General features: G+C 36.1%; 1 protein-coding gene and 1 pseudogene across 2 annotated transcripts; one reads left to right on the top strand and one right to left on the bottom strand.

Moving 5' to 3' along the window:
* Positions 1-1127: 1127 nt before the first annotated feature.
* On the bottom strand, positions 1128-121083 carry USP9X (ubiquitin specific peptidase 9 X-linked). Of its 2 annotated transcripts, none has more exons than XM_032475572.1 (45): positions 120390-121083; positions 90237-90490; positions 86205-86350; positions 84040-84119; positions 82297-82409; positions 80769-80987; positions 78332-78447; positions 77866-78117; positions 77651-77789; positions 75719-75871; positions 74717-74821; positions 71004-71210; positions 69514-69650; positions 67578-67711; positions 58272-58359; positions 55543-55885; positions 53687-53782; positions 52897-53108; positions 51143-51383; positions 50653-50802; positions 49715-49835; positions 43396-43526; positions 42921-43199; positions 39706-39831; positions 38658-38783; positions 37305-37471; positions 31680-31788; positions 31307-31453; positions 30535-30681; positions 29540-29762; positions 27222-27442; positions 24625-24815; positions 21129-21302; positions 18707-18848; positions 16762-17515; positions 16114-16237; positions 15147-15372; positions 14478-14607; positions 11646-11831; positions 10965-11185; positions 10644-10732; positions 7467-7623; positions 7083-7295; positions 6610-6705; positions 1128-5132 (listed from the first exon to the last, which is right to left on the bottom strand). In XM_032475572.1, exons 2-45 carry the CDS (start codon positions 90330-90332, stop codon positions 4995-4997), a joined length of 7665 nt encoding a protein of 2554 aa, XP_032331463.1. In that variant the 5' UTR covers positions 90333-90490; positions 120390-121083; the 3' UTR covers positions 1128-4994. The 2 variants fall into 2 exon arrangements, with proteins under 2 accessions (XP_032331463.1, XP_032331462.1); XM_032475571.1 differs by having other exon boundaries at positions 67578-67726.
* On the top strand, positions 27753-28776 carry LOC116662181 (annotated as a pseudogene).
* Positions 121084-144179: the final 23096 nt, after the last annotated feature.

The raw sequence follows: 144179 nt of genomic DNA on the forward strand, positions 1-144179 counted from the left end.
ATTACACATAAAAATAGGGTTTCTGTTTCAGTAGGTTAATAGAGAAATAAACAACTCGAGAAAAACCCATTGAAAGGAAAAACTTCTATTTCTAGATGTAAAAATGGCATTTGCCATGACGCGGATTACTACCAAATGGGATGCCCCACATTTTGACATCCCTGGTAGTGAGTGATCTTGCATCTTTGATGAAATGCAGTATATCCTAATGTTGCTGGAGTATGAGATGACCCCATCTGTTTTCGGATGACAGCAAGTATTCCCATTTTCTTCTTCTGTACACTTAAGTAGAATGCCTTCAAAATAACCAACTGATTTTTCTGTGGGTCTGTTAATTTGTTTTGTGGAACAAAGCTTTAGTGTGGTTTAAGAACATTTCCCTTGAGACTTTACATTCTAAAGAAAATGTTACTAAAACCTTTTATGTAACCTCAACTTTAAACTTTGACGTAGAGACAAAAACCTGTCAGTTTTTTACCTACCTGTAAATTACAATGAAGAACTTCAAAATATTGGTGTCTATATATATTTTCATTCAGTTAGGTGTGTTCATGAAGTAGGTAAAAATACTTTGGATTTTAAAATTCAAACGGTTTAACGTGACTGGAGTTTTCCAAACTGCAGAACACGAGTTTATTAATCTTCTGGTTCTATTTTTAGAAAACAATCTGCTGAAAATCAGGGATGTCTCTCAGGCAGTAATCCTTGGAGTAACTGAACTTCAGGGAAGCATCAACAGGTTTCTAAGGAAGTCACATTTCTTTGGAACATGGCAACAAACTTTTCTGATTTAAAAAGCAGAGCAGATGGAATTTGCTAGAGAATTAAATAAATTTTCACTTCTAGAACTCCCCTCAGATATGTGACCTGCTTTATTTCTGATTTAAATGAATTCTGAAACACCAAAAGTGTCTGTTTGCCAAATCTTGGTCTGAGAATGAACCGTCAAGTCAGCAATTAGGTCACAATTCCAGTTTTGAAAGGCTCAGATGTGAATATACAAAAAGAGGGCCAAATTCCTCTTCTTGTAAACATTTCCCTTTTAAAGTTTCCTTTAAATCTATTACACCTCTATTTTACCTTCTGTTTAGAAACCTTATCTTAATAAATAAAAGGGAAAACCGAAATTTAATTTATAAAGTTTTATTTTTGTATATGTGCTAAATCTTAGGAACTGTGGACAATCTTCAGTCAGTCTGTTGGCTTGTAAAAGGCTGAGAAATATGTGATCTGGGTGGTGAAATTTCCTTTTGGGAATCTGAATTTCAAAATGAAAAAATTCATTCATTTCCAAATTTAAAACATGGTGCACCTTCCCCCCATTTGCTTACACCTTTAAGTTTGGAGGAAAAGGGCTACATTTCTACAAACGTAAAATAATCATCATAAACACAGTCGGCAGCAAGTTCTTAATACATTTAGCACTTCTGTAGTGACTTATCACACCCAAAACCTTATTTTCAAACACTAAACACTCACATAGGTGCAGGACCAAGTTTGGTTGAGCCCCACTACAAAGAAACCAGTACTGAATGGGTTTTTTCCTCAGTAACATAAAACCTGGGAGGAGGGGAGTGGCGTTTTCCTTTCTCGGCAGTATGTATGTAGTACCTTCTAACTAGAGACCAAAACTGGGCACTTATAATGAAAAGGCAATTCTTTTATCCAGTTATAATTCTAAATAAGGCAGGATATATCCACCAAATTAACTACTAAATTCAGCGAAGAGTTCATGGGGGAACATGTGCTGGAAAAACACTAAGAGAAAACTGAAAGGAACTGTTTCGGGGTGGTCATCTGAATATTCACAGACCGTTGCTTTCATTTACAAATGTTAATTCAAATAAAAAAGGCTCCTCATCTTTTTAAATCACTATTAGGATTAAATAATTAAGCTGTTCTCACTCACTAATAAAAGTTAATCATGAAAAAAATATAAAACATTTTAATAATTCTAAATTTGTATACATAACAGCTAAGAGAGACAAGTTGGGAAGTTATCATTGAGAGAAAATCAACGAAAGACAGAAACCCCAAATCTGATTATGTTCTTGTTTCTGCCTCTACAATGCTGAACGTGAAAATTTGGTTGGCGGAGGGCTTCGAAACAGCAGCAATGTGGTTTGTCTGTTTTTTTGAACCAAGTTGTGCACTGAAATACTTAAGATCCAATAGGGCAGAGCCCTTGTTCACACAGATTAACAACAAAAATATCTTCAGTCTTTATGTTAACACATTCTACTGTCTTCTATAAAGAAATCACGCCATTTAGAATTCTGGGGGGTTCCTCTTTGAAAGGAAGACTAGTGATTCTGCAACAAACAGTTAAAGTAGGAAATATATATATGGCTCAAGAAATCAGTTGAGGGAGAATTAAATAATCTTTAGGCACTTTGAAGACTTGAAGTTTAAAATGTGCCATTTATGTTCAGAAAAAGACCTCAAAATCACCACTATGTTGCTCTTACAATAACATGCATCTTAAAATTTTCGGTTATACATTAATGCTTGCTTAAGAGTTAAATATAGAAAATAATTTGCACAAACAAACAAACAAAAATAACTCTCTCCATTCACTTTCCCTAGATCCTGGTCACATCAGACCACTTCCTCAACCGGAGGGGGAAAGGATTCACAAGCCCTCCTCACCTGGCACTGGGGACTTGTAAATTCAAAGCAACAAGGTGGGATCTCCCTCCAAGGAGAAAAATTCACAGCCTTTTAAAATGTCAAGTTTTTCATGTCTAGGAAGTCGTTAGTTTTTAAATTAAGTATATTACATACTTTTGTTAAGGAGCAGAAAATACAAAAATCACCTCAGAGGGTGAGATGGTATATTTAATAGCAACTTGTCCAAATAAATTTAATCTATTTTGCTCATTAAGGAAGCTTGGAATCGAGGAACTTTTAAATCAAAATTACCAATTGGAATTGCAGACAGTATGACTTTCCCTCACACTTAACAAATTCAGATGTAATATACTTAAGGTAAAAACAGGATCTATCTGGTGTCAAAATTTCCTAATATTACAGAAAACCTAGAAGCACAGATTGACTACAGAGTACTGCAAATAAGACACCCAAAGCTTTATCTTAAATACCTGCCCCCTTTTAGTCACAAAATAACTCAGTTCCCAATTTTGTTTCTGCTTTGTTCAATTCCAACTATAGCCTTTTTGACAAAACATTTTCCTGTTAACTGAATTGTAAAAAATACAACCAAGCTTGTGCTCATTAAATATACATGTATATAAAAAACATACAAAAAGTACAAGATTGATTATGTTAGGAAACTTTTACAGTGTCAACATCCTGTTTTTCTCTAAATCTTTAGTAAAGGGCCAAAGGTCAAATCCTTCTGTGCACAAAAACTCAATGTGACTGAACTCCTGAATTCAGTGCCATGCCTAGGCATGTTGTGCACAGAATTAATTTTAATATGCAGTCCTTAAAAAAAAAAAAAAAAGACAAAAAAGTAACCAAAAAAACCAAAAAACCCAAAAACACACCACAGGACAAAAAGTTCTTCTTAAATCAAATTCTATTTGTGAATTCAGCAAAATAATTTCTATAAAATAAAACAGCAAAATATTTAAATAGAATAGGGTGGACTGTATCTGTTTGCAGGGATATTTGGTTTTTAGACAGTTTCCAAAAAAAATTACACACATTCAAGTTACCAATTCTCTTTTAAATACAGTATTAACTGATGAATTCCTTATCTTTAATTAAATGTTTATTCTGAAATTATGATACCTCAACTGTATTAACTAACCAGTAGTTTCCTTTTTAATTAGACCCTGCTTTTCAAACGATAAAAGTTTTGGAATAATGGAAAAGGAGCTAGGACAATTCTTGCTTTCAAGTAAAGCTGACCGAGCAGCTCAGCCAGACATGGCGGCGCAGCGGCACTCCAAGTACTTGTGGGGTTCTGACAACTTCCACTTCTCTGGGGTCCAGCGGAAGGAAAGTTTTAGAAGATTCACCTAGGAAGCTCTACCAAAGAAACAAAACAAGCACACCAAATACAGTCTTCTATTATGCTCCAAGCATCCTGGCATAGCAAATTTTTGCATATTTGTTTTTAAATCTTTTAAAATTTCCGTTACTGATACTTAAGTTTCTTTATCCCACCCAGAGATTGAACTGTCAAACATTAGATGTAAGCAACATATGTATAACTGAAAACCACCTGTTTATCACATTTCTCCCCTTGTTTTATATTTTATATTCTAGGTGTAAGAAGGAAAAGCTCTGAGCATAACAGCTGTCACACTGGGACAACTGCTGTCATTATGGTAATTTTTTCCTCATTGGCTACACTAACCTGGTGTGAAGCCATGCTAAATGTTACAGCATAACTATAGCTTCAAAGTGATTAACCTAACATCAGAATAAAAAGGCAATGAAAAAGTTCTAGAAACAATGTTACATCACCAATTTTCCATATCAACCAAATAATATAAAGGTCACCAGCCTTACATTGCTCGTAACAAAACTGACTCCAGTGGCAAAGAATTAACATGAAACTATTGGTGTGGCTGACATGGATGGGCTCTGTTTTGTCGCTGTTGACTTACTTATCTTTTGTTTTTGTAAAGGAGTTGATCCAACTGCCATGAGGCAGGCAACACTGGTTGCAGAGTGCAATGGGTATAACAAGAGAATTACCTTTTGTAGTTTTTGTAGATCTGTGAGTCTCATCAAGAAAAAAGTTGCTTAAGAATTAACAGTCAAACATTAATATACTATATACACCTTTGCCATTTACACATTAGCATCAGGCCATTTATTACAAAACACTATACACTTTCCACTGCAGGCGGGTTATATGTTGACAGCAAATTTCTGCAGGTAAGACAGTGAATAAACTCTCCACTCCATGTTGATTAGGAATAGTTTTTCTAGTTTTAAATATTAGCCAGACACAGAAAAAGGTTGGACTGTAAGGCCTGGGTGCACAGTCTTGATGGAACCAGTTAATCATGTGCATTTCACTGATCCTTTGTCTGAGGTGGGGCTACTTCTTCACTGCCTTCATAATTGTCTTGTGCTCGTTGGCCAGTTCTCTGAGGGTTATTCATGTGATGCGCTGCGGGGCCTGTATACGGCTGTCCGTGCACATGGTTATTCTGGGAAGGGAGAAGAGATCTGCATGTTAAAACTTTTCATGTGTTAAACTTCAACTTTAAAATCACAGGCTGAAGTTTGTGGAAATAAGCACTTCTTTTATTCCTGAAACTGACAAAGAGTAAATAATGGTGGGGAAAAAAATTGGTTTGAAAGAGAAAATGTAGCCTAAATGCAAACTCGAAAGCCCCAGGTAAGAGCAGTGTAGGTCTGTTTGATTCTTTGGCCAAAGTGATTTTTAAGTGCCCCAAATTATTCAGACCCAAGTCTGACAAATAAAGGATAACACAGACCATTTCTGCTCATGGTAAAAAAAAAAAAAAAAAAAAAAAAATCACAAAAAGTGACTTGTGAGTTAGAACACATCTATTCTTAGTCTTCTAAGCACCGTGAAACTTCTATATGATAAATATGATTGATGATCATATGAGATCCACACGAGCAACAAACCCTGAACACAGAATGGCATCAATGAAAACAAAACAACGTAGAAGATAATGGATTATTAACTAGGCATGATTAATCTATGAGCTTTCTCAGGGCTGAGGAAAGTAACATTTCTCCTTGTGGATTTGGTTCCTGAGCTGTCATTTTTCTGTACATTCCCACCAAGCCAAGAAGATTTTAGGCTTTACTTTCATATTTTATATTATGAAAACAAATATGTTGAATATGCATTTTCTAACTATTCAGCATGCTTCTATTTCTACTCTGAAATGTAAGAAAGAATGCCTTAAGTAATGGTTCTGACAGAGTGGTTCCCAATCCAACACAGCAGCATCACCTGGGAACTCATTAGAAATGTACATTTTCTGGGCCCCACCCCAGACCTAGTGAATCAGAAACTTGGGTGTGGCCCAGCACTTTGCTATATATAACAAGCCCACTGGGGTAGTCTGATGTTTGTTCAAGTTTGAGTCCCACTGCCTCAAAAGATCTAAATTATTAGTCACATCTGGGTTTTAGAAGGAGAACTCATTTAGAAGGATTCTTCATCTAAATTTATTTAGTTATTGATTTTATAGGAAATTTTACAGAAACCTGTCAAGTCCATGATTTTTTCCAGTAACTTTTGCTGTCACTGAAGTATTGTTTAGGCTAAGGAAGCAAAAACTTCGTCCTTCATTACCAAATTTTAATGTCTTCAGAATCCATCTGTAGACTTAGCCTAACAGGAAATGTCATAATCCATTGTACTAAATATTATCATTTTATATTGACATGAATTATCAGTTTTATTAACTTTATCTATTAGTACAACAGGGGCACATATCTGAACCAAGAAAACACCATAGGGGCAAGTTCCAGCATACCACATTGTGACCCCTTTCCAACCACTCCTCTTTTGATCACTTCTGTAAGGCTAGTCTAGATAACCTCTCTATTACTTTACAGTCCCAAGAAAAAACATAGCCATCCTTTAAATAAAGCATGAAAAGTGATTCTAGGCGATATAAACACTAACCAATCCCTATGTACCTGCTGATATTGAGATCCAGGTGAATGGGGGTATAATGGGGCATCTTCAGGTGGAGGCGACTCATGCTCGTCTGGGGCATCCTGGTCATCTGGCTCCTAATTTTAAATATTTAAAGATAAAGAATTTTATGTAGGCAAATTCAAGTTTATTTTTTTCTATTTGAAATAAAATCTTTAATATCTAAAAAACTGATCCACTAACAACCTTTCTTTTACTGCAGATCAACAAAGCAACTGAAAAAAACCCTAACTGGGTTCTCTTAGAAATACTAGATTTCAGACAATTTCACAGAAATTTCTCTAAAAGATTTTCCTCATTAACTTAAGACCACATATAGTAAACATTAAAGCAAACAAAACGTCAATGTAATTTTCTTTTCATTATCATTAATACATAAACACTGGCCTATAAAGTAAAGAATTACTTTGCTTTCTTCCATTTCTATCTGCTGCACACTGGTGGCTTTTTTTACCTCCTCTGGACAGAGTTCACAAGCTTTTGCAAGTGTCATCCTAGCACTATGTGATCTCTCCAAGAAATAACCATTTGATGTTTCATTGCTTTGCACTGGAGGAGACCAATTGTTGTAAGTGTATTGAGGATTGCCAGTGTATGGTCGTCTTTCGAGTTCATCTCCAAGCCATTCCACTGCCCAGGTCCATTTTCTTTTAAGATCTCCGTTGCCCTTCAAAACAAAATAAAACTACACATGTAAAAGGTTTCAGAATGCTTTTCAAAATTAACTTAAAACGAAAACTCCCAATTCTCACAATTCTCTTCTTTTAAAACAGAATACTTAATTCTGATTCAGATTTCTAGAAAATTATATATACATATATGAGAAACCCTCCCTCACCTGCAGAATCTGGTAGGCAACAGGACAGTTGCTAAAGAGAGCTACCATACATTTTATACACTGGTATGCTCTTTTTTGATAATGATTTTTAGAGCGCTGGATTGTGTCAAACAGCCCATCTCGGTCATCTGGGATTCCTTTAAGTGCATTATGAATTCTGAAAAAGAACCAGATATAAAATAAAAACTTCAAAAATCAAATAGCAGCTAACATTTATTGAGTGCCTACTATGCGCCATTCAATAAATGTCTTTGATGTAGTCATGTAATCTAAAGCTAGACAGTAAGTACTCTTATTAAACCCTTGAACAGATGACAAAAATAGGCAGTGTTAAATGGCTTGCTTGTCCAAGGTTATATAACCACCTATCAGTCTATGCTCTTACCAACTTATTACCAATCCAAAATGACAAATATTGTATAATTCCACTTATATGAGGTACTTAGAATAGGCACAGAGAAAGCAAGAATAATGGGTACAGAGCTTCAGTTTGGAATGATGAAAAAGTTCTGGAGATGGATAGAGGTGATGGTAACACAACATTGTGAATATACTTAATTTCACCAAATTGTACACTTAAAAATGGTAAATTTTGTTATGAATATTTTACAACTAAAAAAAAAATTGTTTTTAAATTTACCTGTCTGCAATTCTACTCCGAGGTAGATATCCAAGAGAATTGAAAACAGGTGTTAAAAAAAAAACAATTTGTACACGAAGTGTTCACAACAGCATTATTCACAATAGCCAAAAGGTGGAAACAATACACATATCCACCAACAGATGAATGAATAAACAAAATGCGATCTAGCCAGACAAAGGAATATTATTAAGCCATAAAAAGGAATGAAGTACTGATAGGTACTCTAACATGGATGAATTTGAAAACATTATGCTAAGTGGAAGAAGCCAGATACAAAAGGTATGATTCCATGTATATAAAATGTCCAGGCAAATCCTGGCCATTTTGACCAGGAACAGACAAATCTACAGAGCAGAAAGCAGATTAGTGGTTGCCAGGGGCTATGGGTTGGGGAAATAGGGAGTGACTGCTTAACTGGGTTTGGGGTTTTCCTTTAGGGTGATGAAAATGTTCTGGAATTAGACAGTGGTAATGGTTGCAGAATACTGTGAATGTACTAGAAGTCACTGAAACTGTACACTTTAAAATGGTTAAAATAGTGAATCTTATGTTAAGTGATTTTTTTTTTTTACCACAATAAAGAAAATTACCTGTATAGTCAGCAATTAAAAAAAATCTTTTGGGGGGCAGGGTACAGCTCAAGTGTTAGAGCACATGCTTAGCATGCACAAGTCCTGGGTTCAATTCCCAGTACTCCTCTAAAAATAAACTTAACTACCCATCCCCACAAATAAAAATTAAAAAATCTTTTATATGCCATATATTTTACTTAACAGAATGTTCCAAAATCAAAATGCAAGTTTGCTTTTAGTATTATACGTATTCATAAAATCTCTTTTCTTTGGAAATCATGACTTTGCAATTTTACAAAGTTTAATCATTTCAGACCAACCAACCATGTACAGGCCTCCTGCTGTTTAATCTCAAACACTGTAGTGTATATTTTGACCTTTAGTTTTGTCTAGTGATAATAAGGTGCTAAGCCATTATTTCTGTCACATCATGTTCTCTTCCCATTAGTATTAACTGCTTTCAAACACCACTTTTAATCTTTTTAATTTAAAATGTCAATATTTATTTTTGCCTCCTTTGTTTCCCAGTGCCTAACAGTGCCAGGCACATGGGAGAGGCTCCATAAACATTCCTGCACTGTTTACTGAAGGAACTAAAAGCCCACTATAAGAAAGTTATTTTCAAGCCCAGGGCCAGTGACTCATAACCACAATACCTTACTAATATCATTACACAGAAGTCAAATTCCCACGTTTAATCCAGCACATGTGCCTTTGCCATTATCACTGGCTCTAATGAAACGAGAGTTAAGATATGGCTAATTGGTTTAAAGCTGTAACTGCTTACAATATTTTTAAAAGAAAATAGTGAAAAGTTTGATTTTATTAAAACCAAATTTTTGGGGGGGGGGTAATTAGGTTTATTGGGGGTACTGGGGATTGAACCCAGGACTTCATGCATGCTAAGCATGAACTCTACCACTGAGCTCTACCCTCCCCTAAAACCAACTTTTAAGAAAAGTTTTAAATCCTTTGTTCAAAATAAACAGCTATAGTTTCCAAACTACCAAATTTTGTGTTTCATTTATTAACTCTTGCAGTGCTTCTGCAGTCATGTGTGGAGTGGCAAAAAAAACAAACCTGAGTTGCCTAACACATTCCCATCTGCAGTGGAACAAAGTGATTACCTGCCTTGTTTTAGCTCATACTGTAAACAAGTATCCTTTTTCCTCACTATCTTAGCGACACTGTTTCCACATTTTTGTACTTTTAAAATTGATTTCACTGTTTAAAAAGGGCCTTAAATGTGTAGTGCTAAAGTGCTGTCCTAGTGTTCTTAAGCCCAAGAAGGCTGTGATGTGCTTTGCAGAGAAAAGTTAGATAAGCTTTGTTTGGACATGATTTATCATGAATTCAATGTTAACGAGTCAGCAACATATATTAATAAGGTATCTTTAAACAGAAACACACATTAAAAGAAGGTTATGTATTGACTGGTTGACAAAAATGTAACCAGAGGCCTGCAGGAACCTAACCGTGTACTTTCCCCAGGAGCAACGGCTTAGTATTTGCTCAGTGTTCACAGTGTAAGCTTTTAGCCCAGGGACTACCGTGAACAATGGGAACTGATTGTACTTATCTAAAGGACTATTTTTAGATAACCAAATGTTATCATGTGATTAATTCTAAAACTAATGTAATCCAACCCTAAAGTAACCCTACAGCATCATTAATAAAATTAAAACATTTACCAACACCCCGCCCTGCCCCCGCAAACAAAAAACACACCACCAACTGAAAGACAAAAGTTAGTATATTTAAGTATGCAACTTGGGCAATGAGAGGGAAAAAAAAAAAAAAAAAAAAAAGGAAGTAAAATTGTGAGGGAAGGGGACCCTTTTATTCATTCTTAAGTTTTTAAGATAAAATATTTATTAGATTTCCAAGAGGCAAATAATATATGCTGACTGGCAATTTCAGTTACTCTAAAAGTTCGGCAAGTAAGAGAAAAAGAGTATCTACCTGTGAGTCTGCCAAGAGTCCTCAATTAGTAAGATCTGCAAAAGCAGGTCCAAATAGGGCCGGAGTTCATAAGTGTAGGAGTATGCAACCTAAAAACAGGTAAGACATGGTGAATAATGTATTTAAAGCCGTAACAGTGGTGATCATTTTGTAATGTGTAATGTATAAAAGTATCAAAATCACTATGTTGCACACCTGAAACTAATATAATACTGTAAAGCCAATTAATTATATGTTTTAAAAAAACCCCTCTATTTAAAAAAATAAAAAATAAAAAACAAATCAAATTATAAAGCATATGAATATTTATTTTCCTTTAACCTGCCACAGAAGTTCACTGAGGACAGTAGATGAGAACTGAGGATTCTCCCAGCAGCAAAAACGAAGTAATTTGACGGTTTCCTCTGAGTTACTGCAGTCCTCAATGATTTTCTTCACATAACTTGTCCTCACAAATAAAATGTCTGCCACATTCTGCTGAATTGGCATTATAGGTTGTGATAAATTAGGATCACCAAAAGGATTGGGAAGAGGAGGATTACCTAGAATACAGATTTGTCATCAATGAAAAACTAATAGGCTTCTCCACAATAATACAGAGCTTTCACCATAGAAAATAGCTTATGGATTTTTTATGAAAATAGTATTTTAAATCAAGTTTCCTGAGTACAACAAAAAGTAATATTAAGCACTATAATGATCAGTTATATCAAGGTGATAAAATGTAAAATTTAAATGCCAACACTGGCATTTTCTTTAATGGTAAAGTTAATTCTTACATCATTTCATAAGCAAGGTACCAACCTCAGTAGCAAGTAGACAAAGATTTCCTTTAAACATGTATAAAAGGTGCAGGACTCAAAAATTATAAAATATTCCAAAGCATGGACCTTCAGACTCTTGTTTTATATTTAAACATCTTCAGAATTACTTTTAGTCAGGTACTATCTATGCCCAACAGTATTTTAAAACCAATGTAAAGAATGGAGCATCTGACTTTACCATTGATTGAAGACTGCATTCTTGATGAGACATTGCAACAGCGGATTAGCTGTGATACTACTGAGTATAATTTGCCTAATTCAGCATACTGATATTTGATTGGAGGGCCTGGACCTTCATCTAAAGACACAAGCATAAAGGTAGCAGGTACACTCAACTTCAGAAGCTGTGTCTTCTCTGCCACACCTATGATAAAGAATGGAGAAGTAGGAAGAGAGAAAAAGAATTCTATGAGGGAAGAATTAGGATGGAAGAGCTTCATAATAGTTATCTAAAATCTTTTCCTGTAACTTTTATAATCAGAAGATCACTTTTACTTAGCATTCAGAGTATTATTTAACCAGAACCGAAAATCTACTGAGTTAGTATAATTGGATTTAAGTATCAAAATGGTTAAATGGAGACCCATGACATTCCAGTCATACTGGGCACAAGCAAGATAAACACATTCTACAGCCTGGGAAGTCGAGGGGCCTAGCCTAGACTGTAATCCCCATCATTAGGTGAACAATGAAAACTAAGTGAGAATTCTTTTATAAACTGCCTTTCTTTCTTCCTCAGCCAAGCTTCTTGTCAATTTGTTCTCTCTACTTTCTCATTTTCCCACTCCTCAACCCATGCCTATTTGGTTTCTGCCCCCTTTTCTGGTTTAAAGCTAAGGAACAGTTTTCATGCCATAACCACTTCCTTCTCCTTGGATTCCTCTCATTTTCTTTTTGCCTCTTCTCCTTACTCTTCTTTGTAAGTCCTCCTTCCCGTCTCTCAAAAAATTGATGCTCCTCAAATTTCCAATGTCTTCTTGCACTGTATGGCCTTCCCTGGATGATCAAAACTCACTCTAGTGGCTTCAAGTGCCAGCTACCTTCATTTAGCTGATTCCCAAATATTTCCAAACAGATCACCGTTCTACTGCACATCTCAATTTGGGTGTCACAAAGACTCAAATTCCCTGTCCATGTTCTTCCTCCTAAGTTCCCCCCTCCTCTCAGTACATGGCACCACTACCTGCTCTTTGTCAATTTGGAATTCTTAACACCTCTTTTGAATATCCAATCACCAAATCCTACTGACCCTATCTCTAATAAAAAGGACCACAATCTGTCTACTCGTAACACCCTCACTGTCAGTTCCCCAGTACAGGCCACAACAATTTTCTGCCTATAGGTTATTTTAACAATCTCTAGTCTTACTCTCCTGTGATCCATTCCATACTGTAGCCAGGGTGATCTTTCTAGAAGCCATGTCTATTCAAAACTCTACAATGGCTCATCAGTGCCCTCAGGACAAAGTCTAGAATCTCTCACAAGACTTGCCAGAATAGCATGATTAGAAAATCCTGCTTACCACTCCCACCATCGCCATATTGCATCAATTCTAGTCAGACTAACTTTCATTTCCTCCAATGAGCCATGCTGAGTTTATTCCAAGTCTTTGCACCTGCTGTTCACTCTGGATGGAAAACTCAACCAATTCCCACATCAACTTTCCCAGTAAGTCCCCTACACTCTGCAAATCTGGTCAGGTACCCCTACGATGTACTTCCATTGCACTTCCTATTTTCCCCATTTTAGCCATGAATATATTTTACAGCAAGTAAAATAATTAATTTGCTTTGATACCCCATTAGAAAGTAGATGTCTTATTTATTATCATGTTCCAAGAAGTATAATAAACACAGGTCCACAATCCCTTATCTGAAATCCTGAGAGTCAAACAGCTCTTATCATAAGTGCAAATAAAGTTCTTTCATAAAGTTGGTGTGAAAATCTGGCCTGAACTATTTACAGTCTTCATTCATCCCCTCAGTGTGAATATTCATGTTTTACTTTAGAAACATTAACGTGTATGATTTTAAGGTGCTATTTTGGACCCTGTTACAGGGACGTTACATAACGTATTGTATATGCACTACTTTACCTTTCTTAAATCCAAACAATTCTGAACCTCAAAGAATATGTGGTCCTAAGGATTTCATTTTAAAGTTTACAGACCCGTATTTGCTTTAGCAGGGAAATTTTAATTAGATGACATTATGGACCAATGATGCATGCTTTGTGAACAGGGAATACCTAAAAAGGGAGTTGAACAGATTAGGATTTTTAGAAATACCAAATTTCAGGCATTTACAAGTGTGAAATACGGATTCCATTTATGCTTGTTTGTATAAAAAAAATTCTCTTCCTTCTCAACTACAAATATACAAGCCTCTCCCTTATGGAAAGGTAAGGGAAGAGATGCAAAACAAAGCAGAAGTTGCTTATGTTAAAAGGGCCACGGATCAATTAGTGATTAGTAGATTTACACACAAAAAAACCTGGAATGACAAGGATGTTTGGGTATAGAACTTAACATAAATAATAGGGTAATTTAAATGAGTATTTTCCCAATTTTAGTTTAGTTTACTTTGACAAAAGTTACATACAGATTAAGTCCTTTACCCAAAGCTGCTGTGTATTGCAATAATCTGAGGACCTTTTGAAAATGTGGATTCCTTGTGATAGCTTTGAGAATTTGGATTCAGCTGGTGTGGGATGTGGCCTAGGAATCAGTATTTTCAAAAACTAGACAGGTCTAATGTCACCACTTTAGGAGATAAGAATATGATTAAGATACAGATTCTGACCTGTGACTACCGCAGAGATAAGACATGCATAAATAACTATAAAGTACAAAGTAAAAAATGCAGGAAAAAAAGTTTCAGATAAAATTCACAATAGGTTTTATGGAATATTGTTTCTATTTTAGACCAGGTTTTATTTCATCACTTGACTTAAATGATTTCATCACTTAATGCAACACATTAAAAACAATTATGAAAACTTAAATTCTTACCTAAATTGGCATACATTACAAACAGGTTGAAATACTGCTGTAAATGACGCCCATGCTCTGAAACTTCTCTTCTCAAGAGATTTAGTACTGCTCTTAGTAAATGATCACTCAAGCTTAAGTTGTCATAAGCCTGTGAAGGATAAAACATTGGTTGTTTTTCAGCAACAAGGTACAGGTACAACATAATTCTATTTGCATAAAAATGGGGCATGCACATATATGTTAAATATAGGCAGAAATTTCTGGAAGGAATGATCACACAAGCCACAATGAAAGGGGTTGCCTGTTAGGGAAGGGGACGAAGATCTGCCGTACATTTCATTATAGAGGCTTCATACTGTTCTAAGTTTAAAAAAAAAAAACAAACCTGAAGTCTATTTAACTTTATATATAATCTATATAACAGTAAGCGCATAATTAAGCTACTGCATGTAGCTGAATTAACAGACAATTCCATTATGTTTTAAAGAGCCAATCATCACTACTCATTGCTGTGAAGTACTTTTAATGGAACTCAGAGGTATTGGACTATGGTGTGTGTGCTTGAGCACACACACATTTGTTAGGTAAACATATAAAACAGAGGCACATATATTTGTGACTTCAGCTTCCAAGATATAGAATTTATTTGTAAGCATTTAATCATTAGAAAAAAAACTGGGCAATTACCTGACTAGAAGGTCCCGGAGATGCGAAAGGTGAAGGACATGGTCCATCTTGCAAAGAAAAATGTGCAATAAAAACTATAAGTTTTGCAAATGCACCCCTCACTTCTGCACTAGGACACTCCAGAAGGTATTCAGAGAAGCGATTTGAAACATTAAAAAGGACATTATGAGCAAACCAAAAACGTACATTCTTGCTGTGACGAAGGAGAATACATAATGCATCATACCTAAGACGAAACAAAAAAAAAAAATCTATGAACATCAATTTAGTAACATGCTTCTTATATAGTACAGGGTTAGGTCACTATGAACCAAATAAAAACTAAAGAACTTTTACTACTGGAGGGAGAGAACCAGCAATGGTAGCTTCCAGTACTAATATTAAAATGGCTGATGAATACTATGATGTGGTCTATTCTTACAGAGTCACAAAATAGATGAAAACTTAATATAGTCCTCTATAAACCCATTACCAAACTCTTCCTGGTTATCAATGACAGAATAATAAATCATCCCCCTTTCCCTTAACATCTTATTACTAGATGAGTAAGTAAAAATTGTTAAAATAAGGTATTAAATGGCCTCTATATTTTCACAATTAGAAACTTAGAAAACTCATTTTAATTTTACACCTTTTTAATCTATGGTAGAATATAATCTAGGGAAGCTAAAATGTAATAATTTCTTGATTAAATAAGCTCAGACTTTTAAAGAATCCCTTTTGTACAGAGACATCAAAGATATGATATAAGAGAAACAGAAGCCAGAATAACAGAAGCATGGGCCATGTTTAAAGTCTTAGTAATTATTTAAATATAATTTCTCACACTATTGCTACCAAGAGTTTTTTATTCTGCATTACAAATATGAAACAAGACTATCATGGCTTGAAAAAAAAAATAAAGCAGCATATTCAAGAACCAAACTAAATGCTAGTATAATTGTAATGAAAATCCAAAGCAATTTACCAATCACTGGCAGAGCCACGGACTATTTTCTTGGTGTGAAATCCTGTGGTAAAGAGAAACCTAGCAGCAAGCTGAATACTAATCATAGTGATTTCTTCTGCTTCAGGCAACAGGTGATCTTGCCCTATAAATAAAATGCAGATATTAACATTTATTTATTTTTATTTTTTTAAATGGAGGTACTGGGGATTGAACCCAGGACCTTGTGCATGCTAAGCATACACTCCACCACTGAGAACTACCCTCCCCCTAATAAAATGCATATATTTAAAAAAAACCCAAAAGTCAAACAAATTTCTAAGTTCAAGCCTCACTTTCATTTTCAAACAAGTCTGCATTTCCACTAATTTTCACAAGTTTTAACTTTATTAAAATCTCTCTTAGGTTACTTATGAAATAATTCTTATTCACTAAAGCACACCTCAAACCAACGCTTGAGTAAAAAACGAACTGTTGTATCAAACAAAAGCTCCTCTGTTTCTAAACAGCAAGACACTATATACCGCTCAAAGGTAAGTCATCTGAAATATGACTTTAAAACAACCAAAAAGGAGAAAGAAACAAACATGTTGATGCCTGTTAAGAAATCCTGCAAGTATTATTAAGAAGTACACTTTATTACTAAGAAGCTAAATTCCTGACACTTACCTGGAGGAGGATTTAAGTAGACACCATTACACGTAAGCAGTTTTTTCATAAACTGAAAATATTCCATACTGTACTGCATTCGGTTATGCATGAATTGTACATTCTGTTTCCGCACACTTCTCTCAATGGCAGATGGCATAATAATCTGGTGGGGTCTTGTGGTGATAGCAAGCTCTGATATATATCTTATCAACTCATCACCTTGGTCTATTGTGTCCAATCGTTCATAAAAAAGTATATAAGCATTCCACCACCTTTTCTGGCGCCTGTATGACATACGCTTCATCATGTGATCGAATACTTCTCCCATATACTCTCCACCAAAACACTGGTTTTTCATTTCTTCATCGTCATCCATTTTACACTCTGTTACATCTCCATCATCAAATTTATACCAGCGATTTCTCTCACCATCGCCTCCATTCCTTTGAATGATGTAAGAATAATAATGTCCCCCGCTTGCTTGTCCACTGTGTACAAGCACCCCTACGAGTCTGTATTTCGTGCTTCCTGCTGTCTCACTGTCAGACTGCTCATTCTGTTGTATCAACTGACTCTCTGGGTTTACGTTATCTCCTTCCAGCTTTGCAACACCTGCAACTGTGTAAGGTTCCATGTCAAGCTCTCGAGGAAATTCAAAGTAATCATTAAACTTGATTGCACATTCTCTTTCCCAGTCGTAGTCAAATCGTTTTAGTTGGATAGCAAGCACAGGAGGTAATTTTTTAATAAGCAAGCGCTTTACGGTATCAACCTAAAATAAACAGAGCAAATTACTAGATGTTCTCTTACAATCTATTGCAAAACCTCCCAAAACTTTAAAACTCTATTATTCAATTCTCAAGATTAATCTGAAATTTTAAGTGTAAACAAATGTATGATAATGAACATAATCAGAGCAATTCTGTCAGTTGATATTTTTAAAAATGTGAACTAAATCTAATATGGAAATAGCTGATGCCATTTGTTATAAATTGCAACCATCAGTGACACAGACATTCACTGCCTGGTTTCTGTACTGTCACTATTAGCTAACCATTACTACTTGTTTGATATTTACTGTTATTTTAATGAAGGTGTGGTTTGCTGTGAGCAAACTATAGAAAGGTAACAGCAACTAATATTTACTGGGCAATTAGGTACGGAAGTTATATGCTAAGTGCTGCCCAAGTAGTAACATGTTTACTACTGAATCTTAAGGATGGAATTAGGAGTAGCAGAGAGATTAGGTAACTTGCCTCAAGTCTTGGAGCTGTGAGTGGCAGGCAGTATGGCTTTACAGCTCATGATCTCAACCTCTAGACTTTAATACCTCTCTAAGTGGTATGTAAGGTCAAAACACAGGTGACTCAGAGGTCAGAGGGCTTGGGAGCCCAGAAAAAACACACATTATTTATCACATGTATATGTAAATTGTCTCTTCCAGAGTTAAGTGCCCGCAGACAAAAAACTAACCAGGTTAGTCTAAAAATCTGATTCAAGTAGTTTAAAAACACAGGTGGTAGAAGAGATCTTTTGTGGCTAAATAAATGAATGGTTTCAGACTTCCTGGTCTTGACTAGTAACTCTGGACATGAGAGGAGAAACGCATTCCTCCATCAGCTCTGTAGCTTTGAGGATTTCAATAGCAGTTTAGTTGGGTATGGATGAAAACTGTCTGTGTAACTCAGATAAGAGAATGTGGTATTAAGCTATTATGACTTCTAAAGTGACTCACTCTTATCTTCACCTGTTTTCCCCAGCCCTTCTGGCACTTTCTCTTAATCATCTTTCCCTGACAAACCTTTAAGTCAGTTATCTTAACTACCTCTTTGCTACCACTGTAACACAAAGCAGGGTAGGTAATAAAGAGGGTGAATTTTGAGAACAAAGAAAAACAATCAGCTTTTCCCAAACCCATTACATGTAATCATAATTATTTTAAACAAAATAGGGCAATTCATACCTTTTTATTGCATTTTTCACAATGATAAGCATTTGCACCTTCTAATAAATCTCCTTTGACATACTGTTCCAAAGAATCGAGAAGATTTTGGTGATTTCTAATGTCTACATTCAAAGTCGTAAAAGATTCTTCACACTCGTATCTGAAGATATTATTTAAGAAATGATTAAAGAGAATTTATTCCTTAGTTTTCTAAACATCATATTTAGTTATGGACTCAATGAAAACTACTTTTGTAGTATTTGTAATATAACCCACAACTTGTAAGTCATAGAATGTTACCGATAAATGAGTTATTTATGGGTGACTTACCCTCTCCTGGGCATGACATAGATTGTTTACACACTACATAAAACAGGTTCTTTACCTTCACAACAAACCTGCTAGAGAAATGCCACCATCTCCACGTCAGAGATGAGAGAAGTGGGGTTCAGAATGTTAATTTGGTCAAGATTACTAGGAAAATGGTGTTATGAAGCCAGGCCTGTCTGGTTTCACAGTGCAACTGCTTCATGGTGTACCATACCGATTCTACCGTCATCTGTTTAGATAGTAATTCATGCCAAGGCCAAAGCATGAATTCATCAAGTTCTGAAAAGGGTATTTTAAATTATTAATGAGCTGAATTTTTAAATGTTTCTCCTCTTCTGTAATGGAAACCTTACTAAAGTACAAGTTTGAACACACAAATGAATAGGGGATAAGCAATCTGAATAGGGGCCAGAATCCCAACTCGTGGCAATTTTCTACTGAAGGAATTTTCAGATTTCTGATGAGACATATTCATAAATTTAGAACATGGGATGTGGGGGATTCATTCTCAATCACTAAATTCATTCATTCAACAAATATCTTGAGTACCTACCCTGTTTAAAGCACTATGTGATAGTCAATGTTTAGGACAGTCCTTCATGTTTAGGGCTTTTCAATTTAAGGAAAAAAGGTATGTACATAAAGGCATTTATAAGTGACGTGAATCGAATATGAAGTATTAAGCAAGTTGCTACTATAACTGGGGAACCCATAGAAGAGAAAAGTTAGATTTTATGATTCCAGTTAAAAACTAGGACATTCTAAGATGCGAAGTTGGCAAAGTTTTTCTATAAAAGGCTAGGTAGTAAATATTACATGGCCTTTTTGGGCCATGAGGTTCCTGTTGAACTCTGCTGTTATAACTAAAGCAGTCAGACAGTAGGTAAGAGAGTGGGAATGCGCCAATATAACTTCATAAAAGCAGATGCAGGGCTGGATTTGACCTATGGTCCATAGTTTGTTAACCCGTGTTCTGGACAAATACCCTAAAACAGACTGTCTTAGGGCTCTTTATGTAACCTTCTGGCATATAACAGTAGTAGTTTAATTGTGCAGTAGGTATTTGAACTTTAGGGATCTTTAAGATCATGTTCTCTGGACATTTTCACTTGGCAAAGAAAACCAGTAATTTCCAAATAATTTTGAAAACTGTCTAGAACAAACCTAGAAAGACTGACAATAGATGATACTAATTTTTTTTTTACCAGTAATTGAAAACAAGAGGTTAAAGTGACAATTTTATTGTTCACCTAATGCAAAAGGTCTTTCAAAAGGATCAAAAGTTGTCCCGGCTATGTGAATAATTTTATGGCCTCATTCGGACTGAATGGTTTAACATTTATATAGTATTGCTTTTCCCACTATCACTTCCCTATGTTAAAAAATGAAGCACCTCCACCAACCATATACACACATAACCTATGACTATATATAATGCTGTTTTGGACTTGTAGAAAATACTATCTTATGATATTTTGGTGAGAAGAGATTTCAAACTAACATTGACAACATACAAGAGACGTTCCAAAGTAAAACTTCCGTATAATAGACATAAACAAGTATTTATCAGTAACGAACTCTAATAGTTATTTAAGTATTCTCAGTAACAGCCCTTAATCAAACAACTTCCCTTTTAAGCAAAAACCTATTTGTTTAGCCAACTCTTGCTGTAAATGTTCTGTGTGGAAAACATACCTTAAAGACAGTGACAATCAATGCTATTTTCAAAAAGTCAGTATTTCATTTGTATAGGAAACAGTGCTCCATGTCTGTTATCGTCTAAACTTAATGTATTTAACATTATAGATATTTTAATTCTAAGATAGAGGGCAAATTTATAATTAACCGCTATAGCTATATGCAAAATGCCATTTTATTTTCCTAGGCATGATCACACATAAAAGCATGCAGGAGTATGAAATAGTAAGAGCTTAGGTAGAGTTAAAGGAATCTAATGTAATCTGACAAAAACAAACAAAACCCCACAGTAGTAAGGTATGCACAGTATGTAACTCATCCAGTCTCAGGTATTTAATAATTTCGGTAGAATACTCATACTCCACTTTTGTACAAAACTACTAGTAAAAATAAACAGTACGTTAGCACCTACCTATGTGGGCAGCCTTGGCAAATCTTCTGATCAGCAAAGGAACCTCCTAAGACTTTACTTAGCATAGCTGGATGTCCCAAGGCTTTCAAAGCTTCATCTAAACTATCCACCAATGAATTAAAAAATTCTAAAGCATCATGTTGTTCACGCAGGTTAACAGGCTCACCCCAAAGCCTAAGAAATGAATGGAGTAAAATATGTAATGTGCAACACTCTGAGAACAACATATACAATATATATTTTCAGGAAAAAAGCAATACAACAGCAAATGACAGTATGTAAAATGCAATTTTATTCTTCAGCTACGTGAGGAAGTAGAAAAAAACCAACCACTCTTTATGTTTCAGGTGCTGAGGGAGAGAAAGTGAGACTCATAGTCAAAGTGGTAGTTCAGTAAGGAAGAAATACCATCAAACGACTGGTGTGGCTGATGGACAGTTTGGCTCCAAGAAGGATGGTTGCTGTAGGTAATATGGTATAGACATGCATTTTGAATCCAACTGAAGATGCAATTAAAATGAGGTGGTTGATCTCACTTTTATGTAGATGTTAATTACTACTATTTCTTTCATTTTGCCTAAATTTCAGGTTACAAACACTTAAATTAGGCAAATCAATCCCAAGAAAACAAACTATCAATTGTGTGTACCACAATATGCGAAATGATACTAATAAAACCCAGGCACTGCTAGAAACTATCAATGACATCCAGTTTTTTATTTATAGAGTCATATAGAGAATATAAGTAAATTCATTTTAAGTGAGATATAACAAATGTATTTTAAGTATGCTAGAGGAACAAACGGTCTTTTAATAAATCCTTTTGTAACTTTTACTACGCAACAAATAATCTCATCTCACTTATATTTCAGCTGTTAAATTTGCATATAGTAAGTTTAAAATCAAATATATTATCATTTGTTAAAAGGTACCTTTATAATGGAGAGATCTGTTAAGACACCAAAGGATCAAAACTAATACCACCAATAATCAGGTAAACTGATACTATATGCCTCGCAACGCAATGCAATGAGAAGCATATAGTAACATCACCTACAGTTTCCTTGCCAGAAAGTTTAACCTGAATCTAATCATGGGGAGATAATCATACAGATCAAGGAAGTCAGACACACGCTGTAAGACAACTGGCCTAGATTCTTCAAAAATGCCATTACCATTAAGGACATGAAAAGTTAGGGAGATTATTTTAGAGATGACTAAAGCGGTAACAACCAAATTCTTGTGATTCCTTCTAGGATACCAGTCTGGAATTGGGGAAAAAGTTATAAAGAATATTTTGGGGAAATTGGAATACACATTGATGATTATTAGAATATTAGACACTATTAAATCAATATTAAAATTTCACAGATGTGATAATTGTATTAAGGAAAACTTAATTCTTAGAGGATACATGTTCAAGCATGTATAGTGTCTTATTTGCAATTTACTATCAATTTGATTAGAAAAAACAAAAAACAAAAACCAAGTATAACAAGCAAATATGGCAAAATGTTAACAACTGGTAAACCTAGGTAAAGAGTATATAACAAAAGTGATAATTATACTACTTCAACTTTTCTGTTGGTTTGAAATTTTTCAACATAAAAAACTGCAGCTAGGAAATGTGGTTAACTAACCCACATGTATCAAGAGTATATTAAACCCACATGTATCAAGAGTATATTACATGTCTAAAGTGTGGATAATCCAAAAGTGTTGGTCTAGATGATTATGCGAGCTCCACTAGCATAGAGAGTAATTGAGAAGTCAAAAATGCAATATAAGAAAAGAGAAAACTGTATGTAATTGAATGACAAATTTTCAGAGAAAAGCTCAAAAAGCTTGAGAGTAATTTGGAAGAGGAAGAACAGAAATACTAAAAGCCTTATGGCAGAGACAGGACAAGCTGGAGAAGGAAAGAGAACTGGAATAGTCACAGAGGAAGAGAAGGGGTGTGCCAGGTGATGGGATTGAAAAGAGCAAAAGCAGAGCTGGGTGCTGCGTGCAAGCCAGTAAGTATGGATTAAGTAGGGGGCCTAGTTAGAGGACTCGGAGGAATTTATATGGTGAGTCATAGGGAGGTCATTGTACTACAAAGCAGTGGTTTCAAAAGAAATCTAAGCAGTATCCTTGCAGGGAAAAGGGGAGCTGCTCTAATTGAAGCAGGGAAGGTGGACCAGAATGGCAGTGTCAGGTGACCCGACCCTTTGCTTCCCCTGCTCTCTCTCAGCTGTCTGGGAGATACCTTGAAGGGATTCTAAGAAGTATTATTTAAAAAACCCACTGCTATGAAGGATTACAGCCTTTTCATACACAGTAGATACGTGGTTGTACTATGGTATTATAGCACAGTGCATGACATAATAGGCAATGGTTTTTTAAAAAGGTGAAATAAATGAAGCCAGAAAAACAAGATCAACATATAACTGAAGATTTTTTAATTTAAAAAAAAAAAAAAAAAAAGCCCCAAGGTATTTAGCCCACCTTTCCTATTAAATTATATATTACAATAGACAGTTGGCATAGGGGAGTTTTCCATTATAGATCTATTCTAGCTAATAAATTAAAGGATGATAAAATTAGAATGTTGCCATTTTGTAACACCAATGAAATGCTGCATTTAGGCAATGACGATCAGTGGTTGTTACCATAAGGAGAGAGACATATTATGTACTTCTCACTGAGGTAATCGTTACCACCTATGAAGTAGCCTTGCCTATCCATTTCCAGAAAACTAACACCCAAATCTGATCAAGCCTCTAGAACTCACTACTTATTCAAAGGAAATACAGGGGACTGAGGAAAACAGAAAATACCATAAGGATCCCATCAATAAACTCTAGATGGAAAAATTTACAGGGTTAACCACGTTTTCCCAGCCCCCCTCCCAAATAATTACAAGAGTGGAAAAAGATTAGAAGAGACTAAAGAGTTGTATCAATATCTGCAATATATGGACTTCATTTGGATCATGATTTCAAAAAATACACAGTAAAAAACAATCATGAGGTAACTGGGTAAATTTTAACACTGACAAGGATATTAAGGAATTTTAAAAAGATGTAATAGTATCATGTTTAAGTTAAAAAATTTTAGCGATACATAGTGAAATGTTTATGGATGAAACTATGTATTTGAGATTTGCTTCAGAACAATTGGGAAAGAAGTAGATAGGAATGTAGATTAAGACTGGTCATGTATTGACTACTGTTAAAATAGTGATGAATACATAAGGGCTAATACTCTTCCTCCCTACTATGTATATATTAGTAAGTGTTCAAAATAAAACATCTTAACAGACTTAACATCTTAAGAGACTAAAGAATGTTGCTTCTTACTGATACTCTACCTCCTTTGGAGACAAGACAAACCTAACTATGAAGTTAAACATAAAGGTGTCTTCCAACATAGGTTTTAGAAATTTAACATTGGTGTATTGAGATGCTCATAAAGGTTTAAGCAGTATCCCTATAACTATCCATCCATAGTTTACCTGAACTGTTTCCAAAATCCTCTGGGCACATAGTACTGTAGTCGAGAAGCAGCTAAATGACCAAAGATGACCTGAAGGTGTCTGAGGACACCAATATTGTACTCTTTCCTATCTTCTGTTTTACTTAATGCTGGTTTGTCTTCAAACTGTTGAGGGTATCCAAATACATCATCTCTGGGATCAACATTGCTCTAGAAACCAAAAGATATCATTAATGAGCTCATCTAACTTTAAAGTATAGTAAAATATGTTGAGACAAATGCCAGTTTGTGAACAAATGATCTGTACTTCTTTTTCTTATTTCCAAAGCACTTAACTTTTAATTTACAGTATCAGTGTTTATGTCCACCATTTCACATAAGACTTGTCATAAAGGAATAACTCTATGTATCAGAGAAGTACGTAATATACCAGAATAGAGTGTAGTGATTAACTTAAGACTGAACTGGACACAAATGCAGGTTCTGCCGCTTATAAGCTAAGTAACTTTGAGCAAGTAAGTTACTTAACCTTTGTAAACTTCAGCTTCCTCATGTGTAAGTGGGAAAAACACATTCTTCATGTAGCTGTTATGAGGATTATACGACATAATGCATATAAAGTGCCCAGAACTCTATACATTCAATAAAATATACATATTAAGAATAGCAGTACTCTTCAACAAATGGTGCTGGAAAAACTAGATGTGCATCCACATGCAAAGGAATGATGTCGGACTTTCCCCTAACACCATATACAAAAATCTACTCAATACAGATCAAAGATCTGAATGTAAAAGCCAAAACTATGAAACTACTGAAATATAGAGCAAAAGCTTCACAACACTGGATTGGATTTGGATATAACACCAAAGACACAGGCAGTGAAAGAAGAGACATACTGGACCTCATGAAAGAAAAGACTTGTGCAAAGAAACTGCAACCCTTGCACACTGTTGGTGATGTAAAATGGTGCAGCCACTAGAGAAAACAGTTCCTCAAAAAACGAAACATAGAACTACCAAATCCAGCAATTCCACTTCTGGGTATAACACCCAAAAGAACTGAAAGAAAGGTCTCGAAGAGGTATTTGTACATCCATGTTCACAGCAGTATTATTCACAGTAGCCAAAAAGTGTAAGCAACCCAAATGTTTAACTGATGAATAAATGGATAAACTAATGTGGTATACATTCAAAGGAATATTATTCCGTCTTTAAAAGGAAGGAAATTCTGTTATGTACTATGAAATCGATAAACCTCAAAGACATTATGTTAAGTGAAATAAGCCAATCACAAAAAGACAAATACGGTATGATTCCACTTATATGAGGTAACTAGAATAGTCAAACTCAGAGATGGAAAGAAAATGGTGGCTGCATAACTATGTTTGAGATCTTTGATATAGAAATAGACAATGTCCAGCGCTGCCCATGAGAAACTTAGTCTGGGGAAGGGAAAAAAAGCACACAGGCAAAAAACCAAATCAAATACACCCTACAGTGCAGTGGGTTGCCGGAACAACACAAAGCAGAGGGTACCATGAGAGCAAAGGTGAGACAAATTATTTGAACTATATCATGTTTTCAGTTAGCTACCCCTAACTGATGTTGAGCTTAACTCAACATCCCATAGATGACACAGACTGCAGAATCAGAATTTTTACCCAGTGCAATGGTTCTTAACCAGCTGTGGGTATAAGCATCACCTACGAAACTTTTTAAAAAAGCAAAAATGCTCAGATCCCAATCCCTTACTGATGCAGTTCAGTAGACCTGGGGAGAGTTGAGGCTAGTGTTGTTTCAGAAGTCCTGTAAGTGATAAACTACCTCAGAGCTGATAGTTTGGTGACTAAAGAGAGGGAATGAGAAAACAACCATTTATGATGTTTACTACAATTAGAGCATGCTCTGGCTTCTTTCTTCAGCTCTCTCCAACACCATGAACGGGAAAAGGTAAAATAAAAGCAAAGAAATACCGGGTGGATACAAACATGATCACAACTTAAGTCTTGCCATATTCTCTTCTTTAAAGGACCATGCCATAGTTATGTCAACTCTGATCTACCACTACAATCTAACTTTCCCACACCTTTATTCTGCATTGGATATGCGGTAGGCAGCCTAAATTTTGTCAAGTAGAGAGAAGCTTGTTCCTAAGCAAAAAGAGTTATGATCTGGGGGAAATATAAAGGTAATCTAATAGTAAGCACTGATAATGAAACTGGCATAGTTTATAACTTGGCACAAATTAATGGAAATACATAATTAAAATATCAAATAGAAAAGTGAAAATATAATTTAAACTATTATTAAAAATGAAGATTCTTATCATTTAACAAACTCTAAATTATACCAAACACTTCCCCTCCTAAAAGTGAATACATTAACTACTGCTTTAAAACATATAAACTGTTATAAATATTAACTGTAGGTGAAAGTCTGGTAGACAGACAGTGAGCGCTATGTTGAGGTAGCAGTCTCCGCTGGGAGATTCAGCTTTATTTTCAAATATATGTCAATAGGTCCAATGAAAGTATAATACTCTTGAAGAGAGAACAATAGTTATCTGGAATTAGAACTTCAAACAGAGAAAACAAAAATGCTAAATAAAATTTACCTCATTGTCCTGCTTCTCATCCCCAGACATATCATCATCTACATCACCACCTGTGCCTTCGATTGCAAGAATACCATTCCTAATAGAGGGTATCATGTAGAGTTGCTGAATCACAGAATTCATGTAACAAGTAGCACCAGCATTTTTCAGTCCCACAAATCCTTTTGGAGGGCGGGGTCCAACAGGTGGCAGATACTCCCACTCAGTAAGTGCTTCACAAGCTGAAAGAAGATAAAAGATTCTTGTAACATGAATATAACCATTCTGTCCACTTAGGATCTATTAAGTTCATAAGGATTCTCACAAGATAGTACAATGCTAATTCCTACATGTTAACTTTACTTTTAACTGTATAATAGTTTAGCCATTATGAACTTTAACTTTTTCTACTTTTGTATATTTTTTTGTATTTTTTTTAAAGGCCTTCAAACTCATTCTGGAATGAAATGCTGTATAAATACATCAACATATTATAGCTTAGTCAGTTTTAAATAATCCTAAGGTATCACCTGAGTTTACATCCAGGTTCTGATGCTTACCAACTCTTTCATCTTCAGGTAAGCCTGTTTCCTTTCTAATAAATATAGTAATAAGAGTAACACTTGCTCTGCCTATAATCATGCTATTTTGAGGAGCAAACGAAATAGTGGATTTGAGTGCTTTGAGAACTGTAAATCACTGCACATCTCCCTCTATCTAGTATAAACCTGGAAACAACATAAATATCATCACTGTAAGACTGTAAATAAACTATACTATATTGAGCTGAAAGGTATACAGCTAATAAATGGGAATTAGGTATATATTCATATGTTAATAGGAAACAATTGCAGATATATTAAGGGAAAAACAAAGTGAAGAACACTGTGTGTCCTACATGCCAATCGTGGTTAAAATAACTAAAGAAAAAAAGATTTTTTATGTGGATTTTGCATACAGAGATGCTGGGAGGACAGACATGGACTGAAGATAATGGTTATGCTATCAAAGGGGACCAGGGGACTAGAATGGGCAGGAAACATATTTTTTAGAATATATCCTCTTTTGGCATTTGAAATTTTTACCATGCAAATGTACTACTTAAAAACAAGCAGCCTTTCTCTTTCTCCCATCGTGGAGCTTGTGGAGGCGTGCTGGGAATAGGAGGTTTAAAATAGCAAATAGGCCTGGAAGGCTGTGGTCCAAGGCTCTATTTTTGCTGGCTATAAGCAGGGTCCTCTGAAACCAGAGGCAGCACACAGTTCTTAAAATTGAAGGTGTTTATGCCCAAGATGAAACTGAATTCTATTTGGATAAAAAATGTGCTCATGTGTACAGAGCAAACAACAACAGTGACTCTTGGCGGCAAACTGAATACCAGAAGCATCTTGGGAAAGGTAACTCTTGCCCATGGAAACAGTGCGTTGGTTCACGCCGAATTCCAAAGCAACCCTTCCTGCTAAGGCCATTGGACAAAGAATCTGTGTGATGCTGTATACCTTGAGAATTTAAACTTATTCAAAACTAACTAGATCAAAGTGTGGATTTGTTTTTTAAAAATGAACACAATATCCCACTTTACAGTATATAGATTTGGTAGAATATCTAACTGTTTCACCTTTCAAGCATTCAGTTTAATCAGAATCTCATAAAATCACTTTAAAAGTCCTTATATTCTGAAACACAACATATCAAAAAATAACGACATTCTTAAAGATTTACTATAATCAAATATACTTTTAAGCTTTGTAAACTAACAGTGGTTTTCTCCTAAAACAGAACAGCCTCCGTTGTGTTTGCCTTATTTCTACTGTCTTGGCCATTCTATACTGCCCTCATCCCTTGTGAGCCTCAGTTCTGTATCAGTAAGATCTGGAGTATACAGTTTATTTCATGGGCTTCATGTGAGCATTAACTGAGGACATAAAAGTCAACTAAACTGTCATCTTCTCATAATCCAATCTTTAAAACCAGATTTTCTTTGAATTTATATGAAAATAACATTAAAGAACTTCTAAGTGAGGGCCTGAAAGGTTTCCCAATGCATGTAATTTGAGTTTTAAGTTTGAACTCTGGCATTTATTTTGACTATTCTACTTTGGAGTTTGGGTTTCAGTCCAGATTTGACTGAGATGAAATTAATTTTGTTGCTAAATACTTGCACCACTTACATACAGGAAGACATTTAACAAACATTTGATTATTTTTCTACATTAAAACTCTTTGCTGACTGAAAGGAAAACATGAGTTGAAGATGCTTCCTAAAGAAAAAAAGGAAAACAGAATCTGAACACATTAGAGAATTATCTGTCATCAGAATGTTGTATTTTGAAACTTACTAGTTATTGCTGTGCCAATGTAATACATTTCAGTCAAAGAATCTACTATCTGTTTGAGGTTCCTTACACAGCCAACAGCTAATGCTACAAGTAACTCAAAGCCTGCATTAATGGTAGCTGGTGAACTACAGACTGGAATAGCCTGTTCAGCTGGCAGTTCTCCATTTCTCATATACTGCAGGTAAACATTGGATGCAGGGAAGATGAAATCATCAATTAATTCCTACAAAGTTGAAAAAAGGATTATGTATTAGCAATGATATAGATATGTTTTTATAAAAACATGTATGTAAAGTTACATATGCGCATGTGTGTATATGTATATATTTTTAAAGAAAGAAATGTCTTTGGGAAGAAAATAATGTCAAATTACTCATCAGAACTCAAGATCTCATTACATTTCAGAAAATTTACTTGGATTTTCTAATAAAAAGATTCCACTTCAAAACAATATTTACACAATAAACAAACCAACCCAATTTCTCAGGTTACAAACTATTTAACTATCAAGAATGAGCTGACTGTAGCACTTAACAAAATTCACCCTTTAAGTAAGTATACTCTTTTAATCACATGTATACCCAAACTCATTTTGAATAAAAATAAATGTCCTAAAATGATACTTTTTGCTTCCTTGAGTTACTGCATGTGAAGAAACTCATTAAAGAAATATAAGGTGCAGTCTTATACAGTAAGAGATTTGTCTCATTTTAAATAGTCTCATGAAATGAAAAGTTCGTATTTGCTAAATAGAAAAATTAAACACTGCTTATTTACTTCATAAAATACACAGTACTGAAATTTTATTTAAATATAAAATTTAGAAATTATATTTAAAAAATTACTATAACCTCTATAAAGTTTCTTTAAAAGCAGAAAAGAAAAACAAGGTCAAGACAATACACCAAAGACATGATACTATAATCAGACAGATTTGCTAATAAACATTTAGAAGGTTATGACATCTAGCTTAGGACCAAGACGACAGAACTTACTTTAATCAGATTAGCACCTCCTTTTTCACAACCAATATGATACTTTTTCTCAGGGGTTTGAAAAGCCAGTAATTCTTTTGTTACCCCAAGGTGGCCTTCCAAGATTGTCTCTTCAACACCTGTTTCACCGGTTCTTTTAACATCATCCTGCCAAAGAAAAAAATCAAATGCCTAACTTATACAAGGGAGGGAGAGAGAGAGGGGGAACCAGAACAAGAGACGGCTAGACAGAGGTAATTGCTCCAAATCTTTCCATTCTAAGCAAGTTTTTCTCTTCAGAACCTTCTAGAAGTAGGCTTTACAAACTAGTAGAAGAAATGCTAATCTGAAGGCTAAAAGCTACAAATCTCTTCGGAAATAAATTCTCATATAATGCTAAGTAAAAAGTATTATGTGCTAAGATCAAGAGTGATTAATTAAGTGCTAGTCTATGAGACTCATTTTTTGATGAAAACAGTTCAAGAATACTTTTTTAAAAATGAAAATTTGTAAAAAAAAAACAAAAAACAAAAACCCCCAAAACAACCCCCCCCAAGATTCTAAAATAGAAGCTGAAAATCAGTATTCCAAGTCTTAAGTAAAAAGAAAAAGCATTTGACAAAACTAGTTAAGCATTCATCCTGTGAATCATGAGTTAATATCCATCAACAGTATATTCTTTGGTCCTTTTTATTACTCTTTGTTTTTCATTTAATCAAAATGCTCAAAACTATAAACTATCTATTAATAAAATACTGTTGATATGGTAAACACAGTGTTAAATGCAACTTACCCTAATTCTTTTAAGCCAGTCAATTTCATTATTGAGAAGAACTTCAGCATTGGGTATATTAATATTACTATTGTAAGCATAATTAAGAAGGTGCCTTAAAAGAGTGAAGTAGTCGCCAGAATGTTTAGCTCTCTCTCTGGCTGTGCTCTGAAACAATACAGAATAATAAGAATTTATATATCTATGCTTAGAATCCATTTTTTAAAAACCAAGGGTTAACTAGAGTAGATGATTAAAATAGTATAGGAAATCACTATTTTATCTATTAAATATAGACTGATCTAACTTTAATACAAGCTAAAACCAAAAATTTCTGAATATTCCTTGTTCAAAGAATGAATCACATTGATAAGCATATTAACAAATGTCTTACCCCCAAAACAGTGAAGAGCAGAGTAATGAAGAAAAGTAGGGGCCTGTGTCCCATGCAACATCTGGTGCACATTAAAAAGAACTGCTCCTGTGCCACCTGGCGAACAGTTCTGAAATACAAATATTTCACATTTAATATATTATTTTCATGAAGAAAAAAAAAAAAAAAAAGACTCCAACACTGTCTCCTTTGGGGGTGTGTGTTAAGGGGTAGGTAAATTAAAAGTAAAAATACAAAAATATGTAACACACCTTTAAGCAGCAACATGTAACAGATGAACTTATTAGGCTGTGTGTCAAGAACTAGAACCTCTTGTTATCACTGAAGAGTTCAAGGGATACCATTTAACACCCTTTTCTTGGAACAGGCTGGAAATGTTCCTCTAGATACAACAGTTGTACAGTGAGCCTTACACATCTTTTTGGCATTCCATAAAATATTTATTCAAATGTGCTCTGGAGCAAACAATTTGTTAAAAATTCTGCTGCAATTACACAGTTAAGGATGTTGCTGCAGATGTCACTTATATTATACTAGTGATTCCCAAAACATGTTACCCAGATCAGCACAACCAGAGAACTTGTCTCAGGTCCCAACCCAGATCTGCTGGATCAGAAATACTAGGAGTGGGGCCCAGCAACCTGTTTTATAACTCCTTTAGGTGACTTTAATGTGCACTAAAGATTGAGAACCACTGTTATTATACAATATTCTATGATTACTCATGGGAAAAACTTGTCTCTGGTCCCAGCACTGGGAAAAAAAGATCTTTTAAAAAAATATGTATACTGGAGGTGGGTAGAGCTCAGTGGTAGAGTGTGTGCTTAGCATGCATGAAGTCCTGGGTTCAATCCCTAGTACTTCCATTAAAAATAAATAAATAAATAAACCTAATTAACCTCCCCAAAATAAAAAACAAAACAACCCCCCCAAATCTTAAAAATATGTATACTATACAGATCTCATTAGAATAAATGCTCCAAGAGGGCAAAAACATCATCTATTTAGTTTACAATTATGCTTCCAGAATGAAGAATGATGTCTGGCATATAATAGGTACTAAGAACCAGATACTAGATGTATAAATACTGTTTGTTTACAAGACGGTGGTCTATTTCCATTATGAAGTAAGCTCTTTCAGGGCAGGGCTTTGCTTTGTTGATGCATGAGTTCCTGGCACCTAGAACAACGTCTGACATATGGAAGATACTCAGTAAGTACCTGCTGTTTCAGCATTTGTGTATCTTACAGACATTACAAACTACATTTCATGGATAGCCATGTTTCAGTCACTGTGCTAGCTGACAGAGCACTTAAAACCAAATTTATAGTTTGATGTAAAGAACAGTATACATTCCATATATTAACCTCCCTCCTGGATGATTTTTAGGTTTCTGAAACCCACACGTAGTCTTAGAAACCAGACCTGTAAAAGCTTTGTGGTTTGAATTTGGTGAAATTCAAATAAATTAAAGTCAGGAGTACCTACTTTTGGGGGAGAAGGTCCTTAACTTTTATTGTATTTTCAAAGGTATATGTCATTCATGCTACCCTCGTTTATTTTTTAAAAAGTTAGGTATGCAGCCCAAATAGGGTGAGGGTCTATAAAGAGTTGGTGCTTATCAGTTTTTGGTGAATCCTCCCTCACACACGCAGACTTCAGTAATATTTTTACAATGATCTATAAAACCTTTACATGCTCCTGGTTGCCTGACTGACCGTATCTCCTACAACTCCCCACCCCACCCCAGTCCCTGCTGTTCCAGCCACACTAGCCTCAGTGCTGTTCTTTAACATGTGAAGTATGTTCCTGACTTGGGACATTTACAGCTGTTCCTTCTGCTTAAAACACACTTCCCCCATTATCTGCATGGATCACTTCATCGCTCTTTCAGAGCTTTGTTTAAAAGGTCACCTTGAGAAATGAATAGATGGAGCACAAGAGGTTCTTAGGACAATGAAATTATTCTGTATGATACTATAGTGGTGGCTACACGTCATTATGCATTTGTCAAAACCCACAGAATGTACCACATCAAGAGTGAATCCTAATGTAAACTATGGACTGTGGTTGATAATAATGTGTCCACATTGGTTCATCGATTGTACCAAATATGCCACACTGGTGACGGATGTTGAGGGTAGGGGAGTATATATGTGTGGGTGGGGAGGGCTATGTGAGAACTCTGTATTTTCTGCTCAATTCTGCTGTGAACCTGAAACTGCTTTAAAAAAAAATAGTCTATTAAAAAAAAGTCACCTTGCTAGGGGGAGGGTATAGCTCAGCGGTAGAGTGCATGCTTAGTATGCACAAGGTCCTGGGTTCAATCCCCAGTACCTCCACTTAAAAAAAAAAAAAAAATAAAAAATAAATTAAAATACATAAAGAAACCTAATTACCCCCCACCAAAAAACAAAAAAATTTTTGTTTAAAGTTACCTTATTAGGGAAGCCTTCCCTGAATATCCTATATAATACTGAACTCCACTGATCTCTCTACCCCTTATCCCCAATTCCTGCTTTATCTCTCTTGATAGCATTTATTACAACATTACATATTTTCCCATGTCTCCCCTTCCTACTCCCCACCCCCTGTAGTAAACAGACTCCAAGAAGGTTGACATTTTATCTGTTTTGTTTACTGCTATATCCCTGGGAGCTAGAACACTGCATAATAGGTACTTGATAAATTATTTACTATTGAGACTGCCTACTATATTAAAATCTAACACTACTTAGTTCTCAGCATCAAAGGCCTTCTGTAAACTGACTCCACAATCTCCTTTACAGCATTATCCTTTTCTCCTCTTCTACTGGACTATTCAGCTGTGCCCTGAAAGGACTATGTCAGGAATGTCAAACTCAAATGACTCCATGGATCAGAGAGGTAACATAAAGGAACTAAACAGGCAGGGTACAAAGCAACAGGTGCTGAAAGGGGCTAGAATAAATATATCCACCTAAAGGAATTCAAATCTAATTGCGAGTTATTACAATAAAATAAGGTCAGTGTTACGTGGAAGCAGACCTCTTTTAATAGGAGCAGAGGTCTGAAAGACCTTCCAAGTCTAGGGATAAGGAAAACTCCTGGAAAATGTGGCACTGAAATTGAAACATATGAACAGAAGCAAAGGCTAAATTGTGGAGTGTTTAAAATCAAATTTAAATGTTTACACTTAATTCGAAGGCAATGGGAAGACACAGAAAGATTGTAAGCAGGAAAACACCACGATCATATTTTACAAAGATCACTCCCTACGGTCAACAGATTAGAGCAATACCTTAGTGGGACAGCACTAGGGGTGGGAAGATTAAGGATATTACAACTGTCCAGACAATGGATGCTGGTTGCTTAGATGAAGGCAGAAGCAGTATGGAGAGGAAAGTGTATGGAGTCCAAAACTACAGGAAGCGGAAACAGCATAAGGGGGAATGAGGGTGAGAGAGAAGGAGGGCCCTGCCAATTCCCATTTTCCATTATTATGAACATATAAATGTTACCCAAACATGAGCACACATGCTACATTCTGCACAAGAAACTTCACTTTTACTTGTTCCAAGTAGAAGGTAAGTTACTCCTCTTCCAATTCTCAAAGTACTTCAACTTTCATGACACTAACTTCTGTCTCAAAGTTCCTTAAGTACAAGAACTATCTTATTTGATTTTGGATTTTCATTGTTAAGCACACAGTAGGAACTCACATAATTTGCTGGTGAATTGTAATTATACAGAGTAAACTATGTAACAGAGAAAAATCTGAATTTAGGAATTATGACATCGTCATTTAAAGTCTACTTCTGAGTTGGTATAAAATTGAGTAAATATATATGGCAAATGTATTGAAAACAGCTACACTAGTTAGTAATATAATCACTCAAATATAAACTCTACCCCAAGGGTAGCTCATGTATGCAGGTCCACAATGTCTTATCTGAAATCTTTGGGGCCAGATATGTTTGGGGAATTCAGATTTTAGAAAGGTAATGCCAACCAATTATGTTCAGGTCAGATTTGCTGTCAAATTTTCACAAGGAATTGTGAACCTCAGATATTTATAAAATGACTTAAAACTGCAGGGCAGGATAAGAATCAGTACTAGGGAAGAAAATCAGATACCTAAAGCTCAAAAAGATCTTAATGTTAGAAGACCCCCCTTTGTTGTCAAAGACAAGATAACAGAGACACAATGACAAGAATTGCTGTATATGGTACTTTACTTCATTGAGTACAATTTTTCAAGGAGGAGAGGAGTTAAATGGTTCTAACTTCCTATAATGGGGATTTTCAAAAGCTTAGGAGGATACTTAGTAGCCAAGGAAGTGAAATAAGTTCCTAATTTAGTTTAATATTTAAAAATTATCACAGAATAAGAAACTTGAACCTTCAGGCTTGACTTCATCAAAATTCATGGCTAACCATCTTTCCTCTCCTCCCTCCATCCAATGTGTTATTAAGTGGAACCAGACTTACTCAACCTATTTATCTTTATTAACATACAGAGTTGTCCAATGATGATAAACTCTTCTCAAGGAGAGAGTAAGCTCAATCTTATTTGGGGGTATCCTATCAAAGGACTTTCTGAATTAGATGCCTTCAAGGAAATTACCAAGAAACCTGTAAAATAGTAGAGATTCCCACTTAAGACCTCTAAATTATTCTACAGCATTCCCTGGAGTGAGATGAACCTACTCCATTCACATCATGTACACTTAAAACAAAAACAAAACCCCAAAAGACTTTATCACTAGGTTTCATTTCGGCAAATTGCTTACTGTGACTTTACACTAACCTTTTTTTTTTGGTGAGGTTCCCTACACTTTTTTTTTTTTGGATGTACTGGGCTTTGAACCTTAGCATGCGCTCTACTGCTGAACTATACCTCACCCTCCCTACGCTAACTTTTCATCAGTGATTTCTGTCATTGTTGAATGGCATGTGGCAGAATAAACAAAGAGAACATTTTCTGTTTTTTCATAACATGCATGTAAGATAGGTTAATTACATACAACAGTGACACTAATTAGAGCTTGAGTTTAAAAAGTTACCTTATTAAAGGTCAAAATCAGATTGACGTAAGAGGATAGAAATGAACATTTTCTACAAATTTGATTGACTTGCACAAAAACAAGCCCGAAACAAGATTAATATCATTGATTAAATGCTTCTGAAATGAAAAATGAGGACTTCATAGGTGGTTTTCATTCTCAGTGTAAAATGCAAAAGTTCTTAACCATCATCATGCCTTGTGAATTTCATACTGACTTAAAAACTTCACCAAAAAAACCACTTAAGCTTCTAGGTATTGAAGACAGGAAGCTAATATGTCCTATTTAACTTAAATCTTGTAAACTAGATTTTTAAAATGGGCTAAAATACATACCTCTTAGGTGAAACTAAATTCTGGAATTAGAGAAAAATTAATTTTGAGAATTAATGTTGGCATTCTGCAGAGACTAAAACCAAATTCAGGCCTAGGCAAAACATAGTTAAAAATTTTCTAAACATTAATGTGCTATGGTGACAATAAATATTTGATTCCTGGGATAAAATTTGCCAGCATAAATGAACTCATTTCTGCTTACAAAAGTAAGATCAAATTTCTTACAATTAAAAAACACACTTACTTGCTGTGACAGTGCAACAGTAAGTCAATAATGAACGTCTGCCAAGCCTTTTCTTTACTAAGAGCATCTAAGGCTGTCGGAATCAAGGCAAAACATAACGTCATCACTTCCAATGCTTCACAGCAAACCTGTTCATCTTCCAAGTCTGGATCACAGCCTGCATTGGTCTGTAAAAATATAGTCAGGGAAAAATCACCCAGAGGTACATAAAGAAAAAAATCTCACACAACTTTAGGTTTGTCCTGAAAACATTACCTACTCACTTAGACCACTTGGCCTCAGCCTTTTTACCTGTAACTCTTGAGGCTCCTTTGGAAGAGTATGGAAATGACTATTAATAGATGATGAAATCTAATTCTATTATTTTGCTACATCCCAAGAAGGGCTAAAGGGGCACACTGAGGATACCACCAGCTTCTTTGTCCCTCAGGCTCCTAGAGACCTTCTGAATTGTATAATTCCACACCAACAATTATTCCTTCCTCAAGAATCACTCTGGCACTGCAGTCAGAGTATCTACTTCTCATCAGTTCCATTATGTACCTTACCTATATAGTGTCATTTTATTTGAAAGCAATCATCTCAGATGATTATTCAATGAAGGGTTTGAAGATTTTATAACCTAAAATATACCTGGGTAAGTAGCTAATAAATTCTAACCTGAATTTATCAATAAGTAACAGTTACAGTACATGTCTGAAAAAGAATAGGCATTAAAATATTAGCTGAACCCAGCACTATACCAGACATACTACAGGACACCAGCATATATACTAGGCAAATCAGGGTTATGTTGGCCATAAAAGGGAAGCTCCTATAACTTAATTTATTTAGCAGCAGCTATCAGGGGTAGGGACATAACAAAATCAGAGTCAAACATAGCCCCTCTTCTGTAGGTAATTTGATTAATCTAATAGATCAATGATGACACTTAACTGGCTGACATTCTATTTTTTGACTGCTTTAAGAGAGTCAAAAATACTCAAATACCATGATACTACAACTGACAGCTACCTAAACCAAAATTTACATAGGACAGAAAGATGATGAAAGAATAGAGAATGGGAGAAAGCAAATTCAGTATGAAACAATTATATCTGATCCCAGTGACAAGTAGAAAAGGACAGTTGCATATTAAGAAAAAGCAGACTCATGGCATGATTCTGAATTAACTAATTAACTATTTTCAAAGTAAAATATTACTGTATACTCATCTTAACTATAGCTACCAGTTAATTTTTAACCACTAAGATATATGTGATTTGACTTTTAAAGATGACAGATGTAATTCAGCCTTATGTACAATTAAACAACATTTATTTTAAAAGAATAAATTTCTGTGGTAATTCTTACCTTCTCATAAATTTTAGTGATTTCTTCATTTGGGCTAAACACTAGCTGTAATGCCCCACATCCTGATGCCCAGATAATTTTTTGTATAGCTCTAATTACACAAATATCAGGCATATATCTTGAAGCCTACAAGATAATGAGTAAATAAAACTGTTGGTAAGAGTAGCAGAGTGAAATAATCACTAGAAAAGCAAAAATGTTTCTCTCTGAAAGGACACAGGAATGGCTATGAAGTAGTACCAGTGTCTTGAGGCTCCCAAGTAGCCTTTATCCCATTACTTTGCTTAACAGCAACACCACAAAGTATGCTTTCCAAGTTATTATCTGGCCCTGTACTACTTTCAGAAGAATCTTAAAAAGACTACAAATGTGATCTAATCATTCCGCTCCTAGTTTTTTACCCAAGAGAAAAACTCTATGCCCATACAAACACTTGTACAGAATGTTCACAGCAGCTTTATTCACAGCCAAAAGAGAAACAATTCAAATGTCCTTCACCAAGTATATGGATAAATACAATGTGGAATATTCATAATGGGATATTACTCAGAAACAAAAAGGATAATTCTCAAAATCATTATTCTGAGTAAAAGCAGCCAGACATAAAACAACAGTGTATGATTCCATTTATATAAAATTCTAAAAAGTGAAAACTATATAGTGACAAAAGATTAATGGTTATCTGAGGCCAGGGATAGAGGGAAGAACAGACTGTAAAGGGGCATATGGAAAAGAGTGATGGACATGTTTTGTGTCTTGTCCGTGGTACAGGTTTGACACATGTATGTATTTGTCAAAATTCACTAAACTATATACTTTAAAAGGATGCTATTCATTGTGCATAAAGGTGATTAAACCAGAAGGTACTAATATTAACATTAGACAGAATTCAAGTTAAAGGAACTTTATCTAGACTGTGATTAAAGTGGGTGGGCCTAGGAAGATTAAGCTCCAAATTGTGATAAGGGTTGTTTCTACATTAACAGAGGGTCAAAGTGAAAGAAACGAACCTTTCAGAATTTAAGACCTTTAAAAGTTTAATACTTACCTCATCAGATATTTGCTGAGCAAGACGAATTGACACATTTCTAAGCATGCATTCAGATGAGGGATTAGGAATGCTCTGAAGGGCACTTTGTAGCACCACTGCTTGATCATGAGTAACTTGGTTGACCTGAAAAAAGATAAAACATTTTACTTGAATACCATGTACATAACCAGATCAAATTGTTTGTTCTTCATTTATCACCACTCCCTCAGGATGACCTCTTCTGTGTATACACTATATAACCTGTGGTAACTTACATAAAAAGCTCTTCACATTGCCAACAATGTGGGCCTCTTCTTTTTCTTCTGCAGGCAAGTGCCACATATCCCTCTGCAAACCCTCATTCTAAATCAGTTAAACGAGTCTCTACATGTGGGTTCAGCCTAACTTGTAGAGGTAAATGATAAACTGAACTGACTGGTTCTAACCCTAATTAGAAACTCAGTGAAGTACTCCAACATGCATGCCCCTGGGCAGACCCTGCTCCCATTCACCCTGGTCATCCAATCTTTCTTAGAAAAGGAGAAAAATTAAGGAATATCACTAACAGAATAAAAGTACTAATGTATAAAATGTACCAGTGTTTCATTTAATATTATAACCAAGTTTTTAAGTCCATAAAGAAGATTACTTTTAAATAGTTATTAGTCACACAATTTTGACTGCCTTTCAAATTCTAACTACTGTTCCCTATATTGTAAATATTTCTACAACAGTATTTTTAAAACAAGTCTGTTATTGCCTTTAGCTCCCACTGTGAGCTCCTTGAAATTAGAGGCTATCATGTACCTTTGTATCTGCAGCTGCACATTTTCTGAATAAATAGAGAAAATTAAAAGTGGGAAGCATGTAGTTGTTTCCTGTGTACTTCATGAAGCACCCATGTCAGGGATAATGATAAGAATCTGTTTTTATCTTAACAAGAACACTATATATATATATATATATATATATCCTAACAAGCATGGTACCTTCAATACAAAACAATTTAAGACTTAGGCTATTTTTTCCTTTATCCTTTTTAGTGAAAATTTCTAACATATATGAAAGTGGAGAGAATAGTATTATAAACTCACATGTACCCATTGCTTAGCTTCAACAATTATGAACAAAGGACCAGAATTATTTTGTCTAACCACTCCCCCTCACTTTCCATCCCCTCCCTAGGATTATTTTGAATCATATCTTAGCTACCATAAAATTTCATCTGTAAATATTTCAATAGTTATTTAAAAATTATTTATGTCCTTTTAAACATAATCCCAGTATCATCACACTTAAAACAATTCTAAATGCTATTACCACAATTATATGATTATTATAATATCACATATCTAATCAATATTCTAGTCTCCCTAAGACCTAAACTGTTTCTAAAAAAGAAAAGCTTCTATTCCTAACGCTTTTATCTTCTGTTGGTAACTTAGTAAACCATCACTTACAATGCATAAAAAGGAACTCAAATGCATACTTTGATCTCTCATTAATAGGCACTAAATTCCAGCATGTCTTGAGAATCTAATGGATCAAGTATACCACCAAAGCAAAGACAGTCAAAATAAGCTCAGAACTGGAGGTTAAGCCTGTCAAAGTGTGGAGTCTGGCAATAGGCTAAATCAATTACAGCTAACGCCCAAACAGCATGGGGGGATTAGATAAGACCCTCTGTGCAGTCAAAAATCTGCATGTAACTTTACAGTTGGCCTTGAGTATCTGTGATTCCATACAACCGAGGATTGTGTAGTACTGTAGTATTTATTGAAAAGCCTGTGTGTAAGTGGACCCATGTAGTTCAAACCCATAATGTTCAATAGTTAATTGTACATCTTTTTTTTATTACCACCTATGTCAATATATCTGCTAGATTTGGGCCCAGATGATTCCTATGGAGTTTTTATAAGGTTTAAAATAAACTAAAGTCTATGTGGGGTTTTTGTGGTTCCATACAATTTTAGGATTATTTGTTCTAGTTCCATGAAGAAATGTCAGAGATATTTTGATAGGGATTGTATTAAATCTGTAGATTGCTTTGGGTAGGTATGAACGTTTTAACAGTATTAACTCTTTCAATTCATGAACATGGACATCTTTCTATTTCTTTGTATTCCAACTTCCTTTATCAACATCTTATTGTTTTCAAATAGGTCTTTCACTTCCTTGGTTAAATTTATTACTAGGTATTTTATTTTTTTGTTATGATTGCTTTCTTGATTTCTCTGTTCATTATTAGTATACAAAATGCAACAGATTTCTGTATATTAATCTTGTATTCTGCAACTTTACTAAATTCACTTATTAGTTCTAATAGTTTTTTTTGGTGGAGTCTTTAGGGTTTTCTATATATAGTATCATGTCATCGGCAAACATTGATCCAGCAATTCCAGTCCTGAGTATAAATCTAAAGAAAGTGAAAACACTAACTTGAAAAGAAATATATAAACCCCAATGTTCACAGCAGCATCATTTACAATAGCCAAGATATGGAAGAAACTTAAGTATCCATCAACAGATAAAGAAAACGTGGTGTGTATATGTATATATACACACACACAATGAAATATTACACAGCCATGAAAAGAATGAAAGCTGCCATTTGTGACTACAGGGATGGACATTGAGGGTATCATGCTTAATGAAATAAGTCAGACCGAGAAAGACAAATACTGTACATTTTCATGTATATGTGGAATTTAAAAAAATAAAACAAACAAATATAACTAAACAGAAACAGACAACTAGTGGTTACCAGGAAAGGATAGAGGTGGGGGAGGGTTAAGATAAGTGAAAGGAATTAAGAGGTTTGTTTGTACCAGTAGGTATAAAATAAATGTTATAAGGATGTAAGATACAGACAGTATTTTATAGTAAGTTTATATGGAGTATAATCTACAAAATATCAAATCACTATGTTGCATACCTGAAAACTAACATTGTAAATCAATTATTAGTCAACAAAAAAAATAAACATATAAATAATAATTGAAAGTCAAACAGGATTTAAGGGAGCAGGGAAGAACTGTCCTATCAGAGTACAGTCAGTGAAAAGCATTTGTACTTTTAATAGAAGGAAACCTCTAAAATGAAGGACAACTGGAAAGGAACATTCTGAATTAACTTTAAACTCTATACTTTTGCTAAGTTGCTAAGAAGTTTAACTTTAAAAACCACCATCTATTATTATTATTATATAGAGTCTTTTTAAAAGTCTGTATTACCGATGCCATAGGATTCACGCCTTCTACACCTGGCTGACAAGCTTCTGCCACAGCTCGAACATGGCCGTAGCCAATGGCAGTAAGCAACAGCTTCGCTATTTTAAGAGCATTGAGGTAGGCACCCCTTCGAGTTTCCATATCTGCATTTGGCAGAAAGTTGTTTCTGGTTAGCATACTCAGGACAAGGGGTAGGCCACCACTTTTTAAGAAGTGAAATTGAAAATCTGAAGAATCATCAGCCAGAGGTGCACCAGCAGGCATTAACAAGGCATAGACTACCTGGAAAAAAGAAGAAGAACTGTATCAATGGTTTTTAAAAGATAACTTCTATTTTCCTTACCATCAATGATTTAAAATTTTCCTGTATTTTGAAATTCAAAAATATTTCATTACAATTTTACCGGTGTTATTTACATTACCATTTAAAAGGTCAAATCTGAAGAGCATGAAATAAATTCAGAAAGTAAAAACCAACCTCTGTCAGGTATAGCACTTGTGAGGCTGAAGGACCAAAGAAAAGCGAGTCAAGAGATGGACTAAGGCTGCTTTCTCCAAGTTTGGCATGGTCCAAACAAATAGCTCTTAATTTTTCTATTGTTGTGCTATCTGTAAGAAAAAAAGAGTCCAAAACAAAACATAATTCATGTGGTCATAGTATTTCACTTTTGATATTCTGAAGACTACTTTAGTATGGAGTAACAATAAATTCAGTTGAGTTATAGGCTCAAACTTCACAAGATATAACCAGATCTGGATTGATTTAAAAAAAAGGTCACCATCAACCAGGGCTCTTTAATCAGTCAACCCAAACACAAAGGAAGCAGTCGCCTCTTACTCAGACTTCAAATCGACATGTCCTCCTCAGGCACTGGAGACCAAAAAAATACACTTCAAAAGGAAGATGTTCTTATTGAAAATAACAAAACAGAAAACATGACAAGCTCTTCCTTCTAACTTCTCTATTGTTGGCCTCCATGACACTATGCACTAACTGGTTTGTTATACTGAAAGCAGCTTAGTGGTACCCTTAGAAACAATCTTAAAAAGCTAACCAAAAAAAAAGGGGGGGGGGGAGGAACTGCAGCTTTGATTTTTTTGATCATAATATTAAAAGATGAATTTCATTTAAATCACAGTGAAAAGATTAAAAAAAAAAACAAATCCTATCATTAGCTACCACTCAAACTTAATAGTTAATCACCTTCAAAAAGTATTTCAATAAATTATTTCTGAGGTAAATGCCAGATGATTAAAATATCACTTAAAAATTTTTTTTAAAAAGTAAGATGTTTTCAAGAAAACTTTTTTTTTGGGGGAATAAAGATAACTGGAAATTACTGTAATTTCCTTAACACGTTAATCACCACCATCACCCAAATCTGGGTAACAGCTGTGTTTCCTCAGGGGCACTCAATCCACAGGGCAAGCTAATTTTTACAGGCCTGGAAATATCTTACCAAAAAATCTTCAATTTGTGTTAAAATTGTTGGTACTCCCTATTCTGAACGGACAGTGACATATAACTAAATGAAATATTAAGTTTTAATAATGAAACATTTGTGAATATCTCCTCATGTCATTAAATATTCATCCCCTATATCATTTTTCTGAATTTTTTCTTTTTCTGTGGAGGGGAGGGGTAAATTAGGTTTCTTTCTTTTTTTCTTTTTAATTTTTATACAGAGGTACTGGGGATTGAATCCAGGACCTCATGTATGTTAAGCATGCACTCTACCACTGAGCTACACCCTCTCCCATATCATTTTTAATTAACAATTAAAATAACATGTCACTTTACCAGTATTTAAGTTTAATCTCTTTAACAGTGGGTGTTTAGGTTTTCCTCTAATTTTCCCCCCAACATTAAAGATCCTAGCAGCTAAATCTTTGCAGTACTTCATCAGGAAATAATCCTGCAAGCAGAAGGAACAGCAAGGTCTAAGACTTCTGAAATATATCACCAAATTACTCTCTAAAAAGAAACCAATTCATATGTGCTATCTGAGAATATCTTACTTAGTTTAAAAATATTCTAAGTAAAGAATGGAGGCAAAATAGGAGAAAAGAAACAAGAGGTCTAAGAAAAGGAAGCACTGACTTTTAAGTAATTTATCGTTGTTGGATTATAGCTTATTCATTTGAGAGATCTGAACAAAATCATCTTAGTGGCCATTCTAGCTTTAGCATTCAGGAACCTAAATGATCTTAGGTCTCTGATTATAAACATACTCATTTAACAAAATATGGAAAACAGAGAAAAATTTAAACTGCTCATAATCCTATCATCCAGATACAGTTAAGATTTTAGTTTACTTCTTTCTAGTCTTCTCTGAAAAGACACTTAAGCCTAATCAATTATATGATTATAGCAATGTACTATTAAAAAGTATAGAAAAGGATGCGCAATAACACACAGGTTAACGGTACAAACCTTGGAGCCCAAATGCACGTATTATCCCAGAACTGCCATTTAACTTGTGTGTCCCTGGTCAAAAGTAAGTTAATGTCTCTGTGCCTCAGTTTCCCCATCTTTAAAATACAAATAAAAATTCTATAATAATCCCCTCATAGGGATGTTGTGAAGTTTAAATGAGTTAACAAGTGTCAAGTGCTTTTAATAGATTTTGGCGTATTTTAAGATACTAGTAAGACCAAAATCCTAGGAAAAAGGAATGTCTGAAGAAGAAAAGCAACTCATTCGGCTTGGTAAAGCAATATACATTTTAACTTCTCTGTACCAAGCAAGAACCTGTTTTCCTGATGCATGTAGATAAAGGTCACAGGAGCCCCTGAGCACAGTTTAGGTTACAAGAGATTACATTACCTACAGAGATGACTGTAGAAGTTCTAAGTTTAACAGCAAATCATAATGAAGGCACTTGACTTCAGGCAAAGATTCAGAATAGAGGTAAAGTCAATGACTACAAAAAAGCTACTAATTCCGTCTTGTTTTTCCCTCTTTTTAAAATAAGTGCATGCGTGCACAAACACTAAATAATTACCCAAATGTTAGAAACAGAATTTATAACTACTTCCTCTTCTTAGAGCCCCTGCTTCCTTTCTTAAAGAAGAGTGTGTGCAGGCACGGGCACACATACGTAGTAACCATAGCGAGTAGGTTAACATTTGTTGGGTACTGATTAAATACCAGTCACTAGGCTAGGGGTTTTCCATACATCACCCCATTTAATCCCTGTAATTCTATTAAATAGTTATTATTAGCCCAGTTTTACACATTAGGAAGCTCTGAGAAACTAAGAAAACTTATTCTAAAGCCATGGAGTAGCAACCTGAAGGAGCAGGATTTGAACTCAAGCCCATCTGAGTCCAAAGCCTATGATTTGTCTACTATCATACAATCATTACCGGTATTTTCAAAGCTGGGTATTTCAAATTTAGTATCAAATTTATACTTTGATTATACAAAATAGGATAAAAGCACTCTCAAATTTCCTGCTTGAGCTGCCAGGCAGGAGCTCCCTCTCGCCACCTGGTGGCATTATGCTCAAATCACAAGATCAGGGATGCTGAGATGGGTTTGTTTTCAAATATGTTGTGAAACTATAATTTGCATACATAAACAACTACAATTGTTACTCAGATACTAGTAAATAAAACAACACAAATTCCAAACAATACAGATAAAGGATATGGATTATATTAAAGTCAAATCATTAAGAAAAGCCTAATTTAAGAATCTAATTAATATCTGAACTGGTTCCGTATCATATGAATCAGAAAGCAAGATGCGAAAGATCAACATGGCGTCTACTTTAGAGAAAGGAGATAATGTAAATACATTACAGTTTTAAGAATTACCTGGGCCAATTACTGAATTGCATTTATCAGCAATGCATCAACAAATCTCATTAAAAGGAGAATTAATATTAAAAAACTTGAAAGGATAAAGAAACAGGAGTTAAAGGAACATCAGAGATGCCAGTAAATTACTGAAGGTGTAGGGGGGATAGAAAATATCTGGCTGAGCTGAATCAAGAAGTGCTTTTCATGGGGTAAGAGAAAAGGGGAACAGTACCTATAAATAAGCATCCCAAGAAATCCTAGAAAGGCTAAGGATATGAAAACAAAATATATTTGAGAAGGTATAGATGAATTAAAGATCTGAAAGCAGAGTGGCTGAAATCTGCACAAGAAGCAAATTTCTTTCCCACCTTCCTCCCCAACAGACTGACGAGCTTCAGAAGCAGATTTCTCACTAATGTAGAGATCAGACAGAACTATGAAATACAGAAAGACTAAGAAGATGGATTAGTACCAGTATAAACTCATGTTTGTTTTTTTGATACGGGGGGGGGGGGGACGCGGGGACGCGGGGACGCGGGTGTGTGTGTGTGTGTGTGTGTGTGTTACTTCCTCAGTCCAATGAAAAGGCCTGGAAAACAAGGACATCCCAGTAGCAATGACCACAATTTAGCCCTCAGATTCTGGTTCTAAATATCCTTTCACTAAAAGGAGAAATGCCTGATTCTAAGGTTGGAATAAAGAAAGTTCTAGATAAATTTTAAATACCTTGTGCCAGAAAGTAAAAACTATTCAAAAGATGATGAAGCTGTATAAAAAGGCACTGGATTCATGTAAAAAAAACAAAAAACAAAAAACAGTGGGTCCATCCACTGACCATACCAGGAACAACTGAGCATCAAAATAACTAATGATTATAATGGCTATAACCCAATGGATAAAATAAAAATCCACGAATAAATAGCGGTAACATATAATTTATATAGCAGAAGGCAAAGCTCTAGATTATAGTAGAATGCCAGCATGCTTGTTTGTTGGAAATACACAATGAAGTATTTAAGGATGATGAGACATCAGACCAGCAAATTACTCTCAAATGGTCCTTTAAGTCCTTGAATTGTACTTCCAACTTTTCTGTAAGGCTGTAAAAGTTTCCAAATAAAATTTTAAAACAAAAAAAAATTTTTTTTAAGTTGTATAGGATTGAATGATCCAGTCCAAGTCTCTCTTCTTCCACAAGCTCTGTTATTTTTAGTGCATAATTTTGTAGACTGTTAGGTTTTAGAGGAAAACACATATATTAGAGCAGAAACACTGAAATGTGTGTTCAAGGAAAAACAAAATCTTATGGAAAAGGATCACTTGGAGGAAGATCTTCAAAATTTAACAGTAGAATATCCGGGGGGCAAAAAGTAAATAGAAGAGCTGGAAAAAGTTAAAGGTATCACCCCAAAGCTGGAGTAAAATTAATGAGAGAAAGGAAAAGGAAAAGATAAAATCAGATTTAGTAGATTCAACACCACAGCCAGGCATTTCAAAGACCCACAAAAAGCAAAACACTGGGAAAAAAATTAGCAAAGAACACAAAACTCCCACAAATTAGGAATCTCCAGGCCCACTGAATACCCATCACAAAACAGACTGCTCAAAGGCATCTATCTCATCATCAAATTTCAAAACACAGTGATAAAACCAAAACTTCCAGAAAGAAAGATCAAAAGCAAAGGAACAGAACTCAGGAGCACTTTGGTCTTCATACCAATGTTACCAACTAGATAAGAGTAAATTTTCTACCTACAATTCTATACCCAAACTACTCATCAAATGTGAGGGTTAACCATTCAGGTAAGTAATGTTTCAAAAACAAAAACCAAAACTACCTCCTATGTACTCTTTCTGAAATAAATGCAGGAGGGTGTGCTTCAGCAAAATGAGATGGCAGCTCAAGAAAGGCTTGAGATGTGGGAGCCAGTGAATAGGGATCTGCCATAGGAAAGTTGAAGAAAGAAGCCCAAAAATGGTAGCTGTGTAGTAAACAACCAGAAGAGAGGAGGCAGGAGAAAAGTTCCAGGACAACAGGGGAGCCAAGATTATACAATACACATAATTACAGAAAATTATTTTGAGAGGTTATTAGAGAATATGTGGGAAGAATCAGCGATAGGTATATAGAAAATCAAGAAAATGAAAAGGGGGAAATATTAAGTTCTAAAAAAAAAAGTTGTCATTAATCCAGCAAAATACTTTTCACGTACTCTGGAAAAACTAAATGCTGAATATGAATTTAAGAAAAAGTTCAAAGGATGTGGGAGTAAGATAAATTTTCATTTACACAACAGAAAACCAGTAGGTATCTAAAACTGACATAAACAGTTGTATGAGGTATTATTTACAGATGGTAAGAATAAAAGCTACAAATTGAAAGTAGCTGTTTCCCAGGAATAAAAAAGGAACAATGCTTAAGGGGAGGTATAGCTCAGTGGTAGAGTGAATGCATAGCATGTGTGTTAAAAATAAATTATAAACTGTTAAAAATAAACAAACCTAATTTTTTTTTTAAAAAAAGGAACAATGCTACAGATGACATATAACCCAAAACACAGTCCAGGGGTCAGTAAACTCTTTCTGTAAAGACCCAGATAGTCAATATTTAAGGCTTTGCAAGCCTTATTGTCTCTGCCACAACTACTGCTGTGCTAAGACAAAAGAAGCCATTGATAGTACGTAAATGAACCAGTATGGCTTGTACACCAATAAAACTTTGTTTATGGACACCAAAATTTAAATTTCATATAATTTTCGTTAAGTCACAAAATATTATTCTTCTGATTTTTCCTTCAGCAACTTAAAAATATAAAAACCATCCTTAGTTCTTGGGCCGTACAAAAACAGGCAGTGGGCTAGATTTGGCCTGTGAGCTTATATAGTTTGCCAACTCCTATCACTTTCCATCTAGGAACAGATTTTGCTAACATACCCTGTTACTGTCCAACATGTACTTTATCAACATTATTTAAAAAGAAAATTCTTACCTGGTGGCATAAGTTTCATAAGTACTCTTGCTCCATCTCTAAGAGGTGGCATATTTAGGCTGCTACCCAAGTCTGCAACTTGCCAAAGGAAAGAGATGTATCTGGGATGCAGCGACATTATCTAGAATACAGAACACACAAAATATTCACCTGTATATTACACCACCCCAAAAGAAAAACTCCCAAATAAATGTTTGTTAATTTCCACACTTTTGCTTTTGTCATTTCTACCCTAAAATGGTTTGCCTTCCCCATCTTCTGACCTTTACAAATCTTTCATGATGCAGACTGAATATATTATCCAAGCCACCTCCAGTAATTTCTGTGTGACAGCCTTTTCACTATTTTGTTAAACTATTCTTCTCACACATACAAGTTAGACTCTGTATATACAAATGGCTGCCATGCCCACTAATAGTTAAAATTCCCGATCCAACTGTTGTAAGGAGCCAATCCTTCTGACACTGGAGTGGCTAATATTATTGTAGCCATTAAAATTCTTGTGGGGAGAGATGGAAGGAGAGGGCAGGGAAGGGAGTAATCAATGTTTCTTTAGAAATAAGGTATGTTACTCACAATCTGAAAAAGACTGTAATATTTACCTACAGAAACAGTTCTGAAGAATTCATTTTTGTGGCACAAATACAAAATACAGTGGCATTTTTATCAACATATTAAAAAGTTATAATTAAATTGTATAATAGGCTAGTTTTATGTAAATATAACACTATACACAGAAATGTGGCTTTAAATTTCAACCAAGTTACAATCACCTCTCAGAGGGGATCCATTCTGAAGTTAATGGTTAACTGTACAGTTATTTGATATTTTGCTACAATAAATTATAAGCTCAAGAAAAAAGAACTATTCTGTGTACTTTACTCTCAAAGAATCTAGCCTAATGCCTTCCATATAGTAACTCAAAACTATCTACTCACCACTCCGGGCAAACAGCTTTCCACCTCTGGATTGGGACCATCACTGTAATGATTACCATGGTTTCCAGGAGATCCAGTTGAAGAATCAGAAGAGCTATCAGGACTTGAAGGCATGTTGGAACTTATTTGTGTAAGTTTGGCTGTAATCAGCTGAAAATGATATATTATTTTAGCATCAAAGACAATGAAAAATACACAAAACAGAAGTAGTGACCTATCAACAAAAACAAAAACCTACATGCTACACTTTTAGAAATATGTGTTGCTCAACACAATCATTTAAATAGTTTTGTGTCTAGAAAACTTTTCCTCTACTGTACTGTAGGTACCATAATGCCTGTATTATTTAGTGTTATAATTCAAACACCTAATACAGACCCTCACACATAACAGATCCTAGGTTAACATTTATTGAATGAAATGTTGACTACTAAAAATCAAAGTCCCAGGTTTGATTTTCTTGAAAAGTTTGATTATTATAGATACTTACTGATTTATCTTTTAAGTTTAATTGTCCAATCAACTTTCTATCATCTGCAGGATCTATCAGTTCACCGCCAACAAAGAGCTCAATTTTTGTATGGGCTACATTGGCTTTGATACGATTGAGAATACATCGTCGTACTGAACCGATTGTATCATTTGTATGAGACCATACATCCAAGTCATCAACCTGTCTGCCCTGGTTTGGAAATCGAACTATAAAAGAGAGGTGTTTACCACGGAAAGCTCTGGGGGGAAAAAAGGGGAAAACATCATCATATTCAGCAGACTTTCAAATCTTCTTGCAAAGAAAATAAAGCTAAGAATTTAACTGAATATTTTCTTATTAAACAAGAGAAAGTGAGTTAAGGACACATTATTTTCAGGATCTTGAAAATATTTACTGTTCCTTTTAACTACAATTATTTTAAGTAATTTTCAAAACACAACCATCATATTCCATTGTTGTTACTCTTGTACCTATGGTTTATAGGTGTCTAGCTTCAAGACATTAAAACAGAGACATAAGCAACATTTCATTTGTTTTTATGCTATAAAAGCCCAACTAAGACTATTTTTAAAATGTGGAAGATAAAATTTATCTTGAGAATATAAACAAAAATTTCAAGATGTACATTTTTTTCTGAAAATTCTTAATATCAAAATTCACCCCCAAAATGCTATTTATGTTACCATATTACCTTTTTGCAGGTAAGATAAAAAATAAAAATAATATTCAAGGAGCAATTTTAATAATTTCCATGGTTAGAAAGAGAACTCTTAAAATACTAATGGCTCTCATTCTATAAATATCTCTAAGGTATACATACTATTTGAATTTACTAAATGGTGAGACCTTAAGAGAAAGGTTAGCAGATGAGGAGATTAGTGAATTAGTTGAGGGCAATTTTAAGAGGCACAAACTTCCAGTTACAAAACAAATGAGTCACGGGGTGATAGATGGTAACTAGACTTATGGTGATCGTTTTGTAATGTGCAGAAATATCAGATCATTATGTTGTGTGTGTGTTGTAGATCAATTATACTTTAAAATCAGACAAATTCATAGAAAAAGAGATCAGATTTGTGGTTTTGGTGGGTAGGAGGGAATGGGGCATCCCATTCTCGTCACAAGAGTGTATTTTCTTTTTCTTTTCTTTTGTATCTATGAGATGATGGATGTCGCTCAAACTTTTTGTGGTAATCATTTCAAGTTGTACTAAGTCAAATTATTATTCTGTACACCTTAAACTTATAAAGGCTCTATGTCAATTATATCTCAATAAAACTGGAAGAAAAGAGAGAAATGTTAGTAGACCATTTGAAAATATATCTTGCTATACTGGCTATCTGTTAAAGCACCTTTTAGGGGTTCTTTCCAATTACTCTGCAGTCTGACTATGCTATTCCTTTAACAGTGTAAACGAATGGTACCAAAACACCTCAACTGCAAAATACCCCTGGAAACACTTAATAAGTAATATAGTCAATGGGGAAAAAAAACCCAGAATAAAAAGAAACTAGACTTAATGAGTGAGAATGCCCTACCATAAAAACGAAAACAAACAAGACAGATCCTAGAAAACGAAACAAAAAATTCTGTATGATATAAATAATGTTTTTAATAGGCAAGACACCAATATTTGCAAAAATGAAATGTTTCATAACTCTTCTTCTTCCTATACATCACTTTAAAAAACTCAAATGGCTAGGAAAATAACAAATAATTAAGTAGCACTAGTAGATCAGTTACTCACAAACCTTGACATAGGTAGAATTGTTCTTTCCTCATGATAATCGCTGTCACATTCATTTATATACTCCCTTAACACAGTTAATACTCGAACCATTCGAACAGCTTCCTGTCTTGCACAATTAATACTGTCTTTGTCACCATCCAAAACACACAATGTGTCATAGGAGGCTTTTAAACGATCAAAGCAAGACTGAATGAAGTCTTCATGGATTACCACCTACAAATAATGGGCCAAAGAAAGACAGTTCAAATTGTTTTCAAAAGTAAAAATTAAATATACACATGAAACAGTAATCTAATTAAAGATGGCAACAATTTAAATGTAGATCTCAATTAACCATGATCATATTTAACCAGAGTCTATACTGATAATGAAAGACACTATGTATCATCAAAAGAAGCTAAAGTTACGTAAATTAGTATAAATTAGATACACAAAAAATGAACTTCAGGATTAGGCATTAGAATCAAGAGATTCAGCTGTAATCTCTTGTCATAATTATATGCAAATTAATCACTTCAAGATAAGTATCAAAATAAGACTCTTCTATACAGCATTTTGTGTAAGAGAAATATGGACTGAATGTTTTAGATATGTTTTTAACGAGAGTTGAAACAAAAACAATTTCTAGTTAATTCTGAATTAAAGAAAGAAATTCTTCCTCGGTTCAATCCCCAGTACTTCCATCAAAATAAATGAACCTAATTACCTCCCCCAAGAAAAAAATTTTTATAAACAAGAGTTCTTCATAAGAATTCAAACTTGTGGAAGTTTTAATACATGTCAGTCCTCACCTGATTGACCTGTAGCCTTGGACCAAGGTTTGTGTATATCTCTTTAAGCAGATCTATAGCTCTGCTGGCAATATCGTCATTGCTTTGAATCACGACCTAGGTTCAAAAAGATTCAAGTGTAAATACTTTCAATAAATATTTCAGTTGGGCATTTCAATTCAAACTATACTTTCAGTTATTTTTAATACAGTATTCAATAATTTAAAAAGAACATTGATTTTGATAATTAAGTAAATCAAGTAAAATTAAAGTGAGAAAACAGACCATAAATACAATGAAAGCAAAACTCAAGTCTTTGAATAAAGCAATTTGTTTACGAATGGAAGAAACATTTTACTAAGAATAAAATATGCTTTGATCAGTATTATTTAACCCTGCAATTCAATACCTTGGTAACCAAGTAGTGAGACACTAAAGAAGGAATTCAAATTAGTTAAAAGAAATAAAAGGTTATATGAAAAACATCTTAGCATAAAGGGCCACCCACGCCATTTCTATAGATCTTTATCACTCATCTAATATCAGTGAGTTTCAAACTATGTGCATAACTCCAGAAGTGATAAAGAGTTAGGGATGATCCCTATAATAGGCTTGGGAGGGGAAGGGGGTGAAGCACAGGGAGACTAAGTCAAAAGAAAAAACAGGCTCCCACTTCAACTAGTTTTACATTTTGGAATACTGTGTAAATTCTGATTTTTCAAAAGGGTTTCTCCTGTTTAAAAATGTTGAAAACCACTTACTAAATGAAAAGTTTGAATAATCAAATACTGAATCTTTGTCTATGATTTGCAGAAAAATATTTCTTATCCCCAAAACAATATAAATTGCTGTGAACAGGTCAGATTTTTTTTAAAGATAGGAATAATATATTAATACTATACTACAAAAACATGGATGGAACTTGAGGGCATTACGCTAAGTAAAATAAGTCAGAATGCTGTATGATCTCACTTATACGTGGAATCTAAAAAAATAAAATCAACATAAACAAAAAAATTGAACTCATAGATACAGAGAACAAATTGGTGGTTGCCAAATGGGTGAAGGAGTTCAAAAAGGTAGAAACTTCCAGCTATAAAATAAATTAAGTCCTGGGGACGTATGGACAACATAATGACTATAGTTTAATAACACTATATTGCATTATTTGAAAGAGAGTAAGTGCTAAAAGAGTAAATCTTAAAAATTCTCATCACAAGGAAAAAAAATAATTGTGTGGTGATAGATTTTAATGACTTATTGTGGTAATCATTTTGCAATATGTACACATCATTATATTGTTATACCTGAAACTAATATAGCATTGTATGTCAATTATATCCCAATAAAAAATATAGATATATATTAATACTAAAGGTGAAAACATTAGCCTTAAAATAGGTAACACTTTACTCCCTCAGGTATTTAATATCACAATTTAAACAGAGCTGATAAAAGTAATACATTCATTATCCTTTCTAAATGAAGCCTTCTCTTCTGTCCTCTATTTATTTTAGTATTAAATGTATAATAAGCTAAAACTGAAACAGATCTACACTGAATAAAAAAAGGGAAGAAAATAACTTCCATGGAGAGGCATGAAAGATTTGTATGTTTAATGCACTTCTAAACACATTTAGAACAGACAGATTCTAAGCCAAGACAAAAAGAACATCAGTGGCAGGAGGAAGAAGTAAAGAGAGATGAAAAAACCCTGTGACAAAAGACACAATAAGACAAAGATGAAGTGTCATTACCTCCTGGGATAAGCATCAGAGCAGCATACATACATACAATTCACATGTAAAACTGATTCCTTACCTATCTGAAAAACTACATCAGATACAATGCTTACAAAGTTCCCACTTTTCACTTACCCTCCAAAGGTAGTCTAATCCTATCAACTCCAAATCATCCATCATATATGCTCTCCTTTTTGCTACTAGTTTTCCTTCTCGACAATTCACAGCTTTGAAGAATCGCTCAAAACATTTCATTCCATTTTCAGTTAATAGAGAAGGATCAAGCTGAAGTACATTGCTTTCAAAGAAGTCCTTATTAATATCAGGATCCAAGTCTGGTTCATCCCCCATCAACTTGGAATACCACTTAAAACAGGCTTCACGATCACAAAGGTAAACTGCATTCTCCGCTAAGCATTTCCATATTTGTTTTGCCTGAGGAGCACATAGCCACAGCTGGCCATCCTTCAGTAAAAATCTTGAAAAACAAAAAATTAGCGATTAGATCTATGTAATTTTTATCTTGAAAGGCAATCTGCATATATGGGAAGTAATCCATTTATCACAATTATATCTTAACTACAGGTAAAAAGATGTCCATTCTTTATCTTCTTAAAAAAACTTATTTCTCAACTTTTATCTGTTACTAAAAAAAATACTAGATATTAATTCATTCAATGAGCTCATAATTAAGCACCTACAACGTGCCAGGAACTCTGCTAGGTGATTTGACCTAAAACCGAATAAAAGATTTGTTCCCTGAACTTATCAAACAATTTAGTCTTTGAAACCAGCCATTATGAAAGCACGTTTAATAGGTTGAGTTTTAGCATTGTGCTTATATGATATCACTGGAGAAAGAGGTATTCTACCACATGACTTTCAGATAACCAACTCACTGACAGTAAAGAGTTAAAACTGCTTAAATTTTAATATTTGCTGATGATCTGATCTAATATTCATCACTTAGTACTTGGTCATATTAAACAATAACCTACATATGACTTGAACTTTTTATGTCAGAATTCAACAGGATGCTTATCAATTATTCAGTGATCTTTTCTAGGGTCTTTTTAGTTTTGAGACTATTGGTTTACTCATTAAAGACAGACAATAATGGTGAATTCTGTTACAACAAGTCTTTTGGTTAGCTTTCTTTTTCTTTAAGCATTCATCCACCCACCCTGTCTACTATATCTCTGAGTGACAGAGAAAGAATACCTCATTTTATTCTGAAAAACTTAACACATTAATTTTTAGCTAATGTAATGGTGGCTTGTAACCAATCACAGAGTACGGTGAATGTATTTAATGTCAGTAGGTTCCCTCTCCATTTCAAAGCATTTTGAGATACTAACTCTAGTGCCTCTAATATTTTCATTAGGACTGCTGAGCTTAAAGAGGGCTTCTAGCACCTTAGTCCTACCTAACTAAACACTGTCATCTCTGGAAACTGAGGTCCAATGTGATAAAATGTGGCTGTTTTTGTTTTCTTTCTTTCGTTTGTTTTTTAAAAAACATAAGCAGAAAACTTTCTTTAAGCAAAAATTCCATTTGGAAGGCCAATGTATAAAAATAAAAGCACAGTTGCTAAAGTTTGGGAAGAGGAAGAAATAAAGGAGAAATGGGGATAAGATCTCCACTGCTTGTTTAGAAATCTTGGAGGAAGGTCCTCGGAAGCCCTAAGGCTCCAAGGTAGGTTTGAAAAAATCACTAGTCTAAAAGAAAGAGCACAGACCGAAGCCAGGTTCATCTAGCTGAGTAGTGCAATGCTATTAGATACTGTCTGGCTGTGAGATTTCAAACAACCTAGTTTAAACCATGTGAATCTTGGTTTTCTTATTAAATCAAAAGAGCTCAAAACCACTTTTCTAGGCAATCTGAATACAGCACACATCCATGAATAATAATGGCTCATCATGGCAGTGATTCTCAATCTGGGGAGGCAAGTCCTTCCATCCAGATGGTTGAAAAACGAAACACACACATACACAAAACCACTTCACTTTAAACAAATGCCAAATTTCTTAAAATCTGGTGTCTAGAGTTTTCCCTCAAGTTAAAATCTTAATGTAACTGCTTATATAAATGTTTCCAAGTAAGCACACAGTTCAATAAATTTAAGTCTATAATTAATGTAGCCCAAAAGGAAATTCCCCAGTCTATCAAAATAAGGGCAATAGATTTTCTGAAGCACTGACAATCTGGGTGTTTCCCTTAGCACACTTATGATCTGAATAAGCTCTTTTGCTATATGATGTTGTTTCTGAATTCACATGAAACCTCTTGTCAAAAAATTTTTAACAATTTCAAATCTGTAACTGTGTAATCTCGAAAGCTAAACATCACTGAGCAAATCAAGCCTTGGGCTACATTTAATTTTGGCTTAATGAAATAAACCTCTTTCCTTTATCCCCATCAGAATAATATTAACACATGACTCCAGACTATCTTCATCAGCCACTATTAGGATAAAACAAGGCACCAGACAACTCAAAGCACTCTTTTTGTCCCCATTTCCCTAGGGTCTATGATATCATTAAGGGCAGTATGGTTTTCCAGCTGTTTGTGTCAAAATATGGAAATCTGTTCTTTAAAAATAAATATTTCCAGTATAAATACGAAGACCAGAAGTCTATATAAAAGCTTCAAGTATGTTCTCTTTAAATATTGTAAAGAGAAAAGTTAAAACTGAGCCAGTAATTTAAAAATATTTAATAATGAACACACAGGAAAATGTCCTGTGACTTCCATATGGGAAAATAAAAGGTGGCAAGGGTCAACAAAGACCTAGCTGTACAGCATATTAACTTGGCATTCTTTATCTGTCTTAAAAAGAACAACACTAATTGTTTAAAACAAACCTAAGGAAGTTAAGCCGTTCTTGGACTTCTTGAACATGACTATATCTACTTCCCAGCCTCACAGTTTGTGGGTCATAGTCTTCATGGTCTGCAAATTAAGAAAAATCATGCATTATACACAATGGATACCCACATCACTGCTGACTTCAAAGGAAATTAAGTCAGTTAAAAAGTCATTAATCCTCTATCACTAAAAGGCAACCTGAAGTTTACCAATTATTGGTGGTTTCTACCCTTCTCCTATTTTCCCAACAAAAAGAAGCTTTTCTTTTACATAACCAAAAGAAGATTATCTGTTAAATGTGTGGTCGGAAATAATTCTTCATACAACCCCTTTACCCAATTTTCATACACAATGAAGTAACTTATGATTACAGCCTAAGACTGATCTGTGTGGTCTGTGAACATGAACTATCCACCAAAACAAAGGTTTTTCTTCCATTTCTTTCCTGTTATACTGAAATCTGTCTTCGTGGAGGAAAACATATCGCTATAAAAATATATTACTAATCTCTATCTAGGAAGTTAGAGTAAAAACGATGCTATTCTACGTAATGAAATTATACAGTTATCACCACTGGCATGTTACCAAAGTTTAAAACCGTCTCAGGTTTAAGAAAACATACCTTTCATCATGACCATAGATAGATATTGGTCACTAGGCCTAGCTTAATCTGGAAATTCCTTCAAAAAAATTTTTTTTTAATAAAAAAGCTAGTAAACCCTTTTGTTATACTTTCATCACAGCATACGATGGGTGAAAAAAGTCACAGTGTTCACAATGAAAGACCACAGCAAAAAAATCTTTAAAAGCATCTAAAAGTTCTAAAAACACTTTGGACAGTGTTTGTTTTTATTTTGTTGGAAAAAGCCACATGATCTGGAAATGGTCAAGATGACTTGTGACTTAGAGCAGAAGCTAAAGCAAATGCTCTGACAAGTGCTGTCAACTACTCAGGCATCACTGACATTTCTTCCCCAAAGTTGAGGCAAATTATGGAGGAGTAAGAAATTGTGTAATTTCCCTTTAGCATTAATCACTGGTATTTCCATATCCTGAACCTTATGGTATGAGTGTGCTATGCCAAAGAATTTTAACCCTATGAGACCCTTTGGAAACAGTAAAGGCAATCAAGGACTTCAAAAACAGTGAGGTTTCTTTTCTGAACAAAATCTTAACATGCTGTACAGGTGGAACATTTACAATGTTTAGAAACATTTTTTGATGTTTTGGTGAAGAAAAGCAGCCCAATGTATTATGACTGACTGCTTTCAACTTCCACATATACTGTTATCTACCCAAAGTCCTAAAAGCATATTGTCTACTCCCACAAAAGTCCATTTCATCAGGGCTCAGGACTTGCAGTACTATTTCCCAAGAGGTTTTCTCAAGAAACTGGATAGAATATCAAATTCTATTCCACTATGTAGAAATTTTCTTTTTCAGAGCACCAGTCTTAAAGTATCTGAATAAACAACGGACTTTTTTTTTTTCTTAACAAGGAGTTTATATACAGGTTTGTTTACTTGGCAGGTCATTTTTTTAGGGAAAATTCTGCGAACGAATATTTCTGAATAACAAAGACATTCTCTTCCATAACCACATACAGTTATCAAATTAATACTGATATGACAGGATCATCTAATCCAAGGCTTCTCGACAGCACATTACTGACATTTAGGGCTGGATAATTCTTTGCAATGTGGAATTGCCCTGTGCAGTGTAGGGTATCTAGCAGCATCCCAGAACCCTATACCTACTAAATTCCAGTAGCATCCTTGCCCAACTCCTCCCCCACCCCCGGTTAAGATAACCAAAAATATCTCCAATTTTATCAATGTCCATTTATGCTTTCTTTTCTCCAAATCCAAGATTAAATACACACTGCATTTAGTTGTCATGCTTTTCAATTCTTTAATCTCAAGAATTCATTACCCTTTGTATTTCTTGACCTTTTAAAAAACTGAGCCAATTTTGTTGTGTTGCTTAATGTGGGCCTCTCTGATACCTCCTCATGATGAGATTCAGGCTAGGCATGTTGGCAAAGAGTACCACAGAGGTGACCCCATATCCTCCTCAGAGAATCATTATCAGGAGGAACATCATGTCACTCTGTGGCAGCATTCATGTTAACTTTGGTCAATGTGATTTCTGCCAGGTTTCTCTACTGTAAAGTTACTGTTTTTCCCTTTGTAATTAGTGGGGAGATACTTTGATACTATGTAAATAGCTTGTTTATCAAAATTTTACCCACTAGTTTTTAGAATCCTCCCCGCCCCTCCCCTACTTCCCTTTTTATTTAGGTGGTAGCACTTTATCAAGAGCTGGGACCCTGGACACAGGGGAGAGATTTGAAAATATTCAATGAAAGCCAAACAATAATAATAATAAAAAAAAAAAAAGTCAAGAAAAAAGAAGATCCCTCTATGCTAAATAGGAAGGGAGAGGTCCTACACTTTGCTATAGAGAAGCTTCTGGGTTTTTAAAAAAAGATGGTTAGTGCTTTTCCCTGTAAACATTCAGCTCCAAATAAATAATGTGATTAGTTAGCAGTCAAATAAAAAGGATGATCCATTTCTGACTCATGTTACCTACCTAGGAGATATTTCACTGAAAACAGCAGGAGAAATTAAATGAAACTAAATTAACTCAAGTGTCTATGGCTAAGGCTAAGACAAACTGGTTTTTGTTATTGCAACTGGTAAGTTGTCTAGAATTGATTTCCAACTCGTTAAAGATGAAATTCACTTTTTAAAAAGCATCTTTCTTGAGACATAATCCAACTCCCATAAAACCCACCTACTTAAAATGTACAATTCAATGACTTTTGTATAGCCACAGCTCTGAAACCATTACAATCTACATTTACAAAATTTTTCATCACCTCAAAAAAGAAACCCCACACAGTCACTCCCTTTCCCCTCTCATCCCCACCCTTAGTCTACTTGAGACATTTAACATGAATGGAATCATTAACTATGTAGTCTTTTCTGACTGGCTTTTTTCCACTTAGCATAATTTTTTTTTCAGTGTTCATCCATGCTGTAACATTCTTTTCACTGCTGAGTAGTATTCCATTGTAGGGATATATGACATCGTTTATCCATTCTTTAAATGATGGACATTGGGTTGTCTCCCCTTTATGAACAGTGCTGTTGTGAATATTTAGTAAGTTTTTACATGGATCTATGTTTTTATTTCACTTGGGTATATAACTAGGAGTGGGTCACAAGACAGTCTATGTTTACTATTTTCAGGAACTACTAACCTGTTTAGTAAAGTGGCTGCACCACTTTACAATTGCACAAGCAACAGATAAAGGCTCTAATTTTTCCACGCCCTTGCTAACACCCGTCTTTTTTATTTTTGTCATCCTAGTAGGTATAAAGTAGTAACTCATTGAGGTTTTGATGTGCATTTCCCTAATAACTGATGAAACTAAGCATCTTTTTATGTGTCTACTGGACATTTATATAACTTTGGAGAATGTCTATATAGACCTTGCCCATTTCTTAACTGGGTCATTACTGAGCTGTTAAGACACAAGACTTTTGTCAGATACATGGTTTGCAGATTATTTTCTCCCATTCTTGGGTTGTCACTTTACCTTCTTGATAGTATCTTTTGCAGCAGTTAACGTTTAAATTTTGATATAGTCCAATAGATCATTGTTTTTTTATCCTTACAATTTTTCTTTGCTCAACTCAAACTCACATTGAATTCCAAACATTTATGAGACTCTTTCTTCCCATCAAATATTCCTGGCACCTTTATAAAAATAAAGTGCCCATAAACACAATTATTTACTTCTGGACTGTTGATTATATTCCATTGATGCATACATCTTTCCTTAATGGCAGTACCACACTGTTTTGATTACTGTTACTTTGTAATAAGCTTTGAAATCATGAGTTGGCCAACTTTGGTATTTATCATCGAGATTGTTTTGGCTATTAGGGTCCCTTGCATTTCCATGATTTCTAGGATCAGCTTGTCAATTTCTATAAAAAGGGAAAAAAAGGAGGTTGGGATTTATAGATTGCATCGAATCTGTAGATCAAATTGTGGAGTACTGCCATCTTAACAATAGTAAGTCTTCCATTCCATGAAAGTAGGATGTCTTTCCATTTATTTAGATCCTTACTTTCTTTCAACAATGTTCTTTTGTAGTTTTCAGTGACTAAGTTTTGTATTTCTTTTGTTCAGTTTACTCCTAATTACAGTTGACCCTTGAACAACACAGGGATTAATTTAATAATTTAAATTCAGCTCTCCATATCTGTAGTTCCTCTACATTCACGGATTCAACCAACCACGGATTGGGTAGTATAGTCCTGTAGTGTTTACTATTGAAAAATATCTGTGTATAAGTGGACCTGCACAGTTCAAACCCAAGCTTCCAAGAGTTAACTTTGTTTATCTATTGTAAATGGAATTATTTCTTAATTTCATTTTCAGGTTGTTTGTTGCCCGTGTGTAGAAATACAATTTATTTTTGTATATTAATTCCTGCAATCTAGGGGAATTTATTTATTAGTTTTAATAGATTTTAGCAGATTCTTTTGGGTTTTCTGTGTATGAGATGGTGTCATCTATGATTAGAGATAGTTTACTACTTCTTTTCCAATCTGGATGCTTTTTCTTTCTTTTTCGGGCCTAGGTGATTTGGCTATCATCTCTAGTAGCAAACAGAAGTGACCAGAGTGGACATCCTTGTCTCATTTCTGATCCTAAGGGGAAAGCAGCCAGTCTTCCACCATTAAGTATAATGTTACCCATCAGTTTTTCCAGATACCCTTCATCAGGTTGAGGAAGTTCCCCCTTCTCTGGCTAGTCTGTTAAATGTTTTTTACAATGAAAGGTGTTGGATTTTATCAAATGCCTTTTTTCACTCCACCTACTGAGATGATTTCATGGTTTTGACCTTTTAGTCTATTAATATGGTGTATTACAACTGACTTTTGGGTGTCAAATCAATGTTGTATTCTAGGAATACATCCCATTTGGCCACGGTGCATAATCCTTTTTATATGGTGCTGGGTTCCATTCACTTATTTTTGTTTTTTGAGAATTTCTGACTCTATATTCACAAGGTATATTGTTCTGTAGTTTTCTTCTGATGTCTATATTATTTTGGTATCAGAGTAATAATGGCTTCATGGAATGAATCCAGAAGTGTTCCTCTATCTTTTTGGAAGAATATGTGAAAGACTCGTGTTAATTCTTCTTTAAATATTCAGTAAAGTTCACTAATAAAGTTATCTGTTTCTGGCCTTTTCTTTGTGGGAAGTTTTGTGATTACTAATTCAATCTTTTTACTTGTTATAGGTCGATTTAGATTTTCAATTGCTCCGTGAGTCAATTTTAATAACTTTTTTTTAAGGTTAGTGGTGATGCCCTCTCAATTTAGACTTTCATAACAAAGAACCAACTTTCACTTTCATTTAATCTAGTTTTCTCTTCTCTATTTCATTTATTTCCATTCTAATCTTTATTAATCTCTTCCTTCTTGTTTTCAGTTTAGTTTTTGCCTACTTTCTGAATGTGAAAGGTGAGTTACTGATTTGCTACCTTTCTTAATATAGATAGGAATTCAGTGGTATAAATTTCCTAAGCACTGATTGAGGAACATCCCATAAATTTTGGCATTTTATATTCTTTTTCATTCATCCCAGCATATTCTCATTGCACTTATCATTTCCTCATTTCACTTGTCACTTCCTCTTTGACACACTGGTTAGTAAGGAGTGTATACTTTCCACATACTTGTGAAATTCCCAAATTTTTAAAATTTATGATCTGTCCCACAGAATATCCTGTATATACATGAGAAGAATGTACATTCTGCTGTTTTGGAGTGGAGTACTCTATAGATATAGGACCAAAGCCCTAAACTGGCAGCTGTGGGGGGAGGGAGTCAGTTGTGGTTCAAATGCTACAGATTCTCACTTGCTGTTCTTCCAGAGACTTGGTAGATTTTCTTGAATACATGTTTCCTCATTTGTTATCTTATTAGCACATTTCCCAGATACTTTAAATGACTATTTTAAAACAATGATATCCCAAAGAGAAAGTCCACTGAACATCTTAACTCTCATCATTCCAGAAATTAAATCCCTCATCCCTTGGTTTTCTAAAAATTACCATCATATGTTCTACATTTATTAGTTGGTATTTTCCCTTCTTTTCACTCTAAGTTTGTGTTTTATTTAATGGGTTTAGTTATTTTCATTATTTTGACCCAGTTCTGGCCAGTAGGAGCCAACTCCTGTACTTTTTTATACACATATCAACACAATTCTTTAAGCACTTTCTTACTTTATGGAATAGGAATAAGATGTTCAAGGATAATGTTGTACTTTCCCTGCACCAGGACTGGAAACAGCCATTATTCCAGAGAGGTATAAACTATACATCAGATACTACTAGAGTAAATTTTAAAAAATCACAAAGAACCAACACAGACTTAACAAGATTTCATGGTTAATGTATGGGAATGGGTCAGAGCTACTGGGAAAGTCTAGCCTAGGATTTGCATCCTAACACAGAGCGCCATTGGTGTCAATGACACTCATGAAGAAATCTTTTATGGGGGAAAATGTTCTTAAAAACTGCCAATGTTGGACGCAAGAGGCAGGGGAGAGGTAACTGAAAGTGGCAGTCCTTAGAAGACAGATGCAAAAATGTAATCTACAATAAAGACAAGTCCTCCAACTCTACTCAGAAACCACAAAAAATGATAAATAAAACTTTCGTTAAGTGTTCAAATCAGTACAAAGACTATCCTACCAATGAGGTAAAACTTAAAAGTGAAAACTGAAAGGTGGTTTTATACTTTGTTACACACATATAAAAAACTTTTAAAGAATGATTTGGTAAGCATCAGTGCTTGAAGGCACTATTATTAAAAGCACATGAGTAAATATTGAAGAGAATTTCTAAGTTCATTACTTCATCTAAATAATGTTAAAATATGAGGTAGACTCAGCTGACCGTACACCTGAGGAAATGCTTCCCACCTCTAAGTTTCAAAATACTAGTAGAGATGAAATATGGGCGGGACAAATACTTAATATTGGTGAAACTGTTATCAGAAATTGAGAATATCAGTAAACTGGGAGTCTGATGTTATCCTGCTAAGTAGTATCTCATACCTAATGGGATTCATGCAACACTTACTACACAGAGGCAAAAAAAAAGTAATTTATTTTAGAATTGCAAATTTGGAAACAAGTGGATGATATTACCACAGAAGAGACTTAAATGCTGTGAAAAGTTTGTTTTAATAGGAGAATTTAACTAGCTTTAAAAATTACTCTCTCCCATATTTAAGTATTTGGAAACTGATCAGTGTTAATCAGAAGAGTACTATAATAGAGGAGGAAAAGGTATCAGTTAGTTAGGACAAACAGAAGGTATGGTGTCAATAAATTCAGGGGAACATATCAACAGCAACAAAAATTCAAGAGCTTACTATGTGCCAGGCATTGTCCTAGCATAAATAACTTGTTCAAGGTCATACACCTAACATGTTGGGTCATGTTTCAAATCCAGGCAATCTGACTATGCAGATTCTCATGTCTTACTTTGTGAAGATACAGACAATATAACAAGGGGAAACTGAAGACTGAAGACCACTCTTGTGACAATGAAATTGAGATGAAGCAATGACTCACGTAGAAGTTAGCTACAAGGGAGTAGAAAACCCTAGTGAGGCTGAACTGCACATACACCATCTTCTGACAGCCTTGACAGGAGGGTTCTCTAACAATACCTTTGACAATGAAATTAAAAAAACACCACAAGCAAATGAAGCAATTAAAAATTAGCACTGCAGCACATTAAGATTTATATTAAGGCTCCATTTTGGGGGAAAGCTTGCATTGGCATCTGTGAGGGCTTTGTACCAGAAAGAAGAGGTGACATCATAACAAAGAATCTGAGTTACATTAAACTGAGCCCAGATGCTCGAGTGCTTGGGTATACTACATGCAAACCTCTTATGCCTCTCTCAGATTTTGTTTGCATTTGGTAGAGAACATAAATCATATGGCTGCACGCCTTTGTTGCCCTGATTATTCTATCATGCTTAGAAGGAACTTAGGACTGAAATGATAAAAGATTAGTGTCCCATGCCTATCAGCAGCTTGACGCTTAAGATTGCTTCTCTAGCTCTACAATCTGTTGCCTAGGAGGACTCAGCTGGCCCAGAGTGGTAAACAGAAGAAGAGAGAGTCAACAAAAACAATACAGGTATCTGAGAGCTGCTTAATTTTTCAGGTGTCTTTATCTGAATTTTATATGGGAATGTATGTATGTACCTTAAGTGTTAAGCAAAAACCTCATGATTTACAAGCACCTTGGTTTGGATTTTATTCAACAATGCCAAGAGTCTAACTCTTCAAATAATGATTATTAAAGCTATCCTCATTATATACACATATAGGCTTCCACAGACTCTACTGTAACATGTTAAATGAGTGGTATGTTTAGTAACCATTATGTTTAACTCTGGTAATATAAAGCTTTCTTTCTACAGTATGGGAACAAGATAGTTTTAGGGTTTTTTTGTGGGGGGGGCCTATGAGTTTGACATAAGACAGGAATACGTACTAAGAACCCATCTGTACTCTAGCACACAGACTCAGACAATAACTGTCAGAGGGCAAAAAAGTGCATTGAAAAAGAGGTCCACATATAGCAGATGCTTAAAACTGACTATTGAAACCACAGAAAACTTTACCCTAACATGTTAAACCAAATTCACATTTTGAAAACCAACGTTAACACGTGAATTCTAGTAGCCTCACATAAGTCTTGTAAATTTTTAATTCATGAAGTCTGAAATACTTATGAAACATGGATTTAGGATTATAAAAGAACAAAAATGTTTGCAAGAACAGACTTAGACAAAAGTTTTCTTGAAAAGATACAGGTGGTGGTAGTAAGGAAACAAATGTTGAAAATGAGTCAGGTACATACCTAGGAAGGTAACAACCAATTGTAGTGCAGGCAGGCAGAGCTCTCAGGCAGGGAAGAAAAAAAAAATCAATTTGACAAAGGAGAGTGGGAAAGGCAAGCACTTAGTAAAGAGCCTTGAAATGCTGGACTAGAGTTTAGGGTGTGTAAGATTTGGGTGTAAAAGTGGACCATAAGCTCATAAAGAACATAAATGATAAAACCAATTATCTCTCATCTTTTAAAATACATTTGCTGTCATTTCTAAGGTAACTGATGAAAAAAAAAAAGCTGAGAAGGAAAGCTGCTGTTATTTCCCACAGTTCATGTTAGCTTACAATACATACCTCTAGCATACAGTCTCATGCTTTCCATGTAAGTTGCAAGGTTTTCTGCTACCAAAGTAACTAGGGCATGATTGTGCTGAAGTTGATTGATTAAATCATGGCGATAAAATACATGGGGACTTCGCTGAGTTTGACTGAAACGAGAAGAACTTAACAATATAATTAGGCAATTAAACTCTGTTTTAATAAAAAGAGCTTAACAATCTAAATTCTTAGCCACTAATTAAAAAACTTAAACTGGTTTCTTTCATAATAGAATTAAACGGCTATTTTCTTTGATGACAGTATCAAGCTATTTAAAAGAAAATAATCAATGCCTCAAAAATAAGACATTCATTCCATTATTCTTATTTTACACAAAAACTATGCATTAATCTCCAATTTCACACCATGGAAAAATCAGTAACTGATTTCTTCTCCTACACTATTCTAGTACCAAAGCACTTATAAGTTTACATGATTATTTCCAGAATTATAAAATATAAACATTTCTTGCAAGATTAGCACCACAAGATTATGCTGCAATTGTAGTGAAGAATTTAATCAAATAAAGTGCTTTCATTAAAATTTTACTTGTTAGCCATTTAAAGTACATTGTGGGATACTTAGTTTGTAGCTAAGTTTGCCCACAGTTATCACCAGAAAGACATCTAGTTCCTTTCTAATCTATTTTGTCAGCTTAACTGAAACCAATAACCTCTCACAGCATTACTATTCTAGTGAAGATGAAGCCACTGTTCCTTGGGAGAGCATATAAACTACTGTGTCTATCTGTAACAAACAAATGAATTCATTTGAGAAAGGCCAAAAGGCATTATGTACAGTGGGCTAAATAATCAAAAATAATTTTAATAATCAAATAAATGATAAGATATATGTCTAAATTTTCTCCACTTTATATCCCTTACAGTTTTTCTAATTTCTTATTTTTCCAGTCTTGGGGCAAAAAATGAGACAAAATTCAACTGCTAAAATCAAAACATTTATGGCCTTTTCTCCTTTTGCTTAGGCATAATCATAACCTAGAGCTGTAAAGGATCTTGGCAATCATCTAATCTTATATATAAGAAAAAAAGATTTCTTTAGATAGAAAATCTTTATAAGATGATGTGAATGGTTAGATACAAGTGTCACACACACGGGTATCCTGACTCCACTGTGAATATTCTTTGCACTACACCTAGCTCTCTCTCTCATTTTTTCTTCTCATGTTATCTTTTCCAACTCTTATAACCAGAAAGTATAAGGACAAATTATTCCAGTAACCAAACTTTGGTTTGAAAGAAAAGATATACTTAAACTCAGCTATTTAACAGAAATTTAGCTACAATAAATCAGAAAAAAATATTTTTAAACTATACCTTGTCATCATTCATCATTTAAACATACCTGCAATCTAATCTTTGAAATTAACTTTAAAAATTAACCATTTAAAAAATCAACAGGTTTATTTTACTGTGAAACTTCTGTAGTATGACCTTTCAAAGTTAATAAAATGTTAAATGTTTCAGAGTAAACCAATTATGGAAATAATAACATCTTTAAGAAATATATAATATGGGATAAAGGGTAGACACTGTGCAAAAAGGGAAACAAAGCAGGAAGGATAAAATGAAACAAGGAATTAGATTAACAGATACAACACATGCCATGAAAATTATCTAGCATACTTGCTGGAAATAAGAGATAACTGTGAACCAAGAAACTGAAGGCAGTATTATCATCTTGATTCTAATCACTAAACTGTGCCTTACCTCCTCATCAATAAAATCAAAGAGGTGGTTATGATAATGGACTCTTTTGTTTGAAATCAACCCATGTATAAGCCTTCTATCACCCCACTCTAATTTTTTTAAAATCTGCTTTTACCAACTGACAATGCTTTTCAATAAAATACATAAACAAAAATATTGAAATTTTCTGTTAAAAGCCTTACCTCAAATTTTGAGGTGCTTCACCAAACAAACTACAAATTTCTCTGATTTGTTTCAGTGCGGGTATTACCCATTTGTCATTTGTACGAAGTTCTTCTATAAAGCGATCTATCCACTGTATCTTCTGTGTGTCACGGTCCTTAAAAAACAATTTCAATGTTTTATATAGGTCAATACTCAGGAGAATTCCACCTTCAAATTAGTTTGAGAATTACAAAATAGAGCTTTTCTTGTAAGATTAGTATCATAAACATCATGCTGTAACTGTAGTAAAGAGTTTAATAGCAATAAAAGGCAGCTCTAACTACGTTATTTTACATATACTACCAAAACTCCCAAAAGTAAAACACTATTATAAAAACTCACTATGACATGGATTCAGCTAATATCTACACAAAGGTATAGACCTTAAGTATTAGGCCCACTGACAGAAAGTTTGATTTTAAAAGTTGCCAGAAGGTGGGCATTTAGCTTTATCCAATGTTTTAAGAGATTATATACCATGTAATAAAAATCCAGCAATAACATGGAACACTGAAAATTTATATTTTATCAAGGACATAACGGTACAGCAACTAAGTTTAAAAAATTCACCAAAAATCAAAGTAAGGACATATTCACATACACACAAGGAAAAAAAAGGGACAGAAACATGTATAAGCAGTTAAAATTAATGTTATAAAACAAATTATTTCAAATATATTTTACTTCTCATACTTTATTTACTCTACTTTTTCCTTAACTCAATAGTAATCAGAAATGCAGATTTGTGTACCTAAAAATTTTAAGTTCAGATTATTTTGTGTGTTTGTGTCTCCGTTTAATGAAATAATTTAAACTCAAGGTTCTTATTACTATTTGATATACCAAATACTTAATGAACAAGTTTATAAGTATAGCCAACAACTGAGTAGCATCTGAATCATAGTATCTACTTGAGCTTATTTTCTTAGTTCTTATCTAAGTTTCAGTTCATCAGTGCAGCAAATACTTTAAACAAGTGGGAAATTAGTTATTCAGCAGTGTTCACTTTACCATGAGTTAAAAGATACGCACATGCTACAAGACAGAATGCAGGGAAGCTACTGTGTGATTTGCTCATAGGGAAGGCACTAAATGTTTTACTGTTTAGGAAATTCTATTAAGTTTTCTTAACTTCCCCATAAGCAAAGAAAACCTAACTTCTCTTACCTCTAAAGACCAAAATCAGCTTTAGTATCTTATGATCTATCTGAAACTGGTATTTCAGCACCATACATTTGACAATACTACTATATAAACTGTTTTGTTTATGCTATCTTTGAAGACTAAAATGCTTTCAGATGATACACAAAACTGACATAGAGGTCTAAAAGGAAGGTGGACTTACATGAAGAAAGTAACTCCACTCTTGTAGATCACATCAAAAATAACAATCTCAGAAAAACGTGGAACTATTCTCTAAGACACCCTCATTGTGAAAAAGTGAGCAAAGCAGCATACCCTTCCTTACCTGGGAGCAACTATAATCTAGTATTTTTATGTGGGCGCTGAGAGCCAGGTCCATGATGTCTACAGGCACATCATCACTGTGGGCCAGATTCCACAGGAGGTTCAACACTTTGTGTGCCATCACACCATCTTTGTCATCTTCTGCAAGACGACGTATCAGTTCAAGTAGCTTTTCTCGCTGCTTTTTACTTGCATTTGTCCAACTGGCCTAGAAAAAAAAAATTAATAATATGTAAACACCACACATCTATTCGTCACTGCTTAAAATAGTGTCACTGGATAAACTGTATTCATCAGAAAACAACACAGCTGAGCACAGTATTATTTAAGTGGTATCTGAGCAGTAAGACAGGGCAGATTTAAACTCTAGGAAAAAACCAAAAATCTCTATTTACAGTTTAATACTTCTTAAATCAGGGTTTCTCAACCTTGGTACTACCAACATCTTCGACTGGAAAACTCTTTGTTGTGGGGGGCTGTCACGTGCATTGCAGGATGTTTAACAGCATCCCTGGCCCCTACCCCACTAGAAGCCAGTAGCAACTCCTCCTCCTAGATGTGACAACCAAAATATCTCCAGGAATTACCAAATATCAGGAGTGGGGGGAGGGGGCCTCCTAATAAAAACCGCTGCCTTAGATTCAGTCTGTCATTTGTGCCTTTAAAACTATATTAAAAAATGTTAAAGACAACTTGATATACAAAGACTTTCATAATAAATGAAAAGCTTTCTATCGAGCAATGTGCATTACATACATTTAGAAACAAAACAGTCTATAAAAAGTCTGTTATTAACCAAGAAAAAGTTTCTAACTTACCCAGAAATAATACGATGCTATTTCAGTTTAGAAGAGAGAATATTTACTTAAAAACTCTAAAATGACAAACAACAACAACAAAAACCAAACAAAAAAACCCACCTCTCTCTAAAATGGTATTTTTTTAAATGCCTAATTTATAACAATGATGTGTATGTGCATGCATGCGCTGGTGGCATCTAGTGAGTAGAGGCCGGAGATATCGCTAAACAACATGAGAAAAGGTATCTGTATAAAGTTGCTAAGCAGTGTTTACTGGAGAATGGAGTGCATACTTCTAATTCCTCCTAGACCTCTCAACATTATGAAAGGAATAGGAAAACTGCTAAGGGTACTGAAATATTAGATCATACTACAATTAAGAACATTTTAAAGAGAGAAACCAGCAGTGCCTCCCAAAGGAAGAGAACATCACCACCTATGATGTATTCTAGCAAAAGAACAACAACAAAGCCTCTGTATCATACTATTGATAAATACCAAAGTAATAATCCAGTTTCTTCAACAATTTGCAAGGAAAAACAAAAGACAAAAGGGGGAAACTGTAGACTCAAAGAGACCTAAAAAGACATATGTGGCGGGAAGAGTATAGCTCAGTGGAGTACATGCCTAGCATACACAAGGTCCTGGGTTCAATCTCCAGTACCTCCATTAAATAAATAAACAAACCAACCAACCTACTTACCCCCACCCCGATAATAAAAACTGAAAAAAAGAGACGTATGCAACCGATTACAAACTATGGATCCTAATTCAAACAAACTTCAAAAGTAAAGTATGACCTGATACAACGGGAGGTTTTAGCACTATTTGACAATATTAAGGAATTATTAGTTTTTAGGTATGATAACAATATTGTAAATTTTTTCTTCATGTACTCATCTCTAAAGAATATATATTAAAATCATTACATATGAAAAGGAGAAATTAATTAAGAACATCTGTTCATACAAAGCCACCTTAAGGTGAATAAAAAAGACAACCACAATTTGCAACACTTGAACTGATAAGGACTAGCATTCAGAATATGTCAAGAATTCCTATGTATAAGTATAAACAACCCAACAGAGAAAAATTAAGAAAAAGACTTCTGAATATATGCTCTAGAGAAACTCTACAACAGGCCTCTCATATATACACAAAAGGAGAATAGAAACATGAAAAGATACTCAATTTCATTAGTGACCAAGGATATAAAAACCAATAACCACAATGAGGTAAATACTTCATACCAAGCAGACTGTCAAAAATCCCAAATTCTGACAAAAACAAGTGCTGGCAAGGATATGAAAATTTTGATGGAACTGTAAATAGATATAATCACTTTGAAGAATGAAGACTTACTTAGAACTCAAACATTTAAAAACTGTACCAGGCAAGTACATAGTTTAATCAACAAGTTTTGAATCATTTGGTTGTACTCTATGAAGAACTGCAGTGAGCTGGACTTCATGCTTCCTCTGAATCGTCTTTAGTAGGAAGTATCAAGACACTCTACAAGAATACTAGTTTTACCAACACCTCAAAAAACAGTGCTCGTTACCAAGTAATAAGTGTTCAATAAGCAGCTACTAAGCTAAAGGAGGGGGAAAAAGCATAAATAATGGAATTACTTTTATATTCAGACTATTATTGTATTTAGTTCACTGCTAGAAGAGGGGACAGGGGTCCAGAGAACGTAATTAACAACTAACCTCTCTTTTCTTCCCTCATCTCAAGATTAAAAATGAATGGCAATAAACTTTACAGTACCCGTGATCATTGATTATATAATTCCCTTAGCTGCTTTTGATGCACTTCAAACTTAATTTTTCCACAGGCCAGTGATTCACAACTTTAAAGTATTTAAGAATCATCTGAGAATTTTGCTTAAAATACAGACTTTCCATGTCTCATACCTACCAACTCAGATTTAGTCGTGGGTGGAAGCCAGTAATTGGTATTATTTTCTCTTCTATTGTGAAATACACATCAAGAAAGGTACAAATATACACATTACAGTAATAATGTAAATGCCTATATAACTATTACCCAGGTCAAAAATAACACATGCTAAGCAGCAGAAGGTAGTTGCGTCTATTTCTGAAGTTTATTTAATGCAATCAAGGTATATGAAGTTTGGTGTTCCTTTCTTCAATCTTCTGTTTACTAGACTCACCATTGTGGCTGAGTTGCTCAAATTTGCTCATTCTCATTGTTGTGAGGTGTTTCATTATATGAACATTTCACAATTTATCCATCCTACATAGCAATTTTTTGCTATTACAAATAATTCAGCTACAAATGTTCAACGTGTACACCAATGCCCATATGCATGAGTTTCTCTAGAGCATATATTCAGAAGTCAAACAATGAGTCATAAGAATCTTATACTTTTCCAGAAACACCCATCTATTTTCCTAAGTGGATGGAGAACTTACGTTCCCACCAGTAGTCAGTAAAATTGTTATTTTTAACAAGATACCTTCATGATCTAACGCCAGTTAATAGAATGCCCCTTTGTGAACACTGCCATAAGGTCTTGTGTTCTTGATCCACAAATTCACCAATCATTTGGCTTTTACAAACCAATACTAGTAACTGGAGAGAGACCACTACACAATATGGCCTTAAAAAGTACATGATGCACCAATGTAGATATGACTGTGGACTCTCGGGCTACCTTATGAATTACATTTCTATTAAGTCCATGAGTTACACTTCCAATTTGCCTGTGTGAATCACCCCAGGATACCAAGGTATTGGTAATCTGCTGCTGTTGACTCTTTTATTTTTCATTGCAACCAATTATCCTTCCCTGCAGTCCTACAGTTCACATAAGCTATAATAAAAACACAAACTTCTAGGGGAAAGAAATCCAAATTGACAAATGAAATTGCACTATGTTAGCTATTACCTTAAAGCAATCAAAAAGATGATCAAGTTGTTCAGGAGAAAAATCCCATGCCAACTTTGCCAGAAGATCATGTACGTTCTTCACAATGGCTTCATGCTTCCCTGCCTATTGAAAAACCAAAGAAAACCACAGCATACTAAAATTTGAACAGCAATAAGTAGCATATACTGCCCGTAGACAACTATTAATAAAGTGTTTCCATGACCTTCATCTGTGTAATCTAAGAAAATTCCTAACATTTAAAATGTTTTAGAACTGCCATCTAAAACCTGAGAACTTAATTTCCTGATATATCGTTAGTGTAGACTTTAGGAATTCATGTAAACTTTTATTATAGTTTACTGACTTTAACGTGCCAATTTTAACATTGCAGACAGAATAAGGCACACTAGTGATAGTTTCAAAACTGGAATCATAAGTAAAGGCAAAACAGTGTTTTCTTGGTTTCTACAGACTCAAAAAACAAAGCTTTGTAATCCAGAACTCACCAGTAGTTCCCAGGTAATCCATGAATAGAAACTTTTCATTTAGATAATCAAAGGAATCACATAGTTTCTAGCTCTGAAACCAAAAAGGTTACTTATCCTTCTATAAACTATTAGTCCTTTGAATTATTACAGGCTTTTATAAATAATCTAGTGATTTAATTCTCCTGACACTGGAGTTTTCTCTGTATTAAGTTTATGAAGAAACAAATTACAGATGTCTTATATTCTTTCAATACATTCCTTATTATTTTACTATTCGCCTCTTATTTAAAACCACCTACAAACTATCAACTTTTACCAAATACATACAGTAGGTGATGTAATATTTTTATTTGAAAAATATTATTGGTTATTTCACAGATTCTTGACGGGATTTCTGTAAACAATAAGCATTTAACTATACTATAATTCAAACAATGCAAGTCTTCATCCCATTTCATTACAACTACTATATTTCTTTAGTTTTTGGTATTTTTTTTTACAAACCAAATACCTACCATCTTAAATTCCTTACCTGTGCTGCCCAGATATTATCAAGATCTTGTAAAGTCAGGGCTTTTTCTTTGATGACAAAACGAAGAATCTTCTCTAGCTTTTCTACATACTGTGGTTGATGAAGACTATCTCGCAAGACTATGGATAAAATATTGTTCTGCTGTATCCATTCCTAAACAGAATTCAAAAACTTGTTTCAAAGCTTTTAAAAACACACAAAGTATTGCTCACACTTTTAAATGTTAGTAGGAATTTAAAAACTCATAGAATATAATGCACTAATATAACATGCTTATGTTCTTTTGATACAAAATTATGAAAAAAAAACCCGACACAATAATTTCATGGAACTTAACTTTGCACATACAGAAATGTTTCCATGAATTAGAAATAATAAAATCATTAAAAAAGATTCTACTCCAGCATTTACTCAGAAAATTATTCTTTAAATGTTTCAATCACCATGGTTTAGGTGGAGTGGATACAGGACCCATTTTAGGATCTTTAGATTCCTTATACCAGTTTTGATTTGGATGAAAAGTCACTCTTTTAATTTTTTGCTTTTATTTACTAACCAATTGCACTAGTATTGCTTACCATTAACTCTTTAATTTTCCAAACAATCCTAATTAGGGCTATATTATCTTATTACAGAAAAGTAAACAGGCTTGGAAGTGCTAGAACCAGAATCTGAATCAAGGCTGCAAGCTTCTCAAGTTTGTGTTTCTGTAACACTATGCTATGCTGCTTGACAGCTATTTATTTAATATTTAAACCAACAGAAGAAAACTAACTCATGATTCAGTATAAAGGTAATAGTCCACACTATGGTTTTACAGTACTGAAGCACACTTCTCAGCTGGTAAAGGTCCTTTTTTTCCTTTTGTTGTTGTTGTTGTTTGTTTGTTTTATTCATGGAAGTACTAGGGATTGAATCTAGGACCTTAAGGCATGCTAAGCACATGCTCTACCACTGAGCGATACATACCCTCCCCCAGTAAAGGTCTGTTTTTATTTTGAATCTGTTGCTGGCAGATAAACAACTAAAATGTAGCAATTACTACAAAAGTTTCTAAACACTTAATGCTATTTTCTGTACTTATCTAAGGCTGGCAACAGCTCAAGGACCAGAACCAGACTTCAGACCACACTCTGAGTAGCTCTGTGCTTGACTTCCCAGAAGGTGGACAGACAAATCACGTAAACAAAATCAGATGTCTACCATCTGAACGCCTAACACAGGGCCAATGTCTAGTCACCCTCCACAAACTTTTTATCACATTCTGATCATTGTCTTCCCTATTAAACTGAGGCCTCCTTGAGGTCAAGGACAGTTCTTTTATAGATGTCTCCTCAGTACAGTCAGACAGTATTATGTGCTGAAGTTATTCAACCAATATTTAAGTGACATTCTTACTCATTTTTAAACTACAATAAAGGTAAGTATCTATGGTAAATAAAGTTTCCTAAACTTTCAAAATCAAAATGATATAAATAAGTGCTCAAGTGAAGTTCTTACAATGATGATAAAACACTAATTCATGCATATCTTATTTCAGTAACTATATTTCCTATTTTTAAATCTTTAAATGGAATCATTCAAATGAATAAGCCACTTCATTCAGTAGGTACCATACTACCCAATCTGTTCCCCAAATCACCTTTATTTACTCCATTTCAACCAATCCCCTCCCAAGCTAAGAATTACTTCAGAACACCTGCATTCAGCAATAAGTTTATTAAAGACGTGCTAAGCTACTCATATCACCAAATATATCAGATAATAAACGACGTCATCACAAAAGTTCTCAGGACCAATATAGTTGTAGATCAATCCAAATACCTCCCAATTTCAGAATTTTCTTTAAAATGTTAGTATTATTAAGTAGAGATATTCTAATTTTTGCCTTAGGTAGATTCTTATTCATGAAATTAGAATCAAAGGACTTACTGCCATTCGTTCAGCTGTGAGCCATTCTTCTTCCTCAGGGTTACCATGCCGATGAGTGTAGTATGACACACTAGATATCACCTTATTAACTTCATTCAGTGCATTCATCTTTCCATTGAAAGAAGAAATTTGCAATAATCTATAAAAGAAATTCAATGTTAAGTATGATTCTAAACATTCACATAATTAATTATTTCAAGAGGTAAGTATCTTACCTAAGTATCATTTTTAACCTAAATATTTCTAAATTTTTTACAGTTTCTTCTTGTCCTGGAACCCTTGAAGCTAAATTTTTCAAAGATTTAATAATCATTGAAAGGGCATCGTTTTTGGCTTCATTCTTTGCTTCTTTTTTCAGTTCTTCATCAGTTAAGTTTTCCAAAAACTGTGGAACCATTTCTATTACTGGAAGAAAGTACTTTTTCACTGTATGAAGAGTGAGAAATTCATAGCATTGTCCAAATGGTCTGAAATAAACAAGACAGAAATCTCTTTTAATACCCAATTTCATACACTCAAACTAGGACTGAACTCAGATTATTTCTATTACTTTAGAAAGTCCAAGTTACCAGCTAAAGATAAGAGGAAACCATATTTGAAACAAGAAACTCCATTTTTAATCAAGCAATAAAGTAGCAATTTCTATAATGCATCGAAGATCCATTTTAAAACATAACTTACTTAATAAGGGCTGCAATTATTTGAACATTTAATGCTGATCCATTAATAAAACGATCATGCAAAATCTGGAACCCATTTAAAGTGCCGAATTTGTTGAGAAGATCCACTAGCCAACCCTGCAATACAGTTAATGAAAAAAGTTAACTTCCTGCTTTTGCAGAGAAACAAAGTATTATCTGAAGTAATTTCTTGATTGAAACATTCTAGAAACAGGAAATTCAATAAAAGATTATTATGTAAAGAAAAAAAACACAAAATATTGCATATTGTTCACAGTAATCCTGTCTGTAAAAGCATAAGTAGCCACACAGATTAGATCACCAGAGTATAGCTGTTTTTACCAATATAGTTGGTGAACAAGAATTAGAAGCCATGGTTCTATTTCAGAGATCCCACCATATGAGAATACCTTATTATCTGAAAATATATTTTTAAAAATTTAATAGGGTAAAAAGACTCTTTAAAATGAAAAAAAAAAAAAGGTATTTGGTAACCTAAGATAGTGTTTGAATTTATGTTGCAGTTGTAAATAACTAAAACTTCCCTATAAATAAATAATCTTAAAGCCCAAGAATGACCTATCCATTAAAAACTAATCCCTGGCATTTATTTGTTGATTCTAATTAGAACATGCTGGTTGATGCTTTTTGCTGACTCATGTGAATACACCCAGTTCCCATCTTAGAGGTACCCCAATGCAACAGTATGAATTGTCCTTCAACCTCTTCCCTAAGGGATAGCAAGTACAACACAGCTGGAATTGGCAACTGCTTGTATGGTTAACAGCATGCCTATATGTAAAATTAAAATCAAATTAAAAGCCTACATGGAAAAAGAATCAAATGTATCTAAAAATTCATGTACCCAAGACAAAATTTTATACCTTGCCTTATTCTAAAAGGCCACTTTAGAAGTCACTGATGGAAGAAAAAGGGAAAATAGGCACTTTCTCTACGTAAGCATTAAGCAAAAATAATTTCTACAGCTATTTAAAAACAAAAGACGACATGTTCAGGACAAAGGGAAAATGCTAAGTAAAAGGTAACTGCTTTAAAGAGACAATATGGTAGCTTTGATATGATTTTTATGAGAATCTAAATCAGTTAAATTCTCTAATAAATCAACTACCATATTTCTGTTAAGTTCATTATACTATCTTCCTACCTTTTTATTTGGCCTTACAAGGTTAAATCAAAACAATTAAAAATCTCAGCATTTAATTCACCCAGTCCCTTTTGGCATTCAGTAATTCTAAGAAAATACATATTCATTATGTAATATATTTTTATTTCTCCAGGAACTGGAATAACACTATTAGGCTATATACTCAATAGTTATATGTAACATATATAAAACAGTGTACATGCACAAAGTAAAGAATCAGTCTAAGGCTAATCTTCTCATGTTTTCAGCTGTAGTGTATGTTTAAGCAATTAGGAAAACTCAGTAATTAGTAATACTCAAGAAAAGCTAGGCTTCCAAGAAAAATATAAAAATATCTTCAACCAGAAGTCATCTTAAATCAAAAAAAAAAAAAAAAAAAAAAAAAAAAGTCATCTTAAATCAAGTTGTTCCCTTTGAGTCTCTTACAGATTATTATTGGCCTATAGCGCAAAAAATTATTAAAGAAATAAACAGGTATATTTTGGAGATTGCCATTATTTAAATACTAATTTGATTTACTCAAAAATAAGCCTTGCAGTCAAGGCAACAATATGAAGCCTGGGAAATAACAGAAAATCTCAGCTTTAAGTTCAATATATTTTGATGATTTCTACTTTTAACAGAATAAATCAAGCACTGTATATATAAATTCAAATTTTCCTGGCTATTTTTTAAAAACAAGTCTATCAAGATTAAAAATGTCTCCCTAAATTCTAAAATTTAAAAGCTTTATACGGCTAATTATTAATATTTATTAGCAGAAGTATAGTTTAGGGATATATTTTTCTAAATGTACATTATATTTATGCTGGTACAGAAAATTTTACACTGGAGAAAATTTAAACTGGAGAATTTATGTTACTATATATATATATTTCATTGACATTTGTTAAGTTTTACTATTTTGCTTTCATTTGTAATTTTTATAGTTTTACTTTTATGACATACTAGACAGGTCTTGGTCAAAGAAGTAATCTTCTGCTGTAATCTTATTTAAAAGGAAAAATATGTTCTATTTTATACTATCCCAAATTATGAGTATTTCTCCCAAGAGGCTGGGCAGAAGACCATGGGAACTAACTACATGGAGAAAGCCAAAAACATTTAAAAATAAAAACAAAACAAACCCAAAACACAAAGTAATGCAAAACCCCTTTAAGAGCAATATGAAACTACTTTTCTCCATGTTAACAAGAGGTTCAGACGATTTAAAGTTCTGTAGCACAGTAAAACCACTGTAATATTTAGCTTTGAAAATAATAAACCAACACACTTTTGGTGATCGAGGATCTGGAGAACGAGCAAAAAGTTCATCTTCAGGCAACTGAACATTTGAGGAAACGGATTCACATGGACGTGTACCATTGTAGATATGGAATTTGCAATGAGGATTTAAGGCCATGGAGAGAAGTTCTAGAAGTGGAAACCAGTCTTGGGACAACTTGGCCACACATAGCTCCACCAGGCGATGAGTATTATTGATAATACACCTCTGTTATAAAAAGGAGAAAGGTGATTAATGACATCAAAACAGTGCAATTCCAAAGAGAAATATCCTCCAATCTCAATTAATTATATCTTAATAATGATCTCTCAATTTTTCTATACTGATCATTAGAGCTATGTTTAATTTTAATAATACTGGGATCAAATTGATGTATTAAAAAGACAAATTAGCATTTACTTTATAATTTATATAGTACCTACTTTCAAAAGCCATTTGCAGTGGCTTACAAAATGAAGTTAACACTCCTCTATGCCCAGAGATGAAAGGCAAATTTCTCTATGCAATTTTTGAACTATAAGGAACAATTCTAAAATCTAAATAATCCATCAATTATTCAAGATGGAGAAAGTATGGTAAGCCTCAATGCTAAAGTCTGATACCACTCCCAAAGTTTCCATTCTGCAGTTGTAAACTTACATGTATGCTATGGTTATATTTTAGAAATAGTTAATGGAGCACAAAAACAACTACTTCACAACTTATGACCATATTTCCATACTATAAACAAGAAACAGAGACTTGCAGTAATTACCGCCCTTCATCAATCTAAAATGCACATTTTTTTTTTTTACTTTTTAAAGGTCTCTGGAATCTTATTGTATCTTACAATCTATGCACAGTAGTAGACTAGGTATATGTAGAGAAGATTTGTGTTGACTTCTGACAGTAATTTGGGGAAACCACCAACCTGAAGCCACTTTAAATTCTCCATGAGATTTTTTTGGTATCACAACCATAATTTGAATTCAGGCTTCAAAATTGTTTAAATCTGGCTTGTGGTTTAAATTTTCAGGAGATTCCTACCACCAACGCCCCCTCCCCTTCCCCGCCAGGTACCAAGGTTGAGACATGGAGGTTTATTTGGTGTCTCTTTCTATATGTTAAGTTTATTTTTCTGCATTGACTCTTTGTGTCCCAGATAACAGATTCCCCAACTTGGGTGTTTTCCTTTCCTTAGTGGTACATAAAATAAGTGAGTGGTGCATTTCACAACTGACACTGTCATATTTTCAAATAAATATGGTGACTTGCCAAAAGTCATAAGGCACTTGAAAACCAAGGAGGCAGATTAAACCAATGTTTTCTAACTCTAAACCTCACACTCATTCTAAATGATCATGCTTCAACATAAATTTTAATTTATAAAAAGTATCTTAAAGATTTCTCATTTTAAAATTTAATTCAATTAATGGATCAAATAAATAACCAAATATACTATATATATATATATGAGAAAACACTCACAGTCATCACTATGTGAACCTGATTTTTAAAATTCAAGTGCAAGACTCACATGAATTTCAAACTTCCAGCCACTCACTGCCTCGTCTGTAAGGATTTTAGTGAATGATATTGTTAGCCCATCTCGAAAAAATCGCTGACATGCTTCACTTTTAACATCAAGGCCTAAGAAAAGGAGGGAAGAATTAATGTAAACAAAATACTTCTCTGATTGTCTTACAATGTCCAATGATGTGATAAAAGGTAACAATTGTAAAATATTCAGGAACAGCTAACAAATGCAGACTAACTTTGAAAAAAAACTCACAGCATTATCTATAAGAGGTCAAAAAGGTAACTGATTCAGAAACAAAAATCATCTCCAATGAATTTCAAAATTACTTAACTGTATAAAAGTACATTAAGGCATGTAGTATTAAGATGAATTGAAATTATTTCAAATTATGATACTGGACCTTAAACACAAAGCAGTTATGAGTATCACGTGATAGGGAATCTAATTTCTTCACAGTATTTTACTCTGAAAACATACCTTAAAACTTAATAAAATGATGTTTCACAACCATTTTTAAAATCTCATTTTGGTTATAAATTATCTATTTAACATCAAATTATTTTATACTAGTCTACAGAAGTATTTCATCAAATAAGACAAATTATATTCTTTATTAGCCTCTTTTACAATCTCATAATCTATGCTTTTTACATCTTCGCTTTATTTCATTTGATTTCAGAAAAGCAACAGAGCCACATGTCCCCAAACACACACAAAAAATCTTTAACTCTTGATGACAAAATGAAAAGCCATTTAACTTGTATTTAAAGCATTATCTGATTCTGACTGTACAAAAGAGATGACATTCAAACCCAGGGCTGTACTTTAAAAAAATGTGAACCTTGCCTAAAATTAAAATAAACCACAGTCCCAGAGAAATAAGGGAGCAGGTCAGAAAGTGCATGTCCAGTGAATGTCAATGATATTACAGGAAATACCACAATGTGTTTTTACCTATCATTGTATAGTCAGGACCTAAAACACACCTAGGACAGAAGTCTTCAAAAATTTGCTAAATTAATGAATGTGTAAATGAAAGAAATAAATTTGTAGTGGAAACTAATTGTAATCTGATAATGCATTTTCATAGTTCATTAGATTGTTTTTACAAGATTAATAAGGCATAAAGCCACATTCTTTAAATGAAGAAGGGTAATTATTCCAAGACAAAGGAAATTTTACCCTTGCCATGGAATGAGACACTTTTAAGCAAGGTACTAAAGACAGTAATTTTTATAATTGTGATAATGCCTACCGATAGAACACATCCATGGCTACCCTATTTCAGAAATTGGAATGTTACTGTCATTTGTTCAACTGCACCTAAAGAAGACCAAAGCCACTGAAAAAATTAATTCCAATGCCAAGCTAGACTTCTAGACAAGAGTAAAAACATGATTCCTTTTTACTGCCTTATTTTTTAAAAAACACATGACCTCATCTTTCAAGTTTTTTTTCTTTTAGAGAAAATTCAAACCTTTTCTGTGCATTAAAAATAATCAACACATAAGCTAGGCAGTCTAAGAATATATAAGAATTTTATGCATAACTTCAGAGAGTTTACAAACATCCTTGAAGGTTGTCCTCAGGATATTAACCCTTGTCCTAGGTACAAATCATATAGCAAGTATAGCAAGAAAGCGTAATTCTAGACTAGGAATATACAGAAGTCCTCAGGGATGAAGTGAAATCGTATCTAGACGCATACATTATGAAAAGTGTAACACCATTTAAACTTACCTTTTTTACTAAGATCAATAGCAGCTTCTAAAAGCACTTCTAATTCCCCTTTCGGCAAAACTGGAACCACCCATCGAGGTCTAAGAGTGTTAATAATATAAAAAGATGTTTATTGGTTGAGGTACTATAAATGAGTTATTAATTATAATTACTCACCTCACCATGAAACTATTAAATATTAACATTAAAATAACATTAAAATGTTAAATAACAAATTTGGCAGAATATGTGCTTTGTGAGACTAAGCACCATCTGTTGCCTCTACAAACAATAATTTTTTAAGGAAATGTCAAAAGATATAGCAATGAGAGAAGGGAAAAACAAAAGTATTTTAATAACAGAACATAAAACTACTGTAATATTCAAATGTCACTTAAATAGATACCTATTGTTAGAGTTCATAGGAAAGTGCTCTTTTCAGAATTCAGGTTAAAGGAGACATCATGATGAACCTCGTAGTTGTCTTCAACTTTCTCACAAAGAAGAAAACATTTAGGTGGAAAATGACTGATTTCTACCTCAATTCATCGTAATTCATCAACTTTTCCTGAAGGTTAAGTGAGACACAGGTCTCCAAGTCTTTATGACTCCAGAGGCACCCTTCTTCCCTCAAAAAGGATGTAGTATACACCCAGGTAGTGCCTTCTCTGGTCCCAGTGGCAGCAGCTCAACCATCTGGGAGTCCATCCTTTTCCTACCCCTTCCTCCTCACTACCACCCAATCCATGCACTTCTCCAAAAACCCCCATTTTGATAAAAAGTGCTCCATGACCACATGATTTATATTAGAAACAAATGTATACCACCCTTTCTCATTGCTTTTATTTACATAAAAAATATCATTTGTGCTTTTCTTCCCCTGCAGATTTGCTAACATGCAACTTTGTCCTTGAAGACACATAAGAAGTACACTTTATTAACAATCACCAAAACCAGACAAAAATCAAAAAGCAACAACAGTACCACTTTCTGCTATGATATGTCTGCTATAGCGAATGGTCAGGGACATTACAACTTTATACAATCTTTTGTCTGTCTGTTTGACTATAATTCATTGTATACCATTACTACAGGCATCTGCCAGAATCACATTTTATGTGTTCTTTTGGGGAGGGTGGGGGTTGGTATGCTCAGTGGTAGAGCACATGTTTAGCATGCACTAGGTCCTGGGTTCAATCCCCAGTACCTCCATTAAATAAACAAACAAACAAACCTAATTCTCTCCCTCCTCCAAAAAATTATACAAAATAAGTTTTTTTAAATTACCCTTAGAAAAAAAAGTGTTCTTTCAAATATACCTTTAAAAACAATGAGTTAAATATATTTATTAATAATATAATATTCACAATAAAGTGAGGAAAACAAGTTACAAAATATTCTAGTACACTTAGTAAGGCAAGTGCCTATAAGCGTGTGTTTTCCTTATTGGGGGTTGGGGGGATATGTCACACCTCCCGAGCATTCACTTGATGACCCCACAGCTTGGTGAAGATCACAGACCATGTGGGACTTCCCCAAGACACTCTTCCCTTCTCTTCTTTAAATCTTTTCCTTCCTCTGCACACAAGCTTAAACTTTCACTTTCTCAGTCTTCCTCCATATAATCAAAGCAGGGGCAGGGTTGTTGAATGTTTGTACTATGAGTATGAACATTTATACTCTGAACTAGCTTGAGATAAAGATCAGGAGGGACAAATAGCTGAGATGGTTAAATGCCTCAGACTAGTCAAGGGTTCACAAGGGGCAGGCTCTCAGGAACTCAATCTCCTTGTGACCTGGTTTACCTCAGGGCCATGTAAAAATTATTAAAGTCATCCAGCAACCCACATGCCAGTAAGAAAAAATGGAAATCACACATACAGTTCCACTTTAGAAACACACCAGCTAGGGTCATCATCATTAATTTGAACACTCTGACATTGTTACTCCCTTTGATTTTTTAAATCCATTAATACCCATGGGTTGCAAAGTACATGGCAATGATTATGATGTTAAGGCTATTAAGGAGGCAGAATGGTTACTGTGACATCCTTATTCACTCTTTCTTTTCTTACTACTAATCACTACACTGAAAAAAAAAAAAAAAACTGTTGGGGTTTTCCTGTGTATGACACACATAAAAAAACACACAAAAACAAAAACCAAAAAACAAAAAACCAACTCACCTATTGATCATGTCATCCAACTTTGCCAGGTCGGTATGTGGAAATGCAGGCTCCTCATCTTCAAGCTGTGGTGGAGCATCACCTTGACCTTGTTCATCTGGGGGAGTTGCCGGGGAATTTTCATTGGAAGAATCAGGCGATGAAGTCTTAATTAAAAATCAGATATTCCAGATTTAGGTTTCAATAACATATGTACAACATCTAATAATTCAAATACCAACACAGATTAGGGGGAAATAACAAATTTTTAAAGAATATATGATCATTGTAAGCTTGTGATGTTTCAGGCAGTCTCTGTGCTACTGTGCTTTAAAATAATTTTATTTAATCCTCAATAGCCTAAGAAAGTATTCTTCTGCCACTTAATTCATCTATTAAAAAACGAACTCAGACAGTAAGTAATTAGCCTAAGGTCACACAGCTCCAACTCTGTGGTAAGGATCTGAATCCGGGTCTAGTTCTTATCTAGTGTATACTGTTTCTCTGCTTACATTTTCTATTATATGAGCCCTGTCATGACAGAAATTATTGCACATTTCACACATTAAAAAATTTGACTTACAGCTTTTATTTTTCAATTTGAAAGGGAAAAATAAATTATATTCCATAATCTCCCTAGTAAACTATTATCCAATTATTAAAACTTCATGATTGTAGTTTCTAAATAAGTCACATCATTTTCAACTAATATGGCTAATTTTATTCTCTTTCATTTTTCATTTTCAGCATGCCTTTCTCTCCCCACCCCACTTTAGCTGTGCATAGTATTTTCACAACTAAGTGAATGAACCTTTATGACCCTTATCCTTAATTTTGAAAACAGATGGAATTTTTCTCTTTCAAACTGAAACCAATCTAAATTTTAAGCTTGAATTCTCTACCCACTACAGGTTCATGGCCCTTTTAAAGAAGGTTCCTTTCCCTACTACTTTAGCACCTATCGGATAGATGCATAAACAAACACTTATACTGAAGACAAGTGGGTATACCACCATTAATACGTTCTACTTACAAAGTTTATATATGAACTCATAAAGCCAATTTCCAAGTAAATACGAATGCTATGCAGGTGCTACAGGGCCAGTCTCAAGGCAAAAGAATCCACGGCGCAGAATTCAAGTGTTAGAAGCCCAACAGAAATATTTGCATTTCAAGTATGTAACTTAGAAGTCTGCTTTAACTATCTGTTAAAAAGCCCCATTTCCCCGGTATTTATGTATTATATACATGATCTCAGAAATCATAGAGACAAAAATAATAATTAAGGCACCTGTAATACCACACCAACAGGTAAACACCAATGACGTTCTTATTTCCTTACAATTTTTGTTCCATGTGGCCCACCCCACAAAAAACCCTAATATATATGTATAAATTTTCAATAAAATTGGGATTATACCTGCTTAAGCCTGTCCTTTTCCATTCAACATTTGAGTATTTCCTTATATTATTAAGAATCTTTTTTAGGGTTGATTAATGCTTATATAGTATTAAATGAATTAAACAAATTTAAGGAACATTTGGTATTTGCAATTTTTATTGGTAACATAAACAGAAATATACTGACTCTTTTATATATAAATCTTTGTGTTGAAATTCAATTTTACCTTAGGAGAGGATCCTGGAAATACAATTACTACAACACTATAAACTATTTCTTTTAGGGATGCTGATATATATATGGCCAAATTCTATTCCAGAAAGTCTGCATCCTCCCATTAGCGGCACCCGAGTGTTCATCCCACAGTGCTTGGGCCAAGGTTGCTTCATTTATCACTGAGTTCTACTATACACTAGAGGCTAAAATTCTCTCCTCTGGGAACACCCTTTTTAAAAGATTTTCTATATTAAGTGAAAAATCTGATTTTAAAAATTCCCTTTATGCCAATACGAAAAAAGCATATTACAAAAGTAAGCCTTAGTGATTAATGCTATGGTTGCTTTTTCTTGGTCCAAAAAAGTGTCAAATCTTGTGAAATAACTAAAAATCTTAAAATTAAAAAGTAGAGAAAAACAAAGTGAAAGAAGGGATCTCTACAGATAGTTAAGAGTGTAATTTATTCTGTTCCTTTATTGTTGTAATTATCACTCATCCTCAAAAATGTAAAAAGCTATTTGAAGGAAGAGGACATAATGCAGACACAATATTAAGTGGAATATCACAAACCCAAGAGCTCTAAGAATTATGAAGCACACCTTAAAATAAAATTATGGTTAGAGGTTTAATTTTTATCTAAAGCCATGCAAGTGACAAACATTGCAAAAGAAGTCAAAAGTCCACACACAATGCAGGTATAAAATAGAAAAGATAGAGCAAAAGATACTGGAACTCTAACTACAAGCTCCTGGTTTAAAAATAGAAATCTCTGGCATCCAACACAAACCTTTGACTATGTTTAAAAAAACATACATACTGGCTAACAAATTTATGACACAGCAGAGACTTAACAACTTTGTCCAAGACTTCTGACCATATACTTAAGCATTACATGTCTGAAAAGTGGGAACTGGAGAGGAAAAGGAATAAAGCTGACATTATTTAATTGGAAAAAAAAATTTTAAACCTGACTTGCTCACTTCTCTAAGATGGCAGAGGGAGAGGAAGAAAGGAGGGGAAGGAAGAGGGTGCGCAAGCACGCGCGCGCGTGCGCACACAAACACACACACACACACACACACACAGCTCTTTCCTACCATACTTGTAATAGAATATCTAATCTATAATAGCTGGACAGTAAGAACTTTTCCCCAAATGACAAATGTAAGTACTCTACAATAACAACATTTTTACCGATAAACTTATCCGTACAGAATTCTACACAAACACGAACCAAATGTAAGCAGCAAGTTTGTGATTCACGTTCGTGTACCTTAGCTACAAATTCACCTCTAAGCTGCATACCACAGGTTTTAATGTTTGTCTTATTCAGTTTAATATCTCAATATAAAAAAGGCTGAAAATCAATTTTCCGAACTTCCATTTCAAGAAATGAGAAAAAGAACAGCAATTCAAATCCAAAGGAAGTAAAGGGAACAAGAGATAAGGGTAAAAGCATACAAAGTAGGAAGTGGGGGGTGGTAAGGGCTAAAGACAAAAGTTGGTTTGGAAAAAGGTTTAATGAAACTGATAAATCCCTAGGAAAGCGTAATCAAGAGAGAGACTACAAATTAGCAGTATTAGAAATAAAAAAGGAGATGTTACCACAGACCCTAAGACATTAAAAAGATAATAACAAGGGATATTATAAATAACTTTACTCCAACAGATTTGACAATCTAGATGAAGTAGACAAATTCCTTGAAAAAGACACACACACACACACAAACCTGAAAATCCCCCTATTTAAAAAAAAAGTTGGATCTGTAGTTATAACCTTTCCACAAATAAAGCCCCAGGCTAGATGTTTTCACCAGTAAAATCTTCTATACAATTAATGAATAACTTAAATCTTACATAAATTCATCCAGAGAATAGGGGAAAAAAAAAGGGGGGGGGCTATTACCCTATGAGTTTTGAGGCCACATAAAATCTTGATATCACAATCTATTTTAAGATCTTTGCAAACATTACTTCATTTGATCCTCCTAATCATCCTTTGAAGTAGTTACACTATTGTTATCCTTATTTTGCAGCTAAAAAAAACTGATACTTAGAGGTCATATAATTTACCCAGTCATAAAACTAGTGTGGTGCAGAGCTGAAATCTGAACCAAGAAATATGACTAAAGTCCGTATTCTTAACTGTAGGCTACATCGAACGATTTAATGCTTTGCCCCAGAACTGACACAGGGCTTAAATACTTAATTTTAATGATGACTGATAGGATAAAGCACCAGAAAAAAAAACTACACACTCAAGCATCACCATCTATACAGCACCTGAGTTCCTAGCTACTGTGTAAGACTTACTGTTTATTTTCCTCAAAACAGTTTTATGGTTACTTCACAAATTATTCAGAACATGCTCCATTATTTAGTAGTCCATAATAGATACACCAACATAGCTTTAACTAATATCTTAAACGTCTTACCTGATTCTGTTGGAAGGGGGGCTGAGACTGTCCATCAGGAGCCTGGCCCTGGCTGTCATTCCCTCCTACTGGAGAGCCACGAGTCGTGGCTGTCATACTCGACACTGGGCAGATCTTTGCAATTTTGTCTGCTTATGTAGTTGTCTTGAAAAAAGAAATTATAGTCCACTTATAGAAGATGAAGTACCAGCATTTGTCAGTCTTAAAAAGCTCCAATTCAAGAATAAACCATCTTGCAGAGACCATTGCATAACCTACAAGTAGAAGAAAAAAAGTACATTTGTTTTAGATATGAAAACATCAATTAAAGAACTGTTCAAACTTAATATTACCAATGAATCTAGTCAGGAGAAGGTGGCTATATAAATGCAAGGACAAAGTGAAAAGCTAATGTTTCATTAATACTCTATTCAACTTAATAAACTGATAATGGTACATTAGCTGTTAATGTAAGAAAACATACAAGTATGATATAATATTTCAGTTTCTTTCTGGGATTCCAAATACATTCTCAAGATACATTTATTAAGTTGCCTTTTGATTCAATTATGGAGTGGTTAAAACTGTCTTCAATTTGCTAATGCTTTAAATATGTTGTAAAAATGTGTATATTCAAGAAAAACCAAGTAATAAAATCTGATTTTTAAAAACAATTCAGAAAGGACTGCACAACTAACATTTATCACTGGTATTAGGGCATTATAAATGGTTTCTAAACAAGCTTACAAGTGGTTTTAACAGAAACTTTAAAACGTTGGGGGAATTTTTCTTTGGAGAGGGTTCAAACTGTATACTAGTCCTCCAATACAACCTATTTTGCCAAATGACCTTGACTCCACTTTTGGCAAGGTTTTGGCCACAGGCACTTCCAGAGCTATGATAGGGCTATAGATCCCAACTGTTTAACAATGGAATTCTTCTTTGCTACCTGACTAGCATAGTTGTATAGAGGAATGCCACAATTCTATAGGTTATATTCATTAGATCAATGAGTCTCATCCTTAGCTACATAGCAAAATCATCCAAGGTGGTTTTAAAAACACTGATGTCCAAGCACAGAGAACTATGTATTCAACATCTTGTAATAGCCCATAATGAAAAATAATGTGAAAAAGGAATATATATATAACTAAAACACTATGCTGTACACCAGAAATTAACACAACATTGTAAACCAACTATACTTCAATTAAACAAAACAGAACACTGATGTCCAAACTCCTCTCCAGACTGAATAAATTACTTTTCAAAAAATCTCCCTTATGACCAATTCTAATGGGCCGTGAGACTGAAAACTTTAGCTGACTGATTTATAGGTATTTGGTTATAAGTAAGGCAACCACACTTCCACTTAGTCCATGTTTGCCTCAAATTTAAATATAATCACTTAACCCAGAGATGGGAGTTCTAACAAGACTTTGTTTCACTTATCGAATTGGTGTAATAAACAAAGTTTAAGACTGATAACATCAGGTACTGGTGAAGCTAAAAACAGAAAAATCTTTAATGTGTAAAGTGGAAAAACAATTAAAAGATAACATGATTGAATAGCCTCTCTTTCACTTTTGTTTTCCATTTTTACACACCCTACATTACAAAAAGTTCTATGTGAAGTAGACAATTTTAGAAACCTGGAAAAACCCACCTATCATTTTCTTTAGCCATTTTTGGTTGGCTGCGAAATTGCGTATTTTTTTTCTTACCACTCAGAATATTAGCTAACCAATTCAACAATACTCTTCTCTACTACAAATTTGTTCCAGTCTCTTCCTTTTGTCCCCCAACCTGGGCTCATGATCCCATTGCTTATGATCCTCAATGGATGATGCTCCAACAGTCACCTTCCTCAATCTTTTCCCAGGTGCCTCGTTCTTAGCCTATAAATATACTTGAATCTTTGTTATTGAAATGAAGAAGAAGAAAAAAAAAAAAACAACAACACCCTCAACCTCTGCTCTTTTCTTTCCTCCAAAATCTTAAAAAAAAAAAAAGCCTCTGTCTTCCCTTCCCCCTTCCATTCTCTCATCATATAGCTGTGCCGTGTTAAGCTACCAAAATTGCTTTAAGCCAGTGGGTCTTAATTGAGGTCTATGGATAGGTTTGAAGATTAAATCCCCTAAAATTACATACAAAGCTTTGTGAATATGTACATTTGGTGGCGGGGGGGGGGGGGGGAGAGAAGGTCTGGTCCACAGATCATCAATGCTCTACTAACTGACAATTAACTGATAGTCAAACAATTGCTTCTTGCTCTAGACAAAAGGGACTATTCCTTTAAACAAAGTAACTTTAAGGTAAATGGAGAAGGTGGCAGTCTGTAACCTCTCCCCAAACAAAGTACCTTTCTCTCAGACCACAAAACTAAATTATCTTCTGCTTCTTGCAGAAAATTCCATTGGCAAAGCCTCAAAGCTGCTTGCCATCCCTATCCCTTATAAAGTCTCATCTTTCTGCCTCTTGGTTTCTCAGTTTCCTCTACGACTAAGTTCTCCACATTTCTAGATTCCCAGTGCTGCTGGGCAGGTACAGCAGGTTTCAGCATGGCGTATTCTATTTTGCTATTTTTAACAGCCATCTCTCTACCACTACATAAGAACTGGATACCTTTTCCTCAGTGTGCTAGGTTGAGAGATTAAGAGCAAGACATAGGTATGGAGCAATTAAAAATAACTTGTGGATTCAAACATAACTCTTGTTCAAAAATCCTACCTCTGCCACTTACAAACTGCCTGTCTTAAAAGGCCAGTAACGACGACTCATTTCTCCAGGTCTTTAAAACTGAGATAATGCTACCCACAAAAATGCCACGAGAATTATTTCAGTAAAAGAGTTTCATAAATACCAAACACATAGTAATTCTCAAAAAATTTATTTTTCCTATAATGTACTGTGCAGGGTTATTGAATATTTGAGCTAAGACTTTGAAAATAATGTATTCAGATATAATTTGGAAAAATCTGAATAGAAAAAAATTCTCAAGATATGTTTCAACTAAGGTATCCAACAGTAACACCACTACCTTTCTTAATAAATCTCATTCAATCCTAGTGTAAGAAAGAGATGGGAATATCATACTGCTTTACTTATTTCAAGAAGTAGCTTCAAGGTTCTAAAGGAGCTTATTTTCCAAGTCACACATACTGAGGCATTCTTAGCAGGGTTAGAACAAGCTTTCTACCTAGTCGAAGCAGCAGTATCCTACACAGAACCCAGCAACTCAATAATTATTCAAATCATTTAAAATTTGACACAGTAACAACCATTTCCTGTAGGAATGCTAAAATTCAACAAATCACAATGTGAAAATTCACTGTATGAAGTTTTAAGCTTTACATAAAGCTTAGTGTTTTATTTTAGAAAAACAAATGTACTCTAAGGGTCACTGTTCTCCCTCCTCTTCATTCAGATTTTACCAGAATGCATCTTGGATTTTCTGCAATACAAGATGTAACCAAATTGGCAATATTAGATTGCCTTTAGAACACAAAGGATTTTTTCATATTCAAACTTGGCATAAAAACATCTTCCAAAATGGTAGTATCATCTTTACCTGGATAAAGGTTGGCAACCTAGAGTATTAAGCAACTGTATTCTGTAAGTGACAACCATTTATATTTATTTTAAATTTTGCAGAACTAAATTTCTAGAGCAGCTTTCAAGTGGAGGGCTTTAGTACCAGAGAAACCCCCAGGACAAAGCATGGTCCTTTCTCTACAGCGTCATTATTCCATCTCTGCTCAAACCTTCCCTATATTCCAGAATCTCTCCTTTTATACAGCACCCTGAAACTCTTTTAATTCCATATAAATGATCCTAGCATATGTAAAGAGTTCCTTCTCTGAATTTTTCTCTTTTCATCCAAAAAATAAAAGATGCCTAAATAAAAACTCAAAGCTCAGTCGTTCAAGAGATATATGCTAAGCATTTACAACGGGCCACATATTGTTCGAGGAATAAGGGAATATATGGCAGTACAAAGCAGGCAACTCTTGTTCTTGCAGAACTTAACACTACAGATTAAGGAGAGAGACAAGCAACAACAACCAAGTCCAAAACTCCAACAAATTATTTCCTTTACTGGTCATCAAAATGAGTTGAGTTTCTCTCTCCAAATTTGAATCGGGGAGAATTAAGAGGGAAAAGGGGGGAACAAGGATAAGAGATTGATCTTTCTCTTAAAAGCATGATTACCATCAGGGCTGTGCTCATCTCTCCAGTTACTTTTTTTTTTTTTTTTGGCATTAGAAATGATCGCTTGAATTTTATTAAAACGCAAACCATATCATGTCACAGCCCTGTTTAAAAATCCTCAAAGGCCAGGATGAAGACCAAAATACTTCTCTAATGGTCTACAAGGCCCTCGAACACCCCACTCCAGCCTCATCTTGCAACTATCCCACCCAAAGTCTGTTCTAACTCCATCCAGTTCAATGTCTTCTTGTTGCTCCTTCAAAATGTACTTTCCATGCTGACTTTGGAGCCTCTGCAAAAGCAGTCTTAGTTCTGCCCATCCTGACTCACGAGCCCTCAACTCTTCTTACTCAGAATTCATCAAGTACTCCTATCTGAGGCTCTCAGAGCAAGCTGAAGTTTTCGTTCATAGCATCTGTGTGATGATCTCTCTCCCCATCAAAACACAAAAGCTCTGTAAGGGCAGAAGCTGTATGAGCTTCGTTCATTACTGAATCCCAAGGATTCATTGGCATACAATAGGTGGGCACTCGAAACAAAGAAACAAATAAATAATAAAAAAAAAAAAAGAGGGAAGGGGTAAAATCAACAACAAAGTCAAACCCTCTCCCTTCCCATCTCCATCAATTCCTCTTTTATGATGTGTCCAACATTTTTTTCCACTCCCACTCAGGCTAGACTCCAATTTTAAACAGCATCCTGGATGGTCTCCACACTACCAGTCTGTTTGGTACATAATTGCTAAATTAATCTTCTAATACTTCCAGTCTTGAAACCTTTAGTGGCTTTCTCTTCTCTACCTTTTACATGAGTACTATTGTTTAAAGTCATTCACAATCAGCCCTAACTTCTCATTCCCTAATTTCAATACTATCACAGCGGAGTTGACAAGCCTCAGAAACTGGGACAGAGTGAATAGGCAGTCAAAGTGGTAGAGCCAGGATTCTAACCCAGGGAGTACAAGCTCCAGGGTTCTACAGCTTTAACTACCATGCCATGTATTAATAATGTCTGAAAATAAGGAAAAAAATCTACCATTAATCTCACCATATCCACATCTTCAAGATAAAGTATCAAAATGTTTGTGATGTAGGAACATGTTTTATAAAACTAAAATTTTCACTTAATTTTTAATTTCACCAACTTAAGTATTCTTTTATGTTCACCATTAATGGCTACACATCACAGAATTTTCTTCTAAAGTATAATAGCTGTATTTCTAAGAAATATGGCATAATCCAAAACCATGTTATAAAAACTACTGTTCAATGGGAAGATGAGAATTCATGTTAAGGAGTTCAAAATGCAGCAAGTTATTTTCAACAGCTGAGTCCACAGCTATTAACCTAAATATCGCTAAGCAATTTTAAAATGTAGTCTATACTCAAGAGTAAAGGCCTTCTTTTTTCTAGCTCCACCATCACTGCCATTATCATTAGAATAGGACTCATAATTCTTATCACATTATTATCATAAATTATGCACAAAACCAGTCAAGTCAGCTATATTAAGCACAAGTCTCCCCCCACCCCAGCCCCAGTGTGATGCTAGTACTAGATAGATTCAAATGCAATAACTCAGACTAACGCAAATGAAGATGACCAATTAATCTTTGTTAAATCTAAATATATTACTTGAGCTAAATACCCATTTGCTATTATCACTATTAAACACACACACAGTCTTAATTTTTTGTCACTAAATCACTATGTGCACCCACTACTACTTCATATGGGTAACTCCCTAGAAGCCATCGTATCAGAACTGCATCCTGCACTCCAAACTCTTTGCAGCAGCAGAAATTTATTCATTTAGAAGTGCTTAGTAAATGGCTACCTTTATTCAAAACTCCTCCATACTAAGTGTCTGTAAAGTCATATGTACACAATCAGGGTACTGGAAGCTTTCATATGTACATAAAAGTTTCAATAATTTCAGCATCCTTCCCAAGGCATTCTCAAATATGAATTTTTAACTTTTAAAAATTATTTTTAAAAAATTTTTTTTGATGGGGAGAGGTTAAGTTAACTTATTTATTCTTGGAGGAGGTACTGGATTGAACCCAGGTATCATGCATGCTAAGCATGAGTTCTACCACTTGAGCTATACCCTCCCCCCTCAAATATGAATTTTTAAATGGCTGTAGACAATGAGTAATTTTAAATTAAAAATGACTTGTGGAACAATGACATCAGAAACTCTGTGGACACTCTCCCCAGTGAAACAACTGTAAGTGGTGAAAACCATAAAAAAAAACAACAAAAAAAACCCCCTGAAGTCTCTAGAAATCATCCTAAGGGTATACAGCAAATGACAAAACACTTACTAAAGAAAATCTACTGTATCTGTCAGAACAGATAGTCTGTGTGGCATTCTGAGCCCGCTCAGTGGACAGAAGCTCCATTCCAGGTGGGTGCCATCAAGAACATGGGACTCTCTCCCCTGAGCCCCCAGTCAAGCACCTCCCCAGGAGGGGAAGGCAGCTAGCATTTCTCATCATCCTCAACTTTGAGCTGCAGAGGCTCTATTGCAGGCAAGAGCAGGTGAAAAGTCTGGGGCCCTTTTCTTCCATCCAGGTCCCACTTGCTGAGCAAAAGCTTGGTCCCAGGTTCAGCAGGCCAAGAATAATGTGGTCCTATGGCACTCACTCCATCTCACTCACAGGACTGAGGTTCCACACAAGGAGAGACAAGCTGAGAAGACTAGAGGCTGCTGCTCCCACCCAACACCCTGCTCATGAAGCAAGGGTGTCACTGACAGGAGCGGGCCTCAGTTCCACCACAGTTCTGAAGCAATGGTGAAAAAGGTTTTGTCCAAGGAGGGAAACAGGCCATAAGAGACCTTTGAAGTTCTCTCAAAGTGAGCTGACTTTGAGAACAGAGAAGTTCGTGCCTGAGGGTTCACTAGAAAACAATGGAGACTGAGGTAATTAAGCAACTAAGAGGCTGGTTGTCTCAAGAGAGCAACAAGCTAAACTTTAAACTAGCTAGCAGTTTACCAGAAAGGAGGGAAAGAGACAGCTTAGAAGAGCCTTCTGGGGTCAAAACAAACCTTAAAGACTATTCCTTGGAAAGCAGGAAAACTGAACTGGCTAAGACTGTGGGGTAATTAAATCCCACGGCACCACCTAAAACAATAAAGCAATCAGACAACATTTAGTGAGACTTAACATGTGCATGTGATGTCAACAGAGGGAGACAGCTTAACAGAGATATCACAAAACACACAAAGCCTTGCTAAAACCACTGTCATCCCAGGGTGACTGTGCCTAACTAAGGCTGCTGCCCTCTGAAGAGCAGGGAAATGCAGGGAAAACAAACTTCTTTATAGTCTAGCCAGTCACTAGACAAATAAAATAAGCAAATAACAAGGTCCTAGGGGTGGGGAGTAGAGGGGAATCAGCATTCCAATTTGCTACATTATATGAAAGGTTCAGTTTTCACAATAAATAAAATTACAGGATATGCAAAGAAACAGTAAAGTATGGCCCATACATGGCGGTAGTGGTGGTGGTGGGCAGGCAAAAGAAACTGACTTTGAGCAGATCCACATGTCAGACTTAGCACTAAGTCAAGACAGGGTCAAACAGCTATCATGAGTATGCTTAAAAAAAAAAAAAAAAAAACTAAAGGAAACCATGCTTAAAAATAAGGAAAATGTGATGACAAAGTTTAAACAGAGAACAAAGAATATGAAAATGAATATATGAATATTCACGTATGACTGAAAAATTGTGCTGTATATCAGAAATTGACACAACATTGTAAACTGACTATAACTAAATAATAAATAAAAAAAAGAGGACAAATATTGTATGATTCCACTTATATGTGGAATACAGAGTAGCCAAATTCAGAGACAAAAAGTAGGATGATGGTTATCAGGGACTGAGGGGGAGAGAGGCATGGGGAGTCAGTGCTTAATGAGCACAATTTCAGTTGGGAAAAATGAAAAAGTTCTGGAGATGGATGGTGGTGATGGCTGCACAACAACGTGAATGCACTTAATGCCACAAAACTGTATACTTTAAAAAGGTTAAAATGGTAAATTTCATCTTATGTACATTATACCACCCCAAGAATGAGTGGACAGGTAACAAGTGTTGGCAAGGATATGGAGAAATTCGAACTTTCATACACTAGCAGGAATGTAAAATGGTACAGCCCCTTTGAAAAATGGCTTGGCAATTTCTCAAAAAGTTAAACATAGAATTAATAAATGACCCAGTCATTCCATTATGTGTGTGTATAAATATATTTTTTTCCCGAGAAATAACATTCGTCTACACCAAAAACATGTACATGAATGTTTACAGCAGCATTAATCTTACTAGTCAAAATGTAGAAAAAACCCAAATGTCCATCAACTGATGAACAAAATGTGGTGTATCCATACAGTAGAATATTTTTCAGTCATTAAAAAGAAATATAGTTCTGATACTTGCTACAACACGGCTGAGCCTTATTTCACTTAGCACATACCATGCTAAGTGAAATAAGCCAGATATAGAAGAACAAATACTGTATAGTTCCACTCACATGAGTATCTAGAATAGGCAAATTCAGATAGAGAGTAGAGGTTACTAGGGGCTGGGGGAAAAGGAAGATGGAGAATTACTGGCTAACTGTCCCAAATTTTCTGCCTGAGGTGATGAACAAGCTTTGGAAATAGTGATGACAAGATGTACAACATTGTGAATGTAAATAATGTCACTCAATTGTACACTTAAAATGGTTAAAGCAGCAAATTTTGTGATATATATTTTAACACAATTTAAAAAGCTAATGATAGGCCCCAAACCATTAAATTATACCCTTTAAGTGAATGGTGTGTTATGTAAATGTCTCAATAAATTTATTAAGAAAAGAATATTAACAAAAATATAGTGGAAAAAATTACTGAAAGGAATTAAAATACTTTAAAAAATATTCACTTAAGGCAAAAGAAATCAGTAAAGGAAGAAGAGAGAAGCAAAAAAAGGACACAAGATACAGAAAACAAAGTAAAATGGCAGACGTAAACCCGGCTCTATCAGTATGACATTACACGTGAATGGTTCATAAAATTCAGTCAAAATGCAGGGACAGACTGGATTTAAAAAGAAAGATCTAACCACATGCTGTTAATAGGAGACAACCATATATTGTCAACAGGAGATTTTGTATTTAAGGATATAAACTGGTTGAAAGTAAAAGGATAGAAAAATAGGCATCATGCAAGACAGCGACCATAAGAAAGCTGGAGTGGCTATACATTTATCAGAAAAAAGACTCAAGACAAAAAAATTACTAAAGATAAATAGGAACACTTTACAATCATCAAAAAATACAATTATAAAAATATATATACAACCTAACAAAGCCTCAAAATATATGAAGCTAAAAATGACAGAGAAGGAGAGGGAAAGAAATAATTCACCAGTAACAGCTGAAGACTTCAACTCCCCATTTTCAATAATAGGTAAAAACAAGAAAAAGTTCAAAAAATAAATGAAGACTTTAACACCACCAACTAGATCATACAGACGTCTACAGATCTCTACCCAACAGCAGAATATACAGTCTTCTTAAGAATACATTAACACCATCCAGGACAGACTATAAACTAGGCTGTAAATCAAGTCTCAATAAACTTAAAGGGTGGAAAGTTAAGTATGTTCTTTGAACACAGTGGAATAAAATCAGAATTCAACCAAAGGAAATGTGGGAAATCCACAAATATGTGAAAATTAAATAGATTTATTTTGGCACGGTAATCATATTCAAACTACTTACTTGCTCCTCAGTTGATTTTCCTGATACAAAATCCTGTCACCTACAAGTAGTAAAAATTCTGAATTCTTAAAGCTAGAACAAAACTAAAGTAAGAACTTATCACTAAAACATACTGTAACACTTTTTTCTTGCTTAACGTGTATGTAAAATACAACAAATTTAGACACACAAAGATTAGACTGAAATAGCATACCTATATACTCAGTTCCACAGCACTTACCTTAAGGAAAACACTGTACGTCCTCATAAACCACTATTTTAGAAAACTGTCCAGCTCTACAAACAATAGGCATCCAAACATATATACCCAAAACATCAAAGAAAACTTAGGAGGTATTAAAAACATCAATATTCAATAAGTGCAATCTATATTTAACATATTTCAAATCCATTATATGAAGGGATAGGGAGGGAGGAGAGAAATTAGGAGAGCAGTGTGGGGTAAGAGGAGAAAAAGAACCAAAAAGGAAATGAGAGAAGCAATGGGACAAGAGTGACAGACAAAACAACAGCTCAGAGCAGTTACCATATGCCATGTTATCATTTAAAACGTTTTGATCTATTAACTCACTCAATATTCATAACCCTAAGAGGTAAGTACTTTTTACCTTTGTACAGATGAGAAAAACTAAGGTAATATAAGGGTAATCTGACTAAGATGAAATAACTAATAGGCGACAATCCTAAATTTCAAATCTAGACACCTTGTTACCAACAGCTCTGCTCATCCCCTTGCTATACTACATCTCCATTTCTAGTTCAGTGCTATGGGAGAGACAGAAGGACTTCATCAATCCTATTAAGTATTTTAGCCAACCACTCTTGTTAAAGGTCTCCAAACTGTTTTACAAGAAGCAGTGTGGTATATACAAAAGCAAGTTTTCTAACCAGAAATATGTGAATTTTAATTTCTGCTCTGATACTTCTGTGTGATCACAGGCAAAGTTCCCAAACATCTTTGGGACTCAGTTTCCTCACCTGAGGATACAAAGCTATGGTTGTAATGATTAGGTAAGGTAATGATTATCTTTAAATGTCAGAGCTGTCCAGTTAAGTATTAGTTCCCTTCCCTCTCAAGTAACATTCCATTGAAGGGCATACACTTTAAAGACAACTATTTGTAATTTAGTACTGAGGATGGAACATGCATGTGTTTTAGAGTGAAAAAGACTTGGTAAACATGAGGTCTGTTCACCTACAAAACATGTACAGGCATACCTTAGAGATACTGTGGGTTCAGTTCCAGACCACCACAATAAAGCAAATAGCTCAATAAAGTGAGTCACATGAATTTTTTGGTTTCTCAAGACATATAAAAATCATGTTTACAGTATACTGTAGTCTATTAGTGTGCAACAGCAGTTTATGTGTAAAAACACAAAGCATATACCTTAATTTAAAAATACTTTATTGATAAAAATGCTAACCATCACCAGTCTTCGGCAAGTCATAATCTACTTGCAATAGTAATAAACATTACTGATCACAGATCACCATAACAAATATAATGATGACAATGTTTGAAACATTGTGAGAATTACCAAAATGTGACAAAGACAAGAAGTGAGCAAATGCTGTTGAATAAATGATGCCAAAAGATTTGCTCATCGCAAGGTTGCCACAAACCTTCAATTTGTTTAAAACAAACATCATCATCTGCCAAGAGCATTAAGCAAAACACAAAAGCGAGGTATGCCTGTAGTTTTGTAATGAGATTTAGCTCACTGGCAAATGCTCACATACACACCTGCAAATCATGTTAATTTATAAGCAATTTCCCCCTCAACATATTAATGTTTTGCACTACGTAACAACAGCTGAATGCAGCATGAGGGTTGGCAGATAAAGTTCTGGATTGGACAGCCATTACCCTACATTTTTCTTGGCTTGGTATGACCACATGCTGTCTTGGAAGTACGTTTACTGTTCCTCCTGATCTTTGTGCATTTTATTTCAGCCTTGTGTTCCTAACTCAGTTAACTGCAACTGCTTGCTATATGGAAGGGTTCCATTAGGTTACCTTTTTTTTTTTGAGTCCTATATTCACTATAGTTTGTCAGGAATTTAGGATCTTTTAAACTGTGCTGTTTATTTTATTGGAATTTTTATTGTTTTTGTTAGTGCTCTAATTACAAAGTTACATTGATTTTGGGTGATCAGTTTGCTTAATCCTATTTCCCCATAAGCCCTCTTACTTTTTGCTGCATGATTTTGCAGAACACGAGGTTTTTCAGCAATTGCAATATAATAGATAATATTTAATCTCCAAGTAGCTTTCTTTTTCTCTCAAGGTGGCTAATACCTTCAGAGACTACCAGGAAGCTTTAATGGGAGAATGTATATGAAGTGCCATACACATAGAAGGCACCCAATAAACAGTAGGTGTTCTATCAAGTGCTGGTTATTTCTCCCTTGAAATGTTAATTAGGTTATTATGTACTCTTGACAATTCTTATTTCCGAACCTTCCAGGCTCCCTATGAATATGATTTCTAGATCAGTCCGGGGAGAAGTACTCTCCCAACTATAAATTACCAGGATTCTATGCTCCTGATACACATATCTTAATTGCACAGGCTGAACTTTGAAATGAATAAACAGCCTCAACAGTTTTACTAATATAACTGCTTTTATTATTCTGTTAACATTAACACAGAATCCTACCATATTTCAAAATTTTGCCCTACTTTTTAAAAAGTTTCAAATCAAATCTTACCATCTGTGAGATAATTCATAGCACAGTATTCCTATCAGGATTTGTGCTGGCTCTAAAGAAAATGTGACAATAGGAAGACTGAAGAAACCAGTTAACAAGAAGGCATCAAAATTATGCAGTGCTATACAGTTAGCAAACTAATTATCTGCTGAGTAAAACAATGAACAAATGAACCACCCTTTTAAGGTGAAGTATATTTTTCATTCAATAAATAGTGGAATAATCTAGTAAATATGGAATTGGAGTCCCAGTTCCAGTCACCTGACTGCAAGCACCAGATTTCTATCGACAATACTAAGTTGGTTCATGTTTGCCAAATCTAGTTCTACCTTAACAGAATTTTTAAAAATGAATTTAAATTACTTTCTATTTTAATGCCGCTTAAACATGTGCATAAATGAAATTAGAATTAAACTCCTTATGCTTATTGCTCTTATACAAAACATTTACTAACTAAATACAAACAAAACTATTAATATGTGACAGATGGCAGCATATTGCTGACTGCTAAGGGTTCCTTTGAGGTTTTTTCCCCCCAAATTTAGTTATTTAATTATTTATTTTTTGGTGGGGGGAGGTAATTAGGTTTACTTAGTATTTATTTATTCTTAGAGGAGGTACTGGGGATTGACCAGGACCTCATGCATGCTAAAAGCATGCGCCCTACCACTTGAGCTATACCCTCCCCTCTCCTTTGAGTTTTGCATGGCTCGCCTACTACCATCATGTGGGAGATACACCTCTCCAACTTGAATTACATCACTCTGTACATACAGTTTGTCTTGACATAATTTTTCTTCTACATCAGCACATCATTTATGTGTTAAGTCTGCTTCTGTTGCTCTCATTACCTGACAAATCACCAATGCATTAAAAACACAAAGCTAACACAAGTACTGAAATGGTGTGGCAGTTCTTGACTGTGAGACAATTATCCAGGTACTCCAAAATACATGTACTAATGTTTAAGAATATCATAAAAATGAAAACAAACCTGTTTTAAAAAGAAAATACTTATGTTTTAACTTGAGCACAAAAAGGGCATCAAAGAGATGCTCTGAAGGTTAGAACTTTGCAGGGAATTGGGGCGAGGGGGTGCCCAAAGACTATTAAAATTTGGAAATTAACTGCTCCAAATGTAGGAAATTCTACATCTAATCTTCCCTTTAAGGTTTTCAGTTACAACACTGTGAAGCTCACTGCAGTCAGCAGGAAGGTCTTCCTTTTATTGAGTCAAGTCTATTTCCCTTGTCACTGATACCTATTGCTTGTAGTTCTGCCCACTGAAATAAGTTACCGTTCACCACTTTCTACATCATAATCCTTCAAAATACTGAGATTTATAGTGTACATACACTTAGAACACTTTTTGAGAAAATATATACTTTTACGAAAACATTTCTTTATCAAATTCTTAACAAAGGGCGCTAGGTCTCAATAAATTCTCATCCCTAAACAAATCAACCTGTTAATAAAAAGCTAGTGAGCAATGTTAACTTAAAATATTAGACACAGTCACATACCAAATGTCACAGAAAGTATGCCGACTTATCAGTCTACTCTGTTAAATGACAAGATAAACAACTCAAAGTTACTTATTAATAGCTCTTACTAACCTTTATCAAAGTTAGTTAACACTTTTAGAAGTTACTAATCCAATCATGAAATGCTGATCAAACACAGTGAAGAGACTTCACTTCACTTAGTCAACATTTTAAGCAAGGCAGATAGATTATAAATAATTATCATTTTCAGTGTGCATCCAGTAGGTACTCTTTATGCCTGAACTTTCCACAGTGAGATTAAATCACAAATGTAAAGACTGTGAAAAGGAAACCAAAGAATTTAAAATTCCTTGTAGCCAATGAGATTTTCTCCGCTATATTTGAAGTTACATAGAATAGCTTTTTAAGTAACAATCTTTTGTCTGTTTTGAGTGAAGGTAGATTTGTTCAGAGAGATGTATGGGGGGGGGGGTGCAGGGAGAGTTTAAAGTAAAGGCAGATACACACTCTATAGACAGTGTGGGCCATCTCTTAAATAACAGTCTTGAGATATAATCCACATACTCTAAGTCATTCATTTAAAGTGTACAGTTCAACTATTTTATTTATAGTTTATTCAGAGCTGTACAGCTATTATCAGCATCACTCCAAAAAGAAAACCTTATAGCCATTATTAGCAGTCACTCCCCATTCCCTCCTCCCTCACCTCCAGCCCCAAGCTAATTTACTTTTTGTCTTTATAGATTTACCTAGTCTGGTCATTTCATATAAACAGTATCATACAACACGGAGTCTTTTGTGACTGGCTTCTTTCACTTAACATGACCGTTTTCAAGGCTCATCCAAGTTGTACCATGTATCAGTACTTTTTCTTTATTGTTGAAAAATATCCCATTGTATGGTACACATTTTATTTATGAATTCATTAGTTGGACATTTGCGTTATTCTGTAATGTGGGTGTACAATGTAGATTCCATTAAGAGAGATTTAAGAGAAAAGGTATCCTTTCACGTCTGTACGTCCGTGTACAATTAATCCTAAAGATTCAAAATAACATACTGCAGTATACCATGAAAGCTAATACTTAAAAGAGAAACATCAAAAGCAGAAGCTATACAAAGTAACTGAAAATGAAAATTATAAAGACTAGTGTTGAAGCAGCAACACTAAACTTTAAATGTTACATAGAAAACATTCTAATTCAGTTACAGCACCTCCTCCCTTAGTATACTGAGACACTACTTTAAAAAAAAAAAAAAAGAGGCCAGAGGTCAGCAATATTTTTGACAGGCAACAAATAAAATGAGAAGCAGAAAAGCTAAAGGCAAGGGAACCTCATCTTTAAAATGGGAGAGCTATATGCTAAGGTCCCTTTAAGCTATATTTTACAAAAAAGCAAATGATGCTTACGTGCTGTTTGTAAACACAAGGCAAAAGAAGGTCAGATTAATAACAAGGAATAAATGCTAACAGAACTCATTTACTAAGACATTATCTAGTGTAGTGGTTAAGAGTACAGATTGAAGATAAGCTGCCTCAGTTTGAATTCCTGTTCTGCCACTTAACCTAGGTATTCAAGCTGGACAAGTTCCTTAACATCTGTATCTTGGTTTCCTCATATATAAAGTTGGGGTAGTAGTATATATCTTTTTAAGATTGTTGTAAGAACATAAAGAATTTATACACGAAGCAATTTCAGTTCCTCACACATAGGCACCCAGTAATAGCTACTGCTGTGAGAGGTTTACAAAGTAGAACAAGAAAATAAGAACTAAATTAAAGACCTGTAATTTACAAGAGAAGGACAATGTGAGCACCAAGGAAAAACAACTAAATAAGACTGGGATATACTAAAATATCTAAGATAAAATGCTGTCTGAGATTTGCTTCAAAATGGAGGGGGTACATAAAAAAGAATAGCTATGAACTGAAGCTAGCTGATGGGAGTTTATCTACATCTGTGTATGCTTGGTTTTTCCTTAATAAAGTTTGGAAAAGAGGGAAAACTAACTAGATGAAGGTAGAGAATATCTATAAAAGCTTAGGAAAACAACATTTGAGCTGCATCTTAAAGAACAAGGATAAATAGTAGGCCAAGTAAGTATGTGTAGGGATGCAGGAGAGGGTAAATGGTTGTAAGAAACAGTATGGGATAGCCTAAGGCAGTCAATGTGACAGTAGTCCAGAATAACTATCAAAAGACCAGCACCAATCACCTCAAGTACAGTTGCTGGCATGCGTAATTGAGTGGCATGCTTAACTTCTGTTCTTGTACCTCTGGAATTAGATATTAAATTTTAACAAAGAAAATTTGGCCTATACAAAAAGTTCACTGATGGTAAAACATATGTAATCTTATTAAAACAAATCAGATATTTTTAAGGGTATTCAAGAGTTCTCTCTATCCTTGCCCATCCCTTAAAACATATTTATACAGGTGAAATCTGGTTAAACAATTGAACAAAGGGTAAAAATAAAAAAAAAAAATCTATGGAAAAGATAACTTGCTTATTTTGGTGACACTGTTGAACACCAACTCTATGCCAGATCCTGAAAAGACAGAATAGTAAATAAGACAGTCTCTGCTCTTAAGAAATTCACCAGTCAACTAAATCACCACCACCCCCAAAAGGAGCAGGATAGCAAGTACATTCTTTAAACTGTATTTCATAAGTGTGAATTTCACACAAAAAAGAATGATTGCTAAGCTCAGAGACATTTATTGGGATGCATGAAAAAAGTCCTGGACAGTGAAACAAATGCAGAATGGAGTAATTCTGGTTTACACTTTTTTAAGATATTGAATGTATTATTTATTTTTATGTTTTTAATTTTTGACGCCCTTCACCCATTTCTCCCACCCCAGCCCCATCTCTGGCAATCACCAATCTGTTCTCTCTATGTATAAGCTTGGGTTTGTTCGTTTAAGATTCTACATATAAGAGAGATCATACAATATTTGTCTTTCTCTGACTTATTTCACTTAGCACAACACCCACAAGGTCCATCTGTGTTGTCGCAAATGACAAAATTTCATTCTTTTTTATGGTTGAATAATATATACACACATACCACAATTTCTTTATCCATCCATTTATCAATGGACACTTAAGGTGTTTCCATATCTTGGCTATTGTAAACAGTGCTGCAATGAACACAGGGGTGCATGTCTTTTCAAGTTAGTGTTCTCGTTTTCTTTGGATAAATGCAGTGGAAGTGGAACTGCTGGATCACACGGTAGTTTCTATTTTTAATTTTTTGAGAAACCTCCATACTGTTTTCCACAGAGGCTGCACCAATTTACATCCTACCAACAATGCATAAAGGTTTCTTTTTCGCCACATTCTCGCCAACACTTAATATTTTTTGTCTTCTTGGTTTATTTCTAAAGGTCATATTTTAATATCAAGTAACTGACTCTCTTAAGTGCTAAGATCTTTCCATACACATTCTAAAGCCAAAATGCATAAATTATTTTAAAAAGTATCAGGAATGTTTATTTTCTTTGTCACTAATAGACCAATTAAGTTCATTTTAAAGAATTCAGAGAATTTGCTCAACTAGCGATTCTGAGCTGCAAGAGACGTTCAAGCCAAACTTCAGGTTTTATAGATTAAGAGTTAAATAGACCAACAGAGTTAAACAGACCAATAAACATATGAAAAGGTTCTATCATTAGATACAGGCAAATGAATATTTAAGCCACAATTAGATATTCCTAAATCACCACCAAAATAGCTAAAATTAAAAAGGCTGACAATACCAAGTCTTGATAAGGAAGAACATGAACTACACTGCTGTTAGGATTGTTAACTATTACAAACAACTACTTGGGAAATCTGGCAGTATCTACTAAAGCTAAACACACATATACTCTATAACCCAGCAATTCCACTTCTGGGCATATATCAAAAGACGTACAAAACAATCATGGCAACACTCTTCATAATTAGTGAAAACACTGGACAATCTGAAGTCCGCCAACAGTAAAATGGATAAATAAATCATGGTGCATTTCATTTAATGACTACATAGTAATGAAAAAGAAGAAATAAATCAGTCATGTGTTGGACAAAAGAAGCGAGACACAACAGTGCATACTGTATTATTCTGTTAGATGAAGTTCAAAAACAGGTGTACTAATTCATTGAAAGATATGGATCAGAATATTGGTTTTTTTTTTTTTTTTTTTTTTGAGTGGTAAGGGCATGAGGGAGCCTTCTGCATTGCTGGAAATGTTCTATATGCTGATGTGAATGGTAGTTACACAGATGTATACATTTTTTACAAATGTATTTAAAAGTTTACAAATACAAAATTTTATCAAACTACACACTTAAGGTTTGTGGACCTGACTGTATGCAACTTCTATCTCAACTAAAAAATAAAAATTATAGTAGGTAAGCCACTCAGAAGATAATGTCAAACTTCCCTTGGGAGTCTAAGGCACTGGTTCTCAAAGTGTGGTTCACTGAGACCCTTTCAGTAAATCCAAGAGATCAAAATTGTTTTTGTAATAAGACGACACTATTTGCCATTTTCACTGTTACTCTCTCTGAGGTATATAGTGGAGTTCTTCTAGAGGCTACATGATGTATTATATCACAACAGATTGAGGAAGAAGCAGAGGGAATCCAGCTGTCTTTTATTAAGCCAGGTATGAGGTATTTGCAAAAATGTAAAACAATGTCCCTCTTCTCCACTTTTGTTTTGGAAGCTATTTTTCATAAAAGTGTTATTTACACTAACATGCAATGAGTCTTATTTTTAAATGCATACATAATTTTAAAAAATGTCACCATTTAATTAATATAATAAATATCAATAAATAAACCCCCACATAAATAAAAGCTCTTTGAGGTCCTCAATAATTATAAAGGAGTCCTGAGACCTGTAAGTTTAAGAATGTGTGGCCTAATGATACACAGTAAGAACGATAGGCTTCTTTTGCTACTTTTCTTACAGTTATGAAAAACGACTTACCAACATTTTCTCTGAAACCATCTGTGCCAGAAGAAATCACTGCTACTATATTTATCTGCATACTTTCATTCTCAATTCAGAAAAAAACAATTTCCCCTGAACATTATTTCCCCTAGCAGGCTACATCACTTTTTAACAACAGTATGTTCTTAAAGCTTAATCTAGACTTCAGATGAAAACAACCAAACTTTAAGCTGCTCTGCCAGCCAAATTATACCCATGGCTACCAAATCTATACTGCCTAAATTCACACTACAAGCTGTTGTGCAAGCACAATTAACCCACGGGGTACTAAATAAAATAAAAACCTCCACAAAGGAAAAACAAAGGTGAGTAAGCTTTCAAATTATATTATCCTTCCCTTTACCTGCCAATCCAACAACTCTCAAAGCCTATTAACCCTTCACCTTTTTGAAAATTTCTCTTTTCTAGACTCCAGTTTTTCCCACACCTCTAGGGATAGTGATAAGCTTTATTAATTGAAAAAAAAAGTAGCTTAAGTCATTTCTCATCAGCACCTTGGTTTTACGTAAGAGTAGTGAGGAGAGAGCGGGATAACTGGAACTGAAACACAGCCCTTATGACTCCAAGTCCAGTAACCTTCCACTGACTTCCATTTTCACTTAAAATATGAATAGTGTTTTTAAACAAACAAAAAACCCTCCAAAATAGGAGCCAACGAAATTACTACACCTATTTATACAATAATATTATTCATCTATTTTTGCGTATCAATCTCTTTTGAAAGCTGTAAAATACAACCTATGCAAACCATGGAGAGCCTACAGTCAACATTCAACTGGATGCTAGATTCTAGTCTCCTACATGTTGGGGGAGGAGGTTGGTAAAAAAAAAAAAAAGGTATATACTTTGATAATTCACTGTTTTAAGTAATGGAATTGCATTGGGAAAACAGTCATTCTATAACCCAGATTTCTTTCTCCTGATGACCTTTCAAGAGATCTCAAGAGACAGAAGCTCTTCATGGGGAGTGGGGGAAAGGGTTGAAGGGGGAGATAATAAAGGTGTTAGGCTTTTCAGCTAAGTACTGTATTCAGTGACAAAGAAGCCAAAGTCATATTAGCAGCACCAATCTCATATAAGTGGAGTCCTGGGTATCTCATTCCTTTATTCCATTCCCTAAATCATTCTCTTTATCACCTCTCATGCAAACCATTAAAAGTACTGTCTCAATTTCCCTGCTACCAAACGCTCCAACATGTCCACCATGATGCCATCAGAATTATCTTTCAGAAACAAACAGATCTAATCATCTGTTCCTGTCGCTTAAACTTGAAGGCCCACCTCATTACTGCCAAAACAAAAGTGCTCTAACATGGCACTGAGGCATCCCTTGTACTTTAGCCTCACTCAAACTACCTTGCTACTCTCATCTCCTATTATCCCTCTCCCCTCCCAATACCTCTAGTCTTTCTTCTACATTCTAATACTAGCTTTTCTCTAGTAACACCACACATTCATACTTCCATTCCTCCATTTTGAATACTGGTTCTCAAATTTTCCCCCCAGGGCACACTTGGCAATGTCTGGAGACATTTTTAGTTGTCACATCTGATGGGGAAGAGTACCACAGGCATCACGTGGGTAGAGGTCAGGGAGGAATAGGGCAGCACCTCACACGAGGAATTATCTGCCCTAAATTGTCAATGGTGTTGAGGTTAAAAACCCTGATCTCATGTTGTTCCCTCTGCCCAGAAGTCCCTGCTCTAATTCATAGGGTCACCAAAATAGTACACCTTTGAAAACAAACAAACCTCACTCAAACCCAAACTAGAATGATTTTGTCATCCCTTCTAACATTCCATTTTTCACACCTTTACTTATTGCAGAATTTATCACACTGTGTAATTGTCTGGCCCACTAGACATTAGAGCCTATAAAGTAAGGATTCATCTATATCCCCTTGTGCCAGGATGGCATAAAAAGAATAAATTCAATTCAATAGTTGTAAGATAGCAATCACCTAGTCCAAATCCTTCGTTTTACAATTTCATCGAGGTTAAATAACTTGCTCACTAGCTAGTAGTGTAGTTACAATCATAACCCAAGCCTTTTGAATGAGATTAGTGCTCTTTACTATCCGCTACACTGTCAAACAGGCTGAGGAGGTTGTGACCACCCATAGAGGACAGTTCAGATTTAGAGACTATCAACTGACCCTCAGGAAACTTCTCAGAGCCACTGTCCTGGGGCTTTTCTAAAGAAGCACAAAGAAACAAAAAGTAGAATGCCAAAAGAAAAGCATGGGGGTGGGGGGCAGGAAGCTACCAGAGTTTAGAGAAAATAAAGACCACTTCCAACTGGAGAGAATCACAAAACAGTTCATGAAGATGGCATGTGAGCTAGGCACTGTAGGCTAGCCACAAAGGGGAGATGGAGTTCCAAGAGTAAATCCATGGGAATAGGAAATGCTGGAGCATCCTCAGAAAAATAGACAGAAATGTCAAAATGACCTAGTTTGGGAAGAACTGGCATGGTAAGAGTTTTGAGCAGTATCTGGGAAGAGAGCAGGAAGAAAAAAGGAGAACCTGATTGCCGTGGCTGTGTAGATGAACAGAAACCGAAGAAACTTTCCACCATTCTCTTTTCACTGACAGGATTCTTCTTCCCAGGATGCACTGAGGATAACTAAGGTAATCCTCAAGTAGGAGCAATTCAAGACAGCTGACATAAGGCTCGGATAATGACATCCACTATGAGACAAAGAACACACTACATCAGGCTCCCCCTGCAACCCTCAGTCTGGACTCACAATCCCTCTCACTCCAGTTCAGGAAGCTCCAAGTTAAAAACTCTCAAGAAGTTTGCATAACTTACACCTGATACTAATACTGCATGTCAATTATGTTCAATTGAAAAAGAATTTTGGATAACTAATATCAATGGATAAAGAACACAGTAAAAAGATATATGAAGACTGATTAAATAAGTAAATGAGATTTTCTATCGTCATTTCCACAAAAGTCTAGGCAAACACTGTATAGGCAGTACCCTCCTTTCATACATAATGCATTCCTGAAAATATGACATAAGTCAAGTATTTCAAAGCCAAACAAAAGAGTCACATGTTTCTAAAGGTTTTTTCAACTCTCAGAGTCAGAGTAAAGGAAAAGTATTATAAAATCCCTCATTATACCTCACCTTTGACATGTAAGCTTTATTACACATTTGCCATACTTAATTTTCTGTTTCATTCTAATTATTTCATTCACCACTGAACAAAATCACCCAACATAACCAATAAGCACAGCCTAACCCAGTAAGGTTAAAGATTCATATCCCTGATCAGTTCCCAGTCTCAACAATAATCAGGTTTGAGACTTCCAGCTGACGCAGTTCTGTTTTCTGCTCATTTTTATAAAGGGGTAAAATACAACTGAACTTGCAAATTAACACTGTTGTACAAACACAGCAAAGCTGTTGAAATAGAACTGTTCTCAGGCATGCAATACCATCCTGCAATAAAAAGAAACCTGCTTCATCAGCTAATGGACAAAAGTTTGAACCTCACTTAAAGAAGGGAGGTTAATTTAAAGTCTGAAATTGACTTAGAGAAGGATTGTTAACATACTGTATTAAAGTACTGACTATATAAAAGCCAGATATATCATGGCGAGGACATGTTTCAATGGGAAAAGGTATAGAAACAGGAAGCAGAGCTCATTAAAGTTCTCATAAAGAATTCTCACTCTTTATATACACAATTTTAATATGCAACTGTTACCTCATTTCCCAGTCCAGAGCACATTAAAAAGGGAGGAAACTAAGACTGGAACCACGAAGGACAACAGTGAAAACAAACATTACTGAGAAAACGAGCTAGCTTAAGAAAAAGACCAAAAACATTAATTCAAAAGTATGGGGCCTTTTAGTGTATATGTGAACCATCCTGTAAACCTCAATAGCCACTGAAGAGGAAAAGCAACAGATGCATAAAATGAAACAGGCCAAAGAACAAATAAATTATACTCCTGATGTTACTGGCACTAGCAAAGAACAGGAAGCCCCTAAAAAAGGAGATTTGAGGAAACAAAGCCATAGAAGTGGGAAAGCATAGGAAGTGTATAGGGAATCCTGAGTCAAGTGAATGGAGGACAGGGGAAAAGAAATTTTTAAACAGTAGGAAAATTGGAAAATCATGATCATGAGAGTTTTGAGGAGTATTTAGAAAAATAGTATCTAAAAAAGGAGAGGAGAGACACAAAAACTGTCTCCTAGGCTGGGTGAACAAACAGCACACACTCAAGTCCTGAGGCAGTAGTAAGTGGATACAGAGGGCAGAGAACACGAGGTAACATGACTTAGTAAACTGATTATGTAACTGATGAGAACCCTTGATTTAACACACATCTAATAATACGGTTGCTTCCATATGATGGAATTATCAGAGGTGGGCTTTGTGTGTTCTGCTTTTTGCTTTTATTACCTTATGCCACTCAAACTTTTTCTTAACAGAACAGATTACAGTAATTTCATAATAAGATAAAAATTATAAAGAAAAAGTACGTAACATCTTTAGAAAGCTTTCCATCAGATAGTAAGTTGGTTTAAGTAAGAGCAAGCTTTGGTGTTCTGACAAATTCATTTATACAGACTGTTAGCCCCTGAGACATCAAATTAATAAAATATTTTGATAATGCCTCTTTCCAATTTAGTTTTAACTGAGTATCAAACACCACTGCCCCGCTTTCAAAATGGTGCTCTTTGTCCCACAGACTCTAACTCTAAAGTCTGTGGAAATTGACTTTTAAACTCCCTCTAGGCCCTTTACAAGAAAAAGTTTGCTGATCCCTGCTCTGAACTCAGGAGGTGTTATCAAGGAGAGCAACCAAATCTTTCTACACTACTTTGATCAGAGACAAAATACTATTAGGTAGAACGTGGGTCTAATACTATATAATTTCCAAGCCTTATGGGGTCCAAGTTAATCAAGTAGACTTATTTAGAAATTCTAAGTAACTAGTTGAGAGAAAAGACCAGAAAAGAGAGATGTAACCAACAACCTAAATTTACAACTTTCAATAACCACCGAAGTCAGTGGGAAGAAAATGGACATACTGGACATTAAAGAGAGGCTTCTCCTATTCCTTTTTTTCTTCCTAATTTTCTTCTCTTGCCACTTCACAGGTTCTGTGAATGAGGAGGGGATCCAAGACTACTAGCTCAAAATCATCCCAAGGAAAACAATTCCTTTGGTAACAGCTGGCCAATATGGATTTAAAGCGTTCAAAGCTTACACATGATTGATCAGTTACAGAAAGGATAAACGAAAAGGGGTCATAATATGATGGTATATCAATTTTGTACAAGCAGTTCTTGACACTGGGAATTGAACGTTCCCCCAGATTTTGCCATTCAGGCAATCAAAATTATTGTAAACAATATTATTCTATGTGCTCTGTAATACACAAAGGTAAAGGACACAATTCTTGACCTTATTATCCATTGGAAAGAAATTTCAGTGTGAATTTTGAGTGGACTACAAAGGTCATGGAATTCAAAGAATTAATAATTAATGTTGACTTGTTAGATATGGAAATAACTTCATGCAGAAGGTAGTCTACACACAATATCTTAGTGAAGTTACTTCACCTCGTTGAGCCATGTTCTTCACCTGAAAAGCAAGGAGTTTGATTAGATCTAAGACTCCTTCCAGGACTGCTCACCAGTAAAAGGATTAGGTCAAGTTACGTGACTCTAAGCAATAAAGAGAATGAGAGAAAAAAAATATCATACTGAGAATATGGTGAACTAATCAACAATTAATTACTGAATGTCTATGTGCCAGGCACTTTCTAGGCGCTAGGGATGTTATCAGTGACTTAGGATCTTGAGTCTGACCAGATGGATGCCACCAACCTAAAAGAATTTGGAGGACAAAACTAATCAAGCCATCTGAACAAAATAAGTAAAACAGAAAAACACACAGTGTAGAGATTACTGACAGAGCATCAATACAGAAAAGGAATGGGAGGAGAAACAGGTGACACCAGACAATGTAATTACTGGACCAAAATTAGAAGTACCATTAAGCACAGCTATTTCTAAAGCCAACATGCAATAAATCTGAAAGAATCTATTTCTCCTGTACCTGATATTTGGGTTCACTGGAGAAGTCTGGAGTTTAGAAGGAAATTCTACTTAACTTATTTAAAGAAAACGAAAAGTAAAAGGAAAGTTTCATTGGCTTATAACTAGGTGTATTACTTATAACAACTTAATTTAGTCCCTTTCTATAAAGCACAATGAAGAACAAAATTAGAGCTAGGAAGGACTTTAGAGATCAATAGTGCAGACCTCACTTCATATAACATAAGCTTCTAAACAACAGTAATCTCTAGAACAGTGTCTGGCATATGGTAGATGCCCAATAAATACTTGATGAACGGATGAAAAAGAAAATGATGCCTTAACAGATATTAATAATGTTAGTATTAGAGCTGGAAGCCTAACTCTAAGAAGGTCCTCAGTAAGAGACAATGAATATACTGTGTGTCTGGGGTGGGTGGGAGGGCACATGCACCATATACATAAAATTCTATGTGGAATCCCAGTCCCTCCCAACTATTAAATCTAGTGTCTGAACTTTTCACTACATTTGTCCCTAGAATTTTAGCATTGTGAACAACAAAACCAAAGAATAATTACTGTCTAATGATAGGGCACAAAACTCAGAGTCCCAGATCTCCCCTTTCCCTAAAATAAACTGCAAACAAAACAAAACATAACAAAAACAAAAAAATCCACCTAGCTGCATACCAGAATCATCTTTTGAGTTTTTTTTAAAATGCCCAGTTCCCACCTGAAACCTACTCAATTATAATCTCCAAAGAGTAAGACCTAAGCAAATACATTTTGAAAAAGCTGCACAGATGATTGTGATACACAGCTGAACTAGAAAATCATTGCTGAAAATGTAACTGGAAACCCACCTGCTGCCGAATACTTCATGTTTAGTGTGTAAGAGTGTACTGAAGCCCAAAAGACTAGCATAGGCACATCTGAAGAATAAATTTAGGTAAGACATCTCATCTTAACGATATACTTTTCCATACCTCATTTCTTAAAACTATATTACAGTGGTCATTACTTTATGTTCAACACTAATAACTGAATGATAAATTCAAACTCCAATATATATAAGTATCAGAAGTTTCATGAAGTTTTTATTCCTTATATTTTATAGCCCAGAAAAGAGGACTACAGCGATCATTAATTTAACAAAGATCACTAACAAATCGTATGCCACATTAAGAATGCTCATAGATTCTACACTAGCAGGCTTCCCTCCCCCAATATAGAATTTAGCACAATAGACCAAGGGAATTAAGAGATACAAACAGCAAATAAAGGTGTTAATAGTATTTCATCCATTCCACAAAATAATCAATCCTGAAAAAATGCAACATAAAAAACCCTTCTTTTTGAAAACTTTTGATGAAAAGTACAGATTTTAAACTAAGCTAAAAGAAATTCAGAATTCTCAAATTGAGATAATAGAAATTTACATGATACTAAATGTTCACTTATGGGGTGATTTAAATTACTGGGAAACAAATGCCCGGATTTTGCATCTTTTAGGTTAAGTTGCCTAACATTATTTTAGCCATAAATAGAACCACTAACTAAACTATCAACCTGAACACGTTGGGAGACATATGGGAAGAGAAGAACCTACTTGTTGCAAAGCTTTGCCATCTCCCTTGGTCAATCAAGTTATTTCCCAAATTGCAGACTACTGTCATATTTGGATTAAAATTTTAATCTAAAGCCCCTCAGACAGGAAACAAAGCAAAAGTTCTAAAAAAATTTTTTAATAGTAATTAGTGTCATTTCACTAACATGGCAGAGCAGTTAAAGCACCACTGGTTGAACCCGACAGACCTCCGTCCTTCATTTGTTTATTAGAAATAACACTATCCACATAAGGTGATAAATGGAGTGTTTAACATAGTGCTGGCACATAATTCTTAGCAAATGACAATTATGCCAATAATTGAAAACAATTGAGAGAAAAATCATCTTATTTATCCACTGGAAAATGTAATAAAAACATGCTAACAGCAATAACAAAGTGGTTTTCAACGCTGCATGAGAATCACCCATAATGCTTTTTTAAAATATACCTCTGCCCAAGCTGTATATCAGACCAATTAACAAGTCTCCAGTAGTGGCATCCAGGCATCAGTATTTTTTCTAACTCCCCCAAGAGAGTCTAATGTGCAGTCAGGGTTGAGGTCTAGTGTATTAACCCTTTTCCAAATATTAATGTTAGACTATGTTAAAATAAGAAGAGAACTTAGCAATAAATACGATAGCTTCACTTCCAAAGACACAGCTCCTGAAAGAACTGAACAGAAACTAAAACCCTGTTTTTCAATTTTGGGGGAAAAAATGTCAAGATTCAGAAAACGTTATCACAGACGAGAAGAAACATAATGGAGGGGAAAGATAATGCAGGCTATCATAAAACCATTATTTTGTTTAAGAAAGAGTTACAATGCTGTACATCTGAAACTCACATAATTTTTTTAATCAACTAGCTCAAAATCACAGAATAAGACTCCTCCCACCCCATAACTGCCCAAAACACTTAAAAAGGACTAATCCTTTAACACACACATCTCTACATATTTCAAACTACTTTCTTTAACCTGATTGAAACAAAGTTTCGTTTCAATATTAAAATTCTGAAACTAAAGTACAAACTGTTAGTTTTTAAATTGACCATATGAAACAAAAAATAAGCTAAAGAATGCTTCTTTGTGTCCAACTAATCAAGAACTTGATGACTGGCAAATTCACGAGAAACATCCATTTTCAAAAACTCTAAGCAGCATTATTAATATCATGTCAAAGAAAAATTATCTTTGAGGAGATAGCCATTAAATCTCTCATCATCTTGAAATGTCAGAAAATTTATTTCAAGATCCTGGGGAAAAAAAAAAGAGACCAAAGTAAATCCTACTGAAGCGTTCCATTGATTAAAACAAGAAAACTATGGAACACTGAGAAATTCCAGCAATTTGGTGAAAGGTAAAATCTGCCTTTCAAAGTTACTTTCTGAAGAATTTAGATTCTCACATGTACTGTTCTTGCTGTTATTTAATCCCTCCAGAAATTCTCCCTCCCAGAAGCCACCAAGGTCAGCAAACAAAAGGAAGAAACAGCATAAGAACATTAAGATAACACATTAAGAATTATTAAGTTAAACGTTCGCGAAAAAAATATAGGGAAAAGGCTAGAGAGGAAAAAATATGCTTAGTTCAAATGTCTTATTTTTAAATGAGAGAAAGCAAAACATAGGATATAAGAAACATTTTGAGTTTGCCCTTGGTACATCAATTCCAAATACCTCTGGTTTCCCCTCTAATCCAAGTAATAAAGCTTAAAGGGTTAAAGTGGCAAGTATGACAAAGCACATGAGTTTTAAAATTGAGAAAACAAATGCTGACATCTTTGTATATATATAATACATAAATCTTCCAGAACTAGGAAGGCATTTGCTGAAACCAAAATGGCAGCCCACTGAATCAGTAGACCAGTGAGATCTAAAGGAGTTTGTAGTCTCTATTTTTAAGTGTACAGATTAAGAAAAAACCAAGCTAGTCATGATTAACGAGTCCTTACCATATAATCACCAGGAATAGAAAATGAGCTCCAAGAGAGGGCTGAGTACCTGCTGAAAAGTTTTCAGATCAATGCACCCCAGATTCTTCCTCAAAAGTTAAGATATACAAACCTTATGTAGATTTATGGGGACTCATGGGTTTCCAGGTCAAAGAATGCCACAATTACCCCGCCCCTCCATCGTTAAAATAAAGCACGAATATTTAACCTACATCTACAACTCGCTCAGTTAAATTCAAAGACAGTCTGAAGAAATTACACACACCTGTAAACTGCACGATGGAAAATCCTATTAACGTTATAACTATGCAACTTCCAAAAAATGTTTAATTTTAGAATGTTCTACTGGAGATATTAAAAAGCCCCGTGTAAATCCCAGTCGCCAACAGAAATCCATACAAATATTACAAAACATGTATACACCTGCTCCGTAACTCTTTAACTTAATACTTCACAATGAATGAAAAATACACCACTTTTCAAACCCGAAGCCTCACATCACAAGAATCTGAAGGTTTTATCATTAACTCGCCCATGCTATTTTTTATATATATATATATATATACACACACACATATTATTTTTTTTTTTTTTGCAGAAGCAGTTAAAAATAGAAAGGTGGTGGGTCCAAGCTCGTTTGGAAGCGATTTTCTGCATCAAAACATCTCTCGCAGCTTTGGCCCTCGGTAAATGAACGGGGGCGAGGGAGGTGGAGGCGGCCGATAACCCGCCTCCGACTCCCAGACCACAGAGCCCAGGAAAAGCGGAGGGTTATCGTGGGAGGGTGGGGGGAGGCGGTCAAGTAGTCGGGCCCGATAGCCAGGCGTAGCCAAGGCCTAGCTCTACGGCTCCAAATCACTCCACCTCAGTAATGGCGTTTGGTGTCAAGTGGAAAGAGACCGGGAAAGAGAGAGACCGCAAGCCCGCGGAGCTGCACGCCCCGGGGCCGACGCCCCCGCCCCCCCCCCCCGGCGCCGACCCGGTCCCCTGCTGCGGATGCGGGGGGCGGCACGCCGCGCCCGGAGACTCCATCCTCCGACTCGGCCCCAGACAGGACGGGAAGGGGGAGGAGGGGGAGGGACGGAGCCGTCAGCCATTTTCCCTTACAGTCCAAAACACACAGACACGCTCCCGGGACGCCGGCTTCGCTTGGAACGGAGCCCTGCCCGCCCGCCCCCCCCGCCCCGCCCGGGGCCCAGGAAGGGGAGACTGGAAGCCCCCGGCCCGGCCGCCGGCCGCTGAGGGAGGACCCGCGCACACGCACACCCCCTCGCCCTCCTCCCCTCCCCTCGATCCAGCTGTTGGCCCCGGAAAAGCGCGGCTGGCTACTCACCGCACGACACAGGCGTTTTCTCCTCAGAAGCAGGGCACGCGGAAACGGCAGCAAGGCTCAGTCCCGGGTCAAGGCCGACTCTGGGTGCATCCCAGGCCCCAGGGTTGACGGGCGACAAAGTGTGTCGAGAGGCTGAGAGCTTGAGGACCAGGGGGCTGCACTGGGGCGCCGGAATTCACTGCTCGCAGCGTCTGCCTGCAGCAGCGGTGGCCGCGGCCGCCTCCTTCTCCTCAGCCGGCGGCGGCTCTCTTCCCCCTTCTCGCCTCAGGCTGGGGCTCTCGCTGAGCGCAGACGGGCTCCGGGCGGTGCGTTTCTCCTGCGTCACCTCCTCCTGCTCCTCCCGCAGTGGCGGCTTCACCTTCCACTGGTCGCCGCCTCAGTTCCCGCTCCGGGCCTGGTCGCTTTGCTGCGGCTAGCTCCGGCGCCAAGCCGAGCGCCAGCCGCTGAGGGGGCCGCCTCCCGCGAGGCCTGTGAGCCGAGCGAGGCTGGGAGGGGCTCCGCGCGGCAAAGGCCCTAAAGGGCCGGGTGCAGGGAGGTTGCGGCTCCGGCGGCGGCGGAGACTAGCTTCCGCAGCCGCGGATGCCCGTCCTCTTCAATATGGCGGCTCCGGCAAACCAAAAAAAAAAAAAACCGCTCGACCAGTGGCGGCGGCGGTAGCGGTGGCAGCAGCACTGGTGGCGGCTGAGGCAGCAGCGCGACGGCGCAGACTCCCACTAGCCCCAGCGCCGCTCAGGGTCCTGATGTTCCCCGCCCCCTTCAGGCCCCGCCCCCATCAGGGCCCGCCCCTCAGCCCTCCTCCTCCTCCTCCTCCTCCCCCTCCCCAACCCCCCTTTCGCTCAGCTGCTCCTTCTGTTCCTTCTTCCCCTTCACCCAGGGCTGTCTTCCGCCAGGGAGGAGTGGCGCGTGCCTCCGGGAAAGCCGGGCCAGGCGAGAGACGCTTAGAATCCAGAGAGCTGGGGTGGGGGAAGGGAAGATAATGCGGTAAATTGTTTAAGCAACACGGTGTCTTACGGCTGGCCCCCCCAGAGTCGCATTAAGGCCAGGAACCCTCTGCTCTGGAGCAGTGTGAGAGCCGTGGCACGAGGACAGGCAGAAATGGGGGAGGGAAGCCCAAAAGGACCTGGCACGCCACGCCGGAGGAGCTGGGAGGTCGGGATTGGCAGGGCGCGTGGTCAGGACAGAGTTAATCGCGCGAGCCACAGCCGCGTCGCTCAGAGTTTGACTTGGGCCGCTTGTTTTTGTTCCATTGTGAGCAGAGGCCCCGCCGGCAAGTACCCGGATGATGACGTCACCAGCCCCCCCCTTCCGGGATTGTAGGGGGAGGGGCATCAGATCTCGAGACCAAGCGCTGGGCGGTCGCACCCGCGGTGGTTAGGGGGGGTCCCGGGGACACAGCTGACCCACGTCACGTGTCCCGTGAGCCAGCCAGGTCTATGGAACGGGAACCTTTGGGGGCAAACAGTGGAAGGTGCCGAAGGCTGGGAGGGCCGGGCCACCTGCTCCGCGCCGATAGGGGGAAGGTGTGGCTATCTCCTGCGGCGGGAGGGGGAAGAGTTTGGAGTGGGGCCTTCTCCCCACCCTAAGAAGCAGGTGCTGAGAAACTCATTCACATGATCCTGTAGCATCCGTACCTGAAAGCACTTGGGCTTCACAGCTTGACTGACTCTGACGACCACCCTTTAGCCATAGGAGCTCTTAAAACAGTATAGCAAGGAAAAACTCGCGAAGTGCCACAGACGGCATAGCGACTAGGCAGTACTAAATGTAGCAAGATTCACCTCTTTTGCCAAATCATCAGCACAATTTACTGTTAGAACCCAGAAGGGCCTTATGAACCCATGACACCCATTATGTCATGGATTATCATCTACATGTTTATATTCTAAAGTGAAGATTATTAGGCTAATCTCAAATAAATGGAGTGCAAGGAACAATACAGCCTACCTTGGATGCTCAAATGAGGAGAAAAATGCAGTTCTAATTTAAGCACCGATGTCCTTTTGAAATAGAAATGCTTGTGGACACCAAATTGTATGGAAAATCATAGCAAAGTCCTATAAAACAAAATCATATTTTGTATATAACAGAGTTGGATTTAGCTATGCTACAATCATTTTAATTTGTAATAAAAAGTTGTTAAAATGGAATCCAAAGTAGTGTAAGGTGACACCAGGAGGTACAATGTTATTAGTATCTTAAATTTTAAAACCATTTCTCCATATAGTAGACTATACAAAGTTGTCACCACAAAAATCATATAATCAGGTGTCCAAACACAAAATTCATAGGCCTACTAATTCACACCACATTTTATCTTGTTTTTATAATTATTTCCATGGTGGCTCGTCTTCTTCCACTAGCTTATGAGCTCCTGAAGTATATACCACCCTCCATGTACACTGTAGGTTTGCTAAGTGCGTGATTGTTTTGTTTAATCCTTAGAATCTTGTGAAGTAGCCAGAGCATATATTGCTATCATTGACTTTAAAAAAAATTTTTTTTATCATTTACTTTAGATAACAGAAAGGGTAAGTGATTTGTCCATGGTCACCAGACAGGACTGGTAAATGTTGAACATATGTCTTTCAACCCTATCAAAAGTGCACCTTTAAAAGGATGTCCCTCTCATCAATTCTATTCAGCATTGTACCTGTGGTTCAAACCAGGCAAAAGAAAAACAACTATAAGGCATCTGGGTAAGAAAAGAACAATTAACCTACTTCTGTTTGCAGATGACATGATCTTGTATATAGAAAATCCTAGGGAATCTACTATAAAAAACTATTAGAACCAATAAATGAGTTTAGCAAGATTGCAGGATATAAGATCAATATTTTAAAATCAATTATATTTTTATATACCAGCAATAAAATATCTGAAAATGAAATTAAGAAAACAATTTCACTTACAGTAGCATCAAAAGAATAAAATACCAATGAATGAATTTAACAAAAGGACAAGGTCTGTACACTGAAAACTACAAAACATCATTAAAAGAAATTAGACAACCAAAATAAATGGAAAAACAGCCCATGTTCAAGGATTGGAAGACTTAAGATTACAGTACTCCCCAAATTGACCTACAGAGTCAACCCAAACCCTACCAAAATCCCAGCAGGCTTTTTTGCAATAAGCACATGAAGAGATGCTGAACATCATTAGTTATTAGGGAAATGCAAATCAAAACCACAATGAGATACCACTTCACACCCATTATGATGGCTATTATCAAAAAATGAAAAATAACAAGTGTTGGCAAGGATGTGGAGAAATTGGAACTCTTGTACATTGCTGGTGGAAATGTAAAATGATGCAGCCATTGTAGAAAAGTTTGGCAGTTCCTCAAAAAGCTAAACATGAAATCACCATATGACCCAGCAATTTCACTCCAAAGTATATATACCCACAAGAACTGAAAGCAGGGATTCAAACAGGTATTTGTTCACCCATGTATGTAGCAGTGTTATTCACAATAGCCAAAATGTGGAAACAATCTAAATGTTCATCAACAGATGAGTAGAGAAACAAAATGTGGTATAAACACACAATGGAATATTATTCAGACTTAAAAATGAATGAAATTCCAATACATGCTACAACGTGAATGGACCTTGAAAACATTATGCTAAACGAAAGAAGCCAGACAGAAAAGGTCACATGTTGTATGATTCCACTTAATGAGGTACCTATAATAGACAAATTCATACAGACAAGTAAAATAGAGGTTACCAAGGTTGGGGAAGGGGTGGAATGAGGAGTAATGTTTACTGGGTACAGTGTTTGGGATGAAGAAAAAGTTCTGGAAATAGAAAGTGGTGATAGTTGCACAACATTGTGAATGTACTTAAAGCCAATGAATAGTATACTTAAAAGTGGTCAAAACGGCAAATTGTATGTTCCATATATTTATTTTGAAAAATCAATTTCATACAGTCTAGCCTATAAATTATACTGCCCCCAGCAGTTCTAGGGGGACTTAATCCATCAAGTCAAGCTCACCAGCAACTCATTTCTTCCTATGCTCTGTGGAGCTACCCAGGGTACACCATGGCTCCCAGGGTGGGTGTGACGTACAAGACTGCCCACTTTTGACATCTTCCACTAAGTTAATGGGCTAGGAAATGAACAGTTCTGAGTTTAAATAGGTTCAATGTCACAGTGCCACTCCTTAAAGTCCATATAGTCCAGGCCTTCCTTCTTATTTCCTTTGTTTTTAGTTTCTCTTTTCTAACACCTGTCCTTTAGCTTTAAAACTAATTTTTCACTTCCTGGTTCTGCCTTGCTAGGGCAAAGCCTTATTATTTTACATTTCCTCATAAAATTTCCCATTGTACTTCTATTCCCCACCCCCTCCCGGAGAAAAGCTTAAGTATACTCACTGTTGACCAGAACTCTTAGAGAATAGACTATACAGCTGGATACGTTGTTATTAATACTTTTGGAGCTACACATCTCAAAGTTCTACAGACAAGAGGGTTAAGCGCTTCATACCTGTGGAAATGTCTTCTGGGTTATTGGCCAAGCTAATATAAAAGACGAGGGAGCTTTGATAATATGCCCCCTAGAGAAGGCTTTGTGATTTGAATGGAATGAGGAAAGTCCACAATGACTTAGTATTTTTAATGTAAAAATGTGATAACCAAGAATTTAAGGAGATGGTCCCATTTCATCTTCATGACAAGCAGAGGACGTAGCTAGGGAGAACAAGGTATAGCATGAAAGATCACAGCTGACAATATGCTATTGCCCAAGGATGTTCAATTGAATTTTAGACACCAGTGCCAAGAACAGACATGCTTAAAAATAGTCTACCCATCCTACTCTGGAGAACCTCTCTGAAAGGGGCCTATTGTCCCCCAGGGACTTGGACACGGAGTCCGGGTGCTATGTCACTCATTTTATTCTAGAGTTTTTGGATCTCTTGGGTTTTATTTAAAATTTGAAGGGTCCCATTTTATATATTTTAGGTAAACCACCACAGTGCAAAATAATCTGATCCTTTGCATTTGTTTTTATTAGCACAGTCTTGCTTATTTCATCTATGCCAAAGAAGTTGGACAGTAACAACTGTTCCTCAGGAAAAGTTTGAATCTTCCCAGCACTAATCTGTGGTACAGGTGAATTGCTTCAGCACAACTTAGGGCTGCTAATTATGCCTCACTCCTGACCTTATGCTGGCTTTAATAAATTCATAGCTCCTTAATGGTGTAGCTCAGCTCTGTCCACATGTCTGTCCAGAAGATTCCAGATTTTCCAAGTCTTACTTAGCTAAAATATAAGCCTTATGATTTAAATGTGGGCCTTCAAAGTCAACCTGACTTTCTCAACCCTTTTCACAATCAAAACTGCACTGCAGTCACTCAGCCCAACCATTTGGTAATTCAAGTCAGATAGCAAGGTGAATTCTCACTCCGCTCTACCTACATGATTGCAGCCTGGTGAAACCTCAGCTCCATCTTGCTTTCTGCCTTAGCACACCTTCCAAATCTCCCAGCCAGCCTGGAAGTTTCTGTAAAAAGGCAATTTTTCAATGAACTTCTCCTTTTGCTTGAGTTTCTTCAAAGTCTACTCTAATTTGGAAATATTGCTTATTCCAGAAAAAAGTAAACACTACTAAGTTCTAAGGTTCTGATCACCAATTTCAACGTGTATGTGGGGGTGGGGGAAATCTTTCCCCACATCACCAGCTAACATTTCTCCTGACATCACCTGGGTGTCCTAATGTTCAACCCAGTTCTGACACTGTCCACCCAGAGACAGCATCAGATTCCACAGGTTAAAGGCTCTGTCCCACAAGACTGCCTTCCAGCTCAGATGCCAATTGGAAATCCAGCTTGTCACCTGTGATTCTTCTGACCAACCAACTACAGATTGGAGGTTCCAGCAACCCCCTCCTCAGGTTATAAGTTAAGGGCTCAGTTCTACAAGATGGCTCCTTCCCCCACCTCAGACACCAATCACAAATCCAGAATGTCACCTGAGCTTCTGACCTAATGGCTAGAAATCAGTTTCCCACAACACCTTCCTTGGGTTTGATTAATCTGCTAGAGCAGCTCACAGAATTCAGAGAAACAGTTTATTTACTATATCACCCATTTGTTATAAAAGGATAAAACTCAGGGTCAGCCAGATTGAATGAAGCAATGCTTAGGACAAGATATGAGAAAGGAGCACGGAGCTTCTATGCCCTCTCCAAGCATGCCATTCTCCTGGAATCTCTGTTCACCAACCTGGAAGCTCTCTGAACCCTGTTCTTTTTGAGATGCTTTGTTACATAAGCATGATTGCATTACATAGGCATGATTGATTAGCTTATTGGCCATTGGAGATCTATTCAATTTCCAGTACCTCCCCCTCCCTGGAGGTCAGGCGGGGTGGGATTGAAAGTTCCAACCCTCCAATCACATGGTTGGATCTCCTGGCAGCCCCCATCTTTAGGTACTTTCCAAAAGTCACCTCATTTAACGTAAACCCAGTTGTGGTGGAAAGGGGCTTGTTATGAATAACAAGACACTCATTTTACCTTTATGGTTCTGAAGCTATAAAATTTCAGGGACTGAGGACAAGAGACCAAATATTATGACAAAAGATGTTCCCATTGCTTTTATCACTCAGGGAATTCCAAGGATTTTGGAAGCTGTAAGCCGGGAACCATGGACAAAAACCAAATATATAAGAGAAATATATTTTGGCTATCTGAATTACCAAAGAATATTTCTTATAAATCACAATATCACAAGCTCATAAAAATATGCTAATTTGCTACTATTTCATATACAACATTAATCTGGATCTTACTAAATTAGGACATGTTACCTAGACAGAAACTGTCTCGAATTTTATGCTTGCCCTGTCATTGGAGGAAAGAAAAAAAGGCTTAGTGACATCAGTATAAACAAAATTGTAAGAGAATTATTTACAGTCTAGTCTCTCAGTGCAGTTGTTTTGAACATTTTAGAAAAATCTGTTAAAATACCAAACTCCTAAATCGTTCTTACTTATTAAAGAAGTTTCTCTAAGGCATTTGAAACCAGCATAGGAATGACCTGGAGGCTCTGTTCCACACAGATTTTTCTAGAATCAAGAATGGAAGGGCTAAGGGTCCAAGTTAGAGAGGTGCCCCTGGGTGACTCTAGAGGAAGCTACTGAAGTTTGAGATTCACTTCCTTTAGGACTACTAAGACAGAATTTATCTGCTAAGAACAATAGTATATATTCTAATATATAATTACATTATATTTAGTATATAACAGAAGTGCTATTTCTCTAAACATATTCTGCAATTCAAACTTTTCACAAAGACAAAGGGGCTTACTTTCAACCAAAATTGGTGAGGTTTTGGGGTTTTTTGTTTGGTTTGTTTGTTTCTGTTTTTTAAACATTGTATTTTTGACTGCTAGAAACAGCTAATTTTTTCTTGGCTTTTAGATACATTTTTTTGTTCGTTCTTTTAGATAAAATTTATTCTTTTTAGAATGCAAACAATGATTTGTCAACTCTATAGCATCAATTCCCTCCCTTCTTCTTAATATTTTTGAGCTCATTTCATGGCTTCTTACTTCTTTTGCGGGTTGACTGTTTGTAGAGAGAGCTACTGTTTGTGGCCGCTTTGCTCACTCAGTTTGCTCAAGGTCTGGAGAGAAAAACTACACTGTTTCCAAATCAGCCAGTCTTTTCTGCTTGGTCAACAAACTTGGGATTGCATATCAAAATAGTGATTTATGCTCTCTTTTAAACATGTGCTAGAAATGGTAGTTTAACAGATGGTATACCCAACAGAAGCAGACCTGATCCGAGCACCATTCTTTAAAAGTGTTTTTCACTTAGTTTACCTAATCTGGCCACCAGGAGCTTAAACCAAACAAAACCTGCATGTACGTCACAAACAAAAAATATTATTGTAAATGTAATATTATGACATTATAAAATGTCTAGCAAGCAGGGAAGAAATTTTCCTTTCCTCCATCACCAAACCAATGACCACTATTATCTTTGTGCATTTTTTTCCAGATTTTTTTTTGTATGAATAGTCTTTTTTAAGAATTATAGAAATAACATCACCAAATTTAGCAAGTTTGGAAAATTAAGAAACAAGTAAAAATAACACTCATAATGCTAAAATGTGATTGTGATCATTTTGGCATTTTCCACCAATCTTTTTAAATTGTATTTTCTTTATTTATTTTGAAGAGTAGGTGTTTTAAAACATTCATTCACTTCAAAGAATATTCAGTAAATGTTAGCATGTGATTTATTTTCCACGCCATGCATTTTTCACCTAAACTATCTAGCAGATCTTTCCATATCAAGACATCTAGAGCTGATTTTTTTGATTGCATAGTATCCCATTAGGTATATGCTGCATAATTTGGATAACCAGTCATTTACTGATGCACATTTGGCACGTTTTTAATCTTTTGCTATTATAAGAAAATGCTGACTTCCAGTTTCCAGTCCAACATGTAAGGAACTTGGAAGTCATCACTCCCATCCTCACAAGGAAAAAAGTTGAATAGATTGAAAATTAACAACTTTTAGAGCCATCAGAAAATTGAGATCACAGGGTTAACTGCTGCCCTCCCCGCCCCCACAATTGAAGAAACAGGCAAATACAAAGAATCACAGTTTACCTGAGCAGAAGCCTTGGAACAGAAGCCTGCAGCTGGAGCCAGCACCAGGGTAGGAAAACTATAATCCATAAATCACTGGAAGTTCAGTGTGGAAAGGCTAAAGAGTTAAAAACTCCAGGTTGGTGGCAGGCGGGAGATGGGTCCTGTCTTAGGAGGGCCCCCATAATTTTATAAATTTTACTTCTAGGAGCTCCACCATGTTTTGTGTAGACTGGAGAAAAATCCCCTCCTGCCTCTTAGAATGGGGAGAGAAAAGTAACCTTTATGAAATATGTCCAGAGTATTCTGTTCTCCTTAACAAATGCCTGCCCTTAAGGGAAACTTTTTTTTAACAGTACCTAACTACCTTAGGTGTTATTAAAGCCTAAACTATGTGGCCTGGGATTGTGACATTGGCCTCTCTAGCCTTTTACAAGGGGGAAAAGAAGTACTCAACTCCAGTCCCCTCTAGCCTTCCTGTTTCACCTAAAGCAAAGGGAGGGGAAAGGATGAGAAGCACTTGTGAAGGCCACAGTTCAAGGGCCCAGGCTCTCTAAAAGACAGACCTAATCACAGACTATAGAATGCTTCCCCTCCCCTACAGGCTACCACCACATCAGTAAAGGACCATTTAGCACAGTTCCTTTTTCCCAGTACATCATGTCTGACTTTCAATCAAAAATTACAAGGCATACCAAAAAACATAGTTTCAAGAGACAGAGCAAGCATCAGAACCAAACTCAAATATGGAAGAGATGTTGGAATTATCAAACCAGGAATTTAAAAAAAATCTATGATTATTATGTTAAAAGTTCTAGTGGGAAAAATGGAGAACATGTAAGAACAGACAGGTAATGTAAACAGAGTTAGAAACTCTAAAAAAGAAATCAAAAGGAAACACTAGAAATAAAAATACTGTAACAGAAATGAAGAATGCCTTTGATGGGCTAATTAGTAGATTGGACATGGCCAAGGGAAAAATATGTGAGCTTGAATATATGTTAACAGGAACTTTCAAAACTGAAATGCAAAGAGGAAAAAAAGAATGAAAAAGGACAGAATATCAAAGAACTGTGAGGCAATTACAAAAGGTATAATGTACACATATGGGAATAACAGAAGTAGAAGAAAGAGGAACAAAAGTAGAAGAAAGAGAAACAGAAGTATTTGAACTAATAATTACTAAGCATTTTCCAATGTTAATGACGGACACCAACCACAGATCCAGGAAGCTCAGAGAATACCAACCAGGATAAATGCCAAAAAATCGATACCTAGGCATATCATACTCAAACTTTAGAAAACCAAAGACAAAGCGAAAATCTTAAAAGAATCCAGAGGAAAAATAACACCTTACCTGTAGAGGAGCAAAAATAAGAATCACATTGGATTTCCCTTCAGAAACCAACCAAAGAAGAAGAGAGAAGGGATGAGTGAAATATTTAAAATGTTGAAAGAAAAAAAAAAAAAAAAAAACTACCAACATAGAAGTAGCGATCCCACCAAAGTATCCTTCCAATGTGAAGGGGAAATAAACTTTCTCAGACAAACAGAAATTGAGAGGATTTGTTGCCAGTAGATATGCCTTGCAAAAAATGTTAAAAGAAATTCTTCAGAAGGAAGGAAAATATAGGTCAGAAACCTGGATCTACATAAAGGAAGAATACTAGAAAGGAAATAAATGAAGGTAAAATAAAATATTTTATTTTTCTTATCCTTAATTGATCTAACAGATAAGTTTGTTCAAAATAATAATAGCAACAATGTTAGCAATAATAGCAATACTTAATAAGTGTCATAGCTTATGGATCAGTGAAATGAATGACAGAAATGTTATCAGGAACAGGAGGGAGGAATTAGGACTACTGTTATAAGGTACTTGCACTACCCGTGAAATGGAATAGTGTCATTTGAAAGTGTACTTGGACTAGCTGTAAGTGCATACTGCAAACTCTAGGACAACCACTAAAGAAAGAAGTATAACTGATATACTAAGAGAAGAGAAAGTGGAATCATATATAAAATGTTCAGTTAAAACCAGAGAAGGCAGCACCCCCATGTTCATTACAGCATCATTTATAACAGCCAAGATATGGAAATGACCTAAGCATCCATCAACTGATGAATGAAGAAAATGTGGTATATATAGACAATGGATTATTGAGCCATAAAAAGAATGAAATCTTGGCATTTGCAACAAGTGAAATAAATCAGACAAAGACAAATACCATATGATCTCACTTATCTGTGGAATCTTAAAGAACTAAAATAAAACCATGCTCATAGATACAGGAACAGATTGGTGGTTGCCAGAGGCAAGTTATGGGGATGTAATGTATAGCATGGTGACTAGTTAATAATACTGTATTGCATAGTTGAAGGTTGTTAAGAGGATAAATCTTAAAAGTCCTTATCAGAAGAAAAAAATTTTTTGTAACTATGTATGGTGACAGATGTTAACTAGACTTACTGTGGTGATCATTTTTCAATATACAAATATCAAGTCATGTTGCACACCTGAAACTCATATGTTATATGTCACTTATATCTCATAAAAAGAAAAAAGGCAGAAAAAGAGAAGACAAAAAACACACACAGAGAATAAGGACAATGATTAGAAAACAGGAATGTGGTAAATATTAATCCAACTATATCAATCATCACATTAAACATCAATGGCCTAAATACACCAAATAAAAGACAGGAACTGTCAGAGTCGATTAAAAAAACAAGACCCAACTATTTGTTGTCTATAAGAAACTCACTTTAAACGTAGACAGATAAATTAAAAGTAAAGGAATGGAGAAAGATACACCATGCCAACTCTAGTGAAAAGAAAGCTGGAGTAACTATATTAATTTCAGACAAAAGTACTTCAATGAATATCATTGCACACATATTTCTTATTTAGAAGACAGATGATCTCTTTTTCTCGAAACTGTTTTGATTTGGTTTGTTTTCCTCTCTTACCGAGATATAAAATATATAAGTAACATGGGTAAAATGCACTAAAGAGTATATAGCTTGATGAATTTTTGCATTCATACTTTTTCACATAGTTTTAACAATGTTACCAAATAACTCAGTAGGTGTGCTTAAGCACTATTCTAACCACTTTACATGTATCAACTCCTTTACTCTTCATAATAAACCTATAACTTAGGTACTATTATCATCCCATTTTAGAGATGAGGAAACAGATTAAGCATTTGGCCAGGGTCATGAGGTTAGTAAGCTCAGAGCCAGAATCCAAACCCACAGTCAAGCCCCAGTGTCTGTGCTCTTAACATTTCTACACTGTAACTATATATAAAGATAATCATGGAAAGGGCTTAGTACAGTATCTGATGTACAATATTAAGTGCTCTAAATGTTATCATCATCATTTTTACTACTATTAATACTGTTTCATTGAATCCGAGGTACCATCAATTGTAAGACACATCATTATTTTAAATGCTACTAATAAAGAAAGAAAATACTGTCAATCATAATAATTGAAGACTGGTTTGAGTGTTGTAAGATGCATTCCAATTTCCAAGATGTGAAGATGTGAAAAGAGCTACTTAGTATAATGAATGAAATTTGCGCAGTTATCTGTACATACAGTTTTGCCATTAGTGTTGCCCAATGGCTCTAAATACCATCTACGTCCTGAGGACCCCCAAATTTATGTTTTCAGTCCTGACCCCTCCTTTGAATTGTAAACCTGCATATCCAACTGCTTATTTAGTGTTTCCACGTGATGCTTCACAGGCACCTCAAAAATCACATGCTGAAAACTGAGTTCTCAATAGCCATTTATGGAAGAACTCTATTCTTCCAGATTATTCAGGCCATCAACAAATTCTGATGTCTCTACCTTCAGTATTAACCAGGAATTCAGCCACTTCTCACCACCCACACTGCCAATACGCTATTCCAGAGCACCATGTGACAGAGATTGCTAGCTTCTCACCTAATCCATGCTTTCCTCTTCTTCCTGGGGACACATTTCCTAGCCTCCCTTGCAGTTAGACATGGCCATGCAATGAAATTATAAGCAATGGAATGTGAGAACAAATTTCATGTGCCACTTTCAGGTAGCCCATATAAATCTCCCAAGCACACTGCTGTATGTTTTTCTCTTCATCCAACTTGCTACAAAGGAGATGGCTCTGTACCTTACCCCTAAGGATGACCTCGGTAGCCATGTGCTGAAAATAGCGAAGTCTGTCAGCCCAGGTTTCTGAATGACTGCCTGGAGAACTGTCCCAGTGACCAGTGCACCCACCCAGTACTCTAGGATGAGCAATAAAGAAATTTCTGTTGTGTATGAGCCAGTGGGCAATGAGGAAACTGATACTAGAGGATGGAATGATGGAGAGTCTTATTAAATGGCAGCAAAATGCTTAATTAAGGTAACACCTGTAGTAGAAAGAAGTCATGCCAAGTGCCTCCTGAACCAATGGCTTTAGGGAAAGAGGATGGAAAGCAAATGTTCATAGTGGGTATTGATAGTTACTTGCTGTGTTTAGCAAGATATTATTACAAGAAAGAGAAAAGCTCAGGCGAGAATTGGTGGGTTCAAGGGCAAAAATGAAAAGAAATAAGAAACTGGGGGATACAGGGTTAGAAAAGCTGCCTGCTTCTGTATCCCAAACAAGAGACAAGACTGTAACAAAGTGTAAGGAGAGGGCTCTATCATGAATTGCTGATGACCTTGCACATCTCCATGTAGGCCACCTAAGCAAGGCTTGTCTGCAGTCTGACCGGACTTGGCAGAAGGCTCTGTGATTCCTCCTGGAACAAGGGGAGATAAGGACAGGGAGCTGCTACAAGGCAGCTTCTCCCCTCTATCTTGTGGGAGACTGCCACAGGGCAGCTTCTCACCCATCCCCCTGGTTCTGGGGAGGGCATCCCTTTCTACCTTCCCCACTGTGCCGCTGGGGTACGGCGCTGGCTTCCATGGCTGTCTAGAAAACTGCTTGGCTGTGGTTTAGAATTGGCTTCTCCCCAGCAGAAGGGCTTACCACTCCGGTGGTCTGTCATTTGGGTCCTCATGTTCGGTGTTAAACTCTGTGGGACTAGGGACGTGGGCGGGGGAAGGGGAGGGAACACCATGCTGATCTCGCTTATGTGGTCTCTGTAATATACAATCTAAATGCATTTGGCCTCATTATCTCTTACCAGCCTAACAGTTGCAACAGTGTCGGCCACCAGGCTACTGCCTAGGGACTGCTTGAGCACTTGACACAAAGGCTCATTAAGACTCCTCAGTTAAGGAGAGGGTGTGGAGAAAAGGGAACCCTCCTACACTGTTGGTGGGAATGAATTTGGTGCAGCCACTATGGAGAACAATATAGAGATTCCTTAAAAAATAGACTTACCATATGATCCAGCAATCCCACTCCTGAAAACTCTAATTCAGAAAGATACATGCACCCAATGTTCATAGCAGCACTATTTACAATAGCCAAGACATGAAAACAACCTACATGGCCATTGATAGATGACTGGATAAAGAAGATGTGGTGTGTATGTACACACATGCGTGCACGTGCACACACAGTGGAATGTTACACAGCCATAAAAAAGAATGAAATGATGCCATTTGAAGCTACATGGATGGACCTAGACATTATCATACTATCATACTATCATACTAAGTGAAGTAAGCCAGACAGAGAAAGACAAATATCATATGATATCACTTATATGTGGAATCTAAAAAAATGACACAAAAGAACTTATTTACAGAACAGAAACAGACTCACAGACATAGAAAACAAACTTATGGTTACCAAAGGGGAAAGGGATAGAGGGATAAACTGGGAGTTCAGGATTTGCAGATACTAACAACTATATATAAAATAGATAAACAACAAAGTCCTACTGTATATAGCACAAGGAACTATATTCAATAGCCTGTAATAACCTATAATGAAAAAGAATATAAAAAATATACATATATAAAACTGAATCACTTTGCTGTACACCAGAAATTAACACAACAGTGTAAATAAACTGTATCTCAATTAAAAAAAAGATTCCTTAAACAGAGGGACTCTGCCCTGAAGCAAAAATCAGATTGAGGGTGATGGTGCCTCATCTGAGCCTCTTGTATGAGATGGCATCGAGGTAGCCACCACTCATTTGAAAAGAGTGAAGCAGGGGAAGGAGGTAAATACATTACTTATATCTAGGAAAGAACTTTGGATGTGGTTACGGCACATGGAACTGCCTAGAAGCAAATAGTTCTGAGGGAATCGAATCGCCAAAGAAACCAAGAGCCCAGTCTGAAAAAGTTTGGAGGTTTTAAAACAATCCTTGTGGCAGAAATGATCTGAAAAGCCAATGAAGTCTCCAATCCCCATCATCATCTCTGACTACATTTCCCACTTGCCACCCTCACTCTCTGCCTTCCAACCAGCCTCCTTACCATTCCGTGAACATGATAAGCGCATCTTCACATCAGACCCGTGGTCTTTGCTGTTTCCTCTGCCTGGAAAAAAAAATTTTTTTCAGATAGTCACATGGCCAAGTACACCATGGATTCCAGCCCCAGGTATACTTAGGAATAATTGAAAGAAACTGTCTAGCTTTTCTCCTACAGATGCCACCCCCACAGACACCAGGTCTGTTGTTGGTGGCATAAAACAAAAGCTATGGGTAACCTAATTGCCCTGCCACCAGGTCAAGCAAGGACCTCAGTGCCCCAGAATGCACTCAATTATTTCCAGGAGTTGCTAAGGGCTGTCACATAAGTTCAGGAACAAGTCCATTCCAATAGTCTCTATGAGACTCTGCTCTTGGGGACACCACAGACACTGCTGCCACTCTGAAGACTCCCCGAGGGTGTTGGTGTTTCCTGAGGCATTACAGTGGTTCTGCCCTGGTGGCTGCATGGACAGTAGGGTGCGGAAGATGCCTGGTGGTTTGCGGGGTGGTTGGGGTGACCAGCTAGCTCTCTCTCCACTGGGTTAGCTTCCACTATAGGGGCCTAGAGCAGTGCTGATGGGAAATGTAGGCTAAGGCAGCCATAGTGAGTCCTGTAGTAAAAAAATGCATTGGTCCCCTCCTAGTACTCTTGTCTTCTGGGTATTCTGAGACCCAGTTTCCAATGAGGGGTGTCAGTTTACCCAAATAAACAAGGAATTCTCACTTTGCTGGTACCCGAGAATTCCACTCATGTCAGCTCAATTGACACCATCTACTTGGGGAAAGCATCAGATTTCACAGGTTGAGGGTTCAGCCCTACACGACTGCCCCCATCCCAGCCCCATTTAATATGCCAGTCACAAGCCCAGGCTATTACCTGTGCTTCTGACAAACCGGCTATAGAACGGAGATTCCAACCATGTCCTCCTTGGCAACTCAGTTCAGACACCTGGCTCAAGTCCTTGTTGTTACCTGTACTTCAGATCAACTGGCTAGGTTCCAACGACCTCCTCCTTGGGTTCAATTAACTTGCAGGAGTGGCTCACGGAACTCAGGGAAACGTTTTACTCCCTAAATCACCAGTTTATTATAAAAGGATACAACTCAGGAATAGCCAGATGGTAGAGATGCACACGGCAAAGTGTGGGGAAAGGACAAGGAGCTTCCATGCCCTCTCCAGGTGCCCCATCCTCCCCAGATATCCACGTATTCACCAACCCAGAAGCTCTTGGAACCCTGTACTTTTGGGTGTTTACATAGGCATGATTGATTAAGTCATTGGCCATTGGTGATGGATTTAACTTCCAGCTCTCCTCACCTCCCCATGTTAAGAGGTGGAACCAATCAAAAATTGGTCCCCATGGCAATCAGCCCCATCCTTAGGTACAGTCCAAAATGCCACCTCATTAACACAACAAAGACACCTCTCTGTTGCTCTCATCACTTAGGAGTTTCCAAGGGGTTTAGTAACTGCCAGAAATAGGGACCAAAGATACCTATTTCTTCTTATAAATCACAGTATCACAGTCTATTCCCTGGTCTTTAAACATGGATCCCTCAACAGCAGAACAATCATAAAAGTCAAAGACACAGCACATTTACTAGAATTCTACTTAGTCATTAGTAACTATCCAGTCCAGCATCAGAGCATAAGAAAGTGTCTTCCAGGATGAGGCCACTCAGCTTTGCAAGCTTCAGTTTGATCTTGTCAGGTTCCAAAAGCAGCAGTGGTGTTGGCAATATGTGGCTTCACCCTTCCAAGCACCTGGTATAATTGTGCTGAGACAGTATCATCTCTTGCTCTGAGCCTCTTTTAAAATGTTAACTCAGTATTGGAGGGCCCTCATTACATAATCCATTTCTGTATTCATTCTCCCACCCTCAGCTACTATTTTTCCTTCTCTCCATTTATAAGCAAACTTTTCTACCTTTGGAAGGGACATTAGATTTGGCCACAGTGCTGGTCTGGATTGTAGGCAGCAATGCTAGTCTAGCAAGCACCTCCCCCTCGGTGCACATCTACTCAGATAAGGTCACACAGGCCCAGAACTAGTGGGCTATCTTTACCTCCAGGCAATAGAGCTGCATTCCCCCGTTGGCCCCAATTTTGCCAGATGGGGTGAAGGCACAACCTGCCCCATCAGGCCCTTAGGAATTCTGACACAAAGGTTAAAAACACAGTTACAGTTTCGTGCTCAGGAATCATCCCTGTTTTCAGTCCCGGTCTTGTGACCACTGCGTCATGTAGGGAGAAAAAAAAGCTAAAGTAATGTGGGGAAGGAAAAATACCAGCACCTTCCCCACCCCCTTTGCCCCAGACCCACCAGAAAAACAGCGAAATCTAACCAGTGGGGAAACCCTTAGGCCCCACTCATGCTCACACTGACCGTGAGCTCATACTTGTGAAGGCGTGTAAGCCAGCCCTTCAGGCTGCCATCTCCCCCTTATAGACAGTCACTGTTTCAACTGTCCCTTCCAATTCGCTATCAAACTAGTACCATGAGGAAGATATCTCACTGTCCATCCTTGGACACTATGAGCTGGTAAAGTGTGTTCCTTGATCTGAAGAAGTAATGCTCAGCTGTCCAAATTGGTGCACTGTCTTCTCTCCTGGTTTTCCCATCAAGCCTGAGCGCTTGCACCTACCACCGGGTAAGCAGCGCCCAGGCCGGAGTCTGCACCGTGCCCGTCAGCACCCATCTATAGCCCCGGGGCTTCCAGCATCAGTGTCACTTGCCAGCTGTGATCAAGGCCTTCCCCCCACCGGAATCTGCCACACAGCCCTCTGCACTCGCCGGCTCTCTTGCGGGCAGAACAGCTTCTATTGGCATTTTGTGCCTCAGAGGGAGCGAGAGGACTGTGTCTAGACCCAGCCCGTCTCTGCGCGGCTGCAGTGCCCCAGGTCCACTCACTTCACGCACCCAGGGGGCCGCCTCCAGCGAGCGCACGGGGACATCCGCTTGCTGATTCCAGTCACCTGCCAAACCTGGCAGGGAGTTCTTCTGATGGGGAGGTTGGCATGTCCTACCTTAATGCACCCCAATTCCCGTAGTGATTTCCCGGAGTGATTTCTTTGTCTGTGGAGAACTGTTTACAGTGTCCAAGTGCCGACAAAATCCAGCAGCTCCTCCCGCCGTTCCAGAGTCAGCTCTAGGGGAGGAGAGGCTCCCTGCCCCAGACTCTCCCCTCCTCGGACTCCCAGATCAGCACGGCCCTGTATAAGCCACTTCCATTTGTATGGAACTCTTCTGGGCACTGCCACCCCCAGCGGAGTGTTTCTCTGACATTATCCAAGACATTGTGGGTATTTCTGGTTTCAAGGTCACTACGTCCTTCAGTCATAGGGGGCAGCTTCAATTAATGTCTGATTGCAAGGGAGTCGATACCCCTCAAATGGGAATTCTAGTTCAAAGTCCCAGCAGTGGTCGCTGGGAGGCTCACAGGCTCCTGCCACAAGCCCCAGTCCACACTCCACGAAAGGCCGCTGCACAGGGAATCTGTCCCCACCAGCGCCCCGGCATCTGTTCCACTGTGTGGGCTCTGGCAGTCTTACGGACGCCCATTTAGCAAGACCAATGAACAGTGCTTGACGGCAGGAGTTCCATGCCTTCTGTTTTACCATACCAGGCAGGGGACACATTCCCAGTCAGACACAGTGTCCGTCCCCATGACACCCTCAGATAAAGAGACACTAGCGCATCATGTAAAGCCTGTTTCAGCATACCAGGTCTGCAAACCTCTGCCTTCATCCCGTCAACTCTTATGTTCTAACTGGAGCTTCATCCACAGGTTGTGATTTTTACAACACTAAGTAGGGGACATGCTCCCCAGCCAGACAAAATAGCTATTTCCATAAAATTCAGGTACAGCTGACACAACTTCTTTACATGTCAACTTAAACATCCAACTTTCATGACTCGATCAACCACTTCATTTGTCTCAGCCCAGCCACAGCCCGAGTAAGGGCTTCACCAATGGCTTCATGGGACTAAGTAATAAGTTACTGGTAACTTCTCTTCTCCACTCCCTGACAATTTTACTCACTCTTCTGCAAAAAACTTTATCTCAATTAATAAGCCTAAGCACTGCCCCCAAGCAATTGCTGGTCAGGTTTCTCATTGCAATTTTTGTTTTCTAGCTTTTTAAATTTCTCCAGACTGAGATAGAGTGGACTTGTTTGGGGCCCTTTATTATTGGGGGTCAATAAGGGGTCCTTTCAGCCCACCCAACCTTAGGTAGTGCTGTATTAAACCTTTGTTTTAACCCCATCACTGTCGGTTTTATTCATCCTATTTACTAATAACCATCTAAAGATTTCCACCCTGCTGGGACGAGCTCCGTGACTCTCTCCTTTCTGATTCCTTTGTTTCACCCCTGTCAATATTCACTTTATTCACCTTCTTTCTTTTTTCTTTTCAGATAACTTCCTATTAATTTAAAAAATGTTTAAATTCACCTTATTTCTTAAAAACAGTTTAAAATTTTCCACCTAGCTGGGAGAAAGAGTTGACTCTCCTCTCAGCGTCTTCCCATTCTCTTGTTAATCAACCTAATGTCTTTATTAGCATCTATAAGACCCTCGGAGGAGAAGCGGAATAGCAAATTCCTAGACTTCCCAAACCAGTTTACAGATACTGTAACAATAAGGTTATATGTACCCCTCCACCCGCGCCCCTTTACATCCTTTCTCTTCCCAAACCACAAGTTTCTCTGAGCCAGAGCCATTCTGGCAAATCCCACTTCACTAACTCTTGGGTTCCTGGGCCTGATTCGAATGTGTATGTGTTCTTTGGTGGTGGGGTGGGGAGTGCTTGCCACACAACACCAAGCAATTCTCAGACATCAGCAGAGTGTCCAAGAATTGAAGTCAAATAAACTCAAATCTGACACTACCCGGAGGCAGCATCAGATCCCACAGGTTAAGGATTGCATCCTACAGAACTCCCCCCTACTCCTACCCCACAACTTCACACACTAGTCTCAAAGTCCAGGTTGTTACCTGGACGTGTGACCAATTGGCCACGTTCCAACTATCCCCCTCCTGGGGTTCAATTCATTTGCTAGAGGCTCACAGAACTCAGAGAAACATTTTACTTATTAAATTACTGGTTCACTATAAAAGGATACATACAACTTGCGAATAGCCAGCTGGAAGAGATGCACAGGGCAAGGTGTGGGGAAAGGATGAGGAGCTTCCACGTCCTCTCCAGGTGCGCCGCTCTCCCCCGATATCCGCGTGTTCACCAACCCAGAGGGTCTCTGAACCCGATGGGTTTGGGTTTTTTAAGGAGGCTTCATTACTTAGTCGTGATTGATTAAATCATTGGCCACTGGCAACTGATTTAACCTGCAGCTCCCCTTCCCTCCCCCAGGGTTAAAAGGTGGGACTGAAAGTTCCAACCCTAAAATCACATTATTGGTTCCCCTGGCAACCGGCAACCAGCCCCCATCCTTAGGTGCAGTTCCTGGAGTCACCTTTTTAACATAACAAAGACACCTTTGTTGCTCTCATCACTTAGGAAGTTCCAAAGATTTTGGAGGAGACTGCCAGAAACGAAGACTAAGACGAAATATATATTTCTTACTATAAACCACAATATTACAGCTTGTAAATTGGAACTCCATTTTGGAGGACATATTTTTAAAATCTAATGCAAGCTTTGAAACACACATTCTGTCTGACCCAGCATTTCTACTACTCTGCGTCTACCCTAAAGGACACTCCTAAACAGGTACAAAGACACAGAGACATGGATATTAATCAGAGAATTGTGTGAATTGTGAACATAGAGCAACAGCGACATAGGCCATGGCGTATGCACACTAGAGAATATTATGCAGCAGTTCAAAAGAAATAGGTGGATCTATGTGTCATAAGATGGAACGACTTCCAAGACAAATTGTCTCATGAATAAAGCAGATTGCAAAAAAAAAAAAACATGCGTACTATGAAGTAAAAACAAAAACCTACAAAATAATGCCATATATGTTTTATAAGCAAGCATATGTAGAAAAATACATTGGTAAATGAAAATCAATAACAGTAGTTACCTCTGGGGATGAAGGACGACAAGGGAATCACGATGGGGGATGGTGAGTGAGAGGACTTTAGGCTGAATGACCAAGAGTCTCTCAAAGATAATGAATGCTTGTGTAATTAGAAATTAATTTTTCATAAAGGGCATTTGGCTGTGCAGCAAACATTGTCACTTCTCCCACCCTTATTCCCTCTCCCTTATCACTTCAGTACACACTGGCCCAACTTCCAATCGAGGGCTCCTGGATTACTTTGCCTGAGGGCTTTCTCCTGTCACTGGAGCCTGCCCTGCTGCCCGAGGCTTTGCCACCCCTGTGGCCCATGGTAAATTCTGGGGACCGAATCCCCCTGGAAGCAGCCTTCAACCAACGACTGATGGGAGCTGGTATAGCTCTCAGTTAGGGAAAAATTAGGAGGCAGAAGCCACATGTGTTATTTGAACAGACCGGATCTCATATAAAACAGGTGAAGCAAGTGTAAAATTGTAACTCAAATAGTATCTTAGAGATATCTAAGAGAACTTTGAGGTATCTTAGAGCAGAAAGCAGAAAGCTGCTACAGCTCCCAGGGCTTGGGTACAAAGGAAAGAGAATGAAATTATGACAATTTAGAAGTCTAGAGGAAGGGCTCCTTGGGGCTGGGAGCCACACCTCTGAGGAGAGGGTGCTGCTCACCTCATTTTGGTGTTTCTGATGGGGGTTTGGTGAGGCTCGTTCTGTGAATGTTGCAAAACTGCAATTCAGCCATAGACACGGAAAATCGCTGCTGGTTTGGGGGTGAAGAAATGTTCCTGGGAGGTTGCTGACAGAAGCAGGAAGCTGACAGGAAGGAACAAGGAAGAACAGAAGGGAGTTTAAGTTCCATCATCCTCCTCCAGCCCTGCAGTCTCCATCACCCACCTATAGGCAGAGTCTAACAGGGAGCAGTTGGCAAAGCAGAAATGTGGATGGCAGAATCCCATCCCCAGAAGCAAAATGTATAGAAGGGTGAGTTTGAAGCTTAAGAGCTTAATAACATACACAAAAATAAATTGAGACTTATTTAATGAGCCCTACTGTATCAATCACTCGGCTTCAGCAGTTATTAGCCCTGCGGCTTTCTTGCTCCGTTTATTCCCCTCCATATGTTTCCCCTGCAGTTAAAGGAAATCATATCATTTCACCCATAAATACTTAAGTATCTACCAGATTACCACTGATTATCTACACAATACCACTATCACACCTAATAAAATGAACACTAACTTCTTAATATCATCTGTGTTCAAATATTCCTGATTGTCTCAGAAATGGCTTTTTAACTTATGGTTTATTTGAATCAAGACCCAAAATGGGGGTGAGGGGTGTACAACTTAGTGGTAGAGTGTGTGCTTAGCACTCAGCATGTGCGAGGTCCTGGGTTTAATCCCCGGTACCTCCACTGAAATAAATAAATAAATAAACCTAATTACCTCCACCCTGCCAAAAAAAAATAAACAATAAAGACCCAAATAATGTCCAGATATTGTTTAGGTTACTATATCTCTTAAATCTCTTTTAATCTATGACCCTTCCCTCCTCCTTCCCTTTCCCTTATATATCATTAATTCACGAAAGAAACCATGTCATTTTTCCTGTAGAATGTCCCATTCTAAATTTGTCTTGTTGTAGCCTGTTGGTATCATTTAACATGTTCCTCTGTCCCCTTTATTTTCTGTGAGCTGGTAGTTACGTTTGGAGCCCTGATTAGATTTCAATTCAATTTTTGGCAAAGATATTTCATAGGGTGCCGTGTACTTCCTATTATACCTCATTGGAAGGCAGAACAGTGATTTTTTAAAAAATTGAAGTAAAATGATTAAATTGAGGTGTACTTTACCTACAATAAAATGCACAAAAACTAAGTGGACAGCTAGAAGAATATTTACATATTATGCAACCATGTAGCCACCATTTAAATCAAGATATAAAGCATTTCCAGAACCCAGATCATTCCTTCATGAAATGGTGATTTTATAATTCTCACATTCTTTCAGAGCTTGAATTCTTTTATAATGAAGAACTTTCCCATTAATTCTGGATGCTCTGAAATACAATCAGGCAGGATAAATGTTTACTTTTTTTCCTTTCTTTGCCAATTTTATGATTATTAAGTTGGTATCCTAGCAGCCTTCAAAAAGTCACCAATGAGATTTTATTTTTTAGTATCATTATGAATTCATATAGTTTTAAAATATTTGATGTATAAATATATATACTACTTTGCAATCATGCATTTTGATGCTCAGATTGTCCTATCTTGGGCCAGGGAGATCACCTTAAAAAGTTGGTTCTGGGGGGCAGGGTATAGCTCAGTGGTAGAGTGCACGCTTAGCATTCATGAGGCCCTGGGTTCAATCCCCAGTACCTCCATAAAACAAACAAACAAACAAAACTAACTACCTTCCCCTACCCCCCCAAAAGAAATTAAAGAAAAAAAAAAACAGCTTTAATGTTATGAAATGAAGTGAAATGAATGAAACATTAAAAAAATTTTTAAAGTTGGTTCCTTAGTCCTCTGACTCTTGTAGTCCTTAATTTCTAGTAAGACAGGATATTCCAGGTTCATCTTTTACATTTCCAGCCTCAGAACTGAAATTAGCCATTTCCCTAAGGAGTTCTGCATGTTTGTTTGTTTTAAATTATATTTAGTCACTGCAATCTGGATGTTGTGTATTGATTGCTATTATGTTGTCATTTCGTTTAG

Source organism: Camelus ferus, chromosome X (assembly GCF_009834535.1).
Source record: "Camelus ferus isolate YT-003-E chromosome X, BCGSAC_Cfer_1.0, whole genome shotgun sequence".
Taxonomy (NCBI): Eukaryota; Metazoa; Chordata; class Mammalia; order Artiodactyla; family Camelidae; genus Camelus; species Camelus ferus.

Bases quoted from the DNA above. Each gene is read 5' to 3' on its own strand.
- USP9X (XM_032475571.1), bottom strand. From the start codon at position 90,332: ATGACAGCCACGACTCGTGGCTCTCCAGTAGGAGGGAATGACAGCCAG. The intron at 75,872-77,650 runs GTAAGTCCTTTG...AATTCTGTTTAG, and splicing joins TCACAGCTGAACGAATGGCA to GAATGGATACAGCAGAACAA. The intron at 39,832-42,920 runs GTAATACAGACT...ATCTTTTTTCAG, and splicing joins GCGTGAATCCTATGGCATCG to GTCAACCAAGTTACTCATGA.